At 46.9% G+C, this 139,938-nt stretch overlaps 7 protein-coding genes across 21 annotated transcripts in view; 2 read left to right on the top strand and 5 right to left on the bottom strand.

Moving 5' to 3' along the window:
- GBX1 (gastrulation brain homeobox 1) overlaps positions 1-3,924 on the bottom strand; it is a 7,248-nt gene extending 3,324 nt beyond the window's left edge. The window contains exon 1 of the mRNA XM_058833544.1: positions 3,256-3,924. Coding sequence (XP_058689527.1) covers positions 3,256-3,715 — 460 coding nt within the window. The 5' untranslated portion in view covers positions 3,716-3,924. The remainder of the gene's footprint in view (positions 1-3,255) is intronic.
- An 11,364-nt stretch (positions 3,925-15,288) lies between these two features.
- Positions 15,289-24,530, bottom strand: ASB10 (ankyrin repeat and SOCS box containing 10). Of its 5 annotated transcripts, XM_058830813.1 has the most exons (6): positions 24,391-24,530; positions 24,085-24,302; positions 19,721-19,988; positions 18,729-19,233; positions 16,180-16,293; positions 15,289-15,935 (listed from the first exon to the last, which is right to left on the bottom strand). In XM_058830813.1, the coding sequence occupies exons 1-6, from the start codon at positions 24,492-24,494 to the stop codon at positions 15,750-15,752; spliced, it is 1,395 nt and encodes a 464-aa protein (XP_058686796.1). In that variant the 5' UTR covers positions 24,495-24,530; the 3' UTR covers positions 15,289-15,749. The 5 variants fall into 5 exon arrangements, with proteins under 5 accessions (XP_058686796.1, XP_058686795.1, XP_058686794.1 ...); XM_058830812.1 differs by having other exon boundaries at positions 15,289-15,891; positions 24,085-24,524; XM_058830811.1 differs by having other exon boundaries at positions 24,085-24,522.
- Positions 24,531-31,918: 7,388 nt separating this feature from the next.
- LOC131576716 (late histone H2B.L4) lies at positions 31,919-34,487 on the bottom strand. Its single transcript, XM_058833679.1, has 3 exons — positions 34,464-34,487; positions 33,764-33,782; positions 31,919-32,547 (listed from the first exon to the last, which is right to left on the bottom strand). Exons 1-3 carry the CDS (start codon positions 34,485-34,487, stop codon positions 32,189-32,191), a joined length of 402 nt encoding a protein of 133 aa, XP_058689662.1. The 3' UTR covers positions 31,919-32,188.
- A 2,528-nt stretch (positions 34,488-37,015) lies between these two features.
- On the bottom strand, positions 37,016-47,658 carry ABCF2 (ATP binding cassette subfamily F member 2). Of its 2 annotated transcripts, none has more exons than XM_058832986.1 (15): positions 47,520-47,658; positions 47,114-47,281; positions 44,475-44,687; positions 43,370-43,552; positions 42,899-43,070; positions 42,653-42,748; positions 41,495-41,597; positions 41,317-41,412; positions 41,095-41,214; positions 40,455-40,544; positions 40,116-40,226; positions 39,795-39,857; positions 39,209-39,337; positions 38,213-38,416; positions 37,016-37,622 (listed from the first exon to the last, which is right to left on the bottom strand). In XM_058832986.1, exons 2-15 carry the CDS (start codon positions 47,265-47,267, stop codon positions 37,485-37,487), a joined length of 1,872 nt encoding a protein of 623 aa, XP_058688969.1. In that variant the 5' UTR covers positions 47,268-47,281; positions 47,520-47,658; the 3' UTR covers positions 37,016-37,484. The 2 variants fall into 2 exon arrangements, with proteins under 2 accessions (XP_058688969.1, XP_058688970.1); XM_058832987.1 differs by having other exon boundaries at positions 47,421-47,554.
- A 112-nt stretch (positions 47,659-47,770) lies between these two features.
- On the top strand, positions 47,771-53,035 carry CHPF2 (chondroitin polymerizing factor 2). 2 transcript variants are annotated; one of them, XM_058832984.1, is made up of 4 exons: positions 47,771-48,293; positions 50,080-50,644; positions 51,090-51,272; positions 51,558-53,035. In XM_058832984.1, exons 1-4 carry the CDS (start codon positions 48,022-48,024, stop codon positions 52,818-52,820), a joined length of 2,283 nt encoding a protein of 760 aa, XP_058688967.1. In that variant the 5' UTR covers positions 47,771-48,021; the 3' UTR covers positions 52,821-53,035. The 2 variants fall into 2 exon arrangements, with proteins under 2 accessions (XP_058688967.1, XP_058688968.1); XM_058832985.1 differs by having other exon boundaries at positions 48,161-48,293; positions 50,046-50,644.
- Positions 53,036-59,771: 6,736 nt separating this feature from the next.
- Positions 59,772-61,975, bottom strand: LOC131576714 (collagen alpha-1(I) chain-like). Its single transcript, XM_058833677.1, has 4 exons — positions 61,877-61,975; positions 61,365-61,814; positions 60,480-60,941; positions 59,772-60,407 (listed from the first exon to the last, which is right to left on the bottom strand). The coding sequence occupies exons 1-4, from the start codon at positions 61,973-61,975 to the stop codon at positions 59,772-59,774; spliced, it is 1,647 nt and encodes a 548-aa protein (XP_058689660.1).
- SMARCD3 (SWI/SNF related, matrix associated, actin dependent regulator of chromatin, subfamily d, member 3) lies at positions 60,503-138,945 on the top strand. Of its 9 annotated transcripts, none has more exons than XM_058832991.1 (14): positions 60,503-60,578; positions 63,962-64,142; positions 96,426-96,643; positions 99,694-99,736; positions 109,683-109,805; positions 117,115-117,237; positions 119,019-119,114; positions 119,616-119,717; positions 121,250-121,411; positions 125,655-125,752; positions 131,183-131,318; positions 133,399-133,521; positions 134,687-134,788; positions 134,886-138,945. In XM_058832991.1, exons 3-14 carry the CDS (start codon positions 96,435-96,437, stop codon positions 134,937-134,939), a joined length of 1,371 nt encoding a protein of 456 aa, XP_058688974.1. In that variant the 5' UTR covers positions 60,503-60,578; positions 63,962-64,142; positions 96,426-96,434; the 3' UTR covers positions 134,940-138,945. The 9 variants fall into 9 exon arrangements, with proteins under 9 accessions (XP_058688974.1, XP_058688973.1, XP_058688972.1 ...); XM_058832990.1 differs by lacking the exon at positions 60,503-60,578 and adding an exon at positions 61,522-62,756; XM_058832989.1 differs by lacking the exons at positions 60,503-60,578; positions 63,962-64,142 and adding an exon at positions 83,490-83,652.
- Positions 138,946-139,938: the final 993 nt, after the last annotated feature.

Here is a 139,938-nt window from a genome sequence, read left to right as displayed (position 1 = left end):
CCAAAGGGGGTCACAAAATGCTCTGAGGGCTGCTGTACCTCTGCTGTGAGGCCATGCTGAGAGAGTTGGGGTTGTTCAGTCTGGAGAAGAGGAGGCTCCAGGGAAACCTTATTGCAACCTTTCAGTACTTAAGGAGGGCTTATAAGAAAGACAAAGAGACCTTTAAGTCTCTTGTGATAGGACAAGGGATGATGATTTTACCTAAAAGAGGGTCGATTAAATTACAATGAGTGTGGTGAAACACTGGCACAGGTTTCCCAGATAAGTAGTGGATCCCCAGCAACACTCCAAGCCAGGTCAGACAGGGCTCTGAGCAACCTGCTGCAGTTGAAGATGTCCCAGCCCATGGCAGGCGGTCTGGACTAGGTGGCCTTTAAAGGTCCTTGCTAACCCAAACCATCCTGTGATTCTGTGATTATGGATGTGGAAAGCATGGTGAAGAGACTTGAGTGTCACAGGTGACAAAGCTATTCAAGCAGCATCAGGAAAACCTGGATCAGGAATGGGTGTTGTGATGAGCCTTGTGTTGGTAAGCACACCGGGGAACAACAGAAACTTCACCCTGTCCCTGACTGAATGTGCAGTCACTACCCCAAACCAAGAAAGAGTCTCAGACTACTGCCTGAATCTCTGAGGAGATCTGTACAGCTCAGGAACAAACCCGCTCTCACGAGAGGTGTGGAGAGCTAGGGGTGTTAAGTACCCTTACACCAGGGGTCATGCCTTTGTGGCAGCTGTAGAAATAAACCAGGCTTCGAGCTTTGCTGCTTCTCACCACCAGTTTCCCTACATGCCTCTCCCTGCTCAAGAAGGGTGCCAATTGCTGGAAGCAAGTTTCAAACCCAATGGATGCAGAGAGAACTAAAATAGTGCATTGATTCCTTTGGCTGATCCAGGAAGCAACTGATCCTGTGTCCACAAATACCTGCTTGATGGAGGTACTAACAGAGCCTAGGGGGAGAAGCAGTCACTCCAGAGTATAAGTCACTAAATGGCAGCAAAATGGTCAAAAGGGGGCATTTATTCTTCAGAAGTTTCTTCCACAGGTAAATCTGTAGAACATCTTGCCATCTTGATGTGGCTGATGTCAAGGTTATATCTCCTTTCTTGTGGACTCCAGGGGAGATTAGATAAGGCCACAGAAAACAAATTAGTCGAAGTTTACTAAATACACAGAAACAACACTTGGCACAGGAAGTCCCTGATGTGCAGATGGTTGGATGTGAGGAAAGTATCGTTTTAGAATTGACCACTGAACAGGCTGTGCTCTCTTGCTCTTCCCTGGACAATTGCTTTTGGCCAGGGCCACAGACGATGTGAGCGCATACTGCACTACAGATAGTTTTTGATGACTCCTGTTGACATGAATCATCTTTCTATCCCTTAGTACTGGAAAAAGCTCACAACAACCATCCTGAGTTTCCTCTGAGATGGTCGTAAGACAAACCCCACTGTCTGTCTCCAGTTCTGTCTGGTACAGCCAAGAGAAACATTACATAAAGGAGAAGGTGGGCACATTTGGCCTGACAAATCCTCTTGGACCTGGGCAAAGCAGCCCACAGAACTGGGTCTGCATGGGCATAAAGCTGTGCAGAAGAACAAGCATCCCTCACGACTCCAGAGCAAACCCAGTGCTCACAGGCAGCAGGGGATGAACAGTAGTAGCAAGACATCTTCCCTTCCACCATATGATCCAGTTGCAACAGGAAAAGTCCTAGAGGTAGGATTTCTTGGATTCAGATGTGGCCACAGTCTGGGACAGTTCATCTGAGTCCCTTGGGAGGAACATGTGAACATATTTGACTCAGTTATGGGGGAGCCATAGAGAGAGATCAAGCACAATGCAGTTCGTCTGCTCACAGACTGGAAAGATGATGTCGTATAGACCTGGTTCTGGCCAGGGCAGTGCTACCCCCGAGAAGACTCTCACAGAAACCATTGGGCTTTTGACTCAGCACAGAGGCCAGGGAGCACCAGAGGAGCACCCAATAACCCACAAAGGCAAGGGGGAGGCAGAATGCCCTCATTGTCCTACTTGGGTTGCAAGGTCTAAGGGGTACCTGAGTGAGTGAAATGCTCTTCTGAGGGATGAACACGGTAGGGCAAGAAAGACACCTGGGCTTACCCAGGAGAGACTAAAGTGAGGATGGAGAACTAACAGCCAAGAACTGCAAGAAGCAGCAGAGATTCTCAGCACACATCCATGCCAAGAAGCCTGTGAGACAAAGGTGGATCCCTGGAGTGGCCAGGAGAGACAGCTCGAGATACCACACCAGAGAAGAAGCAGCTGGCTCGTCTGCGTCTTGCCACAGGGACCCCTCACGCCCCGTGCTGCAGGACCGAAGGAGAAGAGGTGAGTGCTGGACCTGGCTGAGAAATACGGAGCAACAAGTCTCTGAGGCTGGTGCTGGCGCACTCGGGGAGCGGTCGCAGCGCACAAAGGCGAGGACCCCGACGAGAGCCGTTCCTGCACGGGGGTCCCGGGAGGGGCGCTGCCGCCCGCCCGCGCCGTCGGGCTGAGCCGGTGCCGAGAAGGGGGGCACGGCGGCCAGAACGGAGGACAGCGGGGCTGCGGGCGACCGCCTCGGCACGGAACCTGCTCCACCGCCACCCCTGCGGGGAGGGCTCGGGGGAAACTTTAGAAAGCCGGTTGTCGCAGCACGGCGACGCCGGGAGGCAGCCGCCCGGGCCGCGGCATCATGCTGGGACCAGGCGCAGCCCCGCGCCGCTCCAAACGGAAACGGGACCGGGACCGAGACCGGGACCGGGACCGGGACCAAGATCTGTGCGGGCGGAGAGGGCTGCGGACCGAGCAGTAGGGACGCCTCGCTCGCCCCGGGCCGAGTGCCAGGACCTCGGAGAGCTCCGTGCAGCTCCGGGCCGCGCCGTCCCCCAGCCCGGCCGCTCTCCCGCCCCTCCTGCCCCCCAGCCCGGCCGAGGCAAGCGAAGTTTGACTCCCCTCCGCGAAAGCTCCCGATAGGGCCTGGGACGGAGGGGAATGGGTTCGGTCCTCCCGGCTCGGCCCGACGGGCCGGGCCAGGAGCGCAGCCGAGGGCAGGTCCCGCCGCCGCCCGGCCCCCAGAACCTCCGCTCCGCTCCGCCGTCCCGCCCAGCTCCGGCCCGCAAGACCGCCCGTCCTCGGGTGCCGCTGGGACGGCGGAGAGGACCCGGGCGGGTCTCCCCGGGGCTGCGGAGGTCCGGGTGGGGCGGGGCGGCCGCTCTCCCCCGGGCAGGACGGGCCCGCGCCGCTCTCACCTGCAAGGCCGGGGAAGGGGTCCGGGAAGTGCAGCGGCGGCTCGGCCGGCCCCTTGTCGCGGCCCGGGGGCAGCTCCTCCGTCTCCAGGCCGTCGGCGCCGCGCCGGCAGCCGGCGTCGGGGGTGGCCCGCGGCGGGGGCAGCTCCTGCGGTGGGTAGAAGCCGTCGGGGGGCTCGGAGAAACTGGGCAGGGCGGTGGTGAGCGCCACCATAGAGGGCACGGCCTGGCCCAGGCTGGCGCAGAAGGTGTTGGTGAGGCGGCCGGCGAAGGAAGCGAGCGGGGCCAGCGGCGGCAGCCCCGACTGCAGCGGGGCGTGGGACAGCGCCTGCGGTAGCACCAGGGGCCGGTACGGCATGAACATGGGGTAGCCGGTGTAGAGCAGGTGCCCGGAGCGCGGCGGCGGCGTCCCAATGAGCGAGTCGATGGAGAAGGCGGTCCCCTGGCCGCCGGGTCTCTGCATGGCGAGCGGGCGCCTCCGGCTCAGCCGGCACCAACTTTCCGGCGAGCTCGGGCCGCCGCCAACTCGCCGCGATCCCGCCGCCGCCGGGCCCCGCCGCCGCCGCCGCGGCCCCGGCCCCGGCCCGCGCCCTCCGGCTCCCGTGGGCTCCGGCGCCCGGCGAGAGCTGCCGCCCGCCCGCCCGCTCGCTGGCTCGGCGCGGCGGAGTGGAGGCGCGCTCGGAGCCGCCCGCCCGCCCCGCCGCGGGGGGGCCGGGCCGGGCCGCCGAGGGGAGGGGGGAGGAGGGAGGGGAGGCGGGCGGGGGTGTCGCCCTCTGCTCTCATCCATCTTCTGCACATCACGGTCGAGTTCCTCCTTCAGCGCCCGCTCCGGCGGGGCAAGGCGCCCCGCTCCCCCGGCGCGGCCGGCCCCTGGGAAGGCACCTCCCCCTCCCGCCTCATCAGTTGTTATTAGTGGTGATTGATGATTAGCAATTACGGGGCCAGGACAAGGGTGCTTTTGTGGGGACGGGACGGGCCCGGGCCCACGGACGGGGCGAATGGGCTCCGCTCGGCCCGGCACCGCCCTGACTCCCGCAGCCGGACCCGAGCCGGCCCTTGGGCAGCTCCCGACGGCCGAGCCCTCGGGGAGTGGCCCCGGGACGGCGGCCAAGGGCGGGCTCCAGCGCCCCGACGGACCTGCCCTGGCCGGGCACCGGTCCCCCCGTGCCGGGGCCGTGTCCGCAGCCCGCCCGCCGCCGAACCACGGGGCAGGGTCGGGACTGCTCCGTTCTCGGGGCAGCTCGGAGCGGGGTCTCCGTGAGACCGGCGGGCTCGGGCGCCGCGGGGCCGGGAAGACAGCGGGGCCTCCCGCAGACGCACTCGGGCCAGGGTGGGAGGAGGGTGTGTGTGTCCTGAAATGCCCCCTCTTGCTGCTCCCCCGAGGCCCCGGCACCGCTCGCCGCTCCCGCACTCCGTGTGTCGGAGCCGTGCCCCGGGGAGCGGCCGCTGGCCCCGGTACGCTCCGCTCCATCTGCAGAGCAGGCGGGCTCCGTGCGAGCCGCCCGCTCCCGAGCCGCGGCTCCGCTGTCCTCTCCGCGTCCAGAACATCGCCTGCCCCTTGTGGGGAGTCCCCACGCTAGTACACACGACTTTCCGCCCCCAGCTCGGCGTTTGGGTTGTTCTCTGTCTAAAGAGAGCTGTTGACCAGATCCGCAATAGGCAAACTGAAGCCCTGCTTCAGAAGAGTATCAGGGTTTTTAAAGTGCTTTGAAGACATGAAATGCAAGCTGAAGTCGTATCTGTGCTCACTCCAGCTGTAGTTTCAGTGGTACAGAGACACTCCAGACCTCTAGCTCTCACCTAGGGCTATTCCTCGTCTCAAGTCCCCTGTGTGTTTCTGCTTGCATTCCCCCTTTGACCAGGGATGCAGCACCCCTGGCTACTTAGCTACCCAGGCTCCCCGGTGACATCGATATTTGTGTAAACACATGTATTTCTCCACAATCACCTTCTGCTCCGTCCCTGAGGAGGTGTGGAACACCACTTTGAGGTGTGTTTTCTGTGGGACATGACAGCCCAGCCATGGAGTTGAATACTCAGATCCTGTGTGGAGCACTTAAGTGAGGCAAAATGGGCCCACTGCAAGTGGGCTACTCAGCCTTCCTCCACTAAAGAGGCACGGTCTGAATCCCCAGAGCCCAGATATGACATCACGCAGCCTCCTCTTTCTTTCATGTCTTTTATGCCTTTTTCTGCAACACACCCATGTTGCTCCAAGGAATTATCCCTCCACAGTGAGAACAGCCCTGCTTCAAGTCAGGGAAATGGGTGTGGAGAAGTCAATGGTAAAATAATCATCCAGGCTCAAATACTGAGACATAAAACTGAGGCCTGGTATAGGGGATCCCTGTCACCATTCTGACGGAGACACCTCCTGCCCTTGGATCGCTGGGAGAGTGAGAGATGCTCGTCTTTGCAGGTCAATGACTGACTGTGGCCCCTAGCCCAGGATTAGGGCCCACATTCCATGCTGGGAAGGAACATGGCAGTGACAAGCATTTGGATGAATCCCACCACAGAGACCAGTTGTGACACAATAAGGGAAATGGGTCAGCATCCACGTTCTGTCTGTCCTTGCCCAGATCTCCTGTCTCATCCACCAGACATCTGTGGGAAAGGAACCTTCAGGTTGGAGTCATCTTCAGTGCACATAGCTAGGGTCCATTCCCTGCTATGAAAGTGACCATGGAGAAAGTGAAAGCATAGCCATGTGTTACTGGATCTCAAGATTGTGCTCAAAAGGGCCCAGATCCAGGCTGTGCAAGCAGCTTTCTGACTCCTGAGCAAATACAATTTGATCACCTGTTTGATGAATCTTTTTTGTGTAACCAACCCACACCTCACACCTCCAGAAAGGTTACCAAGATATCTGAGAGCAATAGGAAACTGCTGACTTTAGTGACTTTGCTGGGGAACTGAGCAAGCTGGGGGTGAGCTGTGTCTCCCACGAGGGAGGATGGCAGCCCATGCCCACAGCAGCAGGTCCTGTGTGAAGACAACAGCACAAGCTCAGTACTGCCCTTTCCACAGCAGTAGCTTGCACCCTGCAAGTCCCTACTGATGTCTCCAAGATTAAGGTTCTGCTTACCTAATCATATACTTGCATATATCTTGCATATATCTACATCATCTTGCATATATCATATACTGCAGCCCCCATCTCCCTTCAAACATTGAGTTTCTACTCCATGCTAGGAGCAGCAAGGAAAGGCTGCTTCCAGAGGGATGGGAAGCCAGGTGGGAAGGGCTGTAGCAAGACAGGGGCTTCACTGACCAGGATGCATTCCTACAGGAGCTGAGGAAGGTGAGCAGAGCAGATTTGATGACAGATGGATGCACCCTATGAGTTGGCCCTGACCCTGGAGAGCCAAACCTACAGGAGGGGGGAATGTACTCAGGGCCCCAAAAATTTACTCCACTTTAGTTTACTTTGTTTCATGAGACTTTGTAGTAGAGGTAGAAACTCATGTGCGAGTAATAAAGCAAAGATTCAGCGAAGGATGTGTTGAAGGACTACAGAAAATAAAAATGAGGTTGTAAGAATAATAAAGCAAAGATTGTACTGCTATATTCTCATGTGTACATCAAATGGGACAGAGCTCTCACATCCTCATAGGGTGAGCCAACTTGGAATGAGGGTCCAGGTTGCACATCCACCCACTGGACTTGCATGGGCTTTCCCAATTTCAACTGTGTAACCTCTGTGTAATCTTCCACAGCTTCTTGCTGCCTAGTGAAATGCAGTTTCCATGGCTTCCACTTGAGGCTCAGACCTCTGCTGCTCAGATGCTCCCTGGGCATCTTTCCCTCTCCACACGCCTCTGCAGAAAGCCCCTCGATTCCAGTTTAAAGGGCTTCATCCCTCCCTCTCAAGGAGCCAGTGTTTCCTTAACGTGCCTGAAGATAGACTGTGCAACACGCCAGGTATAGCAGAAATATTAATTGTGTGTGCAATTTGTAAAGCCCCTGGTCTCATTGCACTCTCAGCTATTGATGGAGATCTCTCAGGACCTCCCTAGGTACGTTATCAGACACTGAGTTTGAAGAGTCTCAGGAGGAGACCTGCTCTCTCTTGTTTTGGGGTCACTGTGTCATGGCTCATGTTTTTCAGTCTCAGCAGGTGGTCCTGAGCCTCACCAAGCTGGGCCCAGGGTGCTGAATTCAAGTCTACAAGCAGCGCCTTCAGCAATCACAGACCAGCCTGGCCCATCTTGTCTCCATCCTCAGTCTACCTTTGCTTGCCACCTCTCTTCTCTGTTTTCTGCATTGGTGCTGCTCAAGCTTCTTCCTCCTCCTCTTCTCCATTCCTTGCTGCAGACATGTGAACTTGTCCATTTGCCTGCTTTTCTGGAGTCAGTAGGAAAGACTGGAAAGTGTCCTGCTCAACACTTGGGACACAGTGTCTGTGCTGAAGATGGTGCATGACCTGCCTGGTCAGCACAGAGGATCCTGCGGGAAAACCAGCAGCCTCTGAAAATGTCCTGGTTGGAACATGCAAAGTGGGAGCCTCAGAGCTGTTAACTAAGGAAGATTTGATCCTGTGCTGCTGGGTGGACAAAGAACCACCCCAGCCAGCTCTCATCTCTGAGGTGGAGAGTCTGAGAGCATTCCTGATGCACCAGCTGTTGGCTGCATACAGGCCAATTAATTTTTGCTGTATCTGTAATGGGTAAAGTTCTGAGTAAAACAGCACAGCAACCACAACTGCAACAGTTAAAGTGTAATGACAGACTGGGAAATGAAAGCAGGTCTTCCTAATGGAAACTGCTATGCAGTCTTAACTTTATGCCTCTACCTGCTCCACTTACTATCTCTGCACGGAATCTAGCACAACAGGACTAAATCTAGTCACAGCCTCTAGGCATTCCTGCAACATAGCTGCTAAACATATTAAAAGCAAGAGTAATGATGTAAAATTATTTACTCAAAGTTTGGGAAGTCTAGAGAACAGGCTGGCTGTGGCCATGATGTCATTTGACTGAAGCTGGGCTCCTGCCAGGCACAGATTCTGCTACTGGATGTGCCATGACATGGTCCATCAGGCTCTGCAGCCACACACTGCCTGAGGTGGGCAACAGCTCCTGTGCAAGGGGCACCCAGGAGGTCCCAGCTGGCCTCTGCAGACGTGGTCCCACGGGCTGTCCCTGACTGCAAAGCTGCCCCATGGACTTCTGTCTTCAGCTTCTGACAGCAAAACCTGTCTGTGTGTTCATGCCCGGGGAAGGTACTTCAGAGCTAAACCGAGCAGAGCCATAGCTAGAGCAATGAGAATCCAGGATCCTCATTAACAGTAGCAATAGCATTCCCAGGTGCAAGGGTTTGCTGTTGACAAGATCTCAGACCAGAAATTTTTGTTTCTGTAATCCTGGACAAAGTTCACATATTCCTTTCACGTATTTCTTTGAGGATTGTTCTGCTTAGGAGAGCCAAGCCCTCTCCCACTCCTGTGTTTGGATCCTGCTCAGGGAGAGTGATGTTAGCCAAATTCTTCAGATAATACATGGGTCTTCTAAGGTACAGGGCTGGTACCTCTTGCATGCTGAGCCCAGAAGCAGCTCTCAAGTGTGCTGCTCTGCCCCAGGAGTTACATGAGCATGGCACTCTAGAACCCTTCATTCAGAAGGCATGCATCATCTGCAGGTCACTATATAGACATGCATCTCATGGCTCTGTGAGAGCCTATAAGCAAAGCTGGTGTTCTCAGAGTGCAGGATGCAGAGCAGAATGGATTATGCAACACTGTGTACAATACAGGCTGGCACATGAACATTGCTTCTTCAGCTGGGAGCACAGTTCAGTCAAAGGCACCACTGAAAACAGCCTGACTCCACCACCTTTGTTCCCTCCCTTCAGGTATTTAGCCACACTGATGAGATCCCCTGGTGCCTTCCCTTCTCCAGGCTGAACAGTCCCAGCTCCCTCAGCCTTTCCTCATAGGAGAGGTGCTCAGGTAATTTTCCCATGTTAAGTTATTGATATTTTGTAACTGCTCAGGTTTCTCCGGGTCCTTGGGGTGGCTTTTTTGTTGGTCATTTCCTTGTCTTCTGACCATTCTTTCTATCTTCTGTGACCACTGCAAAGTTATACCAAACCTGCTTTTGTTGACACCTTTGCTGGTGATTCTTTTAGCAACCTGAAGCACCCACCCCTGGTAAGCAGCTGCAGGTGCCACTGATGACATGTGGCAATGAGCCAGAGAACAGAGCAGGGCTGACAGCCCCAAGAGCACCAGAGTGCAAAAGGGGTCTGCTTCCCCGGGATTCACCTGTAGAGCATCAGCATCTGCTGCAGCACCTCTGGATGGAAACAGAAGTGCAGGAAGGATTTGGAGCAGCGCCCATCAAGCAGGCCCCCAGCACGAGCCCAGCAAAGCTCTGCTCAGGGGGGGCTGTGTTGCTGGGGGGGGTCACAGCTTGGGGAGGACACTGAGGTTCCTGCTGCCCCTTGCAGTGCCTCCTCAGCGTTGTCGGGCAGCCCCTGAGGTGCTCTTGTGCTGGGGAAAGGATGGGTTTGCCTTTGTGGGTCACACACAGCCCTGGGGTCCTTCAGAACTCCTGACCACTGTCCACCCCACTCAGGTGAAATGTGCTTGGTGCTGCCAAACAGCTGAGATGCTAAAGCTAAAGCTTGTGAGAGAAGTTGTGTAAGAGCAAATATTTAAATAACTTCCTAAAAGCAACATCCCCACTTATTTGAGAATGTCATTCTCAGAAACCACTGCAGGCAGCACATTCAGAGCAAGGAAGCTGACAGAACCAGTACAGACCAGTGGGGTCAAAGTGAAGGAAACTCAGGTTAAGTCAGAGCTGTCAATGAGGTGTGAGTGGAGTTAGCAGTGCTGTAGAAGAGAAACTGGAACTTATCCTGGGGCCAAACACAGTCTCGGTGGTGACAGCAGCTTGTGGTAGCTCAGCCAAGGTTCATAGATCTGTAATTAATCAGCCTGATCTCTTTGGGATTGGGCTGAGGACCATGCAGATGAACCCTGCTCTGGGCTAGGACAGATCCCCATGTGATTTAAAAATAACCCCTGAGATAAGAAATCTACATCCACCATGAGAACCTGTTCTAAGATGCAGTGAACTAGAAGATTAATTGCCCTTGCTATTAAAAATGTCTCATTTCTAATATGCATTTTCCCAGCTTCAATGTCCAGCCTCTGGCTCTGGTTTCACCTCCAAGAGCCGCTGGAAAGGCGTGACAGTGCTGAATGAACCCTGCAGGGAGGCTGAGCAAGGAGGCACAGGAGGGTCCCGCAGTGGGTGTCAAGGGACAATGAAGGGGTCCCTGGCACTCTTTGGCAGGGGGCTCCTGCCCCTGGACTGGCACTCACACCCACACACAGGACTCCAAGGAGCAACCTCGGTGTGTCCAACACCCTCATCTCCGCAAGTCCCACTGCCAGGAGCCACTGCAGCCCATCACCCACTCATGGTGCTGCTCTGAGCCCCTCTGCTCTCTCAAACTTCCTGAAACATCGAGCCCAGAGCAGAATGCCCCTGCAGCAGAGAACCCAGAGACCTGCAGGCACTGGGCACCTACCCCAGCTGTCTGTGTGCAACACATTCTGCATAATGAAAACCAATAACTCAGTAAATATTTCTGCTCTGCATTTGAAACAACTATGTGCAATATTCATATTTTACAGTGGTAATGAAATACTTTCTATTCCATCAGTAATTAAGGAAGATGCTAAACTGTGTAAGTAACAATTTTTATAATGTGCAGGAGAAGAGCTTACATCCAAGAGTATTTAATTGGCTAATGAGTTCACTGAACGATTTATTTTTTTCTTTATAACAAGTCATGGCACACTGGGGAACTTAAGATTACTAGGGGGAAAAATACCAATGTCTTGTCAGTATTTAAATGTGTTCACATGGATATCCAAGGAACTACACAGCAGTTAGTTCAACATACCGCCAAAGCAATCACAGACAAGCAGTCAAAGGATGTCCTGGGCAAGTTAGTAAAAACTAAAACCCAATTTAATGTGATTTGAAAGAGGTACTTTCAAATGATTTTATGTAAGTTTTTTATAAGCCTACAAGTTTGATAGAGCTAATGAGAGAGATGGGCCATGCTTAGAAACCTGTAAGACATTTGACTAAGTTCTGCATGGCATTCTAATAAGAAAAATTAGCCGTATGCTGCAGTTAATGTCCTCAGTATAAACAGATCCAAAAGAAATTGGTGACTGAGGAGACTTATTGTACAGAACCATTTGACAGGTGTATCTCTAGCTTTATTCTCTTCACATATCAATGCTACATGCTATTAGCAATCGGGGAGAAATAGAAAACAATTGCTGATAAAATTATTAGAATGGATAAAAATGAATTTTTGGGATGATAAAAGTAACAGTTGGCACTTGCTCAAGACAACCTGATCTGGCTTGCTGGAAACACCAGGCTCATGAACAACCTGGTTGGTTACATTGAAGTGTAAGGTGCAATATGTAAGAAGAATGGGGCTTCACTTTAAAGTCAGGGATGGTATCATGGATGTAAGAAGTTTGAAGAACATTGGAGGTTGGAACATCTGCCGTTGGAGTCCAGAGCACCTGGCAGGAGGGCATCACTGCTCAGGCTTCCTCCTGGGCTGCACAACCGGTCAAATCACATCAAACACGAATCCAGGGCTCCTGAGCATTTGTGTGGATCTCGAGTCAGATCAGAACAGCCCTCACACAATCACAACCCCATTCTGAGTGCTGTGCACAGCTGTCCTCCCCCATCTCAAGGGTGCACTGCAACAGGTGAAGGCCCAGGGAAACCCTGTGTGTGGAGTCAGGGCTGGCTGACAGCTTCCACACAGGAACAGTACAGCTGAAGGCAATTCCAGCCCAAATAAGGAAAGAAATTGCACAAATCTGTATAGTTTGAAATTATATGATGAAGAGAAATGGACAGTTGTTGTCCATATATTCTTACGTGGCATCAAATGAAACGTGACAGTGACAGCAGAAAAGTAAATAGAGGGAGGTGATCAACGCACTGTGCAGTTCTTCTCTCCTTGCCACAAGGGCATCAGAGTGCTCAAATACACACAGGTCCAAAAAGTGACTGGTCAAATTTATGACAGAAAAAAAAAAAAAATCTCTCCACAGCCAAAAAATACAAAGATGCCATTTTCCTCAAAACTACCTAAGAAGCAGGTTGCAACTCAGGGTGGGGAAGAGCTTTTCTCTATTTGCTTTGACTGTAAATACCTTGCTGTTAACCCCCATTATGGCCTCTCATGCTCTTTTACTGAGGAATAGGAAAAATCGAGTGATAGTCAAGCAGCTGCTTGACACTGGGACGCCTGCAGAGAGTGCTGGTTGTCTGTCAGAAGGGAACACCAGGGATGGGCAGGGCTTCGGCTGCACAGGGAGGGTCAGCAGGACCCAGTGGCTGCAGCTGGGATGGAAACTTCTGTCTAGAACTGCAATGACTCTTTCCCAGTCGTGTCACTTGAATGGCTGCACTGAGAATGCAACAGTGGACTCACATCTCTCCAAGCAGCCCTAAGTGCATCTTGACATGACTGCTCTGCTGACAAACCCAGGTGGATGCTGAAGCAGGAGCACCAACCTGTGCCCAAGAGACATTCCCAGCAAACCCGGGACACAGAAGCAACAAGCACCTGCCTGTGCCTGCAGCAGCTGATAAAAACACACCAGAACCATGTGCCCCTGTGCTAACAGCCCCCAGCATTTGGTGTTCTCAGCGGAGAGCTCAGCCCTCCCGCTCAGGATGGTTACATTTCCCTGGCATAATTGTCCCTGCAAGTACATCCAATGCTGCATCAGGAATTTCCCCCTCAGAAACCTGAGAAAATAGCAAATCTTGTTAAATCGCTGGGATGTGCTCTGGAACACTACATCTTTTAAATAAATCTGGTTTTGTAAAAGTTTTTGAAAATCAATTGCTAATCAGTTAGTGTAACTGAGTTTAAGTCAGAGCATTTGCACTCAGCCTGCATCTTAGCTTGAACCTTTCTGATGGTTTCTGTTTGCCCAAAGGCTGGAGTTCCCAGAAGATTTTCTGGTGAATTGGTTGGATTTGGTTCAGTTTTTTCCCCACCAGTTGCCTTGGTCATGCTGTAAAAGGCTCTCCCTGTTTCCTACCAGCCTCACATTCCTTGAAGACTGTTAGTGGTATATCCTTATGCATAATGAACTTGTGCCCTTTCAATTTTGGTAGGAGCACAGACAAAATTCAGTTTCTGAAGATGTGTGGTCAGGGATGGCCTGTTCCTTTCAGCCAGCCACATGACCTCAGCCCTCCCAGGCACATTAGGATGCTCTGTCTGCAAATCTGGTGGCTCTGAGAGGGCCCCTGGAAATGTACCTGCAGCCCCACTGTGGGTCCTTAGGTGCAGCAGGTGCCTGTCTGGGCCAAAACACCTTCATCCAGGAAGGACTAGGATGTGCCAGAGCTCCATCTGCTCCTGCACTTACAGAAACCACGTCCTCTGGGTTCATCTCCTCCCACTGTAAGAGCTGCAGCTGCCCTCATCAGCCTGAGCAGCCTTAGAACAGGTAAAAACAACCAACAAGACCCTAAAACAGCTATAAGCCTTAACAGTCACAAGTAACAACTAAAAATAAAGCAAACTATTAAATTCAACCCTTCCCTGTTTTAAGGAGATATAATTCTGGCTGAGCATGCATTGCTGAGCACAGGTTACTGCAGGCATAGGGACAATGTTGGAGAGAAGGAAGGCAGCCCTGTCCAGGTGTGCTGCTCTGCAGGCTGCCTTCAGACCAGGACACCAGGTCAGGGCTAAGGCATTCCCAGATGGTTCTGCCACTAAAAATGACAGATCTTCCTGCTTCTGTTCCTCCTTCACTCATGGATGTCATCTGGCTAAAAACAAACTCTCTGAAGTTGTGATTAGATTTTGGAAACAAGATCACTGGCCCTGATCACATAAAGAGATCACCTGAGCAGACAAGCCAGTTCAGCCAGCAGGAAAGAGGTAACTTCAGACTCTGTTCCTACACTGGTGCAAGGTAAATGCACTGCTGATCCATGGTGAGAGGGCAGGCCACCATCCATGTATTTTAAAAATGTTGGCTCCCCTGTACACTTCATCCCAGTTTTGCAGATCATTGCGGTCACCTCAAGCCAACACCTCACCTCCCTGTCCCTGTATGTCATAAAACATAATTAAACCTTCCTGAGATATAACATCTCTATACTGCAACAGTACCTACACAAAGGCAGGCACAAATGCTTTCCAGGCACCTCGTGTGCACCTGCACTACACCAACACATCCCTCTCATACCCTGTTAGCATTCCAGCTGTGGCACATCAGCAGTGGAGGCACATTAGGGACAGCATGATCAACCTCTCAGTGAGATTTTGGGCTCACCTCCTCAGAGCAGCAGGGCAGGACAATAATTGAGGACACAGAGCTGCAGCCCGTGTGCCCAGAGAGGCAGGAACAGACAGCACCATTGGGTTTGTCTTCACAACTGCATGTTGCACATTCCTACTGTTGACATGGCCGTGAAGAGAAGCCAGGCAGAACAAGCACAGCAAGAGGAGGGACCCAAGCTGCTGACCTGGGTACCTGTGCCAGCCACAGCTGTGGTGCCCAAGATTCTCCTTGAGCCAGAAGCAGTAATGGAGTTTGCTTACAGCAGATCTTTAAAGGATGGATAGTGCTTCCTTCTCTTTATAACTGTGTCTTGAAGTCACAAGATAAAACATTTCCTTTACCTTGCCGAGGGTGTGGTGCAGCCCAGGCCACAGTGTGACCCTACACAGTGCTCTGGATGCTGGTTACTCTCTGCCCAGGGGAGCAGCATTCTCAGGACACACATTCCTCCTCACCCAGCAGCGAGGTACAGCCATCCTGTCCCAATCTCCTGAGCCAGATAACCCAGACATTTTACCTTCATGAAAGGGGTTTGATTGGAACACCTACCACACATTTCCCTTGAGAAGCAGGTGGGTGCACAGGTCTGAGTGCATATCCCACCACCAATGGCAGGTGTGGTCTGTCAGGACAGTCTTCAAAGAAATGTAGAAGTCATGCTCAGGTAGGTATAAAGAACAGGATTTATTCTAAACACCTTTGGGTATAGACTAAGCAACTTTAGTAAAGACAGCATCACAGCAATCACCCAGTGTACCAGAGCTGCCTAGTACAGGCTAGAGTATTTGGGTTTGGGATAGGGAAACTGATACCCTACTACTAAGCCTGTGATCCATGCAGTGTCATTCCTCCTTGTACCACAACATGCCCTAAGTCCCATACCTCCTTTTGTTGGCCTGGAGTCTGTCTGGATTAGTATGGACAAACAGAATGCTCCAAAACAGGCACAAGATGCAGAGTACAAGGCTGGCTGGGACTGGGACACAGCAACAGGCTTGGCACAGGGGGCTGGTGTGGCCAGGCAGGAGTGGGGTGAGGGGAAGGGGGTAGTTGGGAAAGCACAGACTGCATTGGCAGGGATGGAACATCTGCACAGAGAGGCACAGCAGGACTGGAGCTGCCACCCCTAGTAGAGAACGTCCTCAAAGCCAAGCAGCAGGAACTGGTGCAGGGCACTTGGCAGATGTAGCTGGGACAGGACCAGAAGCAGCCGGCCTTCCAGGAGGATCCTGAGAGCGCAGCGAGCCAGGTGCTGCAAGGAGCGAGGTCTGTGCCCCAGGGAGAAAAGCGACCGGTAGAAACATGGGTATTTCTACAGAGAGAAGAAAGGACCAGAGGCATGCAAAGCTGAAGATATCACTCTGGGACAAGAGGTAGAACCAGACATGCACTTGCCTCGCTATGGAACATCCTCCCTGTTCCCAACAGCACCATCCCTGTGTCCTGTAACCCTGCATGGCCAGCTCCAGCTCCACCCAACCCCCTCCAGGCCCAGATACCCCAGCAAGCCATCAGAACCTGGACATGTGTTCTGCAGCCAGCATTTGTTCCCTTACCTGTACAACCTCTACTGGAACTGCTTCCACCCAGTCCTCAGAGACACGCACGTGGCTGTAGCTGTTCACCAGGACCTCGATGACACGCGGGCAGGTGTGGCAGTACCGCAGCACCTGGCCAGGGAGAGAGTCATGCCTTGAGAGGCCACCTGGAACAGAGGCTCGACAGTGTTAAAGGAATAAAGCAGGTATTTATTAAAAAGGCCTTCAAAGGATACACCTTGGGCAATACAAGAGCCTAGCTGAGGCTACACCCGGGATGGATGACAGGTCACGAGTCTTCACACTTTCATAAGCTTTGGTCCATTTACATATTAGGGTTAATTGTCCAATTACAGCTTCAGGTTATGAAGTCCTATCCTCCCAGTTTGCTCTCCTCAATTCGCAGCTCTTTGTACTTTTTGGGCCTGAAGCTGCTATGGTATCCTTGGTTCTTGGGCTGGAAAAGGATTGTTGTGTCTCACTGAGCTGTGAGGAGAACTCACTAGAACTTTATATGAAGTTCAGAGTTATATATCAATGCAGTACAGAATCTGGAAAATATGTATTGATGTACAAAACACTCGCAGTGAGAGACTTCTCCAGGGTCAAGCTGTTCAGGTAGAAGTAATTTATTATATGGGTAAAGGGAGGAAAAGCCCCGTGCCCACCACCAGCCTCGGCGTCCATGTGGCCAGGGAGGGGAGAGCAAGAGAAGGGAGGTTAAAGAGAGAGAGGGAGGAAAACAAGAGCGAGAGAGGGAGAGCAAGGGAGGCTTAAGGGAGAGCGGGGAACAAGAGAAGAGAAAGAGGGAACACAAGAGAATTAAGAGAGTGGGGAGAACACAAGAGAGCAAAGTTCCTGTTACAATCCAATATATCTTTTTCTATGGTGAATATTCTAATTCCCAGTAACCAATCACTATGAGACACACCCACTAAATAATTTACATATACCCTATAAGAACTACTACGTTACCATACAGTGTTACATTTCGAACTCTGAAAGCTTTACAAATTCTTCTCTTGCTGTTTGACCTTTGGATTCTCTATCTGCAGAAGGACATTGTTTCACCAACAGGGATTCTCCTTTAGCTGCTGAGGCTATTGTTCTTTGGATATTTATTAACTAGCACTTAGTATCCCATGACTCAAAGCTAGCTCTCATTTCTACTTCGATTCTAGGCTTCATATTTTCTGAATCTTTTGCTAAACAATCATATTCATAAGGTTTCCCTTTTTCATCCTCCCCAACAAATATGAAAGCTAAAACTTAAGGCATCAAGCGCAGGTGATCACCATCATTGGGTAAAATCCTGCAAGCCTCACTGTCACCTCCTAAAGTACGGCTCAATCCAGATGTGGTGAATCTGGTGAACTCCTGTCCTTCCCTCATGCTGACCCAGCAGAGAAAAAACACTTCAAGTATGAAGCACCAAGCATCCCTCCTTGCAAAGAGGAGGACAGAGCCATCACTCAACATGCACAGCGTGGCTACCTTCAGCACAACCGGGACCCCACAACTTCTCCTCAGACACAGGGACCATCGTACATGGCTGGGATGATGATCTCCATCAGCTTCACTGCTGCAAGCAGCTCATAAATACCAAAACTCTGCTTTACACCAGGCTCCTTTCCCTCACATTTCAGCAGTCAGAGCATGAGCTGTTCCAGGGCAGGGACTGGAATTTGTTTTGTGATCAGCCGGAGCACAGTACACCATGCCTCTGTTGAGGGCCACATCAGGGTCTCAGGGATACAGGAATGTGCCTGTTTGGTGCAGGGCTGCAGAGACATCTGCAGTGCTGTGCCCATGTCAAGGGTGGCACAGAGCCCCAGAAGGCTTCACAAGTATTTGTACAACATCTCTGGTGTGTCCCACATTCGTGTCGGTGCAGGTGACACACCAATGCCACACACCCAGCAACAGCGCAGCCTTTGGAGCACACCCCGCCCAGGCAAAGCTGCACAGAGGCAGATTTCCCTGGCTCGGGGCTGCCACTCCCCATGGCCCAGGCCAGCAGTAGCTGTCAGAGTCTATTCTGGCTCTACCAGTGATCCTCATTATCTGGCGTTAATAGGAGATTAATTAGTGTTAATTGTTGATTTTCCTGTATTTTCCCAAAGGGGAGAGCAATCTGCTGATCTCCGGGCTGGGTAATTATTGCACTGCTCAGAAATTAAGACAGGAAATTAACCCTTTGTTTGCTGGTGTCTTGCAGAGACAGCAAGAGCTGGAGGGTGTGTCCCTGAGAAGAAACATCTCCAGAGGAAAAGGACCAACACTTTCCAAAGCAAGCAATTATGGAAGCTGGGTTAATACTGTCCACACAGCTAAGCAGACAGAAGCAGAAGAGTCCTACAGCAAAACACACCTCAGGAGAAAACATCAGGGATTCCCATACCAATAATGCCAGTTCTCCCTTCTCAGGCCCGGAGCAGAGCAGGGCGGGACAGTGAACAGGCTGCCATGGAACAAGCCCTGCTGTGACAGGAGGGCCCACGGGGGTCCTGATGTTGTTCACAGCTTTCCCCTCCCACCACACTCCTGGCACCACTAGAGCCCATCACCTTGAGGAGGGAGCCCGGCCAGATGCGGACGGCTCCGTGGTTGAGCAGCGCTCGCACCACGAGCTCCGGGCGATGCTCCAGCTTGTAGGCAGCTACCTGCAGGATGTTGTGCAGGGCTGTGTTGCCACCGTAGTTCATGACATTGACATTGGCACCCCGTGCCAGCAGTAACTCTGCAATTTGAGCGTTGGCATTCTTGCAGGCCAGGTGGAGCGGGTGCTGCCGGTCCCGGTCTGCGGTGTTGATACTGGCACCGCTCTCCACCAGCAGCTGGCAGACCCGGTAGTAGCGGTCCATGTCCTGGGGCTGATGGTGCTGAGCACAGGCAGCGTTCAGTGGTGTTTGCCCCTCCTTGTTCTTGACCTCCAATTCAGCCCCGTGGTGCAGAAGCAGCTGGACATGCTCTGCCAGGCCGTGCCGTGATGCCACGTGAAGCGCTGTGTCGTTCTCCTCCTCCGTCTGACTGTTCACACTGGCACCGTGCTGCAGCAGCTGTCGGACACACCTGTGTGGGCCAAGGTGACTCACTGACCATTTCTCATCTCCACCTTCCATCCTACCTCCCAGCCCCCACATCTGTACCAACCCACAGCTTTTCCCCAGAGTCCAAAAATCCCTGCTCCTCATGCCCTGGAGCAGTGGTTTTAAGCCAGGATGACTGGTGAGCAGAGATACAGTCACCCTAATTTCAGCTAACTCTGCACAGACCTCTTAAAACGTTTCACCTGCTGCCTGCTTGCATACACAGTGGATCTGCACAGGAACACCCTGAGCGTTCCAGTGTGACCACTGGCTCCTCAGCTGCATCTGCTAAGGACATGAGCTTGCAGTCACCCATTTGGCCTCAGAGATGATCCTGGAGCAGGCACCAAGGCCACCCCTATTCTGCACCCACCAACCCACCTTCAGGGATGAGGAGGGACCCCTCCCAGATGAGATTAGGCTTGAAGGGAAGGGAGGTTGGCTGTGCCCCCACCCCGAGCAGGACTCACTCAATGGAGTCAGAGCTCTTGCAGAGGTGCAGGGGCCTGTAGCCATCCTCGGAGACAGCCTCAGGGTCAGCTCCAGAGCTGAGCAGCAGGCGCACGCAGTCAGTGCTGGCAGCTGCACAAGCCTCGTGCAGGGCAGTCTTGCCCCCCGGAGCAAAGTCCACGGCAGCGCCGCGGAGCAGCAGGAGCCGCAGGCAGTCGGTGTAGCCACGGCTGGCCGTGATGTGCAGAGGCGTGGTGAGCTCCTGCTGATAGCTCAGTGACCACAGTCCTGCAGGGAAAGAGAGGTCAGAGAACCAACTCCAGCCACAGTGCACAAAGACCTGCCCTTTTCCTTGAAGTACCTGATGCACATCACCCGGAGAGACTTGTGTTTCCCCTCAAGGGATTTCAAGTCCCTTCCCTGCAAGGTCCCGGCATTTGGACGGGCCCAGCAAAGGCAGAGATCCCTGGAAGGCTCTCAGGTCACACAGCCATGCAAAGAGGGAGCTCCAGGGAGCAGCAGCCCACAGCAGAGGCTGTTCTGGGCAGAGTGCCCTTCACCTGTGGCTCAGGCGAGTACATGGGGTCTCTGTTGTTGGGAGCGCAGTGGATGAAGGGTCTGGGGTGCAAGCAAGGCTGATGGCAGGGAGGTGGCTGGGCCAAACACCATGTGTGAAGCACTACAAACACAAGGAACCAGGCAGTAACAGGTGTCAGAGCCAAGTGCCACACAGAGCGGACTCAAACAAGCCCTGAGCAGGGTGCAGACAACAAGCTACAGCAGAGATGGACACCTAGGGCCTAGGAGAGAGCAAGGGACTGAAATGTGCCAACTCTCAAAGATGCTGCCACAGCACAAACCATCGCTGCTGCTGGTGCAATTTGCTGGCTGACAGCCTGCAGATGCTGCAGGAAAAAAGTTCCTTAAACTGTGCTGCTTGCTGCCTACCCCGAGTGAGCTGGAGGACATCCCAGACTGCATGGCGTGTTCCACACTATATCCTCTCAGCTCCTTCTTGCAGAGGCAGTACATGGTCGTCTGTGTCTTCCAGATGGGGCCAGGCTCAAACTGAACCATCTCAAAGATCTAACTCGTGTTGTGACAGTCTGGCACAAGCCACAGTGGGAGCCGGCAGTGCGGTGCAGGCCGCACACAGAGCAGGTCCCAAGCATTTAAGACAATCCCTGTGAGAGGGACGGGGTTTTCTGGATGCACCCTGTGCTCTCAGAAACAGGAACCCCTTTCCACAAGGAACACAGAAGAACCTGACCACATCCCCATTCTCTTGTTGCCACCCCCACTCTGCAACCCAAGCAGCACCTGTAACACACAAGCCCAGCCACAGCCATGCCCCACAGCTCACACCACGGCTGAGTCCCGCGTATGCTCCCCTTACTCAGCCCACGGGGGTTGAAGCGGTAGTTCTTCCACTCTTCCAGGTCACTGGTGTCAAACAAAGCATTGGGGCTCAGGTTGTTGTGAGGATGTCTGAGGATCTCGGCTACAGTCCCCTGATCCCCAGCCAGCAGGGCCTGCCAGAACACCTGGGCAGGGCCATCGGCCTGCTGCGTGCGGATGGGCTGCTGCCTCTCATCTCTTCTGCCCGTGATGCTGTCCATAACAACCAACCAGACCTGCCCCAGAGACCAGGGCAGGACCTGCTGGTGCACCCCAGCCGGGCTCTGAGGCACAGCCCCACCGACAGCCTGTGTTTGGGCCGAGGGTCTGCCTGCCAGCCCAGGATGTCCCACAGGGCGGGGGGACACATCACACCCCGCTCTTTGGCTCAGGCTGGGCACAACTCAAGTTTCAGCTGTTCTATTCTGGGAAACCTTGTGACCAAGCACTGGGGCCAAGAGGCTGATAAAGGCTCTCCACTCAGGCAGCAGTACCTCAGCAGTGCCCTGCTGCGAAGGGAAAATCCTCAAGAAGGGCAGGGGAGCTTGAAGGGTAGAAATGGGGACGGGACATCACTAAGACAACAGGGAGGGAAATGGTTTCATGCCTACTCAGCACGTTGCCCAGCGCTGCCCAGACCACATCAGCATGACCCCAGCAGCTCCACACACATCTCCAAGCCTTTGTTCACCCCTTGCCTCCACACACGTCTCCAGCACTGCACACCCATTTACCAGTTGCACCAGAGCCATTGGCAATGGAAGGTTTTTAAACAAGCTATAGGACAGCTCTTTGTAATCAAAGCCAAAGAAGTGGCAGAAATAGGTACAAGGATGAGAAAAACTGAGGTAATTATCCTTTAGACCCTCACCACTTCCTTCTTCTTTTTGATATCCAGCCTTGCACAAAGCCCCTGCATAGCTTTAGTGTTCCCTTTCAGTCCTCAGACACTGCCCTGACTCAGTTGTTCACTGCAGTCCTGTCACCTGAGATGGTGCTTTCCTCTGACCCCAGCACACAGCCAGCCTGCCCACCTCAGGCACAGAGGAGCGTGCCTTGCTCACGTGGCATTAACACTGTGTACAGATTGTTCTCACCCTGTGATCCAGAGAACATGCCAAACTGCATGGAAGGCTAGTAGAGTGCAGTCTAATTTTGTGTCACAGAACTACTCAGATCACACAGCTAAACACCAGTTATGGGACCCCTAGACCACCAAGCAACAATCACCAGGGGACCAGAGCAGAGTGTAAGACAGGGAACTTTACCTTTCCCAGTAATGAAAATAAATGAGCAAGTCCTATGAAGACAGTATCCAGTTTTCTCTGTCTGTGCAGACTCCACTTTGTCTAACTAAAATGTAGCCTGCAAAAGGGTAAAAAAAGGGAAGCCCCTGGCAGATGTTCTCACCTGATGTGACCCTCTATTTGCCCAAGGATATAAGCAGGTATCCTATGAGAACTTGAGGTTCCCAGGCATGCACCATGGAGGCAGAAAGCTGTGTGTCAGTGACTTCAGACAGTTTACAGGTCCTCTGGGCACCTTGAAATACCCAACGAGGTGATCTGGGAAAGACAAGGTCACTAGAACCTACTCCTGTTAAGGTTACTGAGTCAGTTCTAGGAATCTGTCCTTACACAGTCAGTGAGATACAGAGACAAGCCTTGGGTAGCATGAAGGTTTGTTTTGTTTTTTGTTCTGTATTCATATCTGATAAACTTGGCAGCACATTTTTGCTCTGTGCTTGATGAATGATCTTGTTTAGTTGGGTTTTTCATGTCTTGGAACTTTGTTGATTAGAGAAATCTCTCCATGAGGTTGTTTTACCTTGTCTGCTCCATTTTCTCTGGGGCACAAACCTTTACAAGCAGAGAAACTGGCTGCTCCAGTGTCTGCCAGCTTAGCACAAGGCAGGAGTTGCAACACCCAATTCACATTTTACTGACAAACGGTCTCAGTTACACAAAGGGTAATTCCCATAGTGATTTCTTTCTTAAGTAAACAGTAACAATTCAAAGCCTGGATTGTACAAATCCTGCAACTCAGGAAATAATCTTCACCACTCACAGGTAGCAGGATGTGCATCTGCAAGCCCACACACCCTCTTTGTCTCTTGCTGGAATGGATCCCCACAAGACACTGTTGTCTGACTAAGCACTAGGACGCTTGGCCTGCTCGTCTGGGAGAGCAGTTTCCTCAACAGCTCTTCCATTCTGGAGTGGGTGGCTTTTGCCACCAGCCCTCCTGTAGAGGAAGGTGGCACAGTTATGGGCCTTCAGCACCTGACGCTCTTAAATTCTGGGAGACTGCCTGCACCACATCACCAATTGACAGCAGCGAGAACAAGGGCACATCCAGACTGCCCAGCACAGCTCTCCCTTGAGCACACCCTGCATTGCTTACTGAGAAGCTCATAGACTATGTTGACCAGAAGGTGAGTAAAAGGGACCAGAGAGTGTGGAAGCATGTGTGGTGGCCCCAAGATGTGCCTGGACAAGGTACAGTGAGATGAACAGATGGAAAGAAACACCAAGAATGATCAGCTCCTGCCTCCTTACACTGAGGAAAGTTTGCTTCCACTACCTTTCTCATAGATTGGATTTCTGCTTCCCTTGTCAAATCTATCTCATGGAGCAGAACAGCATTCTGATGCCTTTTCACCCACACACACTCCCCACCTCACACATATTTCACATCCATGGCAGCAATCTCTAACAGGACAGTTCTGAGGATGTCAGGGGCCCTATTCTCATTATTTCCCATTAGATCTGCCTCATGCCAGCTTGAGCAAGCCTACTACTATTTGTTGTACACCCTTGGAAACTTCCTTCCTCACACTAAATCTGTTCTTCCATGTCCTTCTTCCCTCACCCTTTTTCCACCACTGGGGATTCCTTTCAACATTTTTCTCATGTGCCTGAACCCTACCTTTGGACCCCATCCTGGGCATTTTCTATCCCCCCATGCCCCAGTCCCTCATACTCACCACGTTTACTGCTTGTCCAGCGCAGCACATCGCCCCTGGTCTCAATGATGAGATTGATGGCTGCACTCTTGGTGAAGTACTTCTGCACCATGGCCAGGTCTCCAGTGAAGAGAGCGTTCTGGAGCAGCAGATCCCGGCACTCCAGTGGCTGCAGGCGGCTCTGCTGGTATTCCCAGCCGTGTGGGCTCAGGCTGTGCTCACTGTGGTGGGACCTCACCCTGTGAGAATCCTTCCACTGAGCTGGCTGCAGCAAATGTTGGGTGGCAGAGCAGGGACGAAAGGTGCAGTCCATCACAGGTAAATGACCTGAGGAGTCTGAGCCACGCAGTAAATGAGCTATTGCAGCAAAGAGTCTCTTGTTCAAGGGTTTCTCCTTTGCAGGTTGCTCCTGGATTCCAGCTCCCCTGCATCTGGCTGGGCTCAGACACAGTCCTGAATAACCTGGTATAAATAGCCTGGCTTGGCTCCTCATCACCACCTCCCCTTCTTCCAAGAGCTTATTTTCAGCTGCTAGGTGCAATCACCAGCACAGACTAGGCTCAGGAGAGGGGTGGCAGGCAGCCTGGAAGAACTCCCCTTGTGCTTGTTTGCTCTGCAAAGAGCCCCTGCTCCACATGGCATTCCCACTGGGAAAGAGGCAGAGCAAGGGGGGAGCAACCATGGCAGGGAGGTAGGTGGGTGAGGGAGAGCTTGGGTAAGGCCTGGATCAGACTTGGTGTCAGAAGTCATAAAGGACTAAGGACAAGGCTCTTCCCCACAGGCAACTCCACAGGGACGAAAAGACCCTCACAAGTACCACACACTGCTCTGGGAATCAGCCCCACGGGGCTGGGCAGGATACAGAAGGACAGAGAGGTGAGCCCTGAGAAAAGCAGCTTGTACAACACAGGTTATCCTGTCACATTGCTCCCAAACTGTGATCAAGTTCCTTGTGGTGTGGCTGGAGGTGCTGGCCAAACAGGGAGCCAGACTTTGCTTGTGTTCCTTCTGGCAGCTGTTTCCATTGCAGAGAAAACAGTTACGTAAGAACCTTGAAGCTGAAGAGCATCCACGAACCAGTCCCAGGACTGGGATCATGCCAAACATTCCTGTTGCCACAGCACAGATGCTCTGTGCCAGTGAACACCTGCAGCATTCCACTGGTGCTGGACTGGGAACACTTTGTTTTCCTGAAGGATGCAGTGGCTGTATCTCCAGCTCCACTGTGGAATCCACATCCAAGCTTCACAGAGTCTTCTCCAGCCAGGCGAGGGGCCCAGAGCAACAGCCCTGAGTTTGGGATCTTCGAGTACAGGAAGCCTAGATTCCCTAAGAGATGAGGAAAAGGAGAAACCAAGAACTCTCAGTTCCTCTCTAACCTGTCTTTACAACTCGTGCTGTTCCTACCACTGGAACCAACACCATCGTTCTCCCCCAGCTATGGGCTCTGGAACAGAATCCCAAACTAAGCCCTTACACTCAGCACTGTTCATACAGCCAAGGCCATCCAGGAAAGGCCCCTGGGAGGAACGCCCTGGCTGCAGGTTATGGCCCAGGCTCCATTACCCCCTGCATGCTGGCTGAGGGCAGGCAGTGTCTTCACACTCAGCATTTCACAGACCTGGGTCTGGATGTTCCTGACTGTACCAGCTACCCTGGACATTTTCTCCCATTCCCACAGCTAACAACAACAACAAAATATCTCAAACCACTTCAAGCAAACCAACCAACCCAAAACTACAAACAAAAAACCCAACAACAACAACAAACCCCCCCCCCCCCCAAAAAGCCAAGAAAACAAACACGAAAAAAAACCCAAACCCACAAAACACAAGCAGCCATCTTCAGCATCTCCAAGCCCAGCACCCACAGATACCAAGTAGGAAAGTCCACAGGGACACTGAGGGCACTGAGAGCCCTCAGCTGCAGGCACAGAGAAGGGTGTCAGAGCCATCCATTTCCCATCCAGAAGAGCAGCCAGCTGGGACACTGAGCAAGAGACAGAAATGTCAGAATCCAACACGTCCTTAAGTACACCTGGGGCTTTCATCCTCATCCCACTAATGTTTGGTCACAAGGTAGCACTGAGAAAAGCCAGAGCTGGGACCCTGGCTAGGAGGGCCTGAAGATGCTCAGGAGGTAGAGGATATGGCCTGAATACTGCTCACACCACCAGGGCCAGCAGGACAAAGGTAAAGTGGCATCAGGAGCCTTGTCCTCCCACGTATGATTTCTATCCTGCATGGCTGGAGGGGACAGCAGAGGGTGCCCACACAGCAGTCAGAGAGGAACAGAGAGAGCAGCGAGGCCACTCTCCCTACCAGCCCCAACCAGTCCCCACAGAAGCGCTGCTGACGCTGCTGCTGCTCCCTCAGCTCCCTCGCACCTGGTCCCTCCAGCTCAGCATCTCCCATGGACATTCAGGAACACAGGCTTGTCCTCAGCTTCAGAGCCAGCCTAGGACAGCTGGCACAACTCCTCCAGTGGTGTCCAGAGCACAGCAGCTGAAAGCCCTGGGGCTTCGGTGTCAGGAACCTGCAGTGACACAAGTCCAAGGGCTGGTCAGAAAGTGACCACAGGTGAAGGCCAGGACTCCTGCACAACAGTTCTGTTATAAAAACATCACCAGGCACGCCCCACACACCTCTATTGCCACAGACAGTGTCCAGCTGCCCTGGCCTGGCTGTGCCTTTTCTCTCACCCCACAGGACACCATGTCTATCTTGTCAAATAAACGTCTCCATAGGGCCAAGCACTGCAGCCATGGTGGGGGAGATGCGTTCAGAGCCTCAGAGGTTGTGTGGGGAGGGAGCAGCATGCGTGGAAACGAGCCTGTAACGAGTTTGTAATATGCATGTGTGGCACGGCCTGCGCAGCGTCATCACAATGGCACAGGCACTTTCCCGCCTCATTGCCTCCCAAATGGATTTTAAATATCATTCCGAGGACACAATTATTTAAAACGCTGAACTAAACACTCACTAATGGGAAAACGGCGTGTGGCCTGCAGCAGCCATTCCTCATGGGGCCACTCTGCCCATGTCATCGTCTTCTCCAGCCCCACACCCTGCGTGGGGCCACATGGAAGTGTCCTCCTCCTCTTCCTTGGAGGCCAAACCACCGGTACCTGCCTTAAGCCCAGGCTGATCCACATTGTTTATGTGAGAACACACCTTTTGTCCCCATCCCAGCGACCTCCAGCCTCAGAGCAGCTCCCAGGCACCACGTCAGGTAGCACCTCACCAGACTGCAGGTCTTTCTGCCTCTCCCATCAGGTAATACAGGGCCACACAGGGAGAGGACAAGGATGAGACCAAGGATAACTCCTGACCCCCTTTGTATGGCCCTGGAAGTTATGATTACAACATAAGATTTACTTTTTCACTTAGTCTGGATACCTCCCATACCCCCAAGCACAACCCTGAGCAGGGGAGAGGAAGAAAGTAGCATTATTGTTGGTTACATCCAGGAATCCAGAGCACACAGAGCATGAAAAGAGAGAAAAAAAAACAAGGAAACAAACTATTTGTAGCAACCCTTGCTGGGGAGAACAAAGATAGAGACAGCTCCGAGGATGCCATGGACACTTGGTCCCATTACATCACTGGCAATATCAGGGATGACAGAGCTTCAAACAACAGTGCATCTGCTGATGGGGGAGTGCCTGCCTGACCCTTGATCATCTGCTCTCTCCTTTCCTCCACATAGGGATTCTAAGGCCACCACAAGCTGCCAGCACTCAGAGACAACTCAGAGCCAACCTCAGACTAACTGGAGAAGGGAAGTGACACAGACCAGCACCATCCCCACACACTAGCAGTTGAGCACAGAGAGGATGAGAGGCCACCTCTGGAACCCCAGCTGTACATCACAAGTTCATATTTTAACAGCTTTGGCACCACCAGGGCTATCCATCACCAGCTCATTTTCCTCCATGTGCTGAACTGCTCCTGCCTCTATTTGGAACAGCGTCTAATGAGGCACCGGAGCAGCCACCTGGCAACACGGCTGCTAAGGGACACAACATGGGAAGAAGAATACACACAGGTCTGCACACTGCTGCCAGCCTCCACTGCCCAAAAAGCTCCCTCCCCTCAAACCTGCTCCACTCATAACAGACCTCAGGGATGCTCTGCTTCTCCTCCATGGGAGTGAAAGAGCATGTACTCTTGAGCCATTGCTCTCACAGAAAGGAAAACGGAACACAGGCATTGGTAATATTTTCATGAATGCTCATTAAGCACTGTAGTGCTCTTTTTGAGAGGTTGAAGAAAGGACAAATAAAAAAATAAAATGTTTTAGCCCACAGACATGCATAACTTAAGACAGAACATAGGTGTGGGGCCAGGGACATGCCAAACAACAGTGCTGCAGTGTTGCAGCACTAAAAACTTGCTGTGAGACTTGTGAAGACACAGGCAGACCTGGACAAAGACTCACATGGAGCAAGGACAAGACATTTTGGAAGAGAGCCTGCACTGGCTCCAAGTTTTGCTTTTTGTGTAACCTGAGTGCTCTCAGTTGTTCTCACGGTGACCGGTGCCCTGTGACTCCCCACTGGGCAGCAGAGCCTAAAAGCAACTTTGCCCAGATCTCACTGGAGTTGCAAGCCCAGTCTGAAGTGGAGCAGAGCTGAGTTGAGGCATGGCCCTCACCAAAGCTCATCAGCTAAACACAGGGTGAACCCTCAGGAAAAGGCAACCCTGTATGACATCCCGTGCAGGCATCCTGGGAAAGCTCCAGCGGGATTTGCTCTGGGGAAACGAGCAGCAGGATCCTTGCACAGCAAGAGATGAACCCACTCCCCATATGGGAAATGTGAAAGGGGCAGTGTCGGCAGGATCAGTGCACAACTCCCTCATTCCGAGAGAAACCTCCTCCTTCTGCCCCTCAGCCCTAGTGCATTACCTGTCACATCTCTGGGGAAAGGCGGGGACCTGGTAAGAGGGACCTGAGGCCAATCTCCAACTCCGCTCTTCAAGTCTTTTTTGGGGGTGGGGAAATGGGAGGGTGTGACACAAAGCAGGACGCAAAAGTGGAGTATTGGAGAATCAGGCACCTGCACCTTTAAATCCTTTCTCCTGTGGGGCTCGGCCGGTGCTCGATGCTCCATCAGACATCTGCAGGAGACAGCCACTCACCTGACCATCAATCAGCACCTTATCCACACAGCCAGCCCGGCACCTGCCGAGACAGCCGGGTACCGGGGGAGGAAGATCACGGTCTCCAGGCAGCTGCTCCGAGCCGGTACCGGGGCTCCTGCTCATGCCGCAGAACTGCATCTGAGATCAGGTAGTCAGAGGGACCCATCTCCAGGGCAGGAGGAGAACTGCAGCTCCAGGCTGCTCCTCAGCATTCCCATCCCTCGGAGAGCACGGCTGCACACCCCGCAGCTCCGAGAGCTGCTGGAAAGGGGACTAAGATGCAGTGAACGAGTGAAGTTAGGAATGTTTCTCCACTGCCTCCTCAAAGATAAAGGTTTTTAAGTTAAAGTTTCGAGCTCCCTCCAACAACGAACAGAAACTGCTTTATTTTAGAAAATGAGTCAGCCTCTTTGAAGGTCATTGAAAGAGCTCGGAGGTGATACATCAGGCAACCAAGTAATAAACTCTTCATCCTTCAGGCAAACTTCGGCAGGCACTAAGGAACAGCGAGTGAAATTTAACCGAGCAAGGATGAAGATCTCCACACACCTGCTGTTGCTGGGAGGTGGCTGTAATGTTGTCACTTTCAACATGCACCTAAGCAAGTACCTAACAGGGGCTGCAAAACCTACAAAGTGTCAAAGTCTTTCCTGGCTGTTCCTGTGAGGCTTTTCATGCTCCCACCACCCCGCTGGCCCGGCTGCCAGGGCTCTGCTCCCTCTCTGGATTGCTTGCCAGCTCTCAGAGGGACTTCACCAGGGGAAGACTCATCACACCCAACATAGATCTCCCCCATTGCACTCTATAAGCCAGCTCTGACCCATGGTGGTGCTCACCCCTTCCCTGTGCTTTTCATAATTATTCTTGGCATTTTCCTTCTTTTCTATTTCCTTTGCTTTCCTCCTTTATGAAGGAGGAAGGAAATCACTTTGTATTCCACCATCTACCCTCATTTATGTTTCAATCTCACTTTCAGATATGTTTAGAACCTTGTTCTTTTCCACAATTATGGATCAAGGCAAAACTTGCCTCTCCTCATCTTAGGTGGATCAGAACACAAGCACAGATACACGAGCAATAGAACAGATTCAAACAGGGAGATGACTCCCACTCTTTGGCTGGACTCTCCCAGGCCTGCCTCCCACCCATGCATGGAGCTGGGGATCCCTGCAGCTGCTCTGCCTCTCGTACCAGCCACACAGCCTCTCCTCCCAGCACAGCCACCACAACAGCTAGAGGGAGGAAAAGAAGTGCAGCCCACGCCTCTGCTCAAGGCCAGTTCTGGCTTGCAGGCCAGACACAATGAAGAGATCACTCTTCAATGCCCTCCTACAGTCGAAAGGAAACAGAGCACCCAGTACAGCCCCTTCACTCCCTCCCCCAGCCAGCCCCACCTCTGTAGGAGCAGGGATGGAGCTGAAGGCACAATGCTCAGAGCTGCTGCCTCCTGTACTCTCCCTAGAAGCATCACATACATCTTGTCTGGCCCACTGTGGAGCCAGGCTGACCCCCATCAGAGATCAGCATCTGTCACAGCTCCACAGCTCATGAGACTCAGCAGCACCTCACAAACTGGTGAAATCCAGGATTTCCCCACTTACTGTCACCTTGGAACTTAACACAGTGCTGGTTCCTCCTGGTACTCCTGATACTGGCTGTGAAGATGTTGGAACCAGGCATCCAGTCCCACTGTGAGGCTGGCTAAAGGCACTGGAACAGGTTGTCCTGAGAAGTTATAGATGCCCAGGCATTCAAGGTCAGGTTGGACAGAGCTTGGAGCAGCCTGGTCTAGTGGAAGATGCTCCTGCCTGTGACAGGGAGGTGGGCCTGGATGGGCTTTACATCCCTTTCAGCTGAAACTGTTCTGTGATCTCCACCCAGAACATGGAGTGTGCTTCACTCCACCACAGACCCTCTGTGCAGGGATCCAGGACAGCCCCACACATCCCAGGACAGTGCTGTGCTTACAGGGCAGCCAAGCCATCCACACAGGCTCATGGCCCTGGGCACAACACTCAGCCCTGTAGGTTGCCCAGGCTCCACGTGGACAGGCTGAACTTGCTCATGTTCCCTTCAGAGCCCTGGATCCCTCCTGTAAGAAGCACCTGGGGATACGAGGAAAGGCAGTGAGGGCCAGTCATTAATATGATGGCCCAAGGCAGAACACACAACACCCAGTCCCAGCACAGTTTAGAGCCCTGCAAGATAAAGCTCTCTTTAAAGACACTGGAAACAAGTAGAGATGATGGCCACATGTCTAGAAAGAAAACCATTTGGTTTTCCTAGCAGTGAAGCTCATTTTGCTTCAGTTCTGCCTCTCCCAGAAAAGGAGAAAGTTTTCACCAGATGAAAAAAAAAATCACAAACCAAACAAGAAAACAAAAACAACTAACAAGAAAAAACCCTAATTCCCACAGCCCACCAGAAAAAAGCAAACCAAATCAATCAAAGAACAACAGCTTTGAAAATAGTTTATAAACACTTCAGAAAAACCCTTTACCCAGTGCTAGCTTCATCCCACTGACCCAAGGAGATTTATCATCTCCTCTGGCCAGCATAAACTGATAACTTGGGCAGAAAGACCCACCACAGTTAGGAAGCAGTTGAAAAACAGCAGGAAAGTCCAAGGTAGCAGAAGTTTTTAGCAGTCAGGAATCTGAAAGCCATAGTTTGGAGAACTTCAGAGAACCCAATATGCTTCCCATAATAACCCCAGCTTTCCCCAGGCATGCCCTGTGGTCCCTGCTTCTGGTTGCATGTGGTGGTTTTCAAACAGCAGCTGTTCTTCCAGCCCTACCAAACAATCCCCATGGCCAGAGTTTAAACTGCCTCACAATTTGTGATGCAAAGATTGAAGACACGTTCTGCGTTTTTATGCATTTTTTATTTGCAGGCAGGCAACAGGAGGTTTGGCTTTTTCCGTTGAATAAGACCAACTCCTGTAGGAGAAGGAGCTGGCCCTGGGCTGGTTTCCCTGGTGGTCACTTGCTGCTGGTGTACTTGCTGACGGCCTTGGTGCCCTCGGAGACGGCGTGCTGGGCCAGCTGGCCGGGCAGCAGGAGCCTGACGGCCGCCTGCACCTCGCAGCTGCTGATGGTGGCACGGTGGCTGTACTGCGCCAGGCGCGAGGCCTCCGAGGCCAGGTGCTCAAACATGTCATTGACAAAGGAGTTCATGATGCTCATGGCCTTGGAGGAGATGGCGAGGTCAGGGTGCACCTGCCAAATGGGAACCAAACACTGTCTCAATCCCACATACCCATCACCCTGTAAGGAATGGGAGAGCCATTCCTCATCCCACACAGGGCACTCCAACTCCAAAAGTACCTGCAGCTGCCACCCTTTAAGGTTTTCAAATCATGGGCCGCTTTAAACTCAGGATAGGCTCCCATAATGCTACAGGAGCTTGGACATCACACTGGCAGAAGCCTCCCCACAATCCCCATGAAAAACACGGCTGGGAGGGGTGGAAATCAGTCTCCAAGTCCTATCTACAGGCTCCTGCTGACAACTGTGGCCCAGAAAACACATGGACACTTCTAAAAATGCTCTCACCTCTCCATCAAAAATCACCAGACACCTCCTCACAGGGCCAGAAGCAGCTGTTTCTACTATACTGACTTCCATGAAATTACTTCTTCAGTCAGAGCTAAGCATCAGAACATGTTCCCTCCAGGAAATATTTTCTACTCTAGATTCATCTCTACTACAATCCTCCCCCTCAACTTCTAAGCTTCAGCTGGGGTTCTCCTGTACCCACACTTACACTTTTTTTTCTTTCCCCATCTCTCTAGAAACTCAGATTTTTCTTCCTTACTCTTTATGGTGTTAAGACACAACAGGTGAAAGTTACATTATATACAAAGCAGCTTCTAGCAGAAAAGAAACATTTATTCACCTGCTTCAGTACTTTGTAAATGTAGACTGAAAACACTTCCTTTCCCTTAAGCTTCCTCTTAGATCTTTTTTCCCCAGAAGCAGCAGGATTTCCATCTCTCTTCAGAAGTTCTGAGCTCATCTTAACCTCCAAGAGAGCAACCAGCAAGTCCTGTGGGGCTGTTTATGTAGCACAGGCAGCAGAGCCCAACCTGCCTCAGCTGTGGCCCCCAAGGAGCAGGACAAGCACACACCTGTGGCTGATGGTTCCACTTTGCACTAAACAAAAAGCAGCTGGCCTCAGAGGAGCTTGGAAGTGACAGAAGCAGCTAAACTTTCAGACCCGAGAAGTTTGAGTGTAACCTGGGCAAAGAAGGGCAAGAGCAAAAGCATCTGATTTACAGGGGACAGAATTACCAAAGAGCCATTCCCAGGTCCAAAAGGGGTTTGGTGAAGGAAGGGATCTTGCTTTGGTGGAAGGCTGTGGATTGGAGTACTCTAGGTACTCCAGAATCAAATGGAGTCACATCTGTGCTATGGAACACGTAATGCCACCAGGGGAAACCCAGTAACTGCAGGAAGCATTGGTCCCGAGATGAAACAATGGCATCTGTAAACACTGTAAACAAAACCCTACCAGCCAAACTTCCCCTGCTCCTTAGCCTGCTCTTGGGATCCCACCTGCTGCATACAACAGAGCCTAGAATGTCAGGGGGCACACAGTGGAGGGCTGACACACAAAGTGTGGATTTGATCTGTCTTGGAAACCATTGATTACACTAATGGGGGTAAATGTGACACAGGATTTAGGCTTAGCCAGGAAAAACATGGAGCAACACATCAGACACGTGAACAAGAGTTTTCTGTGCTTTGGAGAGAAAAGGAAGCCTTTCAGTGGACACCACTACAGCCATTTCATAAAAGGGGACCAGTATGCTTGTTTGGTGATGGAACACACCGGGGTCTCTGTGCTCCCATGTGGAGTCTCCTGCTCACGTACACACATCACACTGGCACACCCTGAGCAAATCATATCTTCCAAAGAGTGAGCTTGGGAGACCTACTCATCAGTCAGTGATTCTGCTACTGCTTGTGCAGCCCACAGTGTTTTGCTGAATTGTTTTATTCTCAGCCTGTGTTCATGGGGAGGCACCCGATCACCCTCCCCTACTGCAAACAACTGTCACAGTGGCAAGGGGGGTCAGTGACACAGCGAGATTCTTGCTCCCAGAAACTGAAACATTAATGATCAGGCAGTACAGGCTGGAATGGCCATGTCAGTGTATTTGTGAAGGAGAATGGGCTTGTGAAGATATGTGGTAGTGGGATCTTCTTGAAACAGGAGTGACTAATACTGGGAGTGAGTAGCAGGGGACATCACCACTTGTGCTTCGTAAGGGGCCATGTGTTGTCTAGGAACAGTACAGGGAACAGTACAGTCCCTCCCCCTCTGAGGGACATTCCACCACCCTCCTTGCAATGGGAGATGTGTTATCTTGGTCCCAGCTCACACAGGAAGGGACTCTTGTGCTGAAGGAGCTGGGGGCTGTTGTGTCCTGTCCCAGCTGCCACCCTGTTTGTGATACATGACTTTACACAGTGATAAACACACAGCTGTCTTTTCTAAAAAGAACTATTTAGCTGGAAGGGAGCCCACTGGTGAAGTAGCAGCAACTGGTCACTCAGCATTAGACACAGGGAGCCTTTAGGCACCAAGGGTGGAAGCTCATCCACTGAGCAGCACAGTCAGCTTTGAACTCTCAGGTCTGGAGAATTCCCATCTGCTTCCCTGGTCTGCATGTGCTAGAGGCTGTACACACTGCTGTGTGCTGGCCTGACTTATCCTGCTGCTGGTTTGTGGTGCATGGATCTACTTGCAGCACACACACAAAAGGAATTCCACAAGCCTGCACCTGCCACTTCTGGTTGTGGCTGTGTTAGAGCCAACTTTCCTTTTGGATAACAGGCAAGTGTGACTGTGCAGGTGCTGGGTCACTTCTTTTACAGAAATTACCATCCCAGCAACTAAGGAGCAATTCTTGTAATTTATTGATAGTTTTGCTTTTCTGCAAAACCAGAAAATTCTCAGCTGAAAGTCCCAGCTTGTGGCTGTCTCTGATATCAGTGTTCCAGGACATCTGTCTGCCACAGCTGCTTCAGCACAGCCCAACAAACTGTCACCACAGAACAAATCAAGGTTAAATCAAGGCTGATAAAGCACATTTATAGATTCCATTTCACAAATCCTCACCCACTGCGACCCCTAGTGCAGCTACAGCTGCTTTTGCTTTAAACATGTATCTGTGGTTCTTTTTCACACATCAGAGACGTGGCTGCATCTGAAAAGTTCCTCTCTCTGCAGCAGCAGAAAGGTAACAGTGCTGTTCTTGGCTCCACGAGCTACAATACCACTCCAACCACTGCCCGTTGTGCTGGCCCTCATCCCAGCGTCCACAGGCCATTCTCAGGATTTACCATTCCCAAAGAACTCAGTGTAAGATTGTATCCTGTGTTTATTACCCTGTAATAAACGGGGTACCTGTAATGTGGTGAAACAGACTGTTGCCAAATCTTTGGTAAGGAAAAGAGGCATAGGACAAATGGCTCTTGCTTCAGTCAGGACTCTGACCCCACCATTCTGAGCTACTTCACCTTTTCCAACTCACCAGCACTACTTCCTACAGCTAGAGAGCAGAACAAACAGATGTGTGTTAATCTATTATTGTTTAACTTGATTAATTATTATTAATTTATTATTGTTTAACTTCACTGATCAATCTTTCACGTAATCACTTTCCTGTCAGTTTTCACTCCCTTGCTCTACCTGATAACTTCCAAGTCCTCCACTGTGAGATATTCATCCAAGTGGCATTTACTGCCCTCTAGACCTTTCTTGCGGAACTAACTTGGAAGCACTTATACTAATTGCATTATTTCCCCAGAAAACATATTATTTTTCTCCTCTCACATCATTGCTGGAATCAGTGAAAAACCTGAAGGTTATACTTGATGTACTGGAAGCAGTTTGTGTTGTGACATTTGTCCTATGGATGACACTCAGTGCTTCCACAGCAGCAGTCACAACTCGGATGGGCCCTTTGGGAAAGGAAAAGAAGGAAATACTCCTCAAAAAGTCAAAGCCAATGAGTTGGCAACAAAGAATGCACTGCATGGGAGCACAACTCATTTGTTTGTCCTGTCCTCCCATTCACCCAGCAACTTGTGCTGCTGGATGGGCTGCTGGGCTACATGAACCTTTTCTGTGAGCAGTGCTGCCACTCTCATGTGTCAGAAATAATTAAAATGGTGACTCATGATGAAAAAACGCTATTAAGTTCCATTTGCTACCTACCTTTCTCTTTAGTATAGTAAATTAAATATGTATTTTATTCAAGCTTCTGTGGCTCAGGGTGAGGTCTGAACACCAACTTTTCCAAAAATCTGCTACTGAGAACAAAAATAAAAGAAACTTCAGTTGATTAGTCTTTAGCTAAACCTGCAAGGAACAAGGAACTAATTCATAGTCCAAAATTCCTATGTTATTGAGTCTCATTAGACAAATCAAGGTGAAGCAAAATGCCACACCCGAGCCACTGTGTTGGTGAGAACACACACTGGTGTTCCATAGATGTATGTTCTGTCTCTAACACCGATCTTCAGAACACTTTAAAGTTGTGTCTGCCACTGCCTACAACAGAAGTATCTGTGGCTTGTTCTGTGACTCACTGGAAATGCAGTGGTCAGTCTGGCTCAGCAGAGGTGCCCCAGGTGTGAGGACCCTGCTGACTGCCTCCACAGCTCAGTACTCACCACTTCACAGCTCTTAAGTTCCAGCCACAGCTTTGGTTGTACTGAGGAACTACAAATTTAGCAGGAAGGGCTGATCTCACTCAAAGCTCAGCACAACTACCATGGCTCACAAACAAGACAAGATTGCTTTTCTCTCTTTATTGACTGATGGATTCTTGGGCAGATCTGTTAATTACACTGTTAAATAATAGTTAAAAACAAACCAAGGCCAGAGGAGTTTGAAGTGAAGAATCTAAACTGAAGCAGAAATTGGGAAGGAAAAGGCAGGAGAAGCTGGGCTGGGGTTTCCACTTGCGTATCACTGCAGCTTGGACACCCCGACGGCCACAGTCGTGACCCAAAGCCAACAGATTCCAAGGCCTGGCTCAGATGGGACATTGTCTAAATAAGGGAAGAGTTGCCCAAACGTAGCCAGATGAGGAGAGAACAGCTCTGTCCAGACATAGAGGTGCAAGGCAAGTCGAAGGGAAGCAGTATTGCAGCAATCCTAGAACACAGCCAGAGGGAGCAGCAGTTCCCCTCCTGCTAGCGGGCAGGCGAGTCGCGTGGCCACCGCCAGCCCCATGGACAACACGGGCTGGAGGCTCTCAGCTCACACGTTGTGGGTCCGTTTGGTGAGCTGGGGGTCCTCATCCACCAGCTTCGACTTGAGATGCTCCTTGTAGGCCAGGATGTCCCCTTGCCACTTGGTGATTGTCTGCTTCTCACAGACCCAGATCTCCTGTGCCACCTGAGAGCAAACACACAAGGAGGAAGAGGAGGCAGACGAGGAGAGAGGTTTGCAGTACAAAATTATAAAGTTAACTAAAAACTACTATCTGAAGTAAAAGGTCTGGCAAGAAAAGTTTGATAACATTTAGACTACCAAAGTATCTAGAGGGGAACATTTTCCCTGGCGTTTTCCGCATAATTTATACAAGATTTTTAGAACTGAAAATCCTAGGCCCCTCTATACTTCTGATTTTGTTCATGGACTAAGATGAAAAGACTTTCTTGCTAAACTGGTAATTGAAAGTAGTTATTGACCTGAACTACTTGTATCTATGGCAGTGAAAAATAAAATCATACCTGAACTTGCAGGCAAAGCTATAGCTGACAGATCAACACTTGATATTTGTGGTGGTTTTTATTTTATTTTAAGTACCTAATGTTTTCCTGGGCCACCTCAGTAATTGTTTAACACAGAAAGGGAATTATGATTCTTTTTTTTCCACTCACCCATCTTTTTGACACAAGTAAGAGCCAGTCAGTTGAAAACACTTTGTTTTAATTACTAAAATGTTAAAAAGGGGATCTGATAAAACTCACAGCTGTCCTTACCTGCTGGATGAGTCTGAAGTCATGGCTGACAAGCATCATTCCTCCTTCAAACTCATTGATAGCATCTGCCAGTGCATCTATGGTTTCTATGTCCAGGTGGTTGGTGGGCTCATCCAGGAAGAGCATGTGAGGGTTCTGCCAGGCCAGCCAGGCAAAGCACACACGGCACTTCTGCCCATCAGAGAGGTTCCTGATGGGGCTCACCTGCCCAACACACACATGGCTTGCAGCTCTGCAGTGACCGGACAGCCTGCCACCCTGACCCAAACCATTTGGGTCTCACCTTGGGCTCCCAGCTGCTCCATGACACAAGAAGGCAAATGTTCAGTCAGCCTTAAACCTACACTAACCTTCTCCCACCTAGGGAAGAAGGGAATTCCAGGGGCTTCTCAAGGACTGTACACAGCAAAGCCCAGCTTGTGCCAAAGGTGTGTAAAGACAATTAATTGCCTTGTATTCACTGACACAACATCAAACTACTCTCAACTTCTGCAATGGGCAAAACCAGTGTAAAAATCAACACTGAACTGCAGCGATGCGGGCAACTGTCACACATGGGATGTGTCTCATACAGGAGCACGTCAGGCTTGGACTTAGAGCACTGTAGGTGAGCCCACTCTCTTGTCTGAACCAAGTGGACCCTACAAACAGCTGAGAATCTTCTAGCACTTCTGCCTGATATTCCTCTCTGAAATAGGAGAGAAGCAAAATACTTCCAATTGTAATTAAAACTTGCTCAGGTCTAGCACTATAACAGAACTTGCTTTCTTTTCACCTGGAGTCTGAGGGGGTCACCCCTTCCAACCCACACATTGCTGTGATCCAAAGAAACTTCCAATGACCTGTGAGTTATTTCTTTTCTCCAGGTGCAAAGTCAGAGATGGAAAAAGCATTTTGATGCTGCAGTGTGCCATGCTGCATACTTTATCACACTGTCAGGACACAGAACCTCTACTCCCCTAATGAACAAAGCGCAACTCAACAGCTTATACTCACCTGCTGTTTCCCTGTCAGACCATATCTACCAATGATTTTCCTCATCTCCTCCTTCTCCTTGATTTCTGGGTAGCATTTCAGCATGTACTCCAGGGGCGAGAGGTCTAAGTCCAACTGCTCTTGCAAGTGCTGACAGAGAAGAGAAGTCAGCTTCAGTCTGTGCAGGCCAACCACTGCATGGCCGTAAGCACTGCCCCCCTTGCAGCCCTCTGCTACCAGGTGAGCGGCACAACACAGCAGCCAGTAATCCCACCCACAGGATAGCCTCTGTGCTGAGCTAGCAGGGAATAATTTCCATTTCAGGAACAAGACTACTAACTTCAGAATAGGAGGCTTGTCTACCACCAGAGACAAGGCAATCAGATCTGGTGGGAGACTGAGCAGGAAGGACCACAGCCAACCTCTTTGCAGGGTAAGAACATGAGCTGGAGACCATTCCATGGAACAGTTCCTTTCTCCCATCTCCAGACACAGAAAGGCAGCAGTGGGAGAGGCCTTAGAAGCAGAACTAGAGGGCCAAGGTTCCTCATTCCTAAAAGCTTTTTCCTCAGCGTTCCCTGTCCCTAGAGGCTGCTGTAGGGAGTACCTGGTGATATCTACCGATCTTCACATGCGAGTGCTTGCGAATCATCCCATCTGTGGGCAGCAGCTAGAAGGGGAAGATAAAATCATTTCATCAGGAAATCTCTCCTCTTGCAGTATGCTGGAAATACAGAATCCAGCCATCTCTAGCCTGGCACAGGGGAGGCAGTCTGAGCAGGTAATATGAGACAAAAAGACCTATGTTTCAACAAGACCATAGGACTTCTATGGCCTGACCAGAGTGTTCTAGCAAACAAGTGCAATTTGTTGAAGACTCTCCCGAAAGTAAAGGCCCAGAGCAGGGTAGACAATGTATGGAACAAACCTCTCCTGTGAGCAGTTTCAGCAGTGTTGACTTTCCAGCTCCATTGGGTCCAACAAGAGCTACACGAGTATCCAGGTCAATCCCAAACTCCAGGTTATTATAGATCCATGGCTGCAAACCACAAACACCATGAAACATTACGCCTTTCCAGTACTCTCCAGAACCTCTCCACTGCAGCTGTAATGCTCTGTCCCCAGCAGGCCTAGCATTAGCACTGCCAAGAACTTTGCTCCATTAGTCATATACTGCAGCCCCCTCAGGAAGATCAGCCAAAAGTCTCCCAATCCCAAACAATGCAGGAAATACAAGTGATCTCTGCATGCATACTCCCATACTTACCCCATCCTTGGTGTATCTGAAACTGACATTCTGCACCATGATGACAGGAGGGGGAATTTTCCCACAGGATGGAAAGTAGAATGATAAAGTCTGTTAACACAGAATATCCACCTGTGAGACACCCCGGAACACACAACAGCCCAGTCATTCCAGTATAACCATATCTCTCTAACAACATCAGCTGCAGACCAAGGCACCAGATTGACTTTTTATAAGCCCTTTTTGCAACTCACTCATATTTATTCTGATGAGCTGCTTTCAAGCTCATCTGCTGGCTAACGAATCCCCATTTCTTTCCCTTTGAAACAAAAGGTTTGTACTCTTTACACAAATGAAAGCTGCACTGAGAATCCTCTCCCATCTCCTGTGAGCCTTAGGCATTCCTTTCTGATTTCTGTATCTGCAAAATAGCCTTATTTATATGACAACTCCACTTCCCTCCCCTAGAAAATTCCTCCTCCTCTTCTCATTTTTCAGCATTACTCTGTGCTGAGTACAGGGATCCTTGGCATCAGGAAGGGTATCTTGTTCTTGCTACCAGCTCTGTCAGCCATTCCTGCTGTCTGATGAAGACCCTTCTACTCCTGCAGTCCACGTTTCAAATACAGATCTCTAGATGCAACCCCATGTCTGATCCTACCTTATCATTCACAACTCTCTCTGTCAAGCCAGAAGCCATCATTTTTTGAAGGGTCTTCTCCTTGCTCTGAGCTTGCCTAGCCAGCTTCGCACTGCCATGGCCAAATCGTGCAATGTAATTCTGCAGAGAAAGAGTTAGCCAAAAGTCACAGTCATAAGGTTGACAAGGGGAAGGGACACCCACTAAAAGCGTAGGAAGGTGCTCATGCAACTAGGCAGGTACCTTCATATGAGCAATCTGATCTTGCTCCCAGTGGAATCGCTTCATTTGATTTTCTTCTAGTTCTAAGCGTGTCTTTACATACTGATCATAATTTCCCTGGAAAGAGAGCATGGAACATCAGATGTGCCCAGACAACAGCCCCTGTTTCTGCTGGTTACATGGGGCTCTGTTTACTCACTGTGTAGTACTTCAGCTTGCGGTTGTGCATGTGGATGATGTTGGTGCAGACGCCATTCAGGAAATCCTGGGAATGGGATATCAGCACAAGGATCCGCTTGAACCTGTGGTACCAGGTAAGTTTAATTAGATACTAAATTGGGAAAACAAATCCTGTTCATTGGCTCTGATAGTGACAAAGGCTTTATATGCATGCTCTGGGAAATCAGCAGTAAAGCAGCTACAACCAACTGCAGTGAGTAAATCCTGCCAACAATTTTCACTGTAGTAAAACACCCTGCACCATTACATAGTCTTTGTCTGTTATCACAAAAAGCCCAGAGCTGGCTGCCTGTGTGGCAGGTGACTTGTGTCACTGACACAGCTGACTCCACTGGCATCACATTTCTAAGAAGCTGCAACCATTGCTGCTTACTTTCCTTTCAGTACAGATTTCCATCCATTATGCACACTGCATCATCTGGCTCCACTCCAAATCTATACAACAAAGTGTTAAAGCCTCCCCAAAAGAAGTTCAAAGTTCTTTTCTAAAGTACCTCACTTATAAAGCAAGGATGCAAAAGATTCAACTGATTGAGCTGATGGAAAAACCTCTGCAAAGGCAAAGCCCTTCTCTCAATACAGTTCTTTTAATGCACATGCCATTACCTGAGCTTCCTAACTGTTCCTAAGCTTTTTGCCTTACACCTTAACATTATACCTTTGTTATGAAAACCAGTCACCTCACACACTAGCAAAAGATGAAACCAACACACTCAAATACTACAGTTCTGTGCAAACAGAGAAATGGTGGGCAGAAAAATGAGCTGGGAGCCAGGTCTGGAAAGCTCACACTACTGGTATGGTAAACAATGCTGGTACACAGGCTGGTACAGTCCTGGCTTTCAAGGAAGCACCTTTAACCTGGGAGTACAAACCAACATCTCTCATTTCTTCAGTGCCAGGGAGACAGGGAATTAAATTATTTACCCTTGCATCAAAGAATCTGACACAGCAGCAAGCAGAAGGTGTCACTGGTACTGGAACACAGTTATGCACCCACAAGAGCTACACAGTTACTCCTGCAGAACTTGCTTACATGCTGACAAGATGTTCATGCTCACATGCTGAAAAGCAGAAAAGCACAACCCACAGAAGCAGCAAACTCCTCCATGCTTACGTTTTCAGCTCTTCCTCCAACCACACACAGGCATCCAGGTCAAGGTGGTTTGTGGGCTCATCAAGCAGCAGCATGAAAGGCCGAATGAAAAGCGCTCTGCAAGGAGAGGGGAGATGACAGCACAGGGTAAGTGTAGGTGACCCAAAGCCTCTCAACTCTGCTCTGAGTTCTTAGAACCGTCTGTGGCTCTGCATTCTTGAGCAGGCACACATTCTCATGGGAGGCAGGTGGCACTATTCCACTCACCTAGCAAGAGCCACCCTCATTCGCCAGCCACCACTAAAGTCCTTCAGCTTCTTCCTCTGCATGGATGGCGTGAACCCCAAGCCATGAAGGATACGTGAGGCCCGTGCTTCTGCCTTATCAGCATCCAGCTCCTCCAGGCGTTCGTATAACTCCAGGAGTTTCTCACATTCCGCTGAAAGAGAGCCTGCTGGTCAGCACCTGTGCCTACAAAGGGCTCTCAGCTGCACAGCTGGGAAACCTCACAGTCCCTCAGCTTTACCCCTATTTGGCCCCCTCCATATCCGAGCCTGAGAAAGTTCTTAAGCTGCCACATGGAATAATTCATTCAAAGAAGTGTCATCCGTACCCATTAGTAGGGCAGCTGGGGGAAACAGGTACCACAACATGTGAAAACTTCCCCAGAGAACCCAAATTTTCTTTCGTAGGGAACAAAATGGAGGAAATATCCCTTGGGACTCTGAGAAGCTTTACCATCTTCATGAGCTAAACGTTCCGCTTCTCGCTCCAGCATGGCCCTCTCTGTATCCACCTCCATCACACACTGCAGAGGGGTCTTGTCACTGGGAGGCATCTCTCGGGTCAGGTGATAGATGTCAATGTGCTCTGGGATGGGCACTTCTCGCTTCCCAATAGCTGACAAAAGCATGGATTTCCCTGTGCGAAGAAAATCACAATTAATTCCTGGATTCAGTGAGATACAATGTCACAGTGAAACAGATGAGATACACTCAAATCCCACTGCAATTCCTTCCTTTTCCAACCTCAGAAAATCCTGGGGAATTTTTTTCCCAAGAGGCCCGAAGAACTGAAGGCACAGTCTGCTGCCCTAGTGCACTGCCTTGCTAGAACAGGCCAGGCTCCTAGCTAAGGCTCACCACTCCAGTAACAGGACTGAGACATGAAGAAGCTTTTTGGAAACAACTGCACTTCAGCCATTGCCCAGAATTGGGGAACTTTATCTCTGTTGTACTTTCTGCTGTCTAACCAGGTCTGGCAGCTGGTATCAGGATCCCAGATTCTGAAGGCTTCTAACACAGAGGCGAGTAATGCACTCATCCCTAAACAACCTGGATTTTCCTGAAACTTAAACTACATGGTCAATCTTACTAGCACTTCTCCCATCACACCCATATTGTCCATCTCTCAATGTAGTGTCACTTTCTCTGGGGACTGTACAGTTGCTCTCCTAGCCAGGCCAAACCACACATTTTCTACTCCTCCATACAGTACAAGTTCTTTGACCAACACCATCAGCATTGGGTTTACTGACTCTGCTCGGGCAAACAGGATTCAGGCAGATTAACAGATCCCACACATCTCACCCAGCTCTCCACAGAAACAAGATCAAAAGCACAGTTCAAATCTAGAATACAATCTCACACTTCTATCAGCAATCCTAGTAATTCCCCTTCCTGGGTGGAGATATGGGAGAACAGAAACTGCTGGGTCCCAGCCATGTCAGTCTAACAGCCCTCCTTCTGGTTTCCAGCACTTCCCACCTGCACTTGCCCAGCTTCTCAGCAGCATGACACCTTTACTGAGTTCCACGGAAACATGCTGCCTCCCCTCAGCTTACCAATCCCATTGAGTCCAATCAGGCCATAGCGTCTCCCAGAGTTCAGCTCCAGTTTGGTGTCACTCAGCAGCTCCTGGCCATGAAAGGTCAGTGAGAGGTTGATGATATGCACATCAGTGCTGTTGGGGTGGGAGGCCAGCACTCCTGTCACAGCTCGGGCAGCAGCTTTCTTCAACTCAAAGTCCTCCAGCTCCTTTGTTAGAGCATCCACCTCTATGTGAAGAGAACACCCGAAGTGTTACTGATTTACAAACACGAGGGAAGCCATAAGCCCCTGCACCAAAAGGCCCAGGACCACAAAAACAACTCCCATTACTACAGTAGAGTTGAGGATACCCAAGTGCAATGACACTCAGCTTTTCAGCTGGGCAGGAGGATATATATGGTCTAGAGAGAATTTCCACCAGCAAAATATCTAAGTGTCATCTAAATAAAACAGGACTATCAGAACCAAGTGAGCAGCCAGAACAGTGAGCCGTTTTCCAAATGTGATGGGACTAACTCCCCCTGCAGGAAGGACCAGAGAGCATAAAAATATTGCCTAAAAGCTTAAGAAAAGGCTTGGCCAGAAAACAAACTGACTAGAAAATAAATGGAGGGAAAGCTGAGAATAGAGAAACAGCAGCAGCTTTGAAACAGTCCCTACTAATTTTCTGAGAAGCTACAATGTTCATCTGCATGTTCCCCTCTTCGTTTCCTACTACAGTAAAAGCAAATCATAGTATCACAGAATCCTAGAATGGTTTGAGTTACATCTTCTAGAGCATTTAATTCCAAACCTGCTGCCATGGCCAGGACACCTTCTACTAGAGCAGATTGCTCCAAACCCTGTCCAACCTGGCCTTGGACACTTCTAGGAATGGGGCAGCCACAGCTTCTCCAGGCCACCTGTGCCAGAGCCTCACCACCAACCTTCCTGTCATGCTGACCTTCTGTCACAGGCCAGCTACACTCCTCAGTGAGAGATGCCGCCCTTTGAAGCAGCCAATGGCACTGGGGATCTTGGCAGGCAGACCTGATTTCAGATTACACCATTGCGGAATGACACCCTGGTTGTCAGCATCCAGCACTCCTGGCAAAATCACTATTAACACCATGGCAAATGTGCCTGAGCCAAGGAGCAAAAAACGTCACTGGCACTGATACAGGACCCCTTTGGGCAATGCCATAGAGCAGTGACAACAAAGAATAAAACAGGTGAGCAAAAATGGGGAAGGGAGTATCACAATGATGCATAAATAGCTCAGTAAGAAATCTGCCGGTATCGACCCACATAGAATCACATTATCTCCTGAGCCAGAAGGGACCCACATCGATCATCGAGTCCAAGTCCCGGCTCTGCACAGACACCGCAAACATCCCACCCTGTGCCCGAGAGTGCTGTCCAGAGACTCCTGAGCTTTGCTGGGGCCGAGGTGGGTCCCTGAGGAGCCTGCCCGCCCCCCGGGGGAAGCGGGGCCGGGGCCGGAGCCGGTCCCTGAGGAGCCCGCTCGCCCCCCGGGGGAAGCGGGACCGGGGCCGGTCCCTGAGGAGCCCGCTCGCCCCCCGGGGGAAGCGGGGCCGGTCCCTGAGGAGCCCGCCCGCCCCCCGGGGGAAGCGGGACCGGGGCCGGTCCCTGAGGAGCCCGCTCGCCCCCCGGGGGAAGCGGGGCCGGGGCCGGTCCCTGAGGAGCCCGCTCGCCCCCCGGGGGAAGCGGGGCCGGGGCCGGTCCCTGAGGAGCCCGCTCGCCCCCCGGGGGAAGCGGGGCCGGTCCCTGAGGAGCCCGCTCGCCCCCCGGGGGAAGCGGGACCTTTCCCGGAGCCCCGCCCGCCGCTCGGGGCTGCACCAATAGGGACGCGCTATGCAAATGTGCCCCGGCGGAGGGCGGCGCTTGGGCGGCCCCGAGCGCGCCGCGGCCGCCGCAGCGCTCACATCACCCCCGGCAGCAGCGGCCCTTCCGCCCCCGGGGCTCCGCGACCCGCACCGACTGCCCAGGGCACAGCGCCCGCGGGCTGAGCCTGGAACACCCCTGCGGCCCGCCAGGTGCGCTAAAGGAAGGGCCCAAAATAAACTCTCACTCTGTCAGCGTTACCTGCCCCATTGCCTTTATGACCAACAGGCACAAAAACTCTTTTAGAGGCAGACTTTTAGTTTCTGCAAAACAGGTACGTCTCTGAGAAAACAGCTGAGCAGAGAGTTAGAGCAAATAGCAGTGATAATTAATTCAGACACTACAATACTTTCTGCAGCAGGCAAGAGAACTCCAAACGAAACGAAAAACCAAAAACCCTCAAACAGCTCTGGGCATCAAACAGCAGAAGATACAGACAAGATGTCTGTCTGAGAGGAGGAAAACACCATCAACCCCCTTCATCTGCACACTGCCATGCCTCAAGCGAGGGCCACGGGCATCCTTCACACACACGGCCCATGCAGAGCCCCGGGCCCGCGGGTGTCCCGCTGCCTCAGGCAGAGCGGTCCCGACGGCAACTACTGCGGCCGCCCGGTCCCGCACAAGCCGTGCCCAAGGTGTTTCACCGGAACATCTATATCGCGACTCGTAAACCGGGACTCAGCCGAGCGCAAACGGTCCCGCCCGAAACGGCGCCGGCCAGGCCCCTCCGGCCTGGGGGCAGCCACAGCACCGGGCACCCTCTCACCTGGCAGCACCGTGCCGTTGGCCTCCGGGGGCCGGACTTCCTGAGGCTCCGTCCCGGCATCACCGTTCTCGTCCGGGACCCGGCGCGGCCGCTGCCGGGCCTTGGCCGCCTCCTTCTTCTTGGCTGCCTTCTTCTTGGCCAAGTCGGAGGGCATGGCGCGGGTGGGAGCTACGCCAGAGGGGGCGATAGGCGCCGTTAGGCCGCGCCGATCCGGCCCGGCCCGGGTCGCCCCGCCTCTGTTCCCCGCCCCGGCGGCCCCGCGGGCCGTCCGCCCCGGCCCGGAGCACACGGTGCCGCCGGCTCCTACCGAGGGTTCCCGCCCGCCTGCTGGGCTGCCCACGGCGCGCCGCCCACCCCGGCCCTGCCCCGCTGCTCCCCGCTCTCGGCTCCCCGGGCCCGCCCGCACCGGCCGCTCGCGCTTTCCTTCTGTCGCAACAGCCCCGCCGCGACCGCGTGCGCGCGCCCCGCCCCCTCGGCGCCCCGGCCAATCACAGCGCGGAGCGTCACCGGCGCCGGGCGGCGCGCGGCCCTGGGGAGCGCAGCCTGCACGAGCGCCGCGCCTCCCGGCATGCCGCGCGCCGGCCCGGCCCCGGCCCTGCAGCTACCATAGAGGCGGCGGCGGCGCGGGCTAGAGCGGCCGCCAGGCACCATCGAGAGCGGAGCGGAAGTGGAGGAGCGCGGGGCGATGTGGCAGGTGAGGTGGCAGCGGCGGAACGCGGCCGGGCTGAAGCCGCCGTCACTCCCCGCGCCCTCGTCCCGGAACTCCGGCCCGTCCTCTGTCCTGTCACCGTCCTGCGGGTAACGGAGCCCCGGGGCCGCCGTCCAGCGGGAGCGTTGTCGCCCGAGCGCCCCGCGCCCGCCATGTCCTGCGGCCGCCCCGTGAGCTCGGCCCGGCCGTAGCTGCCGCGATGCGCCTGGGCGCGGTGCTGAGCGCGCTGCGGCCCGCGCTGCCTCTCCTGCTCGGGCTGTCTCTGGGCTGCAGCCTGAGCCTCCTGCGCGCCTCCTGGAGCCACGGGGCAGCCGAGGAACGCTGTCTGGCACCGGGCCCGCCCGCGCCGCCCGCCCGTGGGGCTCCGCCCGAGGCAGCGGAGGGGAGGCCGGGCCCGGGCCACGAGGACTTCAGGCCCCGGATTGTACCGTATTACAGAGACCCCAACAAGCCGTACAAAAAAGTGCTCAGGTAAGTTATGTTTTTTCTGACCTGGATTTCCTTCAAGCAGAATATTCTCGTGGGAAGTTCTAAATCTTCGTGTGAGTGAACAGGTTCAAGCTGAAATTTGCTCTTTGAGGACTTGTGTAGTAAGAGTGTGGTACACCAAAGTAACGGCCAAGATTGTTACCTTAAAGGATGCGAGAGATGTGTTCAGGAAATTAATCTGAGGGGGAAAAAGGCAGCAAAATTGCCCAGGAAAAGTGAGAATGTCTTCTCAGGACAGGGAGGGTGATTATCCCCTGCTCAGAGGAGACCCACCTGCAATGCTGCATCCAGCCCTGGGGTCGTCGACACAAAAAATACATCAGCTTGTTGGAGTGAACCTAGAGAAAGCCACCAAGGTGATTAGATGAGTGGAGGAAAGGCTGAGAGAATTTGACTTGTTCAGTCTGGAGAAAAGAAGCTTTACGATGATCTAGCTGCAACTTTACACCACTGGAAAGGGAGCAGCCAGGAAAGATGGAGAGAGACTTTAACAAGAATGTAGAATGACAGGACAGGGGAAATGATTTCAAACTGAAGGCGAGTTGGTTTAGATCAGATATTAGGAAGAAAGTCTTTTCTGCAAAGATGGCAAAACACTGGCACAGGTTACCCAGAGAAGCTGTGGCTGCCCCATCCCTGGAAGTGTCCAAGGCCAGGTTTGACAGGGTTTGGAGCAGCCTGGTCTAGTGGAAGATGTCTCTACCTGTGGCAGGATGTTGAAGCTAGATGATGTTAAAGGTCTCTTCCACTCCAAACCATTCTGGGATTCTGTGGTTGTTTTGTTACTCACGTTTAATAAAACATGTTAAATTACTCTTCAAAATTTGGTGTAGCTGGTCTATTCATTAGGAAAATTTTGATCAATTAATTGTAGTATATTTGTTAACAAAATTTTCCTGCCTGACCGTCCGGGAGCCACTCTGGTCATCACACTGCCACTGCCCTAGGCTGTCTCTGCTGGGACCAAGCCTCCTGTGCAGCTACAGCTCTGGTGACCCAACAGGTGCCTTGCTCAGCTCCTTCCACACACCATGCTCATACTGCCAGACAAGTTTCCTTGGCCCCAGGTTTCCTGTAGCAGAGTCCCTTTGGTTTTTCTAAGTATTTTGCTTGTGGTGCAGCAATATCATAACAGCTCAGGGTGGTGCCTCTGCAGAGGGATCCTGAACAAGGGAGTCCTGGATTTTTGTACCCTCACAGTCTCTGTATTCTCTTGATATGTTTCCTCATGTGCTTCTTGGTGCAGTGGTGGTTTTTGGTCTGGAGTCTTCTCATTGTTCATTGGGTCCTGCAGGGCTTTGTGCTGTTTGTGAGGCCAAAGATCACCACCCACTGCTGGCTCATGGCCTGGCGCTTCAGTGATCTCCCAGTAGCCAGGCCCCATGTGCAGCTGGTGCCCCCATCACACCTCAGCCACCAGCACTGGCAGACTCCTCAACAATCTTTATTGTGCTTTTATTGAGCATACCTGCTAAGCTGCCCCGTGTACTAAGCTCTGAACAGTTAGCTCTGTGGTATTTTAATTGCACTGGCACAGTTTTCTGGCTCGGATAGATAACATGAGATTGTAGCTGCCTTGAAGGAAGCAAGTGTTGTCACAAAATGGGATTTGTACTAGTGAGTCTTCTCTTAAAGCTCTATGACTAGGCTTGACTTTTTCACTCTGTGTAGATTCCAGCTGTTAAAGACTTATCCCAAGTTACCATCATTCTTTGATTTTTTTTTCTCCTCCAGCTGTTTGTCATGTAAGTATGTACTTCCTTTACAGAACTCGCTACATCCAGACAGAATTGGGATTCCATGAGAGACTGTTTGTGGCTGTGCTGACCTCCAAGGCCACACTGAACACATTGGCAGTGGCAGTGAACAAGACAGTGGCCCACCACTTCCCACGCCTGCTGTACTTCACCGGGCTGCGCAGTGCCAAGGTGCCCCATGGCATGGTGCTGGTGGCCCATGGTGACGAGAGGCCCATTTGGCTCATGTATGAGACCATGAACTATATCCATCAACATTTTGGTTCTGACTATGACTGGTTCTACATCATGCAGGATGACACCTATGCCCAAGCTGAACAGGTCAAGGCTCTGGTGACACACCTGAGTATTAACCAAGATGTGTACCTGGGGCGAGCGGAGGAGTTCATCGGGGGAGATGAGCAGGCCCGTTACTGTCACGGGGGCTTTGGCTACCTGCTGTCCCGTAGCCTCTTGCTTAAGCTCCACCCACACCTGGACAGCTGTCGCAATGAGATCCTCAGTGTGCGCCCAGACGAGTGGCTGGGTCGTTGCATCATTGATTTCCTTGGCATTACTTGTGTTTCCCAGCTCCAGGTACTACCTCCCTGCTCAGGTTTTGTGTTAGCTGGGCCTTAAAAAGCCTGGAATCTTTCTTGTTCTCTACTGCATAGCCAAGTAGCTTTTTTGTGGAAAAAACCTGTGAGTTGCAGAGGAAGGAAGGGCTCTGTGCTATGGCAGCACTGGGGGGGAGGCCCAGAATCGCAAGTGGGATGTTGAGGGAAAGAGCACACACGGGATTTAATTTTCAGTCTTACTAGCAGGGCTGATTCACAGGTTTTTGAAGGCAGGATAAAGGGTGTGTTGGTACTGAGAAGCAAGTGGGAATGCAGTGCAGGGTGGGAGGGACAGCTTACCTTTTTTTTTTTTCTGGATACTACAGTCAGTATGGAAGGAGGGGCAGATGTGTGTCTGGGGTGAGGAAAGGCTGCTCTGTGAACTCAAGTTCCATGCCAGTCTTTCTGGCTTTTGTCTGCTTCAGGGCCAGCATTATCACACTTACGAACTGGCCAAGAATACTGAACTGGAGAAGGAGGAAGAAGAGGAGTTCCAAGCAGCTCTTGCTGTGCACCCTGTTTCTGACATGACCCTGATGTACCGGCTGCACAAGCAGTTCAGCAGGATCCAGCTGGACAGAGTCTATCAGGAGATCCAGGACCTCCAGGTATGTGGTGAGGGTTACCTGCAAAAACTCCTTGACCAAACAGATTTCCTTAATTTTCAGCACACTGGAGGAACATCATTGTTTCTGTTTGTGGGCAACCGTCAGTCAGACACAGGCCCTAGTCCCTTGTCTCAGAAACGGCACATCTGATACCACGTTACCCAAAACTCCTGGTGTGACACTACCCATGCACAACTCTAGGTGGTGAAGTGGGCCTGGGGAGGAGCTGGCCTAGACCTCTTTGAGAACATTGTGGCCATCAGTTTGTGCTCTCTCTTTGCACAGATGCAGATCAGGAACCTGACAGCACTGACCCCTGCAGGTGAGGCAGGTGTGACCTGGCCTGTGGGCATTAACGCTCCATTCCTTCCAAAGTCCCGTTTTGAGGTGATCAGCTGGGACTACTTCACGGAACAGCACCTCTTCTCCTGTCCTGACGGCTCCCCAAAGTGTGAGCTTTCTGGAGCCAGTAAGGCAGATGTCAGTGAAATCATTGAGTCTGCGGTGGAGCAGCTGAACAGTCTCTATCAGCCCCTGCTCCGCTTCAGCAAGCGGCAGCTGCTGAATGGCTACCGGCGCTTCGACCCCACGCGGGGCATGGAATACACCCTGGACCTGCTGCTGGAGGCTGCCACCCAGAAAGGTCACAGTCATGTTCTGGCCAAGAGAGTGAGCTTGGTACGACCCTTAAGTAAGGTGGAAATTATTCCCATGCCGTATGTGACTGAGGCCACACGGGTGCAATTGGTGCTTCCCTTGACAGTGCAGGACCTGGATTTTGTAGCAAACTTCCTGGATATGTTTGCTATGAACACACTGGACACGCATGATAATGCCTTGCTGACTTTGCTTTTTATCTACCATCCCTATGATGCCCAGAGAGTTGGTCAGGTGGATGTTTTTGCTGGAGTCAAAGCCATGGTAGGAGAGCTAGAGAAACGCTATGCAGAAGTTAAAATCCCGTGGATTAGTGTTAAAACAGAGGTGCCATCACAGGTGAAGCTCATGGATATAGTCTCAAAGAAGCACCCTGTGGACACACTGTTTTTCTTGGCCAGCGTTTGGACAGAGATCAACATGGAGTTTCTGAACCGCTGCCGCATGAATACCATCAGCAATTGGCAGGTCTTTTTCCCTGTGCATTTCCAGGAGTTCAACCCTGCGCTGGTGTACCGTGGGGAGCAGACAGCATCTTCCAACACTGACTTCCTGAGAGATGGGCATTTTGACAGACATTCCTTTGCTGAGGCCTGCTTTTATAATTCTGACTATATGACAGCACGTACCAAGCTCGCAGCCGATATCCTGGACCGAGATGAGGTGCTGGAGAGCATGGAGGTATTTGATGTCTTCCTCCACTATTCTGGCCTGCACCTGTTCAGGGCTGTGGAGCCGGGGCTAGTGCAGAAATACACACTGAGAAGCTGCAATCCCCGGCTCAGTGAGGAGCTGTACCACCGCTGTGTGCTCAGTAACTTGGAAGGACTTGCATCCCGCTCACATTTAGCTATGGCTCTCTTTGAGCAGGAACAGGCCAACAGCACTTGAGAGATGAGAAACATCAAGAGCTTCTCAGCACCTTAACACTTGGCACTTTCCATCACCTTCCCAGCCTTGCCATGGGTGAAGGGTATGTGAGGTTAAGGGAGGAGGACTTCCCCAGAGCTACTCTGAGGCACATGGGCTATGAAATGAGGCAGTTTCAGTAGAGGGGATTTGGTTTGCTTTTGGGGTTTTTTAAAATAAATTTAATTTTCTTTCCAGGCAGAGTAATGTCATCACTTGTAAACTTTGCAGCCTCTGGGATGAGGGAGGTAAACAAGCTGTAGAATGGATCTTACTTAAAGCTATGTGATTCTGCTGAACAGTGCAGGGAGGGAGTGAGTATGAGCTCTGTACTTGGACAAAATTACCTTGACTGTGCTACTTTCAGGGCTGTTGCTGCACCCTCCTTTGTGTTTATGTATTTCACTTTTTCAAGAAGCATAAACACAGTTTGTCTGGTTTAGCTGGACAAAGCTATTCAACCACTTTCACTTTGTTGGTTTTGGCTCTTCCAGAGCTGCAGAGTGGTTCCAGTTTAAATATCTTGGGGATGGAGACTTCATAGTCCCTCCCTGGAGTATGTTCCGGTGGATAGTACTTGTACAGTTCAAAACTTCTTTCTCCTGTTTAAATGAAATTTCTTGCATTTCAGTTTGTGCCCATTGCTTCTCTCAGCATCGCTGAACGCCACTGAGCAGCAGCTGTTTCTGTCTACCTTACACTTTCCGTTACTGACACACACAGATGAGACTGCCCTGAGTCTGTTCTCCAGGTGAAACAGTCCCAGCTCTTGCAGACAAACACCCCCATTGCCACATCCCTTTATTGGACTAACTCCAGTACATCCATGTCTGTCTTGTATTGGGAAGCCCAGACTGGACATAGCAGCACTCCTGGCATGTCTCACTTGTGCTGGGGAGACAGGTCATTGTCTTTGACCTGCTGGCCACGGTCCTTCTGCTGCGGCCCAGGGTGCTGTTGGCCACCTTTGCTCCGAGGGAATGCTGCTGTCTTGTGTTTAGCTTGGTATCCACCAGGACCTCACTATTCCTTTTGCTTTTTCAGCTTTCCACCATCATCTCTCCAGCCAACATCCCAGAAATCAAAGCCCAAAACCATGATGCGAATTTGTGAATTTATGTGATAAGCCAGCAAATGTGACTGACCCTGTTCATCACTGCAGGGTCACTGCTGAAGGAGAGAGATTGTATTTGCTATACTCATCTCATTAAGTGAGCGAGGTGAAGGTCTGGTGTTGGCATCAAGAGGTGCTGAAAAATTAGAGAAGCTTAAAAGAAGTATTCAAAGGATTCAAATTGGATAGAAATCTCAGATTTGCTTATTTAACAAGTAAGGCATGTCTCAATTACATTTACATGGGCAGAAGGTAGATCCCTGCAGTGCCTTATGGGGATGTGTGTTTATTGCTAAGTGCATGAAGCAGAGCAATGCAGCGTCCCCAGGCAGATGCGAAGGAGAGCCCTTTATTGCAAAAACCAGGCCTTTGAAAGCAGTTAGGCTGTTACCAGTTACATTCTATTTTAGCATAGCAAATGTAATTCAACTAACCACCATACACCACAGTGTGAACACGTAATGGTTATATAACTTGTTTTTCTACCTCCAATTCAGCTGAGTCACTTTCCCATAGTCCTCTTCTACTTAGCTGAAGTAGCAGGCCTGAGCCATGATTTTACAAGGTTAACAAGGCCCTTATTTTATAAAGCTGTACCTACATGCAACATTTAAGCACATGTTTACAGGATGAGGACAAGGGCAATTACCTGGGAAACCTTTTATTATTTATTATTATGTATGTTGTTCTGCACAAGGAGATCCTGATCCATTATGATCCATGCAGGAAAGAGACTTGGGCTGTGTAGGGTGCTATTTGAAATAAAATGTGTTAGAGCTAACGTGATAGAATAGTGTACATCTATTGTAGTAGGACAGACAATGGCACCTGTTTCTTCTCCCGTCACAGCCCGATCTTTATTGCACACAGCTTATATTTATATGGCTATCAGAAGGTACTGTGTTTAATTCCAGTTGGTTAGGAACTCAGTTCATTGGTTGGTAATGGTGAGTGTACCTGTCAATCAAAACTTTTCTCTCTAACAATGTTTACGGACTTTTTCTACTGATTCTCGTGGAACAGATCCCTCGTTATTACAGATGCACTTTTCACCCCAAGAGTAGTGTGTTATGTTAATGAACTTTGCATTCTCAGGATGTTTTTGCATGGGGGCTTATCAGGCTAGCTGCTAGCTATACTTAGCCAAAGTAACAAGGCCTGAACCATGACTTTACATGTTACATACAAAAACCTCTTTTGTAAGTTTTTACCTATATGTGACACATCAGCTTGTATCCTTTAGATATGGGGAACCTCAAGTGGGCCTCTGATCCACACCCAGCATGCCCTGCAGACCCCACCTGCAGTGCTGGTTCTCCATTTTTTGCCATTAGAACCATTATAAGAGTGCAAGAAAGCAACTCTGTTCATCATTCCTGCTGCCAGACAGAAAGGATGTTTGCATGAGTATTTCTTGCTGCACTGTTAGACAAAAGTCAGGCCCTATGAGTGGCAGAACGGCTGGGCATCACCAAGAGCTGCCCATAGGCATTTCTGTAGGATGAGCTGGCTGAGACTGTCTGGTGGGCAAGGGATTTGTGCAGCAAAGCCAGGTCTGTTGCCCTGTGAGCAGCACAGTCCTGTGTGTGCTCGGGTTAATGTCTCCTTGGGATGCAGTGACTGCCAGTTGGGATCACTTGCCACAGCAGAGATGGGCAGAGTGAAAACTCAGATGCTGCTCACCTTGGGGATGGTGTGCTCATCTTGAATGCAAAAGAGATTCTGGTGCATGAAAAGTAACATCCTGGTGTCAGCAAGGGTGCAGAGCTTGCAATTGCAGGTTTCAGTACAGTGTAATATCCAAGGAGAATTCCTTGGATCATTGTTCTACATAACATATCTGGAAGCACTGGCAGTGCACACTGGGTGCTGTAAGAAATGAAGCAAGCAGCAGATCTTCTGCACAGGGACACATTGGGTGTCATGCTACCAAGCTGAGCATTAATCTGGGAGAGATGCCGAAATCGGCTGTCAGGAATTGCTGACTGAGAGCTGTAGGGGATGTGACAGGTGGGGATGTCTGGGATGTAAAACAAGCTGCAGAAGGAAGGGGTTTGAAATTATATAGGACAAGCAAGAATCATTAGTGAGTCCTCATTAGAGAAGAAAAAGAATAATGGGAAAGAGGATAGTGAGATTTGATGGATGTAACCCATAAGCCAGGAATGTTGTTGCCAACTTGTTGGCAAGTCCCTGCCTGTGTCAGGGCATGTCGGGTGATGATGCAGCACTACACAGAACTTAAAATTCTTAAGAGCATCTTGTATCCTGGGAGAAAGCTGAAGGAAGCTGATTATTCTATTTTTTACAATCCAGCTCTGTGGGAAAGAAAAGGAGAGAAAAGGCAGGAAATACTGCCAGTAAACTGCCCAATCCATAAGCTGGGGATTCTGGTTTTTACCTGAGGAACAGTTCTCCAGCCAGTGTAGTTTGACACTTAATTGATTATTTGGAAGCAAATACAAGATCTCTACAAATAAAATTGGCAGATTATGTAAAAATATGCAAAAAAGTCATGAGAAGATAATAGTGAAGAAGAGTATGTAGCAGAGTAAGGCTCTTCACACAGGCTTTTGTTTGAGAACAATCGAATGCAAACTTACGTGCTTGGGGAAGATGGTGTATCGCTCCTCCAGAGAGGACTGCATTTTTAAAAAAGGTAAGTCCATGAAGAAATTGAATGTCTTAAAGTGCAAGCAGCTTCATTTTTCTTGGACCCACTGTTTTCGACACTAAAATCCAGGCTCTGTCCCAGCCCTGTAAAGCATAGATTTAAGACATAACAGATCTTTACAGGTAGACAATCTGGGTAAAACAGATGCTGCTGATGAAACAGCAAGAAGTGCCCTGGTGGCATAGCACACAGCTTATTTTAAGGCTTCTAGGGAAAAGAGAAAAGAAGAACGTTTGAGGTTCACAAAACTTACCTGAAGATTGTAAGAAGCATTTTACAATGTGAGATGCAGAACTCTTGTATTTGTAAGACAAGGGGTAATGGCTTTAAACTGGGATCAGCAGTTTTAAACTAAAATAGGGTAGATGCAGACTAGATGCAAGAGAGACCATTTTTAAAATGATGGTGGAAAGCACTGGCACTGATTGCCCAAAGAACCTCATCCATGGAAGTCTCCAAGGTCAGGTTGAATGGGACTTGGAGTGACCTTATTGACCTTATAATTATGAGTTGGAGATGTCCCTGTCCATGGTGTGGTGGGACTAGATGGCCTTTAAAAGTCTTTCCCAACCCAAACCTTCCTATGATTCTCTGAACTCTCAGAAGTTTCTGAGTGATCTGATTAGCGTGTGTGAGTACATGAACTAGGTGAAAACACTGGATACTAAAGTGGTTTTTAGTTGTCCAGGGGTACAGCATGGCTGGAACAGATTAGTTCCAAAAGAAAATAGGCACATGCTTTCCGTGCTGAAAGTGAGTAGCTAGTGGAATTACAGTGGTAACTTTTTCACTGTGCTAAAATTTACTTGGTTTGTGTAACAGAGATCATTGGAGGCAAGTGTGAAATTACTTAGCAACTGTAAGTGGGTAGAGTAAGTCCTTCATGGCCATGAAATTTCATGACAGTCACTATATAGTGGATGAAATTTGCAAGAGAAATCTATCAAAGGCTGTTAAACGCAAAGCCAAAACCTCTGTCACAGCAGGTCTCTGGATTACAAATCTGTAAGAGCTAGGAGAGCTGCCAGGGAGGGAGCACTCTTTGTCTACCCTATTTTTGTGACTTTTTTTCTAGGCAGACGGTGTTGGCCACTGTCAGAGAGAGGGTAAATGAGTCAGGTGTGCTTATGATTTGATTCTGTGCCACCATTTTTGTGTCTTGTGCTAAAAAAGACTAGATCTTTTCCAAGGATACACTTCAGTTCAGCCAGAAATGATGAACTATGTGAGGATCGTGACACTGAGTCTGTGTACTACAGTGGGATAATGTCCTGGCCAGGAAGACAAATTACCATGATTGTCATGTTTGATATTGTAGCCCCGAAGAAATGCAAACCCTTATGTGGTGTCTCTGCTTTCCTCAATAAGCACTGGGTGAGTTTACTTTTCTGTATACTTCACTTTCTTTGGGGTCCACAGCAATAGATATTTTTCTTCCTTGTCTTCAGTTGTGAAGGTAATTTCATCCATTGCATGTTTTAGACTGGCTGACATATCCTGTTGGAATAATCTGCTGATCCTAGAGAAGGATATGTAGTATATGGTACAAACACAAGAAGCTTCTGTCCCAGCTGCATATTTAACTTCAAGAAACAGATAAAAATAGACTCTCCACCTTTTCATCTGTGCAGAACTGCTACTCTATCCCAAATTAACAAGTATACTTAAAAAACCAAATATACCCAAACCCAGATGCTGTGAACTCAGATATTATATCTGATCATGGTGTCCATCAGTCTTCTCCAAGACTGGAATATAAATTATGTGCCTCTGCCATGCAATCTGGATGAGTAGCCCATCTCCCCTGGGGGATCTGCCCAGTGTGGCCTCCCCTCTGCTCCCTGGGGCACACCTGAGCAGCAGTTCAGCTCTGTCTGGGCAGGTCCTCCACTCAGTCACAGCTTACCAGCTGCTTCACCCCAAAGTGCTGCATAGCCAATTCCCAGTGCACTGGAGAGTGCAACCCAGGTCTTGCAGATGGTCTGAGCTGTTTCACAGAAGTTCTGGAGCTGCTGTTGGTCAGATAAGACGAGCAGATAGAGGACAGGATGTTCTCATTAACAGGTGCACACTTCCCCAGCTACAGCAAAGTATTCTTGCTCAGCATACTCCTCTGTTCTCAACTCCTGCACAAAGAGTTCTTTTCATAGGAGCTTGCTGTCTTCTGTTTGGCTTTGAGCATTGCCTTATCACACATCCATTGTGAAATATTCTGTACAGCACTGCAGAGCATGTGCAAGTGCTGGCTCCAGCTTGGTCTCAAGCCGGGAGTCGTGGGCTGAACCCCTCTATAGCAGATGCTTTTGTGCCCCACTGTCCCCAGCCTCACCATTCCCTAGACCTGTACTTCAGCCAAGGCAGTCACCCTCTCCCACTCCTAACTCTTTCCTGGCACTTACCTTATGTTCTCAGCATGCATGCTGAACCGTTGCTCATGGATTCTCAAAGGAACAATTTTCTGGTGACAGGTACCACAGAAACTCAATTTCCATTTGCAACAGTGTTTTGCTGGTACAAATAACTGTAGGAAAAAGCTTGAAAGTGGGACACAAAGTGCAGTGAAAAAGCCAAAAGCATGTGTACTAGTCCCTCCTTAAAAACACCTACTGAGACTTAAATCCACCTTGTGATCTTTACAATATTTTACTTCATATTTTAGACTTGTACAGTTTTTGAGCATGTGAAGCTGTCAGGTTTGTTTGGCCCCTCGCTGGTGGAACACAGTCCTTTCACTGCTTCCTCACAGCTCCTTGGAGCATCACCCCAAAGTATCCACTGTCAGTGCTCATACTGTCCAAACTTCCCTCGTCATCCCCACGGTCTGCAGAGCTTTGCCAAGTCACACGGAGGGTTCTTTATAATTGCTCTGTAAAAGTGCTCGTCACAAATATCCCCTGGGTATTTAAGAAGCAATTTTCATTTTCCAGTTACAATTGACACTGCACCCCAGACCCGTAGCCTGCCAGGCCCAGTACCCTCAACCCTCCCGGGAGCCACCAGCTCCTTAACACGAGGGAAAGCGTGCGGATAGCGGATCGCAGCTCTGGGCCGGTTCTGAATTTGAAGGATTGGACGTGCCTCAGAGCTCCCCTGGCCTGCTTCCTCTCTCATCCTGCTACTACCGTCCCCATCGCCACTGGAATTCTCATTGCCTCTCGGCGAGCCCCGCTCGGTGCCCGTCGGTGCGAGCCCCGGTCCGGTGCCTGTCGGTGCGAGCCCCGCTCGGTGCCTGTCGGTGCGAGCCCCGGTCCGGTGGCTCTCGGTGCGAGCCCCGGTCCGGTGCCTGTCGGTGCGAGCCCCGGTCCGGTGCCTGTCGGTGCGAGCCCCGCTCGGTGCCTGTCGGTGCGAGCCCCGGTCCGGTGCCCGTCGGTGCGAGCCCCGCTCGGTGCCTGTCGGTGCGAGCCCCGCTCGGTGCCTGTCGGTGCGAGCCCCGGTCCGGTGGCTCTCGGTGCGAGCCCCGCTCGGTGCCCGTCGGTGCGAGCCCCGGTCCGGTGCCCGTCGGTGCGAGCCCCGCTCGGTGCCCGTCGGTGCGAGCCCCGCTCGGTGCCCGTCGGTGCGAGCCCCGCTCGGTGCCCGTCGGTGCGAGCCCCTCTCGGTGCCTGTCGGTGCGAGCCCCTCTCGGTGCCTGTCGGTGCGAGCCCCGCTCGGTGCCCGTCGGTGCGAGCCCCGCTCGGTGCCCGTCGGTGCGAGCCCCGCTCGGTGCCCGTCGGTGCGAGCCCCGCTCGGTGCCCGTCGGTGCGAGCCCCGCTCGGTGCCCGTCGGTGCGAGCCCCTCTCGGTGCCTGTCGGTGCGAGCCCCGCTCGGTGGCGGCGCGGGCGGCGCGGGCGGGGCGGGGGCTGGCGCGGAGCGGGGCCGGCAGGCGGCGCTGGCGAGCGCGCGGAGGCTGCGGCGGCGGCCCGGGAGCGCGGCGAGAGCAGCGGGGCTGCGGTGGCGGGGGCGGCAGGGGGCGGCGGTGAGTGCGGGACGGTGAGTGCGTGGCTGGGGGGCTGCGGTAGAAAGGGGGCTCCGGCGGTGGTGCGGGGTGCTGGTGGGGAGAGAAGGGGGTGGCTGTGGCGGCGGAAGCAGTGGCGGCGGGGCACCTGAAGCCAGTCCGCCCCTCTCTAGAGCTCCGTCGAGGCGGCAGAGCCGGAGCGGCCCGCGTATCTTGGAGGGAGCGGGCGCCGCACCCACCTGTCCCCGGGAGGAGCTCCGCGCCGCGCCGCCCCCGCGGGGCTGGGAGCGGGGCAGGGGCCGCGGCTGCACCGCCCTCCTGCCGCAGCAGCGCGGCTCGGGCCGGGCTCCCCCGGCGCAGGACCCTGTCCCCCGGCACAGGACCCTGTCCCCGGCACAGGACCGTGTCCCCCGGCACAGGACCCTGTCCCCCGGCACAGCACCGTGTCCCCCGGCAGAGGACCCTGTCCCCGGCACAGGACCGTGTCCCCGGCGCAGGACCCTGTCCCTCGGCACAGGACCGTGTCCCCCGGCACAGGACCGTGTCCCCCGGCACAGGACTCTGTCCCCCGGCACAGGACCCTGTCCCCCGGCACAGGACCGTGTCCCCGGCACAGCACCGTGTCCCCGGCACAGGACCCTGTCCCCCGGCACAGGACCGTGTCCCCGGCACAGGACCCTGTCCCCCGGCGCAGGACCGTGTCCCCCGGCACAGGACCCTGTCCCCCGGCACAGGACCGTGTCCCCGGCACAGGACCGTGTCCCCCGGCACAGGACCGTGTCCCCCGGCGCGGCGGGCGAGACGCACTTTGCAGACGCTCCCTGAGCGCCTCCGCAGCGCCGCGCAGGCGCCCCGGCGCGGGCGGCCGGGCGGGAGCGGAGCATGGACGGGACGGTGAACGCCTGCGGCCCCCCCGCCCCGGCCGCGCTCCGGCTCGGCCCTGCCCCGGCGGTACCCCTGCGCCGGGCACGGACCCACGGACCCCGGCAACGCCGCTGCTGCTCCCGCCCGGGTGCTGCCCGCAGGGCTCACCGGGCCGGGAGCCTGGTGGAGTCCGGGCGGACCCGCGGTACCGCCCGGCGGCGCCTCCTTCCTCCGCCGCCGCTCCCTCGTGGAGCCGCGGCTGGAACACCCCGGCGGCTGCTGCGCCGGGCTCCCTGATCCTCCCCGCGGACTCGGCTTCAGGCGGTGCCGCGCCCGGCCGGCCCCGCCGGGTGTCCCAGCGCGTCTAACGCCGAGCCCCGGCGGCTTTGCTGCCTTGCAGGAACGCGGCTCGCTCGGAGAGACAGGTAGAAAGGGGGAACCCAGTGCTCGTTTACCGCTCCCGAATGCGAGCTGCAGGCCCCCTCGCAAGGGTCTCCTTTAGCAGGGACTGACTTTACCGAGGGAGACACCGTCACTCTTCTGGATTTGCCCATCCTGCCCTGACATGGTCCATGCATCCTCTGGAGAGGAGCCTTCTCTTCTTAACACCCTGTCCCTGGAGACGTCCCCGCACTGCCCTGCATCTAATTGACTGTTGTCTCTGGTGCTCCAGGAACAACCAGCCTTCACCCAGCAGCTTTTGAAAAAGAGTATTTGACTTGCTGCCTCTAAGATGCCCCTCAGTTTTGTCTTCAGAGGGAGATACATGGTCCAAGATACTTTCTCAGGACTAACAGATCCGTGTCTGTGAGAGACTGACGCTCCGCATGGCCTTCTGGAATATCTCCTGACTTCCCGCACATGCAAACCATCTCACTTTGGCACCAGGAGTTTGCTGCTGGAGACTGCTGCTCCTTCCCTCCCTCCTGTTCCCTGAAGCCTAAACTCTTCTCCATTTCTTCCATCACCATGGCCTGTGGAAGATCCCTGAGTGCAAGTTGCTGCTGGGAAAAACTGAGGTAGAGCTGAAATGGAGGACTGAGGAGCAAGCAACATCATTCGCCAGTTAGCATGATCTGGGAGAGTGTGCATTGTCCTTGCCTGGTGCTGTCAGCACTGCCCTTCTTGAAGAGATGGACTTCATCCTACCACCCATTCAAGGAAGTCCTGCAGCTTCTGAAAATAATCAGTTCCTTGGTGTTGTCTCAGGAGCAATCAATGATCTGCTGTTCTTCATGGGGACACCGCCAGCAAAACGAGCCTGTCTTCCCTTGCTGAATCCCCTGAGCTGTCTGTGAGGAGGAACTCACAGCTTGGCATTGCCCCTAAGGCAGGGTGAGGACACTCAGTCTTTGCTCTCCTCCTTTCCTCAGTGCTGCAGTAATGTTCCTTTCTGTACCTCACGCACTCTCCCTTCTCACTTGCGCTGCCTCCACTGCGGTGTTTGCCTCAGCCCCTGTGTGCCTGGGCTCTGTCCTTCCTTGACTACAGCTCCGTTTAAGCAGAATTCACCATTATCTTCTTTTTGCCCTTTGTTCTTCCCTTTGACTGACCCCACTAGATCCAGAGCCTTGGTCCTGTCCCTGGTGGAGTTACCCAGTCATGCTGCCTGGCACTGCCCAGCCTGGCACTGCAATACTCATACTTCCCTTTCTTGCCCATCCATTCTTTGAGCAGTTGTTTCTATCTGCATGTCTAGGTGTGAGCTTATGCTTGAGAATGCTGTGTGCCCGTTCTGCTGTAATGCTGCTTTTCTTCATCAGCTGCAGTACAGAGCTGTCAGGAGCAGCAGGGCTCAGCTCTTCCCATGGAACAGCTCCCTTTTCTTTCTTAGCCTGGTTCATCTTCTTTGGGACCTATTACAGCATGCAGACACTGAAGCTGCCTGACTATGCCCTAAATCTATAAGATCATTAATTATTCCAGTCTGCCACATGCTCCCTATCCCACTGGGCCAGCTAATGGTGCCTGATAAAATGCTGGACTGTTCTGGTAGGAGCTGATTTTGAGTTCTTTAAAGAGTTGATTTTTTTAAGGATGAAAACAAGCTGACTTGGTTAATGTTCCTAAACTAGCCTGCCTTCCCAAGGTTGAGAACATCTGTGTGGGAAGATACCCTTGCTTCTTGGGACAGGCAAATTCCAGGGGTCCACTCCGATCCTACCGACCTTCTGGTTCTTATCAGGTCTGCTCAATATTTTGACAGGTTATGGATAAGCGGTGACCTTCGTGTTCTCTCCAGACTCCACAAATACAAGCTGGGTCCTGTGGGGAAATTGAAGAGCCCACATGGATGGGTCAGTACCTGGGTAAAACTGCTGTCCTGGCAGCCTGGACATCTACCTATGTGCACAGTCTCCAGAGAAGTCCCAAACTGCTATGTCTGCCTTATCTTCCCTTTCTTGTTCTTCTCCCCGCTCTTTTTTCCCCCCAAGTTGTGCTGCTTATGAAGTGTCACATGGGTTTATTCTGTTCTAGGAAATGTTATTTTTATTGTATGTTACTTCCCTCTCAACCCAGTATGTACTTTCTCTTTTCAGAGTTGGATCCGAATGCATCCTCAGCCTGCTGTCTTAGAGCTTAAGGTCAATGAGAACATCTCCTGCTAATTCATCATGACATAGTATGTGGTCTCCTTCTCCAGCTACAGGATAAGTTTCTTGCTTCCTCTTGGTCTACACAGATGTGACTCCAGGTGTTCAGCTGCCTTGTCTGGTACAGGTAGGTTTTAGCTCTTTGAAAAGGGACCTGTTTTAGTCAGGAAGAATGTGTCTGTGCTTTGTACTGGGGATGGAAAATGTTTGCCTTATGGGCATGTGGACATACTATATTGTGAAATAAGTCCTAAGATGCCAGCTTGCTGCTGCTGACAGAAACTGCTCATTTGAATAGCCAGTTACTTCTGTGATAGTTTTGTGATAGGAAGGTGCTGATCTGGCAGAGTGGACTGGCTCAGAGGAAGTGACATTGGAGGATACAGCTGCTAAAAGGAGGAGGAGGAGTAGTAGCAGGTATTCTTTGTGGTAATTCATTATTCCATTTGCCACAAGTAAACATGATTAGTTCTTGTCAGGTGGTTATTGATCTGTGGGGTTCCTATGCTTCTTAGTGTAGATTTAAATTTGCTCTTCCCAGCTAGGAAGACTTCTTCAGTCCCTGCTGTTGCTGGATGGGCACTGGTCATCTTCATGATAAGGTGCTCAAATCTGCCACTTAAATCTTCATTTTCTGCCATTAGTTACATTCTTCTTGTTGCTTCCACTGTGAATATCTGCCTGTAGTTACCTGTCTGTTTTCCCAGCTGTTGACACAGCATGCCTGTAGGGGACTTCAATTTTTGCCACACCTGGATTGGTGACTTCTCACCTTTCCCAGCCTGCACAGGTCACCTCACTGGTCATGTAAATTGTGTGGTAGAAGAAATGCATGCAAGTTTGCTTTGGGAATAAACAGCCTAAGTTATAACAATTCTCACTGGAGTTGGAAAGGCTTACTTATGAAAACTCCTTCAGTTTTCTGGTGAAGAGAAGATGCTAATGTTAACATTCCATTCTCTGTATCACTCACTGCTATCTCCTCATCCAGTGCAGTGGTGCCACAGTGGTTTCCAAGCAGAGTGCTTGGGCAAACACCTGGAATTTGGTGGTCTCTCCTTGAATTGAACAGCATTCCAGGAGCTTATCTTTTCTGGAAATATGCAGCTGGAAGAATTGAATGGTTCTTAATTTAAACTGTAAAGAATTAAGAGTTTGGGTGTTATACCAAGGGAGTTATCCAGGTTTTGCATTTTTATAGAAATACGGGTCCTGGGTACACAGAAACAAGCAGGTATCTACAATTTATGTACTTTTTCATCTAGCTCACAAGGTTGCACTCTGTTCTCCATAGTGTTTTCATAATGTAGACACTGGCTAATAGGTCTTGTTCAGGGAATGTTCCTCAGAGGTCATCAAGTGAGGTGTGTTTGATTTCCTTGGTGGTCATCAAGTGAGGTGTGAATTGAGATGCCCTTGTCAATTGTTCCCAGTATTCACTGAGGAAATGTGGAAGTGACAATGATACTGTCATTTCTGTACCTGGATGTATTTTAGAGCACTGGCAGCTCCGTGCTGGACAAGAACCTTGTGAATTTTATGGAAAGCTGTTTCAGTCTTCCTTCCATGTAAAAGAACCAAAACTCTGCATTCATGTAGTGGTACAGAGGTGGTGTCTGTGTCTGTCTGTGATCAGTGCCCAAGGCAAGGGATAGAAGCATTTCTCTCTGAATGGAACTAGCCTTAGCTAGCTTGAAGGCCTTAGCTAGACTGAGGAATTTGCTCCAAGAATGTCAGTGTAAGATTCTATTCCACGTTGTATCTTTTACCTTTTTTACCCCCAAATTTGGCACACTTACTCTCTGCCTGTGAATAAAATGTTAAAAATTACTTGTTTAAAGGTAGTTCAGCTCCTTTCAAGATCCTAAACTGCAAAGAACACAATTTACCAGTTATATATTTTTATATTTACAGGTACAGCTATTGCATTGAAGTGGGAAATCATGTAAACTTAACTTTTCAGCATGTGGCCTTTGATTTGCAAATATGCTTTTGATGAGCACCTCCCCTATGGAGACAGGCTGAGAAAGTTGGGACTGTTCAGTCTGGAGAAGAGAATGTTGTGTGGAAGTGTCTGAAGTGGCTACAGGGGAGCTGGGAAGGGATTCTTTGTTAGTAACTGCAGTAATAGGAAAAGAAGTAACAGGTACAAATTGCAAGAGGGGAAATTTAGGTTAGGTATTAGGAAGAGATTTTTTACTATGAAGGTGGCTAGACAGTGGAACAGGCTGCCCAGGAAGGTTGTGGATGCCTTGACGCTGGCAGCGCTCAGAGCTGGGTTGGATAAGGCCTTGAATGATCTGGTCTAGTGGGAGCTGTCCCTGCCCAGGGCACAGGGGCTTGGGACCAGATGATCTTTAAGTCCATTCCAGCCACTTTACGTTTTATGAGTCTATGATGTGAAAGAAATTTGACTTCACTTGGTGAAACTGTAAGGCCCAACAAAGTATGATTTTGAAAATATATAAATTTATTAATTTTAAAGATTTAAACCAGTCATTTTCCCCTGGCAAAATACTATGATTCATGGCAACGGCAGAATTTACGGTTAAAGGTGGTGTCTGTGTGGAATGGAAGAGCTGTGTTTGCAGCTATGAGACCAGTGAGGAAAGATTTTAAAATGTTACATGCAGATTTTTAAGCTTTCCACTTTCATGGTAGAGAGAGGACAAAGTGGAAGGTTACTTAATGGGTTTTATTCATGTTTGTTCTTTGAGATCACAGGGATAACCACATAGTAACTGAGTGGGCCAGCAGGCTGATCACACTGTGTGGACAGGGGCCAATCTGAGCAGTTGCAGGAAAAAGTACAAAGCTCATTCACTGGGTCACAGAGGAATAGAATGGTCTGGGTTGGAAGGGACCTTCACAGATCACCTACTCATGATGTTCCAGTGTTTCACCTACCTCATTGTAAAAAATGTCTTCCTTAGGTCTAATCTAAAACTGCCCTTGTCCTGCATTACAGGAGTTGGTAAAGGGTCTCTCTCTGTCTTTCTTACAAGCCCTCTTTAAATACTGAAAGGCTACAAGAAAATCTCCCTGGAGCCTTCTCTTCTCTAGGTTGAATACCCTTGAATACCTCTCTCTCAGCCCATCTCCAGAGCAGAGGGGCTTCAGCCCTCAGAGCATCTCTGTGGCCTCCTCTGGGCTTGCTGCAACAGATCCATGTTTGTCTTGTTCTGTGGACCACGTGTGAGGTCAAGAGCTGACAGGAGTAATCCCCCCCACGTGCCATCCGTGCTGTGGGATCAGCCCAGGTTGTTTCTGGGATGGCAGCCCACGTGGCCAGGGTCTGTTCACACAATAAATGAGATGGAATGGAGAAGGCTGAGGTGCTCAACAGCTTTTTTCCTCCTCAGTTTTCACTTGTAATTGCTCTTCACGAATCTCTGGAGTCCCAGAATCTCAAGGTAGGGACAGGGGTAATAATCCTGCCCATTGTAGGAGTAGATTGGGACCTAGACCATCTGAAGAGCATGTAGATACAGAAGTCCATGGGAGCTGATGAAATGTGTGCCAGGGTCCTCAGGGAACTGGCTGATGGTGCATCTTGTCTCTCCTTAGTAATCTGTATTCATCAAAGAGCATCCCATGAGTGGAGAAGCCAAAGCCTTGGCATCAACACCAGCCATGAAGCCAGATGTTGATTTGCACTGATCATGGTTGTTTACACATTAATGGATCTTATGGCTAAAAGAAACTTTTGGATCATGTGACACCCATATTTTACTGAGCACTAATTAATTTCTATTGGTCCTTACTGTGAGCCTTATACCTTTTAACCAGACAAGCTGGTTAACCATTGGAAATTCAAATGCGATATACTCCTTGTAGAGCTTCTATCAGTGGAGGGTTTAAAAACTTGGGCAAACATATGTTAAGAAGGGTTTTGGCAGATCAAGGCTGACTTGGGGCAAGGAAGGATTTGAAGCATTAAAGGCCGTGCCCGCCCCTCTGCTTGTTCTCTTAATACTGAGCGTTCTTGTATGAATGAAAGTCTCTGGTCCAACGGTGTCTGTATGTGGTTTGTAAGTAATTCTTGTGCCAGTTTTGTCCTTGGTAATCCAGACCTGTCTTAGTAAGGAAGTGAACCGGTGTGGACTGCTTAGAGCAGCATGCCTAGATCTCCCTGGGATGTGCACAGACCAGCTAGGGACCAAGGCAGTGTGCCCTGAGAAACATCTGCTCTCAGAACTTTCCTGTGGACTGTCAGGTTCTTTTAGTCTCCACCATCTTCTGGTAAATGGTGATGTGTGTCTTGTGGACTTTTGACACATACAGGTTTTGCCAAGTGGTTTACAAGTTCGAGAAAACTGGATGCTCCTTATCTAGTTACTGCTTTTTGCATCTTCAGTGTCCCTTGGCAAGTTCTGCATCAATTAGTGCCTCAGGCTGGCTATTTTGCATGAAAAACATTCCATTCATTTTGAACTTAGTCCTCCATTTTTGTTGGTGATGCTCAAGTTCTTCTGTTACAAGATAACATGCTCCTTTTATCACAGTGACAATTTCCATTCTGTATGTTTCCCCCCTCCTCTGAAATACAAACAGGCACTCTGCTTCAGTTCCTCTCCATAACAAGATTATTTTGTACCTAGTCTTTCTATTATCTGTATGGTTATAATTCTGCTGTATGCTTTTACAGATGTGACCATCACTGGCTGCAGTGTGATAAAAAGCCAGTACTGATTGATACCATGTTCTGTAATGTCTTCTGTCAGGCTTTTCATAACTCCTTCAAATTTTATTTTCTGAGCAAATGCTTCTGTCAAGTGCTGCAGGTATCCTCACCTATTAATATCTTTAACAATGTAAGTTACACACAAAGTTGTAATTAGTGGAGTGCTGTTTTCTGTTTGAAGATTTGGTGTGTAAGTGTGCCACTGCAGGTAAGGAGTCAGCATGTCTTCTGTAGAGACAAACATACGTGCCATGGGTCTGCTATGTTCTTATTCTATTGTCCATTGTATCCCTGTTTTATTAGGATTAGAATTCTTTGATAGGTCATGTAAATAAAAGTGGGCTTGTCAGCATACTGCATTTCAGTGTTTTGAAAATGGCTCTCAGCCAGGTTGCTAAAGAATATGAAAGCTAATAAGGGAAATAGTCAATAAAGAAAACTCCTGGTAAGCAGTAAGAAAAAGCAGTGACTCATACAATGGTTGGGGTTGGAAGGGCCCTCTGGAGGTCATCAAGGAGAACTGGTTGCCCAGGACCATGTCCAGACAGCCTTTCAATATCTCCAAGCTGGGAGACGTCACAACCTCTCTGCACAACCTGTCACCCTCACTGTAAAATACTATTTGTTGATGTGCCCAGGGAATCTCTCTCATGTTTCAGTTTGTGCCTGTGGCATCAGGTGCTGTCACTGGGCACCACTGAGAAGAGCCTGGCTTCATCCTGTTTACATGCTCCCATCGATAAGGTCCCCTTGGAGCCTTCCCCAGACTGAGCAGTACCAGCACTCACAGCAGCACTTTCCTCACAGGAGAGATGCTCCAGCCCATCTGTCATCCTCATGGCTCTTGTCTGCACTCTGCAGTATGTCCATGTCTCTCTTGCACTGGGTGCAGCACTCCAGCTGTGGCCTCCTCATGCTGCAGTGAGGGGAAGGATCTCCTCCTGTCACTGTGGCCAGAGCAGCCCAGGCTCCCTGCCCTTGCTGCTGCCTCGTGTTCCACTCAGGTCTGTGACTGACAAACTGCACTTGGGCTGTGGCCCCAGCACGTCCTGATGCCTGGGGTTGTTCTTCCTCAGGGGCAGCAATTTGCACTTCCTGGTGGATTTTGCCAGGAAATGTAAGGGTACCTGCAAGGCAAGAGTACACCTCTTCTTCATTAAGGTCAGGCAGTCAAGTAGGTTCTCCATGCAAAGGGGATAATAAAAAAATGGGAGAGTCCTACAGAAAAAGAGAGACACTGTTAGGCTGTTAGTCAAGAGAAAATGGCAACAAAGCCCAAGAGCAGACTTCTGCTGACTGATGAGCCTTTAGGAACCTAGGCATAGCTTTCAAGAGGTCTTAGCTAGATTAGTGCAATCCCTGGAACACTGGGAGTTACTGAAGGTGGTGGCTGTAGAAGGATGAATAAATGTTGAGTTTCTGTGCCTTTTTTGTTCCCCATTGGTGCTCAGTATATGATAAATTATTTCCAAAGGTCTAAATAATGAAGCAACAAAATTAGATGATAATGTGACATTATTTGGTGCAGTAGAACCTAAATCTATCTCTTAGGATTGGGGAAGAGTATTTCAAAACTGGATGATCATATGTTGGAATAAATAAGTAAAGTGCATAAAGAAAATAACCTACCAAATGTAGCCACATTGTTGCTAAAATTATCTCTTTCGACTCAGGAAAGAAATCTTGGCATCTTTATAGTGAGTTGTGGTGGTTTTAGCTCTAGCTAAAATCACTAGAGTACTTACTCATTTCTTGCTGTGAGATATGGATTAGGAGAAGAGCAAAACAGGCTTAAAACTTAACCACTTCTGTAAACACAAGTTTAACAGTAGTCACTAAAATGGAAAATTCGATGTTAGATATTACAGGAAATTAATTAACAAAGCTGAAGTTACTGTTGGAATATTGCATAAATCTATGTCTCTCCTATGTTCTGAAGAGAGAATGGAGTTCTGTATCCCTTAAGACGCAGTGACTAGTAGAACTAGAAGAATTCTAGAAAAAGTTACTAGGATAGTGAGAGGTGAAGAGGTTTCCATCAGGGTAGGCATGTGAGAATTCTTTAGAGAAATTGTATTTAAACGTAAAAGTGCTTGAGATAATCAGCCTCCTGAGGAAAGGCAAAGCACAAATGGATTTAGGATTTACAGACCATACAGACATGTAATGAAATTATGAGGCAACAGGCTTAAAACTAGCATAAAATATTGTGGGTGTTGGAGTTTGTTGTTAGACAAACATAAGGCCAGATGTGCCCAGGTGTGTGGGAAGCCAGTGGCACCTGACTTGTACCAGCACTGGTGTGGGCACAGCCCCAGGGCACTGCTGAGCCACCTCCAGTCCTGGGGTACTTCTGGGCCCCTCATGACAAGAAGGACATTGAGGAGCTGGAGCATGTCCAGGGAATGGAGCTGGGAAGGGTCTGGGAGTACCAGGAGAGGCTGAGGGTCCTGGGAAAGGGGCTCAGCCTGGAGAAAAGGAGGCTCAGGGGGGACCTTGTGGCTCTGCACAACTCCCTGAGTTGTGGGGGTGGTCTCTGCTCCCAGGGAACAGGGACAGGCGGAGAGGGAAGGGGCTCATGTTGTTGGGAAATGCTTCTTTACTGACAGGGTTCTGAAGCCCCAGCACAGGCTTTTCAAGGAAATGAAGAATCGGGGTCACCACTCCTGGAGGGAAGATCAAAGATACGTAGTCATGACACTTGGGGACATGGCTTAGTGGTGGACTTGGCAGTGTTGGACATATGTTGGATTTGATGATCTTGAAGGTCTTGTCTAACCTAAATGATTCTGTAAATCTATTCTGTAGTCAGTAAGTGGACCGTGTTCCCCTTCACTCTTAGGGCACTGCACTGCATTCACTCAATAAATTGAGGAATTAGGGTGGGGAAGGGGTCCCTCTGCTGCCAGAAGCTGCCAGGCTTGCCCCTTATGAGGTGTGGTATCCAGCGATCCTTTAAGCCCAGTCTCCAGCTGTGTCTCCTTCCCCACATCAGGTGTCTGGAGCAGCAGGCCCCTGTTTTGGTTGACAGTCCCCCTCAAATTTCAAATCTTAAGTATCAGTGCAGTCTTTTCAGAAGGATGAGGACAGGGCTTGGGTGAGGGAGGAGAATGTGAAATGGGATCGGGTGGCAGCAGCAGTGCAGTGAGCACTGAATTCTGCAGCCCAGGGAACTCCTTTGCTCCTCCTGCTTGGCTGCAGTGCAGATCCCAGCTCCACGAAGGTGCCGTGCTGCAGGATCTGTCCTGGGAGCCGGCCAAGGCGGCCGCAGAGGGGCAGTACGGAACTGCCAGGACAGTGTCCGAGCTGCTCCCACAGCACAGCTCGGGGACACAGCAGCAACCGGCCCTGTGCTGCTGCCCTGGGCCCTCCAGGGTACACAGCCTGCTGACTGCACAGTCCTGGGAACGCTGGTGCCGAAGACAGAGGAGAGATGGACGCTGCATTTTGCCAACCCATTTTCTGGAAGTGCAGTTCTAGACCACAGGAAGCCCGTGGAGAGGAAGGAATCGGTTTTGTTGCACATTATATCAGTGAGAGTGAATTCAAAGAGCAACAGGAGAAAAGACATACAGAGGTGTGTAGGTTGGCAATGTAATTTTAAATGTTGATATCAAAACCAGATATTAGGGATAATCTGACATATAGCAAAATGCTTAAAACATGTTCTGAAAAAAGGAATGGGAGAATGCTTGATGTGCTTAACTGGGGGAGGTGATTATGACTGAGTAAAACTCCTTATGATCTTAAAGATGCTGAAATGCTTTGGGCACAGTATCCAAAAGCAGTGGCTGTCTCCGTGGCAACGGAAAGGCATCTATCTGTTCCCATGGCAACAGACTGGAGGGGTGCTCAAGGAGGGCTTGTGCAGAGCTCGCTGGCACGGGCTCTTTGTTGCTCCTCCCTGGAGCAGAGGCTGTGGGCATATTCAGGTGCTCTGAACCTGCAGCTGACAAGGAGGAGTGAACTGGAATAATGTGGTACTGTTGCTCCTCCCTGTGTAAAACAAATTAATTGCGCAGTGTTTCATCTGGGGAGTTCCTTCCTCAGTCCCTAATTGCTAGCATTAAAGACATCTTTGCAGCTCCCCATAAGGAAAGCAGGATTTTTGCTATCCAGAGAGGTATCACAGAGTGTTTGATGTTGATTCTTTGTCTGTTCAAAGGCATGGACAGACAAATCTGAAAAACAGGAAATAACGTATATGCAAGGAGTCTGCATCTCAGCAGCCCTTTCTGGTGTCTAAAAGGAGAATTGTGTGGAGAGACTGGCTGGCCTATCTGCACTAGACCCACCACATAAGAACTGCTAACAAAGTAAACAAATCATGTATAATAGGCACCACTTCTTCTAAACCCACTGTGATACTCTTCTAAGGGAGCCAATTCATATTTAGCACCAGAAGTAGGACTGAAGCATGATGTTTGATGTTTGATCCCTTTTAAATATGAGGCCTGGGATGCAGAAGCACTAATGGAACAGTGATAATTTCAAGGTGATCAACTGGGAAAATTATTTTAGAATCAGCATTTTTAATGCATTTCTATGTATTGTGTACACAGTTACACATTATACATTATTATTAAGCAGTGTTTAAGTTTTTTTATCAACAGCCTGCTTTTCATTCCAGTAGCTTCTTCCTAGTCCTGCATTAAAGGATAGCAAAATAGAAATGCACTACTTACCTTCATTATCATACTGTTTTACCCCCTAATACATACCTTTTAAGGCAAAAAATACTTTCAGTCGCTGCTGCTGGACTGGCATATATGCTTGCAGGTAAAGACATGCCAGGTGTATTGTCCTTGCCTTGTTTCTGCTCCAGTCTCCAGGCTATGGTTCCTCACATGAATTCACTGCATGTTGCATTGGGCAAGTTAATTGAGTTACTTGCCATGCTTAACTCTTTCCTGAGTAGAATCATAAAATCATAGAATGGTTGAAGTTAAAAAGGACCTCTTGAGATCGTGTGTTCCAACCTCCCATCTCAGAACTGGGTCAGCTTGAGCAATTTGCTGAGTACCAAGTTCAGTGAACTTCTGAATACTTGCAGTGATGGAGTGAACTTGCTCTTTGGGCAACCTTTCCTAAGTAAAAACCTGTTCACCTGTTGTGTGTGTCCATCTGGTTCAAATATTCCCTAATCTTGTCTTTCTTCACTGACAGTAAGTCTTCCTCACTCCAGACTTCCTTACTGAAAGATACTGGTCTTAGGAGCCTGGAATTCCTGACAGCCAGTCTTACCAATAAAAAAAGATGCAAAGAAGCCATTCAGTACTTCAATCTTTTTCTGTGTTTATTCTCAGCAAATCCCCTCCCCAGTAAGCCCACATTCTCACATGTCTGTCTTTTACTGCTGAGATATTGGTAAAAACTTTTCTGTCTGTCCTTCATGTTCCTCACTAGATTCAACTCCAGGTGGGCTTTTGTTATCTTTATTGTATCCCTTCATGTTTGGACACTGTCTCTGTATTCCTTCTGAGTCACCTGTCCCTGTTTCTGCCTCTTGTGATGCTTCAGCTCAGTCAGGAGCTCCTTGTTCATGCATGCAGGCTTCCTGCTGCTTTTGATTCGTTTCCAGCCTGTGGGATAAACCAGTCTTGAATTTGGAGGAGGTGATCTTTGAAAGTCAACCAGATCTCCTGGAACTCTCTACTTTCCAAGGCTGTAACTCATAGAATTCTTCCAAGAAGACCCCTGAAGAGGCCAAAGACTGCTCTTTTGAACTCTAGGGCTGTGATCCTGTTTTCTATCCTGGTCCATCTTCTCATGTTCCTGCAATACCATCTCATGGTCTAGCCAAGGCTGCTCTGACCTTCACATTCCTGACCAGTTCTTCCTTGTCTAGCAGAGCACCTCTCTTTTGTGCTCCTCAGTTGCCCCTGTTAGGCAGAAGCCTCATGGATTGCTTTTGCCCTGCTCTGTTGTCCCCTCAGCAGGTACTGGGGTGGTTGAAGTCTTCCATGGAGACCAGAGACTGTGGACATGGGGATTTTTCCTGCCATCTGTGGTCTCGCTACTTCTTCCTCAGCAGGTGGTCTGCAGCAGACACCCACCGTGGCGTGTTGGTCTGCCTGCTAACTCTGCTCCTAAATCTGGTCTGTGAGCTCTCAGCACCTTCTCTGTCCATCCCGAGATGGAGCTCTGTGTGCTCTAGCCACGCACTTGGCTGAAGGGCAGCTCCTCCTCCTCCTCACCCCCCAGCCTGCCCTTCCTAAAGACTCCGTCTCCAGCCATCAGAGCGCTCCCGTCCTGCGAGCTGTCAGTCACCTGTTCAGGGTGAAAAGGGAGCAGAGACAGCGTCACTAGCAGCATGCATGTTCAGAAGCTTTCTGGAGGAGGGAGAGGTGGGCTGTCAGTCTGGGAGCAGATACAGCACTGTTGCTATAGGAATCAGGAGAATATGTCACAGCTTCATCAGTCTGAAGACAGTGACTGAGGGCCTTGTGTCCTCCAGCCATGGGCAAATGGCAGAAAAAGCATTTCACGTATTCCTGCTGTCTCAGAGGCTTTGCTGCAGGGAGATTGCAACAGGATCGGGGACTGAAATGTTAACTGTTGGAGTTATACGTGGTCCTTTCTTCAGCAGCTGCCGGACAGAACAGTAATTTTATGAGGATGTTCTTCAGGGCTTTGTCTGGTCTGAAATGGCAGAGACCTGTTGTTTCTGGGGGCAGGCAAGAGGGTTCACAGCACTGGTATTTTGATGGACAAATTGAGTTGAAATGAAAGGGAAGATCATAAGCCTTAAAGTAAGGCCATACCAGAACAGGGATGTAGGTGTGCAACTGATTTCTGATTAAATAATTTCCTATGAGGAACTGTGGTTATTGACTTCTTGCAGCACTGTGGAAGAGACAAGGCACCCTAGGGTTGCATGGTGAAGTGGATGGAGGGCAGGGTGGAATCAGCAAATAGATAAGGGCTGATGGGATGCAGAATTGGGTACTTATCTATATCCAGTATCCATACTGCATATAGACAGTTTCAGAGCAGATTTTTGCCTGTGGCATTCCAAGAGGATTTAATCAGAGTGAAAAAATAAAAGTATTTGCCAAGTCCAGAAGAGACAGAATTATGGTTTTGTGATGTGCAACAACAGGAGCTTGAACTGGGGAGAGGAAGGATTGACTTGAATAGAAGGAGGTAGAGAAACAGAAAAAAAATTAAAAAATTAGTAACTGTCAAAACAAAATCAGCCAAGTGGAAGAGCTGCTAAAGATCAAATGCAGCAGAAAAGGAGTAAGTTACGTGATAGACAAAAGAACCTTTTCTGAAGAACAGAAATACAGCAAGCTTTTTTAGTGTTGGAATATTTCTTAGCTCTCCATATTTCTTATTATTGGAATATTAGTTATTAACTTTCCATTACATAAACTTTTCACTAATTTTTTAGGTTTGTTTATACTTGTTTATATTAGGTGAATACCCTACTGGAGATTAATATCCAAGGTCTTAACTAAAAAGATTTAAATAAATACTGTTTTAATTTTCGTGGTATCTCAGACTTAAAATAATAATTTAAAATGCCTTTCTCTCTATAACCTTAGCAGAAATTTATGTATTATTATTTGGCATCATATTTATAATTAGCATTTGGTGTTGCTGTATCATATATATATATATATGTACCAGCTTGGCTATATATTCTGATATATATATATATATATATATCAGAACACTAGGGAATGTCTTTGAGGAAGGAAGATAGTTATTTCTCAAGAGACAATAAAGCAGTTGAAATCCCCCACAAGTGCATTATTTCTGTGGTTTCAAGTTGCAGGCTGGGTATAAATTGATCAGAAAACAGGTGCTAAGGATGGGGTGCACAGGGTAGGAATTTGGTGGCTATTCCAAACAAGTGTAGCCAGACAGCTGGTGTGCCTCTTGGGATGACTGGCGTTCTCTATTCCACTGTGCTCCTTCTATTTCCATCTGTTAACTTCATCTGTAAACTGTCAAGGTCAGAGACCACGTTGTTCTTAGCTGTGCCTTCTCATACTCTCAGGCACCAGAAACAAAACTGAGTCCCAAGAATGGGAAGGATTGTGGCATGTGATAGAGAATGTGACACAAAGTACAACACCCAGCTCTTCTCCCTCTGACAGTTCATGCCCATGCACAAACACACCCCTCTCCTCTCCTGGAAGTTCTCCAAAGTAAAGAGAACTCTGTTTACTTTTTCTTTTCTCTGTTTTGAAAAGCACTGAACGCCATAATGATTCACCTTACGTTTCTCCTGCACGTTTTGAAGATAATTTAACAAGTAACTTGTGCCGCTATTTGTGTGCCTTGTCATTTAGATGTGCTTTTTGCTGGGATCACTGCGGTGCGTTGCTGTGCACGCTGTGTGCTTGGTGACCCCAGTGCCAGAGTTAGGTGGTGGCTCTGAACTGGGAGCTGCCAGCCTGCTGTGCCTCCAGGGTGGCAGAGAGCAGACAAACCACGGTGTTGTGCTGTAGCCAGACAGTTTCCACGTCTGCAATACTCAGTTGCTCAAATGAGCCTGAGTCAAAAGCCCATTTTCCAGCCGGAGCCCAAGTGCTGTAATCATGTCCCTGTGCCACGACCTGCTGTGCTCGTGCCCCTGTGATTTCATACATGTATTTATGTACTGGGTGAATCGTCACTGAAAGGATTAGCAAACCATTCTACTTGCTGCACACACATAGCACTGTTCTTCCACCTCAGGATTTATCTTCTATCAGCTTGATTTTCCCCAACTTAAATCTCCTGTCTAACATTTTAGGGCAAGTTGAGTTTTTTATCCTCTCTCCTGACTGGCTGTGAAACTTTACCAAAATCTTCTTGTGTGAGCATTTAATCTACATATGTTTTGCTTCCCTCTCTTAGATCTTTGAATGAGGTAAAAAAATCTGTATGTAACAACCACCTTGGAATCCATCACTTTCCTTACACTTGTTTTTATTACTTGTTTATAACTTTACAGTAATGTTACATACAAATTGTGTTCCTATTAAGAATTTCAGGTATATGATGTTTTACTACATTGCCTCTAAGTCACATTTGCCATTGTTGCCACCTCTGGCTGCTATTGTTTTTTTTTTCCAAAGCCATTGTTTGCTGTAATGATGTACTGTTTGAGATTAACTTTGACTTTTTGGGGTAATCTGTAATTGTTGTAATTATTCTCCCAAATAAAATAATTTTGAAAGACATTTGGCCTTGTCTGGCAATGCAGTTTTTTTATGATGAGCACTATTACTTGCTCTCAGATCCATCATGTTCTAAGGCCGATGTGATTGTGTTCCCTTGCTAATTGTCCTTCCAGTTCAGCTGCAGTGGGAGCTGGATTTATGGGACAGTCCATGCCAAGATTGCTCTTTCCCTTCTTTGGTTCTGCGCTTTCTCCAGCCTCCTAGTGGTCAATTCTTAGGCAGCTTTGCATATGAATACATCCTTCAGTCCATATTTACTTATTATTGATTTGCTTAAACTATAGATACTTTAATGATTTTCAGTGAGAATAGGACATAATTCTTAGCATTGCTAGTATTAACCAAAATGGACTTTAGATTTGTTTTTCCTGACAAACAGAAAATCCTATAAGTTTTCTGACAATACAGAAGGGCAAGAGTACTTTAGGCAGATGCACTAGCTTCATCCTAAGTCCATGCAAGGCTCAAGAATGATTTTTGAAAGAGAAAATAACTGATTATGAGAAGGATATGCGTATGGTATGAAAAAGCAGCCTAAGTTCACTAATCTACTCTTTCTCAGATAAGTAATTTTCTGCACAAAGGAATCAGTGTCTTTCTTGTCTAGACTTGAGTGAAGCCTTTGATAGAGTGTGATCTGAAAATTTGTCTGGGACTCAGAAGACGGGTAATAGAACTGCAAAGTAGGTAAGGAGCTCAGTAAAGAGGACACAAAAAGCATTGCAGTTTCTTCAGGATTTGTCTTGGGATTGTTGTCATTTAATATTTTCATTAATGCCCATGGCACAAAAATCGGCAATGCAATTATTAATTTGCTGATGCAAAATAGGTATTGCTGAAGCAGAAGAGAACAGGTTGTATGGGAAGAGCTGCTTGACTGTGAACTACACAAACAGAAACCAGCTGGTATCTGGTGACAGTACAGTACATTTGGGGCCTTGTCACAGAAGCAGGCACTGTGTACCAGAAGTGATCTAATGACAGTGCTTGAGGAGAAACAGCCCAGTACAGCAGTTCATGTTCCATAGAACGTGGAGCTGTCATTGTCAGGATGTTGTGGAAGGCAGCTGTGAGCCTAGCATGGTTTGATAGATTTCTGCTTGTGAGAAAAGTCTTAATGGCACATGAGCATGTGGCCTGGACACTGGAAGTACAGTTCTGCTCCCTTTCTCTAGCCAGGTGAACTGGGACTTGGCAGGAACTTGGCAGGAAAAGACGGAATGGTGAGAAATGAGCACAGAGTTTTAGGAATACAAATAACAGTTTCACTTCTTTAGTCTGACAAAACGATGAGTGAATGTGGATGTGACAGGTATGTAGAAATGCTTCAAAGCATAAACATTAGACACAAAGGCTCATTAAGGGCAATGTTGATAAGAGGAAATGAAAATAGCCACATATACAAAACCCAAGAACTCAGATTTTTATAGCTGTCCTGTAGGAATACCAAGATTTAAAGTGCCGTGCAATCAGCTTATATCTGAAAGGGTTATATGTGACATGGTTGCTGTTGACTATACATAGAATCAGAGAATTGTAGAATGGTTTGAGTAGGAAGTAACTTTCCAATCCAAGCAGTAGACCAGGTTGCTCCAAGCCCTGTCCAGCCTGGTCTGGAACGCTTTTAGGGATGGGATAGCCACAGCTTCTCTGGGCAACCTGTGCCAAGGCCTCACCACCCTCACTGGGAAGAAGCAGTGGTTCCCAGTTGCTGACACAGTGGTTCTCTTAGCTCTGTTCTGTCAGCAGGTGAATCTTTAAGATCCTCTTACCAAACACACCCCAAAGGCATCATTCTGACTACCAAGTATCGTGAAGATTCACTTTTTGGACTAGGGGGGCAGTTGGTTTGAGGGTAGTTACTGATAGGTCGTTTTCTCTGCTCCCTCAGGATTACCCACCAAGAATTCCTCTATTTTCTTCCTTTTTGAAAGATTCAAGTCTGTATTCCCAACTGTTCTCTTTCCACGACCAAAGTCTTACTACTAACCTCTCACACTTTACAGCTCTGCTCTGGCCCTTGGCTCGAGGGTGAGGATTGTGACTGCTGCTTGCAGTGCTCTGGTTCCTTGCTCAGATATTTGAAGCCATGCACAGCTATGGCTACACACTCAGTGTAAAGAGGGATGGTGAGGATGGCAATGATGGAAAAGTGGAGGTAAAGGCATGGTAGAAACAGACAGCTTACCATGAGGTCAAACAGAATTGTGCAGAATTGGCTAAAATATTAGTATGGTTATTGACATAATTCTCATGACTCATTATTTTGAATCCTGTAATATTACATATATATTTAATATAATTCTCTGTCTTTTAGCATCCCTGCTGTTCCCTTTGATTATTTTTAAAATAATCAGGAAATAAGTTTCTCTCTCTACTTCTGCACAATAATGTTTGGAACCTTCAGAGAGTGAGACACTTTTCTTTGCCTTAATTCTTTCCCTTTCCCTTTCCCTTTCCCTTTCCCTTTCCCTTTCCCTTTCCCTTTCCCTTTCCCTTTCCCTTTCCCTTTCCCTTTCCCTTTCCCTTTCCCTTTCCCTTTCCCTTTCCCTTTCCCTTTCTCTTTCCCTTTCCCTTCCTTCACTGCAGATAGATTTTAGAAACAAGTACTGGAAAGGCCTAACAGAGAAAGGAACCTTTGTGTCACAAAATTTCATACGGTTTCTGTAGGGAAATAAAGCAAAAGGAACCTCTGGAAATGAGCTGGTCCTTTGTCCTACCCCAAGTCAGAATCCATACCACCTACATCACTCTGCATAAATGCTTGCCTAACCTGTTCTTGAAAAACCTTTGGTGACTGAGATTCCCATCCTTGCTGGACAGACTATCTCAGAACATCTCTACTGTCACTGCTGTGCTTCTCCATAATATCTAACATAAATCTTCCTGGAGAAATTCAGTCCATTATTTCCTGTATTCTGTGTGTGGAGGAGCAGCTTTTGCCTGTATGTGCAGCAGCCTTTTGGATACCTGACAACTGTTTTCTCTTTATCTTGTTTGGGCCTTACAGTTCTTGTCACACTTACTGTCCTTTCCTCAACCATCCTGGTTTCCTGGTTTCTCCCTCATTTCCTCTGATGCACAGAGCCCCTGATTGCAAGGGCTGCTCTGGATGAGACAATTCAGAGCACGACAGAATTGCTCCAGAAGAGTTCCTCAGCAATTCTGGAAAAATTTAATTTTGCAGCCTTAAGGAAATGTTGAGCTGGAACAGCTTGTGCCCTGGAGAACTCAGGGGATGGGGAGAAGGAGGAGAGACGAAATGAGGAGAAAAGAAGAATCTAGAGTATTGTTGTCAGTGCCTATGCTGCCACCAAGGGGATGAGAGCAGTGGGGCAGCATTCCTGCAGTTCCTGATCTTCTGAGGGTTTATCTGTTTATTTTGTGACCATGTAGTTCTGTTAAGTCACATTCAGCTTATGATCTATCATATGCCCAGATATTTTTTCTGAAAAAAACTCTCTTCAGCCAGTTGTTCCCCGTCTTCTGTTTAGATGTTTAGTAGCTGATTTATATCCTTATGTGGAACCCTGCACTATTTCTGATTGAATTGTGGTTTGAAAAAACCAGGAAATATCTCCAGGTCCTCAGGATTTTAATTTTAATTTTAATCATCTCTTGTAGCAAACTTGTAGCCTCTCCAAAAGGTATGTTGCTAGGAAATTGAATAAGCATGTTCTCTAAGTACATTATCCATTTTGTTAATGAAACTATTGAATAATTCTGAACTCAGAAACAAGTGGACATTTCTTTAGATTAAGCAGAGCCTCAGTCTTGGGGTGTTTTCTGTTTCTAGCATGTCTTCTATGCTGCAGTGCATCAATTCCAAAACTGTTGTGAATATTTTAAGTTTCAGTGAAAAGAGCAATGCTGACTTAAGTGAAACTTGCATGAGGGAAACCATGCCTGCTTAAGGCAATCAGCAGCTTCATGTACTTCCATAATTACCTACAGATCAAAAAATTGCAAGTAGCAGCAAACATGTCTCTGTAAAACAACAACTTGGTTAGTCTCTAATCGGACCATCTCAGTTTAACAGCCTGAAAAGCCTGGATAACAGCATAGAAGTTAAACCAAACCACACCTACAGAGACCAGGTGGGCTCCCATCACCCCAGGAAGTCCCAGGGAAGGAGGTCAGCCTTCCTCTGAAATGAAATGGTCTGGGAGTGTGACATGAAGCGATCTGAGAGTGAGTATGAGTGAAGCCCCAGTGCATGCTCAGCCTTCAGGAACCACTGGAGGAACGCGAGCCTTGCAGAGAGCCCCATGGCCAGAGATGGATGGGAACTGCCAGGATACTTGCAGCAGTTGTGGATGACTTGGGTTGAATCAGTCAATTTTGAAAAGAACACTGACAACTATTTTCTACACTTTTATGAATAAAGTTGAGAAAACAGAAACCCAAACAATTTAAAGTAAAACTATATACTGTTTCTCTTAATATGGGAAATTACATTCTTGCATGGTAACCTTCACCCTTTTGTGCAAATGCCTCGCACAGTAGTTTTCCTGGACACTATTGTGAAGGGTTGAAGAATCACAGGAAATGGGTTTCATTCTCAGCTAGGTGATGTTGGGCAAGTCACTTCCATCCATTTGTACCGTATTTTCCATTTGCAAAACATAAGAACTGTATGTACTGATTTATTTTTTAAAGTGTTTGGAGAACAACCATCATGCTAAGTAAGAGCTGAGATTTTATTGTTGCAGGATTTTTAAACTTTTTTTATTTTTTTTTACATTTACTCAATTGACGGCTGAAGTGAGACTGTCATTCATTAATTTTCAAGTGGCTGGCCTTGGAATTTGGTGTTCAGGGAAATCTTGTTTTAGACGTCTGCTAGGAATATCGAGGTAGATTACAATATATATTATATGGTTTTCAGCTTAATCTAGTAGCACTTGATAGCAAATGTCCTCCTGCTGCAGAAGGTAATCAGTGACTATCGATGGAGACAGGGGCAGCCGCGGCTCCGTGCCGTATCTGCAGCTAAATGGGAAATAAGGAAACCCTGAGAGGCGCAGCCGAGCGCATGCTCCGGCGGCGGGACAAAGGGCTGGGGGAAGCGCTCCTTCCCGGCCCGATCCCGATCCCGATCCCGATCCCGATCCCGATCCCGGGCCGGCCTCACCCTCTCCGCCGCGGGCGGTGCCGGCCGAGGCGCGGAAAGGGTTAAAGCGCTCCCGCCCGCGCGTCCCCGCCGGCCCGCGCTGACCTTCACGGGGCCGCGCCGAGCATGCGCGCCCGGGGCCGCGGGGCTGCGCCGCGCCCGCCGCGGTTCTGCGGGCCCGGCCCGGCCCGGCCCGGCCCGGCCCCTGGCGGCTGGATCGGCCCAGGCCGGTCCCCGCCCGCGGCGGGGCCGGGACCGTGACCGTGACCGTGGCAGGCGCACGCCCTGCCCGTGCCGGGCGCGCCGTTGCCGTTCGGTGCCGATGGTGCTGGCGACGGAGCGCGGGGGGACGCGAGGGGGGCCCGCGCGCCGCGCCTCAGCCCGGAGCCGCCGCCGCCCCTTCCCGCGCCGGGCCCGTTAGGACGGCGGCTGGAGGAGCCGCTGCGGCCCCTGCTCGGTGTGGTTTGACGCGGTGAGGGCCCGCACCGCTCCCCGCCGAGGGAGGAACAGCCGCACGGGCCGGGGCCCGTGACCCCCGCGGCCGGGCCTGCTGGGACCGCCGGCCAGTGCGGCACCCAGAGCTAGTGCAGACTGTGGGGAAATGCACGGTGTCTGCCGGGAGCACAGAAGGGCCTTACATGATGGGACCCAATATTTCTGTGTGAGTCTGTGGTCTAAAAACCATGGTTAGATGCTGGCTGGATGCTGCCTTGCCAGTCACACTGGCGTGTAGAATTTAGAGTCGTTTAAGTTGAAAAACCACCTCCAGATCAAGTTTACTTGACATTACCACATCCATCAGAGACCTAGCAGTTGGTTCCAGATTATATGTGCCTTTAGTTCAGCTAGAACTTGAAGAATTTTTCCAGCACAGAACAAGGAAATGCTATGTTGATATGGGATATGCTGGGCATATTCCTTCGGAGAGGCTGAGAGGGGGAACTTATAACCACACTCACCCTCCCTAAAGTTTCTGTGATTCCTAGGCTGTTGCCACATGGTAGCAGTTAGATTGGGGTGACCCTAAAAATCAGTGGAGGTCACTATCTTCATCCCCATCTTCAGAAGGCCATGTGACCTTCACGGCTTGCCCTTCACTGCTGGTCAACGCAGTGTCTTTTCTGTGCTTGGTTTTATTACTGGATGAAGTCAGAATATTTTCTGTTTCTGATCTGATTCTGTTCTGTTTGCAGTCTTACCAGAAAATTCACAGCCCCTAGACAAGAATTTCAAGCAGAGGAATAGAATAAACTCCTCTTGTAACCTGGCAACATTTTGCCTCTTGCTGTGTTAAGGGAGAGCCGGGAAGGTTGTCCCTGGTGAGGCTGTGTCGCATGGAAGTGCCGGGGAGCCGCTCCGTGCCCCGGGCCATCCCCGCGGGCTCGGCCATCACGGAGCAGCCACGCTCCGCTCGTGGAATGGCGGCCGTGCTCCAGCGCCACGCCGGGAGGGTGGGCTGCCGCTTCTCCCTTCCCCCTGGGCTTCGTGCTCCCAGCACTGTCCTGGGATGTCACACGCTGTCGTGCAGGGCTTTGTGTGACAAGCAGCGAGCTGCTGATGTCTTACAGCAGCTGTGGTGTTAAAAATTCGTCTGCCTCTGTCAGTCACTTGGGGTCTCTAGAGGATCCATCCCAGTGGTGGCAGGGCATCCCGAGAATGGTCGCTGGGGAGAGGCGGTGGGAGCGGAGGGTTGGAAAGAAGCCGTGGGAGCTGTGCCGCCATGCTGGCCCCCACCCCCTTCCTCCGCTCAGCTCACACACTTTCTTTCCCCTGGCTTCCACATGTTGTCCCTCCCTGTTCCCAGCTCCGGCCTCCCGCTGCTTCTCTCTTGTCCAGAGGGGTTAGCTCTCGTCTCTCATGCTGGAAATGCTGCCAGCGAATGTTTCTGTGTGCTGCCTGCCAGGTCCCTGGGGAAAGGGCCTGGAAATGCAGTGCGGGAGGAGCAGTGGGAGCAAGGGAAAACCACTGCTCGCTTGCTGCATTTTCTAATGGGAAAACATATCTGCGAGGTGCTGAGCTCTGTGTCACTGCTGAAGTTGCCCCCTCCCCCTTCCCCTTGCCCCAGAATTTACCATCCCTGATGCAGAGGAGGAGAGGCTGCAGCGCTACCATGGAAAACTGAGACGTGTTTTTCAATTTGCCTCCTGCTTATCTCTGCTGTTTGGACAGAGAGGTTTAAAAAGCTGGATTTTCTGTCCCTGCAGAGTAAACAGACAGAGCCCGGCAGCACAAACTATTTCTGGCTTATCAGTGGAGGAATGCAGCAGCTGAGGCTGAGCGCGAGTGGGCCGTCAGGAAGGCCCTGAAGGGGCCCCCTCCCCACTCCGCGCTATTAGAAGTGTGAGAGCCCAGCAGGACTCAGAGGGGAGAGTTGGAGAAAAAGGCAGAAAAGGGAAAGAAAGAGGAAGAGAGAGAGTGAGAGAGGCTGAGCAGACCCTGATGGCTACAGATGAAGTTACAGGAGGGGCTCGCAAAGCTACGAAAAGCAAACTTTTTGAGTTTCTGGTCCATGGGGTGGTGAGTCGGGAAAGTTAGTGAGCTGGCTGGCTCTGAATAGAGGGATGAGTGGAAACTGGAGGTTCTGTGCTGGGCTGGATCAGCTCCTGCAGTGTGCTCCTGGGGCGCTGCTAGCTGCTCCCCAGGAGCACCCTGGGCTCTGGGTAGCCCCCAGCGTATGCATTGATTCATTGGTAATACAGGCTTGTGTCTGGGGGGATGTGTGCTGTGCTTTTTGCTGTGATTCTCCATGAATGGTGAAATAGCATGCTTTTCAACCTGATCATGGTGCAGAATCTGCACTGGATCTAACCCAAATGGGCTTGGAGGACACTTTGTTCTGTAATCAAACTTGTGTTTTGAAAAACAGTTCTGATGAGAGCCTGATGAAGCCTTGGGGTGCTGCCTCTGGTTCTTGTCTCCAATCTTGGCTCGTATGTATCCTCTGGCTACTTAACAGGTGACTTTCAGGGGCTTGAAGAGATTAGCTCTGCAGATCTGTAACAGTCTATGGAAACTCACCCACGAGAGAATTTCAGGGTGCCATGCTTAATTAAAGCAATCCTTCAGGTCTTTAAAAATGTTCCAGCTTTTGTTTAAGAATCAAGTCTTCTATCTCCATTTAAGGGGAAATGCTCACCCTGTTTTGCTGCCATTGGAAACGTTCTTTAAATGACTTTAGTGTCTGAGAGCAGTCACCATTTATAACATTTGGATTTCTAGCATTGATACACATTGAACAGAAATAAGGTTGTTAAAGAGCCCCAAGGAATGCGATACTGTTTGGATACTGATAGTCCCGAGTGCTTATTTCTTGAGGATCCTGGCACCTCCTGTGACACCTTTTTGAAGACATCAGGTGGGGGCACGTGCACAGAGATCACGGATACCTGTGGGACTCATGGCAGGCTCTTGAGTTGTGTCCGTGCTTCAGGCTCACTCCAGATGTGTAGGATCTTGTGTGTGTCCTTTAGATCCTGGATCTGGTGGGACTGGCAGGGCCAAGGACTCTGAGATGACATTCTGCCTTGGTGAGAGCTGTGAGGAGGTGATGTGGTGCCAGTGTACGGGGCAGGCTGGGCAAGACTGGCAGCTGTTCGGGGGAGTGACAGAGAGCGGGTGTGCAGATGGTAGCACTGCTTTTGTTGTGATCATGAGACTTTGTCAAGGTGGTCTGGATTGTGATGGCTGTTTCTGAGCAGAACCAGAAGCACTTTGTGAGGGTGGCAGATAGGATGATTTTGCCTTTTCTGAAGTTTCCCTTGGCATTTGCATACCAGTGCTCTTCCTTTAGTATCAAGAAGAGCAGTAAAAATAGTTACGTGAATTTGCTTATTCCACATCTAGCTGGCCTTCGTGTGAAAGTAGCATGCAGGGCTCTTAAGCCTGGGAAAATTTTAATTTATACTGGAATGAATATAGCAGAACTCATTTCCATTACTTATTTGGATGCCAGGAAAGTCTGCCTTTTCTGCCCTAGGAGTTTTGTTGCTAGTGGCGTCTTACTTGAATATATGCTTTAGCCTGGAATATCTGTATATATCTTCTTGCTTCTTGTTGCTGAGGCTGGGGCTTCTTGGCTGTTGTTCTGGTGCCTGAACACCTCTTGTATCACGCTCTCCCTTCATTATCATCTCCTTTAGTTCTGCTTTAGTGCCTGCTTTGTGCTTTCCTTTAGTTTTTTCCTCATCTCAGGTTCGTTTTGATCAAAATATGGGTTGGGGGAGTCACTCTTCCATTACTTAAAAAAGATGAAAAAAAGTTATAATTTCATTTTATCTCTTCAGGCCCTGTATCTTGCCAAATAAGAGAATGTGCCATGCCAGCCATTACCTTGAGTTTACCTAGTGCTGGCTCCTCTGTTTTATTACTATGCAAAGTGTGTCAACACCTCAATTAATTCCTTGAAGAATTAAGCTGCATAGCAAACTTTAGTGGAATTTCTTGGAGTCAGTGCTCTAATTTCAGGGACCAATCTCTTCTTCAAATGACGATTTTTCAATTCCATATATGATAGCATTATTTAATTTGGTTATTGAAAATTATTTTCTCCCCCCCTCCAAAAAAAAAAAAAAGGGAGAAGCAAACACAGGTAGAATGTTGTTAGAAATCTTTTTTTTCTTTGTTGGCACTTAAATGAACGGGATAATTCTGCAACATTTCCTAAGGTCACTTAGCTCTTGGATTCACTTGATCTTTCTGGAAACATGTGTTCCTTTGCTAAGGTTACTTTGCCCTTTGCTCTTGTGCACCTGATCCTTCTTTTGTGCTTTTCCATATTGCCAGCTTAGATTATGTCTTCTTCTTCATTTATTACAGGCAGAAAGGATCCCCCTGAAAGGGGAAATCTCTTAAAGGTTAAAACTCTGAGTGGGACGCTTCATTCTCTCCTACTTGAGACCTTGATAGTTTGTTACACCTTTGGTTAGCAATTGAGCTTTTAGAAAGGTTAAATTTCTTTCAGTTATTTATTTTTACTATGCTTTTACTCTTGTTCAGTTTCATCAGTGTCTTGCACATCATTTTTTTGGGAAGAATTTTTTTTCCTTGCAAAGGCTTTATCCTGTACTTCATAATTTTGTTGTTGTCGTTCCTCCCTTTTTTAGCATTTTTATAGGCAAATATGGCTTTAATCACGACATTTATGTTGATTATCTTTTTTTCAATGCATTTTCTTCTGTCCAGTAGTACATTTCAAGCAGTCTTTATGACATTTCTCTAGGTGTCCAGCTGTTGCATTATATTTTGTTGAACAAATTACTAGTCTTTCTGCAGGTCATTCCTCAGTTTCCTGTAGCCTCTGTTCTCTGCCAGAGGCCTCATTGCTGGCTGAATCCCTTAAATGGATCCTGCCTGTGTGTCCCTCCCCTGCTTTTCTCTTTGTTTCTTTATCTTTTTTCTTTTTCTTACTCAAACAGGTATCTGCCTGTTTAGTCTTGAGAAGGTCCATGGTGCTGGTCTTGTCAAAACTCTTGTCCAGACATCTGTCCTCTTGTGACTCGATTGCAGGAACCTTCTCTTGGTGCCTTGTGCTGGTGACCTTGGCTGTGTCATCTGCACACAAGAACCTGCTGAGGGGTTCATTTTCTTCTCCCGTTTTTCTGACCTTTTTAATCTGCTTCTGTGTCCTTTTCCTGTTCCCACTTTATCTTCCTTCCAAAGCCAATCTTCTTGCCTTTTATCCACCAGATACCCCTATAAATGTCTATGTGCCTTTCTTAACTCTGGAGCCATAGCTGTATTTACAGTGTACTTGCTGTCAGTTCAAATCACCTTTTATTTCCATAGCGATCTCAGTCTTTGTCCTCTTTGCTATGCCTAGGAAGCTCTCTGTGGCAATATAAGTCCTTATCCATATTTATTTTCTGCTAATAGGTCTTATTTCATAGTTCCTGCTAATCTCTACAGTTTAATGTTAGTTGCACTCTAAGATTGCTAATTCATGCAAGCCTGTGTATTGCTGATGTGACTCCTTTGCTTATCCTCAGTCCTCTTTTTGTTTGGCTATCTACCTCTCAAATTTGGTCATAGGATTTTATGGTAAATACATAAACTGTCTTAGATGAAATGGCATTTACAACAGTGAAAGAAGAGTGTCAGAGCATGTCAGCATGTAAACAAGTACTTAATATATACGATAAATAACTTGTCAGTGTTAGAACAGACTAAACATGGAGGCATGGAGGATCTATAAGAGATTTATCAGTGATTTGGAAAAAGGGGTAAGCAATGAATTTCATAAATGAGTTTTGCATCTCCTGATACACTGTGGGTTTAAATGAAATGTCACCATTCAGGAGAAAGGCTTGAATGTCCTGTGGGCTGCCTAGTGTCTAACTAATAAGAAATCACATAAACTGGTAGCCTGATTGGGAAGCAGGGCAGGGAATAATGCAGAAGCTATTGTAAATCCATGGCATATACTTAAAATGATGTTTTTCTGGTTTTGGTAATCTGTATGACTAACAAACCAAAGGACTGGGAACTTGGAGGACAGTAGCAGTGGGAGACCTCTGAAGGCTTCATCAATAAGGGAATAGGGATATTTTTGGTTTATTTATAATATCTAAGTATAGAGACTGATTATGTAAATTGTAAAATCTCTGTCATTGGAGGCTCTTAGGTACTGGTTAAAGAAGTAAACATCTGTCAAAGATGGAGATACTGGTGATCCTTCTTTGAGATGAAGAATGACCTCAAGGACTCATATTTCAGTATATTGTAAGTTATGGAGGTTTTACTAGAATGGGAAGAATTAAAGATAGTTTCCCAAAATTGAATTATGGTCTGTTTTAGTTTTAAGTCAATGAAAGTGACTGGTCACAGGGTTGTAGAGATCACTACTGGCAATAGTGAGGTGAAGGAAGTCAGGCCAAGTTTGAAAAAAGTAGAGCTTTTTCTAGTGAAAAATATCCTACTAATTTTTCTTTTGTCATGGGTGTAGATGCTGTCTTGTCAGAGCACAAGCCAGCCAACAGTGGAATGGCTAGAAAAGAGCCTCATGAACTGTTTGTTTTGGATAGTTTGTTCCTCTTCCTACCTGAGAGTTTCCTGCATGGTTCTCTCTTCAAGGGCATTTTCAGGGAATGGGGCCTGGAATGGAGGCACTGGTTTGCTGTGTGCATGTTCCGTGTTGTGGTCAGCAAGGAGGTATTTGGGGTGAGTAGGGCAGCTTGGAGAAATCACAGGACCTTACAGCAAGGAATTTGATTGGGAAGGTGGTTGTAGGGGACAGCTAGAGTGAAAACCTTGTGCAATGTTCAGCTATGTGAGCAAGCTGCTGATAGAGACTGAAGGTTTGTCTTTTTCTAGCCTTGGACTGATTTCAGGCTGTCAAATAGAGAAAGGTTCATACATAATGAAGAAAATAAAATCATATTAATGCTAGTCAGGGCTTTAATTGAGGTCAATGTGATTTTGTGCAATGTGGGCTTGTTAAACAAGTCTGAGTGTCTGGTTGAGAAAACTTGGGTTTGCTGATGAATGTAGATGTATGGATAAAGTGGATCTGTGAGATGTTTGAACTGCTCTTCTCTTTCTAAAAAAAATGTATATATATACTGTAGGAATATGAAAATAGACTGGATCATTTAGTTCAGTATCCCGTGTAGAATGGGGACAGTGGAAGGCAGCATGGAGGTACAGGAACAAGGCAAAACTTTTAGTGATCGTTCATACAAATACTCTGATTTGGAGCTTGGGAGCTTTCTGACCCAAAGCTGCCCTCTGTGTAGTGCCTCTGTGTGGATTTTATTTATGGAGGTTGGTCTAATGATGTCTTCCTGAACCCTTCTAAACTTCTAGCAGTCAGTGTTTTCTGTCAGGATTTTTTTTCAGCTTATCTTGCATAAGGAATTACCTGCCAACTGTTGTTGACTGTTATTGTAAGGGAGGAGACAACGAGCTCTTGACCAGCTTCTTCTCTCTCCAAGCTAGTCGTGGTACTGCAGAGCTCTGTTGTTCCTCTCCCTCCCAAAGCCATCCTTTTCATGAGATGCATTTCGGTAGTTCTTCACACATGCATTAGATCACAGCAGTGGTATGATCAGATCTATTAATGCTGGTGGAACTCAAAGGTGGTCTGTAAATTCTGTTTCTTTCAATTCAGAAGACTTCTTTGGGTTTGTTTTCTTTGTGTTCCATTTGAGCTTGGTGGCAGATTATTCTGAGCTGTGAACAGATATGCATGAAATAGAGCTGAATTTCATCTCATGTTCCAATTCACAGTTCTGTAAATGGGATGCTTTCTAAGTTAAAGACTTCTGGATTGTTGTGAACATTATTAAAGTCCGTGGTACCTGGAACACTTGGACTTACAGACAGAGAGCTCTTGGGAAATGGAGGAAGGTGAATATGGCAGAAAGCAAGAATTACGATACTGATGTTTCAGCTTACTAAGCCTCTAGAAGATTCATAGACATTAAAAAAGATAACTCATGAAGTAACCTCTATAATTGTAAGAAGGAGAGAAGCCTTGTACCAGTTTTATTTGTTGTACTAAGAGTCCATTTTGAATCAACATATCCGATTGGGAAACCATTTGAGCAGTTAGAAACTTGTTGCCATCACACAATATCAATCTAATCTAAATTTCTTAAGAGTTCCAGGTACTTCTGGTTACTCATTCTTACTTCCAGACAGCATCAGGTATCTCCTCCTGCTTATGTTTGTGCCCTATAGAAATCGTAGAATAATTTGGATTGGAAGGAACCTTAAAAAATCATCTTGTCCCACCCTTCTGCCATGGGCAGGGGCACCTTCCACTAAACCAGATTGCTCCAAGCTCCATCCAGCCTGGCTTTGAACACTTCCAGAGATGAGGCAGCCACAACCTGGGCTTCACGACCCTCATAAGTAAAGAATTTTCTTCTAATCTAAACCTACTATCTGTCAGTGAAGCCCTTCTCTCTTGTTCTGTCACTCCAGGCCCTTGTAAACAGTCTCTCTCCATCTTTCTTGGAGGCTTCTTTGTAGTTAAGAAATCAATTGTTTGTATGCTTGGTGGTGGTGGTTATTCTCAGAATCTGTCAGTGTCTCTGCAGCTGGTGGCTGTTCCCAGCGAGTCAGCCGTCAGAGCCTCCCGTGTGGTGTTGGGGTGGATGGAGTCTGTCAGGACAGGGGATTGCTGTAAGTGTAGCTCAGCACTCAGCTGCAATGCAGCAACTCCTGGTTCTCTGCTCAGTCTCTTTCTGAGGCCTCTTGTGGGTGTTTTTGCTTTACTTTTCTTGACACTTCCTTTTACTTTCACCTGTCAGTTCTCCAGGTTATTTTCCTCTTACTGGTATGTCCAGACAGGACTCCTTTTTTCTACTTCTGTGTTTTGACTGCTGTGATGCACATCCCTTGAGAAAAGACTGTGCAGCAGAAGAATGTAGAAAAGCACTGCTCTAACGTTGTCTTGTTATTGCTGTCAGACAGAAGTTCACTTAAGGATCACAAAGAGGACAGAGGCAGAGCTCTGATGTGACAGGAAGTTCAGGAAAGGAAAACAGCAGACAAGCCAAACGTGGCTTTGGAAACTGGTCAGTGGAAGGCAGTGAAGGGCTATGGCAGCAGGTGTCGGGGGGCTGGGGTGGTGGTGTCCTGCTGCACTGACAGTGTGTTCAGGTGTGAACAGCTGTAGCCAGAGCAGTGATGTGCACGTGTACACAGGCAATCAGCAGAACTCTTGGGACCAGTACATGTGCATGAAATATTGGTTGTGTTCCTTTGTGCACTGTACTGCCTTTGCCTTGCTGCTGTGCATCACCTCTGCTCTGCTCTCTGCTTCACATTCTCAGAGCTGTGAGAGTGGTTGCTTCAGCTGGGGACAGGCTGTGATCTTCCTCATTTCCTATGACCCACAAGTGGTTTTGCCTTCTGTCCAGTGAGGTGTTTGTGCAGATTAATACATGTAAATGGAATCAGTGGAGGTAAAAAGGAGATGGGACTCTGGATACAAACAGAGATGGGTCAGGAATGGCCATCTCAGGTAGATGATTCTATTCTAGATTCCATTCTTCAGGTAGGGAAGGAGGATGTGTCAATGCTGTTTTGCTCATCAGCCTTTCCCATGGATGCTTCTTGTTTAAGATAGTTTCCATCCTGCTGAGGACGACGGGGAGAGAGAGATCCTAACCTATAGACAGATGCACCTTCACTGTACTACTCAGTGAAAGATTTCTTTCAGAAGCCATAGTAGTACTGGAATACTCTTCAGTAGGAAGATTTTTATTTTTTTTTATGTCACTATTGTGAAAATTTTGATGTATTGTCCATCACTGTCTTGTCTCACACATGCATTTGAGAGCAAAATATGCTTTTAGATAAGGTGAGATACTGCGTGTATGTTCTTCTTTTATAAAAGTTTAAATAGATGAAGCGTGTCTGTATCTTTGGGAGTCTGGTGGGCTTGCAGAAGAAGACAGTTGCACAGTTGCATAGTGAGTAATATTTTATCTATGAGTGATATCGGAGGTAGGGTCATGAGAACAGAGGTGAAGAAATGAGGTGGTCAAGGGATGAGATCTAATGTGCTTTTGCTAAAGCTGCCTCTCTTTTCTCATGTTTGTCCTTTCGCTATGTTTCTCTATTTTAGTGCTTAACAAAAGAAACTGAAGGAAATTCAAAGACATAACACCAAGACTGACAGTAGATGTACCTTGCTGACTTTGTTCTTTAAGCCCTAAGTTATCCTTTAGAACAGCACCAAAGTGGGCCCTCAGTTTCATCCATGTGGCCAGTCAGTCTCCATGAGATGGCTGTGCTCAGGATCCGGGCTCTTCTGAATCACTGTCAGATGTCCCCAGCTGACTGACAGGCAGCAGCTGGCCCGGTGGTCTGCCCTTTGCTGGAAGGAGGCCACAATGTGTGGTTTGACAGATGACAGATCTTAAATACAGGCTCAAGAGAGAAGCGTTTTCTGGGCCATTTCTTTCTGCCTGAGTCAGAGGGTGTGGGCACACGCACACAGGAACAGAGAGCACTGTTCCCTTCCAGCTCTTCTCGGGGCTCCAGCCTCATGGCAGAAGACATTTGGAGCTTTGCACAAAGCTGCAGGGTTGGTCTGCCTGCTGCTCTCTCCATGGCCATACCTGCCATTGCTTTCTTATGTCAGCAGTTGCTGAATTCACCTGCTTGGATCCCTGCACTGGTGACTCTCCTACCTCTTGCCTTACTCCTCTGTCTGTGCCACTTACAGCCCATATTGGTTCTTTGTTGATCATCCATTCCTCTCCTTTCTCCAGTTTCCTTTATAGTACAAGCGTGAGGATATCTTAGACTTGTAATGATCAGGGAGGGCACTGAGCTGGGGCTTGGGGAGCTATAGTCGATGTGGGTGGTTAATTTGGAGATGCAGGTCCAAATTATTTTTAGAATTACGTTTTATTATAATACATAGTTACATATTTAGAAATAATAGAAATTATGAGATAAAGATTAAATAATATATATATATATATATATATATATATATGTTGACTGTGCACTAAATATTTTCTTCCCAGCCCTAGTGGACTGGCTTGCATACCCTCAGGGGTGCACGCATCTCACTTTGGGGTCCAGTAGTGTATTTCTCCAGTAAAATATCTTTTTGGTCTGCAGCTGTTGAGCCAAGTATGTCTTCCATGTTGTTAGCACCTCTTTGGAAGAGGGTTCCACAGGTTGATACCCACAGTGTGACAGACTCACCCCTCCAGTGGTGTGTGAGCCTGACCCCTCTGCTGATGGCCAGGGTTCATTATTCTAGAGGGGGTCAGTGAACAGTAAATACCCAAATGTCCTCTCCAGGCCATATGTGACGACACTTTGCCCCTTTAGATCACCTTGTATCACCTCTTTCCAGATGAAAAGTCACAATATATTTACGTTTACTTCCATGGATGCAGTTCCATACATTAAGAATTACTGTGTCCTTGTTTCAGCTCTGCCCTGCCATCACTGAGCTGCAGGAGCCAGAACTGCACACAGACCTTTACTTGTGGACACACCATGGCCATGGAAACACTGGTATCTTCTGTTCTCTCCACTCTTATTTCTTTTCTTTATGACTTTTTTGGGCCTCTAGTAACCAGTAAGCAGATACTTTTCTGGAAGTGTCAGTTTAAACAAGATCTTGGTTCTGCTGGACAGCAATCAGCTTAGGGCCCATTGCTTTGTCTGTCATTCTTGGATTGGTTTTTTCCCTTTTGTAATTCAGTTCAATATGTATTGAACTACATTTGCAGCTTCCTTTTAAGTGTTCATTCTGTCTCATGAAGTCCTTCTGCAGGTCTTGAAGCTGGCCTTCATCCTTGCCAGCATGATTAACTCAGCATTACCAACTAACTTATTCACTTCCTTGCTTTTTTCCTGGCTTTTTTTGGTTCTTTTTTTCCCCCCAGGTTGTTTTAAATATACTGAAAAGGAGAAGTCCCAGCAGAATTTTACATGTGCCTTTCTTTTATTTTCAGAACCAATTATTTTTGCCTCATTTCTATCCTTTAACCAATTGTGTATCCATAATGGATACCATTGCCTCTTGGTTTCCTTAAAAGACTTTGTAGAGGGACTTAACTTTCAAAGGACTTTTTATTCTCATCCTGGTTCAAACACCTAGAGAGTCTGTGTGTCTGTATTTCTGCATATATGTGGACATATACATATTGATAATTCTCAGTATGAGACTAAGCTCATCTCTCTGTTTTGAATTGCATTTTACAGGAAGTAATTATTTTACTGGTGGTTTTCCTCGATGACTATAAACTTTAAGAATTCAGAATTTGGTTTACTGTGTGTCTTGTGCAGCACTGAGCTTGTGATTTGATCCAGTGTCTCTCAAAAGCATGCAGAAGTCAACATAAATACCAGGGCTTTACAATGCCTACAGGGGCTGCTGACAAACTACCACATCCATTTCATTTTTTTTTTATTTTTTTTATTTTAAAGGCTTGATTGGAGACATGACCTTTCTCTTAAAGGATTAATGTTGCATTATGAACTTAGACTGCTCTCTGGTGTAGGCGAAGTAGAAGGCTCTGAATGGGAAATGTTTATCCTGGTGTTTTGCCTGTGCTGGTTTCTGTCTGCCAGCTGATCAGAGCCGGCTGCTCGCAGCGCAGCGCGTGCGGTGGGAGCGTGCTCACAGCCCTGAGCAGCACGTGAGCTGCACCGCTTCGGGCTGTGTGTCGCTGCCATGGGGTGTTCTCTTCGGGCTGAAGGTAGAGCTTCCACCTGTACCTGGTCTGGGTATGCTACTGACCACTGAGTGTTTTCCCAAGCCTAGTATTTCACCTCTGTTTCCTGTTTACTTTATCCCTGAATGCCTCTTCATGACATCCAAGATACACCAGTCACGGAGCTTACATGCTTTGTGTTGCTGCTTAGTGCTTATCAGGATGGTCAAAAGGGGAATCTGCTGGGGCCAGTATCGCATGATGTACAAATGCCTTGTTTCTTTCTGCTTCTCTTTTCCTCCAGCGCCCTGGGATGCCATCTGGAGCTCGAATGCCCCATCAGGGGGCTCCCATGGGTCCTCCAGGCCCCCCATACGTCGGAAGCCCCTCTGTGCGACCTGGGATGCCCCAGACTGTGATGGAAACAACAAGAAAACGCACTGCGCCACAGCAGGTCCAGCAGCAGCAGGTGCAGCAGCAGGTGCAGCAGCAGCAGCAAGCCACTCAGAACCGAGCTAGGAGGTGAGTGTTCTGGAAAGAAAACACAGGAGGACAGTTTGAGGAAGGAAACATGATACCTGTTTAGCAGTAGGTAAGACCTTTAAGATCAAATGAGACAGAATAGAAAATCTGTGTGTTGTCAGTTTTTTCAACAGGAAAAACATTGGTAAATTTTCCATTTTTTTTAATTTATGAATGGTCTTGAACAAACTGACCTTTAATGATGTCTGGTTTTGAAGTTACTCTACTCTTATTTTGCAAGTTTGTCAGGCCATAAATCTGTTGAGTATGTTTAGCCTTTAGAATTAATGAACAGTTCTCTTCTAATACAGTACAATTACTGTATTATTTGTTGCCTGTTCTGTATAGTTGCTCTGATTTCTGACTTGCTAACAAGTTTGTCAATGACACAAGTGGAAGAAACTTTGGTTTGTCATGTGAATACTTGTACTATGGTCATTCAGAAAAGTAGTCATAAAACTTGCAGTTGTCCCAAGTGTTTTTACATATAATGTAAATAAATATGCACTGGAAGTAATTTCATAAAATTAGAGAGACTTCTATATCTCATACAGCGATTTCACATTTCTTTCTGAAATATGCCTACCTTGTACAACGCATTCTCTCTTAACAAAAGTTAACTAATTTCTTTTTGCAGTGTATTAGACCTTATCAGTCTTGAGTGTTGAGTCTGACCCACACACACATAGGGTGCAGTCATCTGTGTGGGCTACCTTTTACAGAATCATTACAGATGTATATACAGCTTTCAGGCAGTGTTCTGGTGGTGTCAGGGAATCCATCTGTAGGAAAAACATGCCTCTCTAAGCTCAGTTCTTCAGGAGCCCTACTCTGTCCAAGTTATATACCTTGGATCAGCAAGCCAGATTTGGGAATGCTTATGTCTGGGATGCATCTGGAAAGGACACTGATCTTGAGAGTACAATTGAAAAAGGTTGAACACAGAAGGAATATGTATGAGTGCAGCATGTGAGCACAAGCAGTGCATGTGCATCTTGGAGGCCTTGCCCACTACGAGCCAAAATGCACATTCTGTAACACCTCCCAGAAGGTTCTCCAGGAAACTGCCCAAAATGCCCAGCCTTCAGGTACTAGGATGGATATAACCTGAAAAATTGCCCCTCTTGGATAATTAAGGTAAACTTTAGTCACTAACTAGTTTCCAGGGAGCATTAAAGGACAGTATTTGCTAAAAGTTGGTGGCCTGACTCACAGAGAAAAGTTCTCCTCCCCTGTTCTTAGTTTGGGACCCAGCAGTGATCTCTATGGCCTTGAGCCCAGTTCACACCAGTGCTCCCTGGGTACTCAGAGAGTTTCTCTGTTTCTTCTGCCATGCCTTCCCTTGAGATAATGTATTGAATGTTTTCCCTTTTTTCATTTCCACCTCCCTGTGATTTCTCATTCTGTTTTTTCAGGCACACTTTTCTGGCACCTTGGATGCAGTTCTGGGGGGGTAAATGAGTTCCATGTTTTGTAGCATGGGCCAAGAAAGTTGCACTTTTTTTTTCTCAGCAGTTTTGGTGGAGACAAAAATCTCATTTTTGTAACAGACTGTTGAAGAACTAGTTGAGATCCAAATTGTTTGGGGATATTGCTTTGTTTTTTTCTTGCTTTTTATTTGCAAGCCTGTGGGTTTGTTCCAGGTAATGCATATCCCAGTCCCTTTGGGAGGCTGGAGCTTGCTCAGCCTTTACCTCCAGATTCTGTGAAGTGTTTCAATGCAGATTTGATTTTGTGAGCTGTGGAAGGTGTTGGAGTTTCACACCATGTAACATTCCATTCCCATTATTCCTACACTTTTTAAAAGGGACATTGTTCACCTATTAAGTTGGGTGTAACTGAATTTTCTGTCCTCTGCACCTCCGAGCACAAAGAGTTCCTCAGCCTTAGCTTACGTGGGGATGAGGAAGAGTCGTAAGAATCTGGTATTTCAGCCCTGGCTTATAATTAACAAACGTAGGAAGAGAATATGCCACACCAATGTGCGTGGAAACAGCTTTTATGTGGACATGGCTGATGACAGGCTTCCAGTGAGAAGATAGTAAGGAGGGGTGTCCTTGTGGCATGGCAGAGTGGCAGCAGGTGGTTTGCTTTCTCCCATTTGTCTGTCACAGATGGAGTGATGCACCTCTTGCTTAAGATAAAGGCCTCACAGATTAAAGAGATGAAGAATAGGACCTGAATTCCCTCTTGGCCCTGTTAGAGAAAGCTGGGTGACAGGCTTGGTAGGCCTGAAGAGTTCTTAGAATCTGAAAACAGTCTTCCTGACAGTACCATTTCTCAGGCATATACGCATATGTATTCTTATGTACATAAGTACAAGTGTGTACGCTTTTTAAAAGCATAGCTATAGACATGTGCCTATGTATGGCTATGGACACAGTGTGTATACACACTGCAGACACACATACATCTTCCCACGTGTGTTCATAAAGATGAGCAAATGTGGAAATGTAAGGTCTTTTACATTTGTCCATCACTCATGAAAATATGTTACAGTAAAACAAGTGTGTATGTACACAAGGAAGGGTGTGCATTTGTGTGTGTTTTCATACATCATATGAAATACACACACATATGTGTGTGTTCTTCAGCACTTAATTTTGGGCATGATTGAATTGTGTTGTCTGTTTGAACAAGTTGACGTGCCATTTGCAGGGACTGGCCACTCAGATGTGCACTCGCGTAGGAGTGTGTCTGTGCACGCCACACGTGAGTCTGTCCTCTGCACACTCGTCTGTACCTAGCAGCAGTGCATGCACTTTACACATGTACTGCCCCCCTGCACCATGGAAGATGCTATGATCAAAGAACTTACAGACTTCTTTCCAGGATGTGTAACAGACAGCCCTGATTCGTTCTTACCTAACTGCCTCCCCAGGCTGCTGAGAGAAGGGGTACAAGGTCCTGGGCATGGGTGAGACCCTTTTGCTGATGCATGCACAGCTGTGCACCAGCATGTGGAGATGTCAGGATAATTTAGCAGGTGGCCTCGTTACTCCTAGATCTGTCACCATGGTAACGTGTTTTTTTCTTTAAAAAATGTACAGTGCCAAGAGGAGGAAGATGGCTGACAAAATTCTCCCTCAGAGGGTGAGTCGCTTTCATTTCCTATTCCCTTCACAATCAGTTCAGCATCTTAGTATAATTACAGGAATTTTAGAAAATTCTTTTACTTTTTGTTTAAAAATCTAATTAAAAAGTAAGTAGGCAGTGGGTGAAAGTCTGGAGAGCCAGGCTGGGGCTGGGCTGGGGGCTGGGAGCGTGGAGCAGCCCGGCCTGCGCGGCCTCGTGCCTGGGTTAGCCGAGCCAGCACTGCCGCTTGCTGGAGGGACCGTGGTGCCAGGCGGCAGCTCGGCTCTGGGGCCCTCGGGTCTCCAGAATGCTTCTGATCCTTTTTTGAGGCTAGCCAAAACCTGGTCCAGAGTATGGCTGTACCTGAGGGGGTGGGCTCAGACTCAGGTCTCTGGCCCAGTAGAGCTGCCTGGTAGTGATTTTTGTGGTTGTGTCACCATAGGGCTGAAGTGAACCTGTGTAAACAACAGAATCCAAGGGGTCTGTATTGTCTGGAGAGTTACTAATTTTCTTATCCCTGGGGGATACGTCTAGCTTTTGGTGTCTGCCTATATTTGATCCTCAATGCTTACGTCTTCTGCTTCCTTTCTAAACATTGGGATTTCTCTCTGCTGTCCTCTCTCATTATTCCCATACTTTTCCTTTCCTTTACCCTCTTCAGTACAGTTCCCGAGAACCTGCTTGGTCCCTAAAGGCTTCAAAACACACAACCTTGTCACATCCTAGTCTCCGTTGCTTTGACTGCTGGTAGTTTTTCTGGGCTCAGAATCCCTTGGACAGGTGTATCCTTTTCCTCCATATGCTTTTCAAGCTTCAGCAAGTCGGCTTTTTTTTCAAGCAAGTTTTCAAGCTCCATTGCGAGTAGGAGCCCAAACTTGCTGGCAGGCTCCAAAGTCACTTCTGTGGCATTTCACAGGTGCCTACTACCAGTCATCCAAAGAGGTGAGCCCACCTTGGTATTCCTGATGTTATACTATTACTTCTTCTCTTGTTCTTCCTGCCACTTTCTGAAAGCAGAGCCTCTCATATGTGAGACATTAGATCTCTCATGTTGCTGTCTTGAAAGCTGCTATTAAACCCAGACCTTTGAACTACTTGCAGCCTCCCTGGTAATTGTGCTGAAGCCTCATTCTTGCTCTGCTGGTGGTCTGTACTTTTTTAATAATGAATGCTAAGTTTCTTTGTACTGTCAGTTTTGTCTGTTCCACACAAACTGTTTCCACAGACAGTGATACATCCTGTATAGTGAAGTTGTTGCTGGAAATATATGTCCATTTCAAGGTGCTTTTAGTTTTGGTTTTGGGTTGGTTGGTTGGTTGTGGGAGTGTTTTTATTTTTGGTTTTTATTTTGCCTGTTGCCTTTATAAGATTAAAAGATGTAAGAGGTAATCAAACATTTTTGCCAGCAGAAGACCACTGACTTTGTTTACAAAGTCCATGATAATTCTTTAATAGGTAGAGCCTTTTATAGGTGTGTCAAAAATCTCTACAGATGCTTTCAGAACCATGCTGTCACCAAATATGCCTGCTTTTCAGTATCTTTGTTGCTGCCAACCAATAGCTTTAACTGATGGAGTAATAAGGCATTTGCTAGAGTCTCTTCTGCAGTGGGGTTTTTATCAGTGCAGCTGCAGTGCTGGTATCAGTGATGTGACCTCTGTCTCGGTTAAAGTACTCTGTTAGGCTACACTTAGTGTGTCAGAAATCCCTTACACCGTCTGTGGGATGAAGAAATGCTGTACACATCATTATTCTGTCAAGTGGGGGATTTGCACTGGTGGCTGTGGAATGTGTGTGAAACACAGGGTAAAACTTCCAGCTTTCTGGAACTACCTCTGGAGTGTTTTCCAGCCACTCAGCATCTGTTACCTGTAGACTTTTTGCAGATGCTTGCTTATGTTTAGAACTTTGGAGAGGGGAAGATACAAAATACCTTTGGCTCTTGAAAATGATCTTATGTAGTAGTGGGAAAGGAGGTGGGTTGTCAGCATTCCTCACTATGATAATGATTCAGGCAGTTGGCACAGGTAACCTCTTGCTGGATTTCCAGGCTCTCTGGTCAGGCCTGTGCCATAGTCCTGGAGCGTAGTGCTGGTTGGGTAGGATCACTGAGCTGCTCCAAGTCAACTGTTTGAGAAGGATTTATTTTGCAGGAATATAATGGTATGAAAAGTTCAACTTCGCAGTATTGCACGTAGGAAGATTGGAGAACTGCATGGGACATCCTGGCACTTCAAATCTGGTTCCCTCTGTCATGGAAACCATGACACAGCTGCCACTTCAAGACTAGGTTCCTTACTTGAGACATACTTTTGATCTGGCAGCTTGGGGTTTTTTTTTTATTTTGCTAGGCTCAGCAAGGGAAATGCTTTTAGTTTGCCAAGTTAGAGAGGCTCCTGTCTTGAAATCCTCTTAGTCATTTTTTTTATCTGTTCCAGGTTAAATTAATGTCTTTCAAACCTTTTTAAATCTGCCTCTCAAGAAACCAGAACTATACATAGTATTACAGATTGCCAGTATCACCAGTGCTCTAATGCTGCTCCTGCATTTTTAGCTCTATTTGAAATAGCACTGCGAATTGGGATTGCTGTGCTTTTCTGTTTTTGTTTTTGTTTTGGTTTTTTTTAGTGGCTTTTCCACATTGATATAGCCTCTGGTTGTTCTGTGATTGGCTAATACTAGTATTTCTGCTTTCTGTCATATGCAACTAATGAATTCCCATGTTAGAGCAGGATTTAGACTCTGAGGCATGATCCTGTGCACTGTAATGCTGTATTGCACCCCATCACCATTATGCAATTCTGAGCTTCCTTACGTTCTCTGTACTGTCCTCTGCCTTGCAATGACAGTGACACCCAAATTTATCATTACTAAGTTTTCTTAGCATACTTGTCCTTTTTGTACAAGAACACTTTTTTCTTATGCCAGGTCTTGTTCCAACTCCTATTTTTCAGTCTTAAGGAGCAGTTCCCTTTATTACTATATGTCAATGCACATTGATTGTATTGACTGCATATCTTTTGTCTAAAATGCAATTTTAATAAACAGGAGGACTTGGTCTCACTCACATTGACATACTCTAGCATAACAAGGGTTAGTATTTTTTATAGTGTATTTAACTCCAGTTCTGTCCAGCAGGCTCTATCCTGCCCTATTTTCCTCACTTCTGGATCTTTCCCTTGTTCACACTTGACTGTTGCTGAAACCCTCATTCAGTTTTGGGGAAGTTCACAGGCATCTTCATTCATAGCTGGGGACCTAAATCTCTGGAACTGAATTTTCCCTTGTGACCCAAGTTCAGCAGTTGTACCTCAATTTTGACCTCAGACCACACACTGTCTATAGGGACAGCACCTCAGATTGTACCTCTCTCTCCAGGCCTTGGCTCCTCATTATTTCTGGTCAATCTTATTTTCTTTCAGTATTGAGTCATAACATTTTTTTCCCAGGGAGCTGTGAATGTGATCCACCATTCTCTTTTCTTTGGCTTCCTTGCCTAGCCATTCTGATTCAAGAATCTCAGCTGAAAACCATTCTGGCTCCATAGCTGTGCCTGTCTCTGCTTTTTCTTGTTTAATTTGCTGAGCAGAGTGCAACTTTGAAACAGCAAACTGCCCTCCTGCAGTGGCATGCTTATCTCTTAGTATTAGCTGCTGTTCTCACTCAGACCCAAATTCCTGAGGACTTTCTGTCCAGCTGTGCTGACAGGTTTTTGTATACCTGTCCCTCCCCTTTTCATCTTCTCTACTTCATTTTCCTTTACACAGATATTTAGCCAGTTTTTGCTGCTGCTGTTCACTGACCACCATGCGGAATTCTCTGCACAGATCCCATGCCATAATAGCTGTCCTACTGTGGTTTGGTCACTGCATGGCTGTTGTCCTCCTCTTTCTCCATCTGAGCCAACCAGAGGTGAGGAACACCTGAATCTCCCATTCAGTTGTAAGAAGGAAGAGGTTAGAAGTGTGATAATCAGCAGTAGCCTTGGATATAACAACTGTGAAATAGAGAAATTCAAGATCTTGCAGGGAATGAGGAAGGAGAGCAGTCAAGTACAAGCCCTGGACTTCAGACGAGCAGAATTTGGCTTATCCAGGGAACTGGTAGGGGGTGGTTCCTTGAGAAGGACCTCTGAAGGGCAAAGTGGCTCAGGGGAGCTGGGTGGTCTTTAAGGACCTTTAAGAGCAGCCTGTTTTAAATGCAGGAAAATGAGCAGATTTATGAGGAGTCCAGAATAGGGTACTCACAGTGGTGGTCCCAACATCAAAGGGCAGTGTACAAGAAGTGAAGCAGGGAGAGGCTACAGAGGAGGAGTTTAGAAACATTGCCTGGGCACACAAGGAATGGTATCAGCAAAGTCAAAGCTCAGCTGTAGTTGAGATCTTCAAGGGACGTCAAGGACAAGAAAAGCTTCTACTATTGCAGTAGTAATAATGACTGACCAAGGAAAATGTGTGCCCCATGCTGAGTGGGCTGGGTGATCCAGTGATGACAGAGACAATAAGTCTGAAGCACTCAAAGCCTTCTTTGTTCAGTCTGCACTAATGATGCTTCCCATGGCCTGTGATCAGTGAACACATCCAAGAGGAGCAGCCGATGGTGGATGGGGACAGGGTCAGGATTTAGTTGAGAAACTTGACCCATATGACTCCATGATACCCAACAGGCTGCATCTGAGGGAGCTGAGGGGACTGGCCAATGTCCTTTCAAGGCCATTCTGTCATACATCTTGTATTCAGGTGGGGACATTTTGGTCTAAATGGGCTGACAGCCATCTGGTTGGATGATGAAGCTGAGAATGATTGCTATGAAGAGCCTGACATCAGAATACTGCAGGGATGTGTCATAGCAGCTGTTAAGTCCAGCATCTCTGCCACTGGAGGAGGCAGTGCAGTGCTTGCTTATAAAATATACAGATGACACCAATCACTGGGTGGGGAAACCAGTTGATATGCTTGTGGACACGCTGGAGGAATGAACCAACACAAACTTTATGAAAGTCAACTAAGTAAAATGTTGTTCCTTGGGAAAGAGAAAGGCTGCCTGGCTGGGAAGCAGCACTGGTGGACAGTGAGCTGAGTGTGAGCAGGGGGTATGCCTTGTCAGCAAAGATGACTAACAGCTCTGTGGCCAGGAGCACAGCCAACAGATTGAGTGACTTGATTACCCTTCTTTGCTCAGCACTTGTTAGCTCAGTGCAAGAGCTCTCTGTCCAGTTTTGGGATTCTGAATTCAAGAAAAACATTGTCAAACTGGACTGAGGTCAGTGGATGATTGTCAGGTTGACTGAATGACTGGATCAGCACATGAGGAAAGACTAAGAAAGGCAGCCTTGCTCAGCCTGAAGGAAGACTCTGAGGGGACCTAGCAACAGCAATGGCTTGCCAGCTCCTAAGAGAGAAGGACCAAGAACATGGATTGCTTTTGCCATTTTACTGGACTGTCTTACTGGCCTTGTGGTAGTCAGAAGTCCTCCTCAAACCATTCTCTCTTTGGGGTTTCAGGGTGGCACAGTTAGGATTTATAAGGAGTGTCAGCCATTAGCTGTCTTTCTTTGACCACCATAGAAGCCTCAGCAGTAGAGACACTTTCGTCAGTAAGCTATAGGGTAAAGTTTCTTAGCAGGGAAACTGTCCAGTAGCTGCCAAGTCAGACTTCAGTCACTGCCACTTAAGATATAAAAATTCTAGTTCTCAGCAATACCTGTGAATTGTGTGGGTTATGTCCATCTGCCATAGGTAGTAAAAAAATGGCTAAGGATCAAATTGAGCTTGTCAGGCTTGGGGAAGTAAGGTCTTGGGTTTTGTTACCTCTCTTAAAGATGGAAATTCTAGGGTAGCCTAATTCTAAAGGAGCTGACAAATCTCTATTGATTAGTGATTTTTTTAATTGTTTTTTAATCAAGATTGCTGAAACTGCTTTGTTTGTCCTGGTTAGGCAGTCAAGAATGCAGCTCCAGTTGTTCCTGCCTGAAATAGATAAAATTTTATGTATTGGATTTTTTTGGGGGACCTTGAAGGTGGACAACAATAGGACCTGTGAAAATTTTACAGGCCAGCTGTTGTACGAAACAGGTTTGAATTACATCAGCTTGCTCAGGACCTTGTCCAGACTGCTTCTGAATACCATCCAGTGTCCAGGATGGACACTCAGGAGCGTTTTCGGTAGCCTGTTCCAAGTGCCATCATGTGTTTTGTTTGTTTTGTCAGAGGTGTTTTTACAAACCAATTCCTTATAGGGAGTGAATTGCCCATGCTGCAGTGAGTTTCTGTTGCCTCTCACCCTAATCTCACGCACCTCCAAGGGGAGGCTGGCCCTGTCTGTGCTTCACCAGTCCATATGTCACATGCTCCCAGGGAATCTGCTTTTCCCTTTTGTTCTCCAGGCTGGAGAAGCTCTGGCAGCTTCTCTGGGCAGGTGTGTGCTCCAGCCCCCAGCATCCTACTGTGCCTCTGTGGGCCTCGCTCCAGAGTGTCACATCTTTGTGGTCCTGTGCCCACCAGTCCAGATCCAGTTTCACCAGCGTGGCGTAGCAAGGAGGAGCCTCTTTGCTGGCTTGTGGCAGCACCTGCGCTAACACAGCCCCTTTTGCAGCTGACCTTTGCTGTGGCTGCCCTACCCCACAGAAGCCTCCTGCACTTGTTGTCTGTCCATCAGGGCCCCCGAGTCCTCTCCTGCCAGCCTGTCCCCCTGCACGATGTCATTCTGTCCCAGGAGCAGAGCTTTTCCTGTGCTGGCCTTTACCATGCTGAAGTGCCATTGTGTTTCTGCGGCCCGTCAGGGTCCCTCTGTCCAGCCCTGCTGCCCTGACTGACCTGGGCTCAGGACCCTGGGAGGCCTGAGGACAGGACTCAGCCAGGAGCAATGGAGCCAAAGACAACGTGGAGCCTTCTCTGTGGCTTTTGACACGAGTGGCAGAGCCAGAGCCAGACCTGAGTTTTCCCTTAGCTTTCCTTCTGCTGCTCATCTTGCAGAAGCTTCCTCATTGCTTTCCCCAGCCTGCTGACTGCTGTCATTGCCCTCCAAGCTGTCGTACTGTGACAGCCATAGAAGCTATCTAAAGATGTTGTTCATATCCCAAAATTTGTACTGTTGCAAGTGTTCCTTGGTTTCTGATTCTGTCTCACATGCCATGCACATCTGTTTACGGGCAGGTGTGGTGGGGCCCCCACACTGTGCTGCTTCTACAAGGAAATTGTGAGACTCTGCCATCATGCCATTCCTTCCACACTGTCCTCACTGCCCCCACTCACAAGCTGGCCATTTTTTGGTCACCATTGATAAAAAAAACTTGTGGAAATCAAGAATAAAAATGCACAATTTAGTAATAATTACTTTTTACTAATCTTTAAAAGTTTGAAACATTTGAATTTTCATAATAGATAAACAACTCTCGCCTCAAGAGAGACACTGTCTTACTAATGTTAATAGTAATCTCTTTCAGTCATCCATAAAATTCTAAGTAAAACTATATATGCTTCAAAACCTTGGCTGACAGGATGCTGCTTCTGCTAGGTGCTTTCTAGAGTTTCTTCAACTAGATAAAGGCCAGAATGCAGTATTTAAGTGTTGAAATACTCTTTTTGCATTTATAGTTAGAACTGTAGTAGAAGAGTGTAGACCTGCATGGAGCTATGAGCTTTTCAGTTAGGGCAAACCATGCAAGGAATAAGGCAGGCTGCACAGATCCTTACCATATAAGCACTATCATGCCTGCAAAAGATTATTCCATTAGTAGGGTGAGAAAGCAGAAAACTGTGAGAGCTGCCAAAACTGGCCTGAGTGAGCCTTTGATCTAGCCCAAAATCCCATCTTTGCTGTGACCATAGAGAAGAAGACAAACACAGCAAGTACAATTCTTCTATCAAATGCTCTCCCAACCTGCAGCCATTCATAGTTCAAGGAATTAGATGCAGTTTTGTCTTTGGATGATTTTAAAGTGTTTGTGCTTTTTAGCATCTTATAATATTTAACATCCAGTTTGGTTATAGGAATGGACACTTGCAGGTGATAAAAGATGTAAAAGTGTGGAATAACACTGTTCATTGAAGGTTTCTGCTGTTTTTACAAACTTCCTAGAGATTTTGTTAGATCCCCAGTCTAGTACCAGCTGGAAAGGTTCTATCACCTGTGTTGTATAGGCTGTATCAGAAGGACTCTGTAGGCGTCTCCCTACTTCACCATGTGCCCTGAGGCTTCATGAACTGACTCTGATGGAACTCAGCATTAAAGAAACTACTTTCTCAGTCCAGAATTTTTGATTGACTGCAGCACACCATGATTAATTTCTTCAGGCAAGGCATTGAGGAATCTTTTAATATGTGCAGAACAGGAAAAAACTTTGGGGTGTTTTGTTGCGTCCAAAGATTTACGCTCACTGCCTCGCTGCCCCTTACTCTGCAAGTTGTCAATTCCTTGATGTATCCAGGATAATGCTTGCTCTTCATGCTTGTGTTTCTTTTATTATTCTGCTGATACTAACATTTTGAGAAAGCATATAAGCAGTTAAAAATATAATGGTTCAGCTAAAGCTGAACAGAGTTTTTTCTCTGTGGTTTCTGCTTTTCCAAAGTATCAGTCTTGCTGTAAGTAGAGCAGGTATTCTACCATCTCAAAACAGAGTAGGTTGAAAGAGACATTTATTTGATAATCAGTCTAATTGTTCATAGTCAGGCTGGAAAAGAAAATTATTAAGAAAGGGATGACAAAAACCTGTGAAACATATGTCAAAGGTGCCTAGGGAATGCCTGCCCACTGCTGCTCTAGCAGTGCAGGGAAATGGCATCAAATGAAACTCAATTGTGGCAGGTTCTAAATGAGCAGAAGGAGGTTCTTCCTCCCACATTGCCTGTTGATGTTCTGGAATGCTCTGCCTTGGGCTATTGCAGATACTAAAAGGCATGACTTGCAGATACTGCTGGCATGACCTCGTGCAATAGTTCTCGTGTCCTTGCAGAACACAGGGAACAGGTGCATGGATGGTGTCTCTCACACAGCTCTTTGTGCCTTATGCCAGATATAAATTGTAATTTTAACTGCAGCTAATTCTGATTCCAGAGCAAAACAGGAATATCAACTCACTTTTAATCCCTATGGAAACATTATAACAGTTAAATATTTTAGTTAATAAGTGAAAGCTAGAGTGAATTGTAGAAATAGAAAAGGTTGTCCAGCAGATCTATTTTAATTACTTACAGTACCATTTTTTAATGGTTTTACTGGCATGAGTTATTCCAGATTAAGAACCAACATTTTAATTTATTGGTATACTTACCCATTTCTAAACTCAGTTCACTAGGTCTTTCTTCCAACCTACTTCATATTCCCTCCTCTGCTAACTTTCTTGTAAAAGAGAAAATAAAAAGGGGGTTTGTCAATAGAGCTAATGTAGTTAACTAATGTATTAAAATACCAATAAAAGTTGGCAGGATGATAGCTTGACACCTGATAGCTGATCACATTGAAACTCTGACATGAAGGTCACTTTCACCTCAGCCAGGATAGTGTGATGACAAAGGCTGGCATCCTAAGTGGCAGTTTTTACTTACAATAGGTAACACTTGTTTTTGAAATGTCAACATGAACACCCCCTCTCTTTTAGTCTGGAGAGATGCAGCACTTTTCTAGTTTTGAACAGGACAAATTCACTGAACTTTGGATTACTGAGAGTAGTGGCTCCCTGGCTGCTGGTAGCTAAGCCTCACTCGAAGAAAACAGCCACGGTTCAGGCCTTGCGGATTCAGGCGGGGTCTTGCAGAATGCATTCGCCTCGGTTCTGCTCCCGCGGGTCAGTCTGTGCTTGTTCCGTGGCACTGGGGTCCGCCCCACTGCCTGGGAACTGCTGTTGGAGGGAGAACTGCTCTGGGCACGTCTGTCCAAGGGCTGGGAATGTGTCAGTATTGCTGTTCTGGAACATGGCAGATACGTGCTTCCAGTGCTTGGATATTCCTTGCTTCCTTCTCAGATCCGGGAGCTGGTTCCTGAGTCCCAGGCCTACATGGATCTCTTGGCCTTTGAGCGCAAACTAGACCAGACCATTATGCGGAAGCGCGTGGATATTCAGGAAGCACTGAAGAGGCCAATGAAGGTACGTTGTGAAAAATTTGTAGATCGTGTCAGGGGAGGAAAATAATTCTTGTAGTAAGTGGTGGAAATACCTTTCCAGTAAAAGTCCCATTAGCAGAAATGCTTTGGAATGGGCCAGACCAAGCTCCTAAGAGCAAACAGCTGGGAATCAACATGCACAGAAAAGTGGTAGAGAAAATTCTGTGGCTATTACCAGCTCTAGCTCCTGAAAGTCTTTAATAAGGGGAATAATAGCCTAGGGCCAAATAAAGGATAGATAAACACTGGTTTGGGAACTTAATTGTATTCAGATGATAAAAAATGAGGAAATAAGAGACAGGTGTTCTGGAGTTACGTATTACATTTCCAATTCAAATTCAAAACTGGAACTTGTGGAATAACAGAACATATAATGGGAAGAATTACTTACAGAAATGGTTATTTATGTAAGGAAAGAATAGACGACATTTTCTGCAGTTTCTATTAGATCAAGTCCAGCACTTCCTAGTATCCCACTGAAATGGTCAATTTCTGTAACTTTTCTGAGTGTGTTCATTGGAATCGTGGAAGAGTGTAGACAGGAGGAAACTGGAAGTTATCTACTTCAACCTTCTGCTTAAAACAGGGCTGTCAAGGCCTTGTTGAGTTCTGAAAATCTGTAAGGATGGAGGTTTCACAGCCTTGTCAGGCAGTCTGCAGTCTGTTACAATTCCTCATTGTGAAGAATTTCTTTTCATGTCTCATTTAAGTTCTTATGACTGTATTGGGTAGATCATACTCCATTCCTCTAATAATTCCCGCAGAATGAAGGGTTTTGTAGCTGTGTGTCTGCTGTGACGTAAAGCTATCATTCTTGTCTGTACCATGGTGAAGGGGGTCAGCCCAACAAAGATCAATATTCTATTGTCTTTGTCACTGTACAGGTATCTGATAAAATGTGGAAGGCTTTTACCTCTTGGTGTTTTTCCAGTTCATATATGTGAAACAAACAAACAAAAAGAAACAATTAATACCATTAATACCTAAATAGATAGGAAACTGAATTAATGAATTCATTCTTAAAAAGTGTTGTACATAGTAGTTTGTACTCTCAGAAGAAATAATTTCTCTTACCTTCTTGATACGGGTGGAAGGCCATTCTTTTAAATTAGCTAGGCAACTGGCCATATTTGAAGGTGATTGAAGACTTTGACTTGAATTCATACATCAGCAGGAAGTTATTTATTCTGTGGCAAACTCTTTAATGAGGGAATTAACAGGTGCACTAGCTGTAAGCTGTGCAGTGGAGATATTCAGTGACTGGGATAGGGATAGGGAAGAGTGTAGGAGGCACAACGCTACAGAGAAATTGTGGACAGAAAATTCTGTTTCCATCTAGGGCTCAGCAAACACATTTTCAGTATCACTTACTCAGTTAACATCTAGAAAATGATCAAACAGATGTTTTTCAAATTCATGTATAGGTAGTCCTATCAGACCTGTCAAAATAGGACTAAACCTAGATAAACTTGTTTTTTTCTTAGTGTTAAATATTTCCATTTTATTATAGTTGTGGAATTGGTAACAGCAATAGAAATTATCTCTACATTTCCATCTCTTATCAAAGCTCTTGTAATTTTGAAATATTTGCCTTAAAACAGTGATTCTCAAACTGGGATTGTAATCTTAGGAGAAATATGAATTTGTCTGAGGTATGTGAACTTATATAGGGAATATGCAGGATTTCTCAGAGTTATCAGCTCTACTTGCAGTTAGTGTTTGTTACAGTGATTGAGCTGTAGCTAGAAACAGTCATAGGGAACCACAGATTTATGGTCTAGTGTTGCTCAGGCTGGGGTTTTTTCTGTCTGAAGACTATTCTGGGGAAATTCTAGGGAGAAGTGGTTTAAGGAATTTTTTTCATGAGGACAGTGCATAAAATATGTTGGGCTTGTTGATCCTACTTGGATCTCCTGAGGACAGTTGCAGTCTTGAACCAGGTGACAGCTGTGGGATGGCTCAAGAAGTGAGGAGACCTGGGGTTTGTGCAGCTGTTGAAGGGAAAAATGCCCTTCCCCACCTGTCAGGTCCTTTGACTACTGTCAGCAGCCCCCTTCAGCTGCCAACTTTTCCAGTTTAGATCCTGCCTTGGCAGTTTTCTGCTAGTTGGGCACTGCTGGTGTAGTCTCTTCTTCAGCCAATCCTGCATTCTTGGATTGCATCTGTCATGAGAGTCTCAGAATTCCTTGTCTGCAGAGCAGCATTAGCAAGAGCCCTTGTACTGACTTCATGGAAGACCCACACGCTCAGAATTCCAGAAAGCTTTTAGGAGGTAGTTAGGCAGACAGGGCTGTTTGACAGATATGTAGCAAACTCCATGGCCTGAAGGAAAGAGAAACCGTACACTCAACAGACTAGTAGATGTCATTAAAGAATGAATTACTGAAAATCTATGCAGCTCTGAGGCCATGCTGGACTTTGGGAGTGGGATTTATTTGGATGAGTATAGACATAGCCATTTTATTCATTTATATATGATCTAGTCACTCTCAGCTCCCTTCATAGTTGAGAGATTAAATTGGTGTAGGCAGTGGTGTTCAGGGCACAATTCTTCTCATACAGAAGTGGATGTTTGAAAGAATATAGATAAATAATGCCCTAAAAATGCTTATTCTCTCCTAAAAATGCATATTTCTCTCAATTGTGTAAGCCTGAGATAGACAGTTGTGTCCATAAACATACATTTAAGACTGAGATGATTTTCATCACAAAGTTTGGACCAGGGTCTCCTGACTGAAAGAGGGATGTGACCCATGTCATGAGCAAAGCTTCTTCTCCAAGTCCTGACACCACAGACAGTACTTTCGTCTCACCCAAACCAGAGACTGTCATCCAGGGACCGCCACTCTTTTGCAGTGAACTGGTGTGAGACATTCAGTTTATCAGACATGTGTGTAGTTGCAGTTTCCAAATGAAATGATCTGCTTCCAGGTTCTCCAGTTTTAGGTGAAAGACAAGTAGTAGCATCAGAATACCATCATAGTGGCTCTCTCCCTAGTTTCGTGAATTGAGATTTTTTCCCCACTTTAAAATTTTAAGATGACTGAGGAATCAGTAGTGGATTGTTGCCTGAAAGTGGTTTGGTTTTTTTTCTGAAACACTTGTCTTGTGGCATAATTTTATGTGTTCTGCATGAGACAAGGAAAATGCGAACACCTAATTTCCTTCAGTCAGTCAATGTTTTAAATATGTCTTTCATGTTCTTTTATGTTCTCTTTTCTCAGGTAAAAATTCATTCCTCTCAATCACTGTAGAAAAAGAATTTTTCAGTGCACCTGGCTCCTTTTTACATATCTCTATACAACTCCTCATTCTCTCCTGAGAAAGTACAATATACAACTATGAAATAAGTTTCATACTGCTACAAGTATAAGTTTCTGCTACAGCTGATTTTGTAGACTATTGTGCATACTAATTTTCATTTTATTCCTCTGTAGCATTTGCTTTTTTTTTTTTTTTTGAGTTTTGTTGTTGCTGTTTAAGCTTTTATAGAACCATCTACAAGTGTTTTTCATGTGTCGGTGCAATTTTGAAGTCAGTAAATATTCTCTCATTGCTTCTATTATTCATGATATTTGTGTAGTCCACCAAGTCACTGCTGTTTTTTCTGCTTTGGGTTGACCATTTTAAGTTCCTGTCCATTTTTTTTTTCAGGAGTTACCTAAGTAATCTTGTTTCCTCTACAAATTTTGACATCTCTTGCTACTGCTCTGAGTGAGATGCCTCTATATTCCATGTCTGATATGGACACTCTTGGTTTAATTTGGGTCCTCTATAATGATCAGACAGTGGTCATTGTTTTTTCTGTCTCCTGATTTTTAGGTTCCATGCTACCCCTGTTCATTTTGCTTCCTCAGAAGTTTGGGGTTTTTTTCTGTGAGATCAGGAAGCAGTTACTCTATATGCAAAGGCAGAAACACAGATTTTAATATTTTCTGTGCTTTCTGCTTGCGGTTTTTATGCTATGTTGAGGTTCATAGAAATTCACCCTTAAGATATATTTAGAGAGCTTTTAACAGAATACTGTTTATAAGGTTGGCAGTCAGATTTTCTTGAGTCAGTCAGCAATAGACTATCTGCTAATAACTTTGTTCGTTTGTTTGAAATCACAAGCACAACTCCCCTGGAAGTGTCCTGGAGGTTTTGTGTCCAGCCTGAGAGTTCATTGAAGAAAAATAACTTCAGCAGCTGATGGAGATTTGTCTGGGGGATAGCACACAGATCATGAGATCATCAGATACTTCCTGATTTGCCTTGTTAGGGATTCAATACTAATGGAAACTGAAAAGAAAAAAGGTAGCACTGTAAACCAGGGGAAGTTCTCTGAAGGATTTGACAGATTTCCAGCATTTCACCCATGTACTTGAACTTAAAGCTGTATAGATTTGTGTGAAGATGACATAAGAGAACTTGGAGAGAGAGCAAGCTGTAGGTTTGCTGCTCTACCATTCCTGTCATCCTCCCATTCAGATCTGTTTGATTTCACTTGAGCTCTCCCAGCAGTTGGGCTGAGACCTTTGCAGGAGTTCACTGCTGACATGACCACTCATCTGTTACATATGATTACTTTTTTTCGTTTTTGTTTTCTCAAGGAGAAATTGTAAGTGAAATACAATGGGTTTAACAGAAGACTTCATTTTAATATGACTGCTATTTTAAAGTTCCTTTTTCTGAAGCTGAGTTAAAGATCCGTATCTTACTTTCAGAGAGCAAGGAGATCAAGCATTTACTGATTTTTGGACAAGAGATTATTTGATTCACAATGTTAATCAAGTGTCTGTGAAGTTCCCCCTGCTTATCTTTGCCTTTTTGGGTGGTAAAGGTCTGGTGTATCTGAAGAGATGAAGCGTGATCCTTTCTTTTTTGCCCTAGAGCTCTAAGTCTTCTCTTTAGTTTTTGCTCCCAGCTACTGAGAATCTTTTGGTTGCTTGCTCCTCTGTTCTCTGAGAAACCACCATACAGAGAGGAGAACAGGTTTTAGGTCTGTATGATAAAGTGCGTGGCTAATAAATTTGCAGAATTTATTGAAGGGCAGTGGCTTCTTGCCACTGCTTTATTTAAGCTGCAAAGCAATCAAGTTGCTCATAAATTTTATCATTTCCTGCCTGGATGAGATGGAGTTGCTCAACTGGAGACAGAAGAATATGTCATTATAAGAGCCTTCTAGATATGAGCTTGACATTATTGTGGAGCACAGGGATACTGAGAGTGAACCAAATGCAGTGGTTTTTGGTGTGTGTCAGCAGCTGAAGAGACTTTATGGCCTGTACTCTAACACCCCGTGCAGCACCACATTGTTGTCTTTCTTTCTTGAGCTCAGTTTTGGCTGTATCTCATCTCTGAGCTGGTGTCTTCCAGGACTGGGCATCCTTATGACAGCGGTATAGTTGTGCATGCTGGAGTTGTTACTGGGTAGATCCCTTCAGGTAGGATTCAGACTATACTCTTGGGCCTCTGCCAGGAGTCTTGCTTCACAGGCTTGATGGTAGTTTGAATCAGCTGAAAGCTTTTTCAGGAGAAAAGTCATGGTAGGGGAGAAGGAGCTTGAGGAGCCAAAGTAACTGTTCCTGGCTGTAGAGCCATGGTTCTGAAATTTTGCTAAGGATTTCTAAATTTATTTTCTTTAAATTCTGCTCCATGAAGTATGCATTACCACTGTTGGTGATAAGGGTATGTAGGCAAAGTTCAAGTGCCATTGTCCAGTTCTTGGACCTGGAAGAAAAGATGTCTGGGAGCAGAACCATTTCCAGGTAGCTCTTACAACGAGCCAATGGTTCTGGCGACACTAGATGTCTATTAAGTGAAAGCCTGCTTGTGTATGTAGGTACAGTTCTGCAAGTAATCCAGGTGGGGATAAAATTTAGTAATGGTGCATAAAATGTGCAGGGTAATTTGAAGAGTTTTGAATTTAGAAATATGAAATCCTTCACAAGTCCACCACACCAAATAGAGATTTGAGGTCATTAAAATAATTACATTTTGAAAGAGCACTTTGACAACAGAAACCCTGTGGGAAAGGATGGAGAAAACATGGGTTTACAGGAGCATTTTTCTGCCTATCTGCCTGTTTGTACCTGTGTAAACCTGTCATTTTCTCCACTGATGGCACTTTGGAAAATCCTGTTCCCTGTCAGAGCATACTGCTGACACTACATTTCTGTCAAAGCTCTCTGTCACTGTCTTCTCCAGATTTGGTAAAATGTAGTAATTTTCCTGTTCTTCTTTGGCCATACATCTCTGTCTTCCCCATTCCTCTATGCCAGATTATGCTGTATAATCTGCTGTATGTAGCTTCCTTCTCTCCTATGTGTGTGTGAAAGCTTTATAAAATTACTCCTTTCTTACATGTTTTATCAGCATTAACTTGACAACTGTGGCGTTTTTGTAATTGTTATACATAGGTATTGAAGATTTAGAATTCCAAAGTAATTTTTGGTAATAATCTTTTCTGGAATCCATGCATCAGACTTTATAGCTGGGTTTTCCATATGGTGCATGAAAGGAATGGTGCTGAGAAGTGACACAGCCATGAGCCACTGCAGTGACTGGGGAACTTTCAGGTGGTCTGTGAAAATGACAATGTATAGGCATGATTGTATTTCTGACAGACTTGAGCACCTGGGTTGGGGATGAAGCAGGGTGCCTTCCTCCACTCCGGTCTCCAGCAAGCTGGAGCTGCAGCATGTTTGCTGAGGGTGGAGGCAGCTGGGGTGAAGAGGAGGGTAAGGCATGTGTGTGTCAGCGTGTTCAGGTGTGTCTGCCAGAGGATTATTACCAGATGCTGCATCATGGTGGAATGCAGATGGGCAGAGATGTGCCCAGCAGGTAGTTTGCAGCATGAGCTGTATTTGTGACTGCCATTTACAAATCTGAACCGATACAACTGTGAAAGACATTTGGGTTGCAATAGAGTTGCAGGTGAATTTTATCAATCCAGCTAGGTTGAAGCCAGAAAGGACATCATATCATGCTTTTCTCACGATGATTTCTCAAATATCTGATCACAAGTACAGGATGTATCACTTCTCAGGCTTGGCAACCTCTTGTCTTCCTCCATTTACAGTGAATATCAGCATGTTTGTATAGCCAAGAGTTTTTGAAAGGAATTTTCAGATTCAGCTCTTCAATGTATTTTCATACTAGCAACAGAATCTTAAGTTCTAATACAACCAGTGCAACTGTACAAAACATGGAGATTCCCTATTAAATTTGTAATTATCATCTTTCCTGTGATCCTCAGATCCTGAACTTAAACTGGATATGTACTTTTCCCTTGTCTATGTGCATAACAGCAAAAGCGGAAACTGAGACTTTACATTTCCAACACATTTAATCCTGCAAAATCAGACGCTGATGACTCAGATGGCAGCATTGCTTCGTGGGAGCTGCGCGTGGAGGGGAAGCTCCTGGATGATGTATGAGTTATCTCTGCTTCACTGGGGCTGGCAGGAATCTAAAGATTGTCCTTTGGGGTGGTAGGTTTTGCTGGGGACATCAGCTGAGACAGGATAGCTGAGACAAGACATGTCTGAATGGCGGTGTTGGCTTGTTGCTGCTGGGAAGGCAGTGTGCCCAGCCCAAGTGAGGGATAAGGCCCTAAGGGGAATGCTGGAGAATGCAGCAGAAAACGAGGCAGATATAAGGACAGGACAGGTAGGAGGAAATGGAGAGAAGAGGGCTGAGATTAATCCTTTTAAAGAGATGCCAGGGTTCAGATTACAACAGGTGTGAGAATTCTGGCCTACAGTGGGCATTGCATCTTGTAAAGAGCAGGATAAGAAGGAGAAGGGAGTACTTCATATTCTTAGGGGGTACAACATGATGTATGAATGGTTACAGCAAGGATGGAAGAAACATTTTACCATTATGAAGTCCTCAGAAACCTCAGTGGTGGATTTCGTTGTCGTTGGGGAAGGCTGGACTTTCCTAATAAAGGCATCACCTATTTGAATAGACTTCACAAGTAAGTATTTATAGGCTAAACAGATGGAGAACATGTATGCATGGAGAGGAAAAGGCTTTCAATCTGTCTGGAGGTAACTGTAAATGAATCAGAGTCTTGCCTGGAGGAGGAAGTGGTGACAAAGTGCAACATCTGGGAATTGAAGTTAGACAAATTCAGCTTTGAAATTGGAGCATATATTTAAATAAAGAAAAATATTCTTTATTAGAACAACATAGCTTTTCAATTACCAGCATTTTAAAATAAAATACTATCTGCATTAAATACAAAGAAATAAATTGGAATCTTGTGGCCTGTATTCTGTGGAAAGTCAGATTAAGTAATCATAGACCTTCTAGTTTTTAATATAGACATTATGAGCTGTGCAGTAAACAACAAATAGTGGTAATTAAATGAAAATAAAAAATTTAAAAGGAAATAGTTTTGCTTAGTGTATGACCAGTTATGCAAAATTTACTGTAATCTGATAAATCAGACCAAGAAATTAGCATTCATCAGAAAATCCCAGGCTGTTAAGAGAAAGGTATACAGAGGACTTAGGATCATAGAATAGTTTGGATTGGAAGGGATCTTCAAGACCATCTCATTCCATCCCACTGCCCTGGAAAGGGACACCTCCACTAGCCGGTGTTGCTCAAAGCCCCATCCAACCTGGCCTGGAACATTTTCAGGGATAGGGCAGCCACAGCAGCCTGTGCCAGGGCCTCACCACCCTCTGAGTAAAAAATGTCTTCTTAAGACCAGTCCAAACCTACAGCCTTTCATTAAAACCTTTGCCCCTCACCCTGTCACTACAGATCTTGGTAAAAAGTCTCCCTTGATCTTTCTTAGAAGTTCCCTTTTAAATACTCCCTGGAACCTGTGTTTCTCTGGGCTAAACAACCCCAGCTCTCTCAGCCTGTCCTCATAGGAGAGGTGCTCCAGTCCTGAGATATTTTTTATTGCCATTCTCTGGACTTTTCTCATGGATGTCATATTCACCTTACAAGCCAGTCCTTTTCAATAGCATTAAGAGTCAAGGAGATCTTCCCTAAAGTGTGCACTGTTCCTTGTGTGTACTCTTGAGATTTTTGCATCTTAGCCTGTGTTTGTCAGAGGGAGAACTCAATTAAATTGATCACACTTGTGGTTTATATGGGATTTAATGTGCAAGACTGAGAGACTGAGAAGAAAGTCTCAGACACAAGCTAATAAATGCAGCCTTACACATGTCTGGTTCTTCTGCTTGTACAGCTCAGCAAACAGAAACGGAAGTTTTCATCTTTTTTTAAGAGTTTGGTTATTGAACTGGACAAAGATCTTTATGGACCTGACAATCATCTTGTGGAGGTGAGAAGGCTGTGCACCCTTTGCATACAAACCACTGGCACATATAAACACCTGGTGCCTGTTGCCTCCCTTGTTTAAGAAACCTTGCATTCGTTATCTCATTGAAGGTATTTCCAAAGTTTTCAAAATTCCATTCTTCTTAAGAGAATATATATATATAGTGTGTGTATATATATATGTATATATACTGATATGTATCAGTACATTTTAGAACAGAATGTATGAAAAGATGAAAATATTGTGCACATTTCTCCTAACAAGTAAAGTATGTTAACAGCAGAGCAGATTCTGCACTAAAACTGAATTGAAATGACTGGGGGCCTGTAGGTGGTGGGGGGGGGTGTTGTGGTTTGGTTTTCTCGTTGTTGGGTTTCTTTTTTAGATTGCCAGATCTTCAGAAAGTTTGTATTTGTCTGATTCTGGCATGGTGTGCTGTGCAAGATGCACCTCGATGGACATCAGTGAAAAAAAGGCCAACAATTTTCCTTTTCCCTTTGTTAGTGGCACAGAACTCCCACGACCCAGGAAACGGACGGCTTCCAGGTGAAGAGGCCTGGGGATGTCAGTGTGCGATGCACGTTACTCCTCATGCTGGACTACCAGGTCAGTGCACTGCTTTCAGCCTGGAACATCCAGCCAATGGCACCTAGTGCAACCGAGCAAATTCATCTTGTCACACACCTCAAAACCCAATATACTTGGACTTGCAGTGTCGCATGGGCCCTTGAAGTTTGAATGATACCAAACTGACAGATTATTTAAAATGTAAAGGGGACAAATCAAGTGAATTTCTAATATAGTCTAGCAAAATATTGGTCTTGGCATTATGATAATTAGCATTTTTATTGCCCACCTGCAGAAAAAATACCCATTTTCTCCTCTAGCTTCTTAGAGACTAGTCAGATAAGTTGCACACAAGTTACACGTATGTTTCTTTAAAAAAAATTCAGAGGAGAAGCTTTTGCTAGTGGTACCTGAAGTAGCTGTATAGCTGTGGCATCCTTACCTTTGCACGAACGATGGATGCTGCAGTTGATTAGAATCAGAATCACTAATCTGACTGAAACCATCCCTAGAAGAAATGCTGCTGTCTTAAGGAAACTGTTAAGAATGCACTGCTGCGAGTAGATGGGATCCCCCTTTTCAGTGACAGTTCAGGCTCAGATGCATTTTGATGGTGCAACTTTAAGAACTTGTTCTCTGCCACCGTCTTTTGCCTCCAGGCAAATAGCATCTATTCAGGATATAGACACTTCATTTTATGTTAACAGAGAGAAAATTTTATTACTTTTTAGAGAGCACATGGGCTATCTGAAATACTGATACAAGCAGCAAGTATTTTTACTATTAAGACAGTATAATGATGTTTGTTATGCTCACCATTATTATAAATTTATGCTTTAAAATAAATGTTCTTTTATCCTTAAGTCTTGATTTGTTATAAAGATAGCTTTGGGTGATTTGCCACCCATCAGAGTAATCCTTACTTAATAATGTGGTGAATACTAAACCTGAGTGAGTACACACTTGAAGAAGCATCAAATTCCAGATTATCCAAGGAATTTATGCTGCCAGAGATGAAGAGCAGGGAAGTTGAATTGTATTACTGACATCAGGAAAATAAATAAAATCCATTGACTGGTTGTGGTTGTGGTTTTGGTGGGCACCAGAATGGTGGGAACATGCCTGAAGAAACAGAGTTCCAAGACAGTGTGTTGAGGTGAGACAGCAGTTACTAGCAACTGTGGAAGTGCCATCCTGCCTTCCTTCTCTCTCTCTGTAGTTAACTTCCAGTACTTCAGAGGAAGGGCTGTTCTTTTTCTTCTCTCATTCCCAAAAGTCAAATTTTGCATCAGTGTTGAAAGGGAAAATTCTCCCTGAGTCTTTGTGCAAGTTTTTATTGTTGGAAGCATGTGCTGTAGGTTGTCTGTGTGCACAGCACAGGTACAATGTCCCACTTCCAGAGCACCAATGGTGGGACACAAAAATACAGATTTGTGTTTTTGCAATCTCTGCCACTGAATGCGATGCTTCTCCTAAGAAACAGAGTCCCCTGAGAGTTAAAACTGAAAGTTCATACTTGTGTATTTGTCTGCTTTCCTCTGTATTGCCACCTCCTTGGCTTTCTGTTGCAGCCTCCCCAGTTTAAACTGGACCCACGGTTGGCCCGTCTGCTGGGGATCCACACACAGACACGCTCAGCCATCATCCAGGCTCTCTGGCAGTACATCAAAACAAACAAGCTGCAAGACTCCCACGATAAGGAGTACATTAACTGTGACAAGTACTTCCAGCAGGTAACTCTTTTTTGGCCTTAGTAGCTCTTTAGAAGCAAACTGTAACATCCAGCCACAAATTTGGGATGAATGAAAATGACTGATTTTTATTTTCCCTTAATGATTTACGGTATCCTCGGTACCGAATGGCTTTCAGCAGCCACTACAATAAATAACATCAACACCTCCATGTGGCAGTGTTATCAAAACCTCCTACATCTGGTCGTTCAGCACTCCCACAAAACTGGTGGCCTTTCCAGGAAGGAGGACTTCTGTACTGATCTGATGGGCTTTTTCCTGCATTGTATCATTTTATGCTAGGAAACATAACCTGCTGATTCTGATTGTCAAATCATATGTAGACCTGTTTTCTTTCCATCTTTTTCCCTGTTTACAAAGGAAGAAGACATGGAAGATATAACTAGAAAAGCTGTTTTTTCTTAAATCTTCTTCAGATAATGAAATATCCTTAATGATCTGCATGATGTTTTGAAAATAGCATGTAAAGACTTTTTGTCTTTCACAGTGACCTCTAGAATTAACCAAGAAGGCCATGTAAAAGCATCTCCACCCTTTCTGTAAATATGACTATCAAGTTTTTTTTTCAAAAGTAATGTTAACTGAACTATCACTGTCTTACCTGGCTTTGTTGTTCAGGCTCACATGACTTATTGTGAAAGTAATTGAAAGTAGGGTTTGTGACATACTTCTGTATAAGGAAAGTACTGCCAATTATGATGAATGAAAAATGTTTTAGCAAGCAGTGAAGGTAAATGTTGTGATGAAACTTGTGTCCTGGTTTTCAAGATTTTATTTTCTGTTATAAATTTGCCCTACAACAGTTCAAAGTAGCCAATGCTTGAACTAAACTTAAAGACACCTTTGCACATTTGAAAATACAAAATGCACTAAAATAATTGTGAGATTCATGGGTATTTTTAGGAATATAGAACCAAAGTGATCAGGATTATGTAATTACTCCCTTGTTTGTTTGGGTTTTGGTTTTTTGAGAATTGCAGCAAACAGTCTTTTTCACAAATAGTGAAAACTCCATATTAAAATAATGTAAGAATTTTGGCAAAATGACAATTCTGTGTGTTCTCTTGACTAGATTATTTGATTTTCATTCTTTATTTATCTATAGCCAATTTAGACTGAGTTTTGTTTCTGCCAGCCCAAAGAGGAAATGGGAAAGGGGAGGCGAAAAACATTTGAAAAATCATGGGCAGAAAGAAAAAGGTAAAAAAGGAGTAATTTTTTCTATTTTGGTCAATAATTACAGTCCATCAACTAAAACTGGCGGGTGGCAAATTGAAAACAAACAAAAGGACTCAAGCATATTTAAGCTTCAAAACTCCTTGAAATAGAACCTCACAAATGATAAAAGTGTATATAGATTCCAAAAGTGACAAACCAATGGATGAAAAATCTTGGGCTGTTTTAAATGCAAAGCTGAGGAAGTTGGGAGAGTTTTTTGGGGAAGAGCCAATATATATTTCTCCTGTTCTTACATTTTTCCTTTAGTATCCACTTTTGGCCACTGCCAAGGGCAGGGTTGTAGGTTGTACAGTAGCTTTGCAGCAGATCCTTTGTGTGATCCTGTACAGATGTACATATCTTATTTTTAGTAAGCAGGAGGGCCGTATCAATTTTATTTATTTTAACTTTCAGTTTAGAACTTCGTTAGAATAAGAACTCGTTGAAGCTATCTTCTTGTGCATCTCATTAGAGACTTATTTGCTCTTAGGTCTCCTTTGTCTTAGAACTCTGCAGGAATGCTATGATACCTGACAATTATCCTCTCACACTAAGAAGATGAATCAAGTGAGAGAGTTGGGAAGTAGCTGATTGCTTTTTTGGAAGACTTAATCTCACATCCTGCAAGAGCTGGCTAATCTAGAATAGTTTCATAAGAATTCAGTGCTTGCACAGATTTAAATCACAAGTGGGATTGTTTTGAGTATTTCTGTTTTCCTTAGGTCTCTGTCCTAATTAGCTGATCTTGCTTTCAAAACTGATGCTGATACTTAGGAATCTGAATCCCCTTACAATAAATGAAGTATTTCATGATGAAGTTTTTTTGTTTTTTCACTAATACTCTCAGGTTGAGATATGGAAGGCAAAGGAATTGGCCTTCCAGTCTGATAATATTCTGTAGATTCTATAGTTGTAGCCATGTAACTGCTGGAAGAAAAGCGTTGTCCTGGCTGGGAGTGTGTGTATCACTCAGGGGAGCAGTACATAATGCACCGGTGTTTCTGCCATTCCCCTTGGCATACTGGTCTCATTTGGCATGCCAGCTTTTCTGAATCCTGCACGGCTGTGTTGTGGTTATGTCTAAGAGCACAAGACAGTACAGACTAAAAAATTATAACTGAATGAGTTAGCTGACCCACCAGGATCACTGTAGCTTTCAGAACTTAACTTAGTTTAGACCACCAGCTCCAGTTAGGCAGGAATGTGAGAAGCTTTAGCAAAATTCCACCCACCCCCAAGTTTCCAGCCTCCCATCCTCCTCTCACTAATTAATGTGTGTCCTTGATCCATTTTCCCTTCTTAAAGTTCTTGTTACTCTGACATGCATCCATGTTAGGAATTTGACATGAGTGTTGAGCCAGTGGTGAGAGCAGATGGGATGGAGCTAGGTGTGGAGAGAATTTGAGTGGGAATTCCACAGTCCTCTCTGTCAAGTGCCAGAATTCAGAACCCAAGTAAGGAGTGAGCTGCAGACTCAGTAAGTTTTGTTGCTTCCTTTTTCTTCAGAAACTAGCTGGCTGAATTCCTGGATGTGGGCAATTAATGACACAGGTTTTAGAGCCAATGAAGACGGATCCTTTTCTGTTTAGAAACAATGTTTATATCAGCAGGGAGATTTGAAATCCACTGTGTTACAAGCAAGTGCAAGAAAAAAGGTTCAAAGGTATTTCAAAAGCAATGGAACCTTGCAAATGGTTCCTAGAGCTGGCTCCTAGGTATTTCTGCTGCCAAACTCACTTGAAAAAACAGTGAATTTCAAAAGATACCCTATCTGAGGAACCAGGGCATCTGACTTCATAAGAACGAGAGAGTCTTTTATTTTCAGCCCATCCTTTGTCTCTGGAGCTGCAAAGGTTGTTTCTGTTTATAGATAACCATACTATGAGTAGTGTATCTCTTCTGTCAGGTGAAAATAGTTTCCCTAAGAGGCATTTGCATAGGCCTGAGCATTTTTACAAATTGCCTCCACGTGAGGGCACATTTTAAGGCAAATGTTAATATATGGAAAGTTTGGGTTTTTTTTTTTTAAGGTCAATTTAAATGGCGTATCTTTGGAGAAAAATGTGTTTGTCTGTTCAGAGCATTAAAAATCACAGTAGGAAACAAAGGCTGTAATAATTATATTTCTGAAAACTCCAGGTGTAAAGAGTGTTGTTTCTGCATTCATGGCAATGCACTTCAATTGTTCACAGAAAATTTCCAAACTCTACAGCTTTTAACCCATTCCAGAATATTTATATTTACCCCCTGAATTCAGCAGAAATTCATTGTGTGATTTTCAGGGTTGTCCTGTACAGAGCCAGGAGTTGAACTCAATGACCCTTGTGAGTCCCTTTCCACCTAGGATATTCTAGGAGTCTATGATTCTATTTAGCTTCAAGACCATAGTAAAGAGAAAGTCACCATAAACCATTATTTGGAAAGGGGTGGATCCCTCTCAAGGGGCTGTTCAGGCTTTGGTTAAAAATAAATAATATCACATTGACTTCATTTTCTGTAATCCTAAAAAACCCACATATTGCAAATGGTTTTAAAATCCAGAAATGTTTTCTTGTATTTTTCTTTAGCACAAAATATTGCAGAAAACATTCATTGGGAGAAGAAAGGCAAACCGGTTTTGGGTTTTCTCTGGTAAAAAATACAATAATTTTCTTTACCATATGCTGCTGTAAACCCTCAATAAGAGAGAGGGAGTATTTGCTTCTCTCTAGTCATTGATACAGTTGATCCTCATGTCCCAGTAAAGTGTCCAGTTCCCTCCAGCAGCTAAACCAAAATTGAGACGCCTGAAATTGTCATGACCTGATGGATACATCTGTAAGCCCAGATAAAAGTACAGGGACAGAAGTGACCAAAAATTTAACCTGTTCAAGGAACCTGAATTGCAGCTTTCAAAATCATCTTCCGTAATTGCCTCAGTTCTTTGTGAGCTGCAGATTTCTTACTTTCTCATTTAAGTGCAAGATAGGCTTTGGACAAACAACTTTTGTTGTTTATTGTGTTCCAGATCTTTGACTGTCCACGGCTAAAGTTTTCTGAAATTCCTCAGAGACTCACTAACCTACTGCTGCCACCAGACCCGATAGTGATAAACCACATCATCAGGTAAGCTGCTTGGTCAGCTCAGCACTGTCATGTGCAAAACACTCATTAGATGAAGTACAGAAAGAGCTGCAGTAGCTGTAGAGGCCAGAAACCAGTTTTTACAACTTCCATGTATTGGACTTTGTTGTGTGTTTGTTCTATGTGTCATTCTAGTTTGTATAATTCTGAATTATTTTCACTAGCACAACACCAATTTCCTAAGAGTATGAAAAACAGCTTTTATGTTTACTAGAATACCATTGAGAGAGTTGGTTGGGATTTTTTCCTAAGGAGAGAGGAATGAAAGTTTGAACCCACAAAAAGAGATAAAAAATTGACATGAGGAATTGTACATCATGGGCAATCATTCTAATCTCCTGATATATTATGTAAAATGTACATCAGCATTACGATCTCAAATGCAGAGCCAGTCCATGCATGCCTTGTTCGGACGGGGTTAGCTCTTTGACTGTTAATCTTATCCTGAGAATGACAAGGAATCGAGAGATCTCCAGAGATTAATAGCAAAGAATGTGTGGATTCAGAGCAGGTCATTGGGACTGTGATACTGAGCTCTCGTGTCTTTGTCAAAACAGTTGTCTTTGTGGCATAGCAGATGAAACACAGCTTGCAGCTCTCTAAGGCTCTTCCAGCATGTGCCTTATTTCAGTGACAACTGTGTACATGGAGGGGGGGATAAAGAGGCTTCTGGGGATTGCAACTTCACTGTTCGGATATTTCAATCCTTTCCAAGATTCTTTGTGGTCAGGATCAAAACTCTGATTCTGGGTGTTCAGACATTATTATTACTTAAGTTACTGATTTGATTTCCTACAGAATATATACAATATATTTTTTATGCAAATGCTTCTGAATTTGCTTAAAATTGGGCTCTTTATTTTAAATTTGTAACATATGTAATGTGTTTAAATATTACATAGGCTATGAAAATAAAATTTGCTTTTTGATTAATTTGAATATATCAAACAGAGAGTAATGAAAAAGCAGCTTGGTGGCCATGCAGATTGAGAGCTGGGTACGTACGTGGGGCACAACTCGGTGACCTGTCTGATGGACCACAAAAAAACTGAGGTCCTCAGAGGTAGATAGTCACTGCTTAGAGACAAACTACAAGAAACTGATGATTATGTTTCCAGGGGCAGAGAGATGACAAAAGGTACTGGAGGGAGTGGTTTTTGTCAGGTACCAGCTAAAGAACAGGTGTGTGTCACAAAACTACAGCTTCGTGCCTAGCAGCGTTCTCTGATACACTGTGTGCACCACACAGCACCTGATAACCTTAAACAGTGCTGATGTAACAGTGTGGAAAACGAATTCATTTCCTGGGAAAGGCAGTACTTCTGCAGTGGAGTCTTTACAGTGTTGGGTTAAGCTAAAATAAATCTGGAAGCCTGTCACTGAATTTCAAGAAAATAAGTAATTCTTAGACTCGTAAAGTCACAGAATAATTTATACTAGAAGGGATTGCTGGTGGTCATTGAGAGTTCCCCCATCCAAACTCAAATCAGGTTCAAAGTCTATCCAGGATACGTAAGGGCCGGGTCCAACCGAACTTAAAACAGGGTCTCACACGTGCTCTGTCCTGTCGCCCTGCATTCAGTTTTTTGGAGTGAACATAGTCAGCCACTAAAACAATATGCCAACTGCCTGTCCTGGTTTAATCTGGTCTTCAGCTCAGACTCCCCATCTGCTCATTCTCTCTCCAGCAGGGCAGGGGGAAGTGTTGAAAAGGTTACAGGGAGAGAAAGACAGTATATAACAAATTATGACGATGATGATGTGATGGTGATGAACAAAATCCAACACTACAAGGAATACAGATGAAAAGTATTGCACAGCACCAACTGACTGATGCCCAGCCAGACCCTGAGCAGTGAACAGCTGCCCCAGTTTCCTGCTCACTCTAGCGCCACATGGTTTGGAATATCCCTGTGGTCAGTTGGGGTCAGCTGTCCCAGCTGTGTTGCTTCCTGGCTCCTTGTCCACCCCCAGCCTCCTCGCTGGCGGGCAGTGTGAGGAGCTGGAAAGGTATTGACACGCTGTTAGCAATGATCAGCAATAATGAGAACATCTCTGTGTGACCAACTCTTTCCAGCTGTTCTGGTTTAGGGCAAATTTTGGGACGAAACCTCTGAATGGCGTCCCACCTGAAAAGCAAATCCAAGCGGCCCTTCCCCTAACTGGTTCAGGAAAAGATTTCCTTAGAGAAAAGTGAAAAAGCTGTTTATTTAACAAGCAAAGTATTCACAAGCATAAAAAAAAGAGAAAAGAATAATAATAAACAATAAAACCTCTCTCAATTCTAAAGAGAGGGCAAATTCAGAAAGTCCTTGCTGTGGGGTGTAGCTTGGCTCACTCACCCTCTTATCAGTCCTACTTGCTCTGAAAAATGCCACGTCCCAGACCCTGCTGAGCCACAGATGTGAGCTCCTGGTCTTTTTCTGGGTTTTCAGTCCAGAGCAGGCTTGAACAGTTCCAAGAAAAAGAAAAAGCCACAGTCCAGGGAACTTCTCTGCCCCAGCTAGCTAAAAAAAACTAAGTAAAAAGCAAATGAGAGCTCTCTCCCGCTCTCCGTGCTGCAGACAACACAGTTTGTGAGACAGAAATGCAGGGGAACAAATGCAGTTGCACTGCAAACAAATTCTGCACTTCTTCTCTCTGGTTCCGTTTGCTCTTGGAACCAGTCTTAAAGGTGCAGAACTTCATATCCAGTGTAAACAGAACAGACAGCTGGGGATACAAGCAACAGACATATAGTCACCCCAGGACACGAGCACAAATTCACAACACAGCCTCATACCAGCTGCTATGGAGAAAATTAACTCTGTCCCAGCCAAAACCAGCACACTACTACAGGGAATTTTTCATTACCAGTGATGGTAAATATATGTGCTCTTAATTCAGATAAATCCTCAGGCCTGCCTTTTACAGGAAGATCAAGTAGATCACAATTATTCATTCTAGTTTTAGAGGATATGCACAGAGAGAAAAATGTGAAGTATTCTAAACTAATTCTAGAAATTATAATAGTATTGTAGCATCACTCTCTGGGCATCTTTGAAAAAAAGGAAGAAACAATGCAATGCACTGAAATGGACATAAAGTAGAGATGAACAAAAAGTCTGATCTTGACAAATATTTTAAATACCAGGTAGACTCAAACCTGCAGAATGCAATTAAAAATATAGATTCTGTAATGGTTTCTGATTCCCACAATACTGAATGCATCAAATTTAAAACTGGTAGAAGTCAAATCTTACCTGACCTCAAGCTAAAAGTGGAGATTTCCTTGAGTTGCACTCCTAATTGCAGTTGACACAACTGAAATCAGAGGCACAAAGAAGAACCTCTGTGGGATTTCCATTTCTGCAAAGAAGCGAGACATCTTCCACTCTATTAAAGAATACAAGCAGACTGCAAAGCATAGCTCTCCAATATTCTTTTCATACAAACCGCTTATCTCTGGCTTCCCCCTTTTTGACTACCATCATAACTTTTTACAAACCAATTCCTTATAGGGAGTGAATTGCCCATGCTGCAGTGAGTTTCTGTTGCCTCTCACCCTAATCTCACGCACCTCCAAGGGGAGGCTGGCCCTGTCTGTGCTTCACCAGTCTGTATGTCACATGCTCCCAGGGAATCTGCTTTTCCCTTTTGTTCTCCAGGCTGGAGAAGCTCTGGCAGCTTCTCTGGGCAGGTGTGTGCTCCAGCCCCCAGCATCCTACTGTGCCTCTGTGGGCCTCGCTCCAGAGTGTCACATCTTTGTGGTCCTGTGCCCACCAGTCCAGATCCAGTTTCACCAGCGTGGCGTAGCAAGGAGGAGCCTCTTTGCTGGCTTGTGGCAGCACCTGCGCTAACACAGCCCCTTTTGCAGCTGACCTTTGCTGTGGCTGCCCTACCCCACAGAAGCCTCCTGCACTTGTTGTCTGTCCATCAGGGCCCCCGAGTCCTCTCCTGCCAGCCTGTCCCCCTGCACGATGTCATTGTATCCCAGGAGCAGAGCTTTTCCTGTGCTGGCCTTTACCATGCTGAAGTGCCATTGTGTTTCTGCGGCCCGTCAGGGTCCCTCTGTCCAGCCCTGCTGCCCTGACTGACCTGGGCTCAGGACCCTGGGAGGCCTGAGGACAGGACTCAGCCAGGAGCAATGGAGCCAAAGACAACGTGGAGCCTTCTCTGTGGCTTTTGACACGAGTGGCAGAGCCAGAGCCAGACCTGAGTTTTCCCTTAGCTTTCCTTCTGCTGCTCATCTTCTTGCAGGCAGTCACAGCATCACAGATTCTTAGAATGTTTGAGGTTGGAAGGGGCCTCTGGAAGTCATCTGGTCAAATGCCCTTCCCTGCTCAAGAAGAGCCACCTGTAGCAGGTTGGCCACAGCCATGTCCGGATGGCTTTGGAGTGTCTCCAACATGGGAGACTCCGGGCTGGGGTGACAGCAGATGGGCTTTGAGGGTCTTTCTGCAACTTGTGCTATTGCTTGGTCACCCTTACAATAAAAACACATTTCCTGGTGTTCAGATGGAGCCTCCTGTGTTTCAGTTTGAGCCAGCTGCCTCTTGTCCTGGCACTGGGCACCACTGAAAAGGTCCTGGCTCTATCTTCTTTAAACCCTCCCTTCAAGTTTTGGTAAGTTCCCTCCCCACCAGCCTTCTCTTTTCTAGGCTGAATAGTCTCAGACTCAGCTTTTCCTCAGCTGTGAGATTCTCTAATGCCTTAATCATCTTCATGGACCTTTTCAAAATTCTCTCCAGGAGCTCCATGTATCTCTTGCACTGGGAAGCCCAGCACTGAACACAGTACTAGAGGTGTGTCCTTACTGGACTTGAGAATAGAGAAGGATCCCCTTCCTGCTTACAACTCTACTAGTGCAATGCCATCTCTGGAAGTTCTTCCACTCCCCCAAGTCTGTCAAGCTCAATTACATCCTGAGCAATGTTTTTTTTTTTTAGTACCTACTGAAGATGCACATAACCCACACATCTTACAGATAGGGTTGAGAAGCCAGGATTTTTATATTACAAGTGACAGTGATTGAAGTCTGATTTACCAAATACTGAAGACTGTTTTCTTGTTAAGAAACTTTAGTCTAACAATAAAGTAAGTGTTAAGTCTAAACACTGGCAAGCTAAATATAAATTTAGGGCAGGACAAGCCAAAGAATGATACTGGTATTTAGTGTAACAAGTCTCAGGAGGATGTTAGAAATTAAATTTGATGATCTGGGCAAAAGCTCCAGCTCAAAAGTCTTTGAAATCTGACTGACAAAAGATGAGAGAATATACTAGAATATGAAAATATATAAAGATACCCTGTTCTTAAACTTTTTCACAGCATCTGCAACAGGCTTTATTGTAGAGTGAATTCTGGGCTGGATGGAAATTCATTCTGAGTTATTATGGCAGTTCTCATGGTCTTGTGTTATGCTCTCTATAGTGTTGACCCCAACGATCAGAAGAAGACGGCTTGTTATGACATAGATGTAGAAGTTGAAGACCCATTAAAGGGCCAGATGAGTAGTTTTCTTCTCTCAACAGCTAACCAACAGGAGATAACAGCATTGGATAACAAGGTATTAGCCCAAGAGTAAAGTATCCCATGGTACATGTACTCATTGTGTAGCTTCACATGTGTTTTGTGTCATGTGTCAAAGACAGTAATGTTGTGAGATGGGGACTTGTTAAGGGCATGTGCTTTCGAGGGATCAATCAGCCAAATGCAGTGGGAGTACATCAGCGTGAATGGCATTCCCATTTAGGATTTGATCCTAGGCCTGACGTGGTTGTTGAGGTGATGGAGTTTCACAGGTAGTGTACTGAGTCCCCTGACACTTGAAAACCACCAGAACTGTATGACTAACTTTTTATTGAGAGGTCATGATATTTTGCTAAATTGCAAAGCCAAAGCTAGGAGAATCTCATAGTCAGGTGTGGGTTTTGTGCTAACTGCAGAATGGCTCTCTGCATTAGCTGGAAACATGGAACATGCATGGCAGGAAAATCACTTGGAGCACTTGGGCAGTTTTAAGTGTTAGTGGAAGAGGATCATGTGCACTTCAAATAATAATATCTATCTTAAGGCAGTAGTGTGTTTTACAGGCTGTTTTAGGGGTTCATGTCCTAGGGGCTGTTAGCCAGTTCTGGCATGTGTCAATGGCTGATTTGGATCGGTAAGGGATAAACAAAAATGCCCTCTCAGAACAAGGCCCAGGTTCTCTTTGTTTACTGCTAATACAAACAAATATGTTAAACTATGGTCTTCGTGCAGTTTTAAAGGGGGTCTGGGTGCCAGCAATGCAATGGATTCTGGTAACTGTTGCAGTGTCTTTGCTGTCAGGTCTTAAGGCCGGTCCTTTTCAGCTGCTCAGTCAGTTAGTTCCCAGCCTATGTAAGCTCACAAGCAGCATGCACTGGGTTATTCTGCTTCCAGTCCCACTCACCTTCTCTCCTGTCTGTGTCTACTCCTTTTTGAATATTTGCTGTAGCACAGGGCAAGCTGTGATCAGTGAAGTTACTGAAGTCACTTCAGGGTGAGTAGACATGGGCTGCTCCTGTTACCCTCTGTGCATTGCATTGCTGTGCTGCCACGGAGTCTCCTCCTGGGAATTCGGCGCACGCCAGTGGAGTTCACTGAGCACAACTAGAGCATTTTGCCAAAGAAGGAATGATTTTAAGTTGACAGCAGCTCTCTTCTCTTAATCTACCATGTAGTACCTACACTAGTGGCCTTGATGGCATAACCAGATCAGGGAACGATTCTTTTCTCCCATGTGCTTGTCATCTTAGCTGTTTTGGCAAAAGAGACGAATACATGAAACTAAACAAGTTAGGTTTACTCTTTCAAACTAGAGCGTTAGAAGAACAGGGTAGCAAATGTTTGTTTTTGTGTCTATGTGCAAATGATTCATGAACTGTCCTCCTCCTGTTCATATTTGATGATATTATCCATTACAGGACCTTGACTCCAGTCTTCCCTGCTAGTTAATATTTCTGCCATAATATTTCTAAAGATATGATTCATTTTCTATAAACCTTTCATTTCATCCAAAATCATTTACTCATGATTTCTCATTGTTCATGCTCTTCTTTTTGCAGCCATCGTGACTTTCACACGCTTTCGCTTAAGAAAAGGTCTAGAAGTCATGGCTATTCATTTGACATGGACTTGATCAGGAAACAGCTAGGGTTTTTAAACATTACAGTAGGATGTTGAAGATGTGATGATGATAGTAACCAGGGGAATAACTGCTTTCTTGCACTGGGCACTGCTTAACTGCGTATTTATGTAGCACCTTTCCTCAAAGATCCCAGTCTTGGCAGGCAGAGTGATTCTACACAAGAAGTTATTACATTGTGCAGTAACATGGCTTAGCTCTGCATGCCATGCACAGGTTCAGTGCAGGAAGTGAAGGAGAATCCTGTACACACTTGCATTGCAGAAGTACAAGTGAAACCAAAATTTAGTGGCAGGATTGCAGTTAAGTTGCTGCTTTCTGAATTGAAAAAGCTCTAGGAAGGGCTGCATCAGTCTGTGGTGTAGAATTGTCACCTTTGTAAATTACCAGGAGTACTAAGATGGTAACAGAGCTGACCTGATGAGCACTGGAGCGTGAGAGAAATTAAAGAATATCCGGTTTGTTTCTTTTCTGTCAGATTCATGAGACAATTGAGTCCATAAATCAGCTAAAAATACAACGTGATTTTATGCTGAGTTTCTCCAAGGATCCCAAAGGATACATCCAAGACCTTCTCCGGTCCCAAAGCAGGGATCTTAAGGTGAGCTAAGATTTGAAAAAGAATGAGTAGTGGAACCAGAACAGAAGAATTTTATCTAAATGTACACAGAGTGTATAGCCAAATATTTAGGATGGATAAGTGGTGGAAGACAGACAATGAGTGGACAGTATGCAGGAAAGATAGTTTAGGTTGTATTCCAGTTCCAGTGGAACAGTGGTATTTCATGGGAGTGGTAGGACAGTAAGTTTGAAATCCAGGGCTTTGTTCATGTATTCTGTAAATTCAAAGCTGTGTCAAACTCAGCAGGAGCATCCTGTAGTATGAGAACACAATTTGGGTGTTTGTTCATAATTTAATCTTATCAGCTGTCCTTGACCTTATCTTTGAGATATGCAAGAAATGGAATGTAAAGACATTCAGTTGTCTGCCAGCAAAAATTAATAATTTGTTCCTCATAAAGTTCCATATTTTCTCTCTTTAACTGACATGCCTCAAAATCAATTGTATTATTGAATCCATTAAATTATTTTAATAAAATTATTGTGTCTTTCTTATATAAATGCCTATTGTTAACCGAATAGTCTTCCAAAAATCGACTGTTGAGATTATGGTTATTATTATTTATATGGTATTCAAAGGGGACAGGCATCTAAAAGCATGTTTAAATAAAGCAGACGTTGACTTGAGGAACTTCAAAAGGTGTTGTGGAGCTTTACACATGGAATTGTTGTTCAGAGTTTTCCCTGACTGACAAGTCACCCCATAAGAGCCTTTTCTATTAATGTTCTGCCCTGCTGGCATCAGAGCTGTGATTCCACAACACTGCTTTGCAAAATATACCAGTAACTATATTTACCTGTGATTCTGTGATGCTGAAGACATGAGAATGGTTCCAGCCCCCTGCTGTCCTGTCCCTGGAGGCAGATTGGATAGAGCTTGGAGCACCTGATCTAGTGGAAGGTGTGCCTGCCCATGGCAGGGGGTGGAATGAGATGAGCGTAAAGGCCCATTCAACACAAACCATTTGCTCATTCTGTGATCCTGTTTTGGCAGCAAGCACACATTGTCCATTAGCTTTGGGCTTTGAGAACAGTTCTGACCATTTTTATGTGTAATGTAGATAAATTTTCACTCTGGGTAAATCTGAAAGTTTCTCTATGTGGTAGAAGAGCTTTGGTGAAAAATGGTTTTATTTTTGTCACAGGTGATGACTGATGTGGTTGGAAACCCAGAGGAAGAACGCAGAGCCGAATTTTATCACGAGCCATGGTCTCAAGAAGCTGTGAGCAGATATTTCTACTGCAAGGTATGAAAGAAATATCCACACTGCTGCCTCAAAAATGCATCTCCTGCCACTGAGCAATTTAATCTGCTAAACTGTACAGTGTGTCTTTTTCTTTCAGATCCAGCAGCGCCGACAGGAATTGGAACAATCTTTGGGAGTGCGTAACACATAAGTACTGCTCACAAGATTCTGTTGGCATCATGACCACCAAACCAGTGGACTTCTCAGTGTTACTTAGCTCACTGTTACACATGGACCTGCTTCCTGACTGGATGAGAGCGTGCCATCAACACACCAGTCAGAACACCAGCTTTAGAGTGACCCTTGAAAATCTTGCCCAGGACAGGTGTCTCAAACCATTCCAAGCCAGAGACAGCATCATAAAAGTGTCAGTGTGAAAGAAGACTAAAGGTTCACTCATCAGCGCACATCGTTACGTTTTAGTGCAAAGTTAGACACTACACAGCAAATCCTAATGGCTATGCTTAGAATCATGGGTGGCACCGATGGGGGAGGTTGAGATAGGTGTTATAGGAGACTACAGATTTAGAGAAATAAATGCAGTTCTTACCCTGTGGTACACAAGAGTCTCAAACAGTAACTGACCTGGAATTAGACAAGATAGTTTTTCTTATAGCTGTGGAATGCTTTTTATTCCTGAATAGAGTTTTTGTTTCAGCTGGACCAGTGCAAGAAGCTATCTCACTGTCTGAAAGAACAAACTGGGAGTATTTGCATCCTGGAATGCAGAGCCAGTCTGGAAGGAAAGACATATAGTCAGGCCATCTTTTCTGCAGATGCAGATAATTTCTCTTCCCCTTGCCCCGTCAGTGAAAGGTAAAGTGAATCACATATCACTAGATGGGTATGACCCATACACTGTACTGAGACAAAGAGAATCATTCCTGGGATAAGAGCTTCTTATGCATCCTTAATATCAGTGGTATTAGCAACAAATGAGGCATTCTGAGGAAGCTAAAATAATGCAATGGTGCTTTGCTGATGCCTGCCTTTAACACAGTAGATATTAACAATAAGTACATATGTAAAATACCAGATTATTTTAATGTTTCTGTGTGTGACTGTAGGGTTCATCACTGAAAAGAACTTCCTGATTCTTGGTGTAGAATCCAAGAAGCTTAACTTCATGTCACATGGTAGTTTTTTCTTTACTTCAAGAGGTTAACAGAGTCCCTGGATTGGTCTCACATTTTGATCATCGGTGAACTGCCTCTTACTGTGAATTATTTAGCTCTCCCATACATGATACGTGCTGGTTATTTTGGATGCTGTTGAGTTATAAAGCGCTATCAGCCTTAAATAGCACAGAGAACATATCCCTTGGAAATCATCTTTGTAAATGTACAACAAATTCAGACAATGGGAATTTATGGAACGATTACTTGGAAGCAGGGACATCTTCCTCAAATCCTTCCCCTCCTCATTTTTTGTAGTGCACAGATGAGTTGTAATTAAAGGATTTCTAGTCCAAAAAACAGCTGCCAAAGTATAACTGTCCATTCGATGTGGCACTCAAAATCCTCTTCTAAGTTACTCTTTTTCACCTCCTTTCACTTCCTTGGAAAGAGAATCCAATTCACATGTGGTATGGAAAGAAGGCAGCTCTTCTGAATAAATGTGGTTTTTTCTCTAGTATTGTGTTTTCTGCTGTCTTTGCCAATTTCTCTCTTAGTTTTAACTTAAAAGTTTCTTCTGTTCAGTCACAGAAGAGATAGTCTTCTCTTTACCCCTGCATTTAATATCTTTGTTTTCACATTAATAGTGGCGTAGCTTTTAGTCCATCATTTGTGTTCAGAGATGTCTTGGAAAATTTACTTTTGATTGAATTTATGTGATGGCAGTGCTCTCACACAAAACCTGTTGGTGTGAGAAAAAGTATGACAGTCCCTCATTGTCTGAGGCCTTTTATTGGGAATGGCTTGATTTGGAATTTTTTCCCTTTTGTGTTAAAACCTCTTTCCACAGTAAAATGTGAAATCATGCAGTCTTAAAACTGGTTATACTTAGGGGTTGTGAGGCTGCCACAGTGATTGACTAGAAATGTTCATTTAGGACTCTGCTAATTGGACAACAGGCAAGCATTGTGAGTGCAAAACAGTGGGGGTCATCTGCGACTGCTTCCGTATTTGTTATGCTGCTGTGTCTGTTGTGTGCATGCTGCTCACTGTATACAACTCTTGTCTGTATGTGGCAAACAGAGCAGCTACATTCAGGGGCTTTGCTCAGTCTGCAGGAATAAGAAATGCAGAGAAAGATAGGCAAAGATATGAGAAGGGCACAGGACTGAGATAGATGCCTGCAGAATGTCTGCCAGGGAATTCTGGGTTTTGAGAACCTTCCTGCTGAAGTAGCCAATATTTGAGAGTAATACCAGTCATTTGCCACAGCTGACAGCATACTGGAGTCCAGCCTGGTTTTAGAGCCTCTGAATAATTAATTGGATGGATCTGGTTCCAGGTCTCTTTCAGAGCAAATTAACAAAACTAATGTGGTGTTGGTGCCAGTGTTCACAACTGTGTCACTGAAAGCTGAAACTCTGTCAAGCAGCAGTGTTATACTGAAAGGGGTGTGTGCATGAATCAGCCACTGAAGATGGCACTGGAGATAGCAGTCCAGAATCTAAATATTTCACTGTCTATTAAAAAAAAGACTGGTCACTACCTGTGAGTCTTGGGAATAGCTGTCAGGTGTCTTTCCTTCGGTTAAACTGGGGTTTGGGATTCTGATGCCTTTTTCCTGTGTTCAGGAACTGTTTGGGTGTTTTACTGAAGACAGAGAGAAAAATTTTGTCCTTTGTTCCACAGGTACAGCTAAGAGCTTGTGTGCAAAACAAAAATTTTATTTGAAGAGAAGTAATGGAGCAATACTGGAAGCAACTAGACCAAGTGTTGCTTGAGCATTGAAAATGAAAGGTAGCGGCACCGAACAGTCAGGTAATTACGGCAGACCGTGAATGAGGAATTCATTTTAAGTTCAGGATGGTTGTCTTTTTGTGTGTATAAAAGATGACAAGACGTTTCGGGGTCTTCAGTTGCCACAGTACAATACAGATCTATGCATACTGTAAAAAAACATTCTGTGCATAGAAGTAGTTCATGTATAGATGATAATATAGATTGTTAGAAAATAGGGCATCAAACTAGGAAAGGGTTCAACAGAGTTCTGGAGTACCAGTAGTAGGGAAATGCATCTTGGAGCAAGAGTGTTGACACGGCAGGTTAGAAACAGTTTTATTTAGTCTTCTGGGTTGTTGGCCATGAGGCAGGAATCAGATTAAATGTTTCTTAGAGATTGAAGGGGAAGCAAATGTTCGGTTGTGGAATAAAGAGAAGAGTACAACAGTGAGAAAGGAAATTAAAAAATGGAACAGAGTGCCACTGAAGCAGCAGTAAGACACAGCACAAGGTAATGTGCAAAGCACTCTTGGAAATAGAACAGCCCGTGTGAGTCTGTGCATTCTGTGTGCTCGTGTGTGTGCAGACACAGAGAGCTCTTGGGAGAGACAGTCGCAGTCGGTGTGTAGCCTGGGAAGTGGGAGGCAAGGACAGAACCAGAAGTTTTGTAAGTAACTTGGAGATGCACTATCGAAGCATTTTCACTGTTACCAGCAGGGGTTCAGTTGTTTGACATAGCAGGGTTGGCAGCTGTAGTGCAAACATCGTCTCAGCTGGCAGGTTTCTTACACCACATTGTTTAGAACTTATCCTGTGGAAGCCAAGTGAAAATATTAGTGTATAAATCAATATTGGTGCATATCCTAGGGCTCCTAATTTTGCCAAAATGCTAATCGGGTATTTGGGGGTTGTTGGTCTGGTTTTGTGTGGAGAACTCTTTCATGGCAATACGAAGAGATAAGGAGAGAAAGAAGGCTCTTTTTTACTAAAGAAAGCAGTCTCCTTTCTGTAACTGCTCTGTTGTTTAATAGAATGTATCTGTTCTGCCAGATCCTGTATTATAAACATCTTTTCCAAACTCACTGAAGAGAGGAACTCCATTTAAAAAATACATCAGTGAGTTTGCGAGAGTGAGCAAATACGTGTATAAAGAATAGGGGGAAGAGAGAGAGAGAGACTTTACTCTGTAGCCACCATAGCCATTGTATGATGCCGAGTGATTCCTAGAACAGCTTTTAACAATAAATACTTTGTTTCTTTGTATCTTGTGCACTAACCTTATGTGTCTTAATGAAGACCTGTACCTTGGTTTCTTTCTGTTCCTGATAATGATCTCTAGTGTTTGGATTTCTCTTCACTTGTGAATGCACACAAAGACATGCAAACACTTACAGGTTTTAACGGGACTTGACAAAGGTGAGAACTATTTCACCTTAGATCTTTCTTGTGAAATCCTTTTTCTAGATTCAACCTTCAGCCATTTCCATACTCAATAAGTGAGAAATCCTTTCCATTGGAGAGATGTGGCTCTTCTCCTGGACAGCCTAGAGCTAAAGCTTGGATGCTGAGAGGTGGTGTAGAAATTACACAGTCATCATCTCCACTGTGGTAGCAAATAGGTGGATGCCACTTCTATAGTGCTTGTCCCTAGGTTCTGCTTAAATAAAAAAAAAACAACAAATGGAGTTTCTTCTACTATGTGTAGTATGTCACTGTAGCAGGCCAGGAGCTTCTGAAGAGGAGACCCCTGCGACCTGTCTGTTGTCAGTTTGGCTGGGAATACGATTTTGTTCCAGAGTGGCTGGAGGGCATTGGGAACATTTGTGGTTTGTCAGCTTTAGAGTTTGATTGCAAAAGTCATTAAGAAAAAAAAAAGAATGACAACGAGGTTTGTCAAACTGATGCTTTCAGACCTCACTTGACATCTTTGCTTTGTGTTGGAGGTTGTGGTGTATCTGCAGCGCAGGGAATGAATGTCCCCTTCCAAATTCAGCCCAGAAGACCCCAAAGGCTCTTATTTGGAATATTTCTTTACTTTCTTTCGTTTGTGATAACACGATCTCCAAATTGCCCGGAGAAATGCCTTGATTTCCCCTGGAAAAACTCACGTGGAAGAGGCAGTTTGCAAAGGAGCCCAGAATTGTATTTGGAGAAGAGAGTGCAGTGTGTCCTGACAAGCTGTCTGCCTGTGTTCTTATTCCAGGAAAAAAAAAACCAAAAACCTTGCACTATACCAAGTATTTTTCAGTTCTTTCA

Source organism: Poecile atricapillus, chromosome 2 (assembly GCF_030490865.1).
Source record: "Poecile atricapillus isolate bPoeAtr1 chromosome 2, bPoeAtr1.hap1, whole genome shotgun sequence".
NCBI lineage: Eukaryota > Metazoa > Chordata > Aves > Passeriformes > Paridae > Poecile > Poecile atricapillus.
The sequence above is the reverse complement of the archived record's forward strand: the minus strand, read 5'-3'. Positions and strand labels throughout refer to the sequence as shown.

Coding starts and splice junctions, on each gene's coding strand:
- ASB10 (XM_058830813.1), bottom strand. CDS start 24,494: ATGCAGGGGAGCTGGAATCCAGGAGCAACCTGCAAAGGAGAAACCCTT. Junction 19,234..19,720: donor AAGAGCTCTGACTCCATTGA/GTGAGTCCTGCT, acceptor TGGCCCACACAG/GTGTGTCCGACAGCTGCTGC. Junction 15,936..16,179: donor TTCCAGTAGAGGTTGTACAG/GTAAGGGAACAA, acceptor TTCTCTCTGTAG/AAATACCCATGTTTCTACCG.
- LOC131576716 (XM_058833679.1), bottom strand. CDS start 34,487: ATGGCCCCTTACGAAGCACAAGTG.
- ABCF2 (XM_058832986.1), bottom strand. CDS start 47,267: ATGCCCTCCGACTTGGCCAAGAAGAAGGCAGCCAAGAAGAAGGAGGCG. Junction 41,413..41,494: donor GCAAGCTGAAGTACTACACA/GTGAGTAAACAG, acceptor CTCTCTTTCCAG/GGAAATTATGATCAGTATGT. Junction 40,545..41,094: donor AGAGAGTTGTGAATGATAAG/GTAGGATCAGAC, acceptor CTGTGTTAACAG/ACTTTATCATTCTACTTTCC.
- CHPF2 (XM_058832984.1), top strand. CDS start 48,022: ATGCGCCTGGGCGCGGTGCTGAGCGCGCTGCGGCCCGCGCTGCCTCTC. Junction 48,294..50,079: donor CCGTACAAAAAAGTGCTCAG/GTAAGTTATGTT, acceptor CTTCCTTTACAG/AACTCGCTACATCCAGACAG. Junction 51,273..51,557: donor AGGAGATCCAGGACCTCCAG/GTATGTGGTGAG, acceptor CTCTTTGCACAG/ATGCAGATCAGGAACCTGAC.
- LOC131576714 (XM_058833677.1), bottom strand. CDS start 61,975: ATGGGCAAATCCAGAAGAGTGACGGTGTCTCCCTCGGTAAAGTCAGTC. Junction 61,815..61,876: donor GCAGCTCGCATTCGGGAGCG/GTAAACGAGCAC, acceptor CGTTCCTGCAAG/GCAGCAAAGCCGCCGGGGCT. Junction 60,408..60,479: donor CTCGCCAGCGCCGCCTGCCG/GCCCCGCTCCGC, acceptor TCGCACCGACAG/GCACCGAGAGGGGCTCGCAC.
- SMARCD3 (XM_058832988.1), top strand. CDS start 85,431: ATGGCTACAGATGAAGTTACAGGAGGGGCTCGCAAAGCTACGAAAAGC. Junction 85,509..96,425: donor AGTTTCTGGTCCATGGGGTG/GTGAGTCGGGAA, acceptor CTTTTCCTCCAG/CGCCCTGGGATGCCATCTGG. Junction 134,789..134,885: donor GCAGATATTTCTACTGCAAG/GTATGAAAGAAA, acceptor TTTTTCTTTCAG/ATCCAGCAGCGCCGACAGGA.